We start from the raw sequence: 121,506 nt of genomic DNA on the forward strand, positions 1-121,506 counted from the left end.
ACCCTGGGGTGGGGGTGTAAGAGGAGAGAGAGCTTGTGTTCTGCACCTGTGGCTCTTGATCTGTCAGCCTGGGGATGTTGGAAGCCAGAAGACCAAGATGTTGAGAGCCATAAAGTCAGGACGTTGTGCCCTCAGGCTTCTAATGTGTAACCTATTTATCACCTCCCTTGCCTCCAGCTCCTGTTTAACTGTCTACTCTATCAGTTTCAATACAATATGCCAAGGCATGGATTTCTAAAATTCTGTTTGCGTATGTCATGCTCTTTTTCTATGGATTTATGTCTTTCATAAATTCTGGAAAACTTCAACTGTTATAATTCAAATATTTTTATTTCTTTTCTTATAAAACATCTAAGAGATAATATTAGACCTTATCTCTCTATCCCAATCACCCTTTCATATTGTTCATTACTTCTTTGTGCTGCATCCTGTTAATTCTTTTTATTTCCAACTCTCTTATTCCCTTAACCTATAAAAAAAACAAAAACAAAAACAAAACCCTTCAAAGTTTAAAAACCTTTTAAAACAGAGTACATAGGGGAAGGGAAGGGAAAAATAAAACAAGATGAAATCAGAGAAAAAGAAAAACCATAAGTAATCATAGGAAACAAACTGAGGGTTGCTGGAGGGAAGGGGGATGGGAGGATGGGATAATTGAGTGATGGACGTTAAGGAGGGCACAGGATGTAATGAGCACTGGGTGTTATATGTAAGCGATGAATCACTAGATTCTACTCCTGAAACCAATATTACACTATATGTTAACTAATTAGAATTTAATAAAATTAAATTTTAAAAAACTGAAAAAAACTTTAAAAACATATATAACTTCATATTATTTTCATATCACATAAGTCCCAACGTAATGCAAACATCACTATGTAAGAAACACAATGTAAAGGCAGGATGTAAATCACTGCCTCCTAAACATGCTGTCATATTCCAGCTACCTGTGCTATTTGTTATCCCAATACATAAACTGTTAGGTACCCGAGAGCTGGAAGACTTTCCTTTTTTTTAAAATATTTTTTTAAAGATTTTAATTTATTTATTCATGAGAGACACAGAAAGAGAGATTGGCAGACACATAGGCAGAGGGAGAAGCAGGCTCCATGCAGGGAGCCCGACGTGGGACTCAATCCAGGGACTCCAGGATCAGGCCCAGGGCTGAAGGCAGTGCCAAACTGCTGAGCCACCTGGGCTGCCCTGGAAGATTTCCTAAACACAAACTTCAACAGATTTTATGTTTGATCTTATTTATTATTCATAGCTAAACTTTCTTTATTCTGTCATTATCCTAAGCAATTAGATACTAACCACGTGAACTATTAATGTCCACAAATCTAAAAATCAAATGCAAAACTCTTTCAGCCATGTGTAAGATATGTATCTAAACATGCAAAATTCCCTATAGTGCTTTGTGACTCATCTAAATTCTATTTTAAAAGAGGTGGTGATTTAAGTTTCCACGTTCTGGACTATTTTTTAAAATGTATTTTGGGAACCCTGGGTGGCGCAGCGGTTTGGCGCCTGCCTTTGGCCCAGGGCGCGATCCTGGAGACCCGGGATCGAATCCCACGTCGGGCTCCCGGTGCATGGAGCCTGCTTCTCCCTCTGCCTGTGTCTCTGCCTCTCTCTCTCTCTCTCTCTCTCTGTGACTATCATAAATAAATAAAAATTTAAAAAATTAAAAAAATAAAAAATAAAAAAATAAAATGTATTTAAAAATGATTAATAGGGATCCCTGGGTGGCGCAGCGGTTTGGCGCCTGCCTTTGGCCCAGGGCGCGATCCTGGAGACCCGGGATCGAATCCCACGTCGGGCTCCCGGTGCATGGAGCCTGCTTCTCCCTCTGCTTGTGTCTCTGCCTCTCTCTCTCTCTCTCTCTCTCTGTGACTATCATAAATAAATAAAAATTAAAAAAATAAAAAATAAAAAAAAATAAAAATGATTAATAGTAACTGGAATACTTGTAATTTTATAAAGTAATCAAGAACTCTAAAATAAAATGCTATGCTAAGTTCTATTTTCATTTAAAAATACATTGAAAAAAATACATTGGAAATTCTGTATATCTTCATGATAGAGCTTATCTTCAATGTGCAGCACTTCAATTTTGATGACATGTTTGTTCTAACAGATCCTTTTTCAGGCTGAACACTAAAATGGGAAATTCCTGTAGATTTCCAAGTAGCCCTGGTGCCAGTGATGTATACGGCTTCTTTCCTAAAGATGATGGATGACTTTCATCTGCATTTTTTCACCTGACAGCATTCTGAGCATGATGATAGTAACTATAAGCTGATGCATCTGTGCTGCAAAATATAAAACACCACAGTATCTGAAGATAAATACTGTCAGCATAATTGAAAACCACAGCTGCCAAAGAAACCACCAAGATTAACTGGACTGCTATGTTTACTTTGTGGATACATGTTGGTTTTAATTTAGCAGTGACACAGCAAGGATTGAAATATTTAGCAAGTGTTCTCAGTGTTGGAAGAATTCGATATCTGACATAAAGATGATAGCAACCAATATTACATCTTCAAAATTATCATATAAATAAGTGAAACTGGAGTAAGATCTGTTTAGGCCACACTAATATATAGGTCATTGATAGGGATTTCATCAGCAAGTGGACCAAGAATGTTTCCCACAGCTGGTTATCAATTGTCCCAGTTTCAAGCAATAAATCCAAGCAACAAATCAGTGAGCCCAACTAGAGCAAAAACTCCTAGTGCAATATCAAAATCTTCTCTAGTAATCAAAGAGCCCCGAACTGAGGCTAAATTGATTCTCCTCATTGACAACATATATGGAATTGTCTACAGGTTTTCATATAGGCTTGATGGTGCTTGTCAGGCCGCATTGTCCATCTGGGGCTTCAGTAGCAGAATGAGGGCCACCTTCCCTGTGCCCGAGCAGTGGCCTTGCCCAGGGGATGGATTAATAGCTATCATCCAGTTGACTTGTTCTCTCTCAAGTCATGTTTGATGAGTTATTTGATCCATCCACTATTTGCAATTTCAATGATTGCTTTTTTATTTCTAGAAATTCTACTTTAAAAAATCCACCCATTGTTTTTCATGATGATACTCTCTTTTTGGAGATTTTATTTATTTATTCATGAGAGACACACACAGAGAGAGGCAGACACAGGCAGAGGGAGAAGCAGGCTCCCTGTGGGGAGTCCGATGTGGGACTTGATCCCAGGATCCTGGGATCATGACCCGAGCCAAAGGCAGATGCTCAACCACTGAGCCACACAGGCGTCCTGATACCTTTTTCTTAGAGTTTATTTCTTCATTCATTAATTTAAATATACTTATATCATATCTCTTAGATTTCAGTTCTAGTGTCTCAAGTTTTAAGGCTCAAATCCTAATATTTACTGTGTCTGCTGATTTGTGCACATGATGAATTTTTTCCTTATATGTTTTTATTTTTTATTACTAGTTTTTGTTACAAATATATTTTTAAAAAGATTTATTCATTTATCTTAGAGAGAGAGAGTGCAGGAAAGGGTCAGAGGGAGAGAATCTTCAAGTAGAAGCCATGTTGAATGTGGAGTCCAACACAGGGCTCAATCCCATGATCCTGTGATCATGACCTGAACTGAAATCAAGAGTCAGAGGCTCAATGAACTGCACCACCCAGGTATCCCTGTTGTTGTTGTTGTTGTTATTATTATTATTATTATTTTGAGACAGGGAGAGTATGGGAGTGCATGCACTAGTAGAGTGGGGAGGGGCAAAGAGAGGGTGGGGAGAGAGAGAATCTTATGCAGTTTCCAGCCCAGTGCAGAGCCCAACTCAGAGTTCCATCTCATGACCATGAGATCATGACCTGAGCCAAAATCAAGAGTCAAACACTTAACTGATTGAACCACCAGGCACCCCTATAAATGTTATTAGAAATTAATTGGTATACTAAAAATTTTTTTTTCAAATTTTTATTTAAATTCTAGTCAGTTAACATACAGTACAATATTGGTTTCAGGAATAGAATTTGGTGATTCATCAGTTACATATCACACCCAGTGCTCATCACAAGTGCTCTCCTTAATGCCCATCGCTTACCCACCTCCTTCCAGCAACCCTCAGTTTGTCCTATGTAGTTAAGAGTCTCTTATGGTTTGTTTCCCTCTCTTTTTTTCTCCCTTCCCATATGTTCATCTGTTTTATTTCTTAAGTTCCAAATATGAGTGAAATCATATGATATTTGTCTTTCTCTGACTTATTTTGCTTAGCATAATACTCTCTAGCTCCATCCTTCTTTTTTTTTTAATATTTTATTTATTTATTCATAAGAGACACACACAGAGAGAGAGGCACAGACACAGGCAGAGGGAGAAGCAGGCTCCATGCAGGGAGCCTGATGTGGGACTCGATCCGGGGTCTCCAGGATCACACCCTGGGCTGAAGGCGGCGCTAAATCGCTGAGCCACCCGGGCTGCCCTAGCTCCATCCTTCTTATATATTTTTAAAATTTTAATTATGAGCTCATCACAGATGAGACTTGCTTGTTTCTCCTGAGAGATATCCTTGTGGCCTGGATTGGCCTCCCACCAGAGAAGTTTTCCATTTAATTCTCTCAGAATTAAGCAAGGTATCACTGGATTGGGATCAATTATTAGAAGAATCCCTTGGCCTGGGGGTTCTGAGACCATGATAATAACCAAAAAGAAGTAACCAAAAGAAAATGAAATACAAATCCTAATGAAATAAAGCTCCAGGTTTTCATACTCTCAACTGAAACTGTTTTCTTCTATTTTTCCTCACTTAGATTCTAAGCAAAAGCAGGGACATTCTTTGTTATCATTTGGTGCTGGTAGATGGATTTTGTATTCTCTTTTTTACTGATCATTCTACTTGTATGTGATCCTGGCTGTGTGTATGCGTCTCAGTTCTAACTTCTATTCTTTGCAGGACCAAGAATTCATTTTCAGTTCTCCCAAGGTGGTAAAATCCTAAGTTAATAGGTTCTAGCATCTTCTTCAGGAAGCCACAGGCTCTGTTTTCACTACTTACTATTCTCACTACTCTTGTTTATGCCTTTCTCTTATTGCTGACATTTATATATTTCTCCCTTTTTCTTGTAAATTCATCTATGTATTTAAAATGTTATCTTTTCAGTCATAAATATACCCAACATTTCCAGGGTATGAGAGTGAAGGACTTTCAGGGAGCTTACTTCCTTCTTCATATTCCCAAAATTGTAAGCCACTAGCAAGTTCCTTAATCCTTTGAACCTCAAGTCAATAGAAATAAAGATACCTATCTCACCACCTTGCTCTGAGAGTAAGCTAAAATATCTACCTAACTTCCTAGTTCAGAATCTGGCTTGTGGTCAGTTCTAAGTGGTCAAAAAAGATTCATTTCCTTCTTTGAACTATAATGTGCTATAGCTATTTCATAACCTACTCTGCACAAGTAACCCAAGGAAGGATCTATGGTCATAAATACCATGACCTGTGGAGGAATTCATATTAATTGATTCTGTTGCTGATACAGGCAGTGATTTGAAAAGATGCATTTTTGGTCCACTCTGACAAGTAACAAGTAAAGAAGAGTCATAGAAAGCCATCCTATTAGAGGCACAACACTGAGAACAGACCAGGGACTCAACCAAATGATAATTTTTTTTTTCTATTTCTCCTCAAGCATTTCCAGACTGATTTATTCCTTGAGCCCTCCTGGCAGAAGATGTTTCTGTGTACTTTTCATCTTATCTATATACATTCCTTTATTCAAATTCATCATTTAGGGCAGGGGAGGAAGAAGGTAGGTACTCACTACTCAATTATGTTAAATGAAGTAAAAAACATTGTGCCAACATTATTAAAATTATAAATAAAAGAAAAGAAGATATTCATACATAATCCCATGGTCCTAAATTATTATACTTTTAATTATCCATGATCCTTTCTAATCCATTTTCATTTGTATGAATTTTACATTCTTTTAATGATAGTATAGATATAATTTTATGTTATGCTTTTTTATATCAGAAATATTTTTCATGTCATCCCTTGTTCCTTACGTTTATAATCCCTTTAAAGTCTTTTGTTGTGGTAAAATATGTATAACATAAAACTTACATTTTAATATTTTTAAAAAGATTTTATGTATTTATTTTTAGAGAGAGAATGTGCATTCATGCCATGTGTGCTAAAGTGAGGGGGGAGGGGCAGAGGAACTAGGAGAGAAGCAGACTCCCTGCTGAGTGCTAAGCCCAACTTGGGGCTTGATCTCAAGACCCTGAGGTCACGACCTGAGCTGAAGAGAGTCAAATGCTTAACTGACTGAGCCACCCAGGCGCCCCACCACTTTAACGTTTTTAACTGTACAATTAAGAGGCATTATGTCTATTCACATTGTTGTACAACCACTGCCATTGTCCATTTCCAGAACCTTTCCATCATCCGAAGCTGAAACTCTAATACCCTGAAACACTAACTCCATGTTACCCTTGTCCTTGTCCTCTGAACAAAACAAGACTGTGGGTCAGGTAGGGCAGCCAGTCACTGAGGCCTGCTGTATGCCATTACAGCTGTCTAAATTCTGCAGATGGGAAAGAAAGGTGAGATTCCCTGATCATTCTGGTTCTCATTGTTCTCAATCCTCCACCCCTAAAGAAGAAATGAGGGCAAAAAACATCAAAACCATTTTAGATCAGTGATAACATTCTCCTTATTCTAATAGACTGTACAGCATGTTACAACATAACAGTGATTGGAAATAAAGCAGAAACTAAGACAACTGGAGAACAGATCAATGAAACCAAGATCTGGTTCTTTGAAAAGATGAACAAAATCAATAAACCTTTAGTCAGACTCATAAACAAAACAAAACAAAACAAAAATGAGAGAGAGAGGATTCAAACAAAATTAGAAATGAAAGAAGAGAAGTAACAACCAATACTACAGAAATACAAAAGACTATAAAAGAATATTATGAAAAATTATGCCAACAAATGGTGTTGGGAAAACTGGAGAGCTACATGCAAAACATGAAACTGGACCACTTTCATTCACTATATACAAAAATAAACCCAAAATGGATTAAAGACCTAAATGTGAGGCAGGAGACCACCAAATCAGTTAAAGAAGGGATAAAAACCATATGATCATTTCATAGATACAAAAAAAGTACAAACATCCATTCATTATAAAAACTCTCAACAAAGTAGGATTAGAGGGAACAGACCTCAACATAATACAGGCTTATATATATATATATATATATATATATATATATATATATATATATATGGTCTATATATATATGGTGGAGGATAGAGATATATATATATATGCTCATCCTGCCAAGTGCCTTTGTCGACTGTTTCTTTTACTGTGCAGAAGCTTTTTATCTTGATTAAGCCCCAATAGTTTATTTTCCCTTTTGTTTCCCTTGCCTTGATAGATGTATCTTGCAAGAAGTTGCTGTGGCCAAGTTCAAAAAGGGTGATGCCTGTGTTCTCCTCTAGGATTTTGATGGATCGTAGTCTCACATTTAGATCTTTCATCCATTTTGAGTTTATCTTTGTGTATGGTGCAAGAGAGTGGTCTAGTTTCATTCTTCTGCATGTGGATGTCCAATTTTCCCAGGACCATTGATTGAAGAGACTGTCCTTTTTCCAGTGGATAGTCTTTCCTGCTTTGTCGAATATTAGTTGACCATAGAGTTGAGGGCCCATTTCTGGGTTCTCTGTTCTATTCCATTGACCTATGTGTCTGTTTTTATGCCAGTACCACACTGTCTTGGTGATCACAGCTTTGTAGTACAACTTGAAATCCAGCATTGTGATGCCCCCAGCTATGGTTTTCTTTTTCAATATTCCCCTGGCTATTCTTTCCTGATTCCATGCAAATCTTAAGATGATTTGTTACAGCTCTCTGAAGAAAGTCCACAGCATTTTGGTAGGGATTCCACTGAATGTATAAATTGCCTTGGGTAGCATTGACATTTTCACAATATTAATTCTTCCAATCCATGAGCATGGAATATTTTTCCATCTCTTTGTGTCTTCCTCGATTTCTTTCAGAAGTGTTCTGTAGTTTTTAGGGTATAGATCCTTTACCTCTTTGGTTAGGTTTATTCCTAGGTATCTTATGCTTTTGGGTGCAATTGGAAATGTGATTGACTCCTTAATTTTTCTTTCTTCAGTCTCATTGTTAGTGTATAGAAATGCCACTGATTTCTGGGCATTGATTTTGTATCCTGCCACACTGCCAAATTGCTGTATGAGTTCTAGCAATTTATCTTTGGAATTTGCAAGTTTCACTATTAAATATAAAGGTGTTGAATGGTTTTTATTGATTTTGGGGGGGGGACCTCTCTATCTCCTGGATCTTAAACATAGATTTTTTCCTTCTGAGGCTGTCATTTATTTCCCTTAACCTTTCCTCATGGTCTTTTAATTGTTTTTCTCTTTTTTCTTCAGCTTCCTTCCTTGCCATCAACTTGTCTTCTATGTCACTCACTCGTTCTTCTACCTCATTAACCCTCGTCATTAGGACCTCCAGTTTGTATTGCATCTCATTTAATTGATTTTTAATTTCAGCCAGATTAGATCTAAATTCTGCAGTCATGAAGTCTTTTGATTCCTTTATGCTTTTTTCCAGAGCCACCAGTAGCTTTATAATGTGCTTCTGAATTGGCTTTCTAACATAGAATTGTAATTCAAATTCTGTAACTCTGTGGCAGAGAGTGCTGTTTCTGATTCTTTCTTTTGTGGTGAGTTCTTCTTTCTAGTCATTTTGCTCAGTGCAGAGTGGCTGTATGAGCAGGCTGAGTCAAGAATATCAACCACGACCTCAGTAAATTTCACCGTAGAAGATTCTTGTTAGAGGCGAAAACTTTCTCTCTGTAGTGTTCCAGCTGTTCTCTCTTTAAATTTCAAGTCGAATTCGTAGGTTTTCAGGATGGTTTGAAAATAATCTAGGTAAGTTGGTGAGGCCAAGGTGTGTTGAGGATCCCTACTCCTCCACCTCCTCAAGAATCACTTTTCAATCTGCTTTGTAGAAACTGGATCTCAGTAGTGAAGAGAATAAACTTAGAACTATACCATAAAATAGACCTTCAATAAGTCAAAGAATGAACTACTTAAAAGCAACCTGTCAAACAAAGGAGCTTGAAGTAAAAAATTAGCATAACTGAATACTATCAAAGATTGTCATAGATAGCTTGAATGTCAGTATCACTGTTGCCCGAACTCCAGGGGCACCATTCAGGTACAAAATTCTGTGGTAGCAGAAGATGTTGTAAATACATATTAAAAAGAAAAGGCATAGGTTGGGAAATTTTATAGCTGAAGAAGTGTAAAAATTGTATAGAAATATATGATGGGGCACCTGGGTGGCTCAATTGGTTAAGCATCTGTCTTCAACTCAAGTCATGATCTCAGGGTCCTGGGATCAAGTCCCATGTTAAGCTCTCTGCTCAGCGAGAAGTCTGCTTCTCTTTCTCCCTCTGCCCCTCCTCCCACTCATGCTCTCTTGCACTATTTCTCAAGTAAATAGAACCTTTAAAAAAAAGAGAAATAGGGCAGCCCCAGTGGTGCAGTGGTTTAGAGCAGGATGCAGCCCAGGATGTGATCCTGGAGACCCGGGATCTAGTCCCATGTTGGGCTCCCTGCATGGAGCCTGCTTCTCCCTCTGCCTGTGTCTCTGCCTCTCTCTCATGAATAAATAAATAAAATCTTAAAAAAAAACAAAAGAGAAATATATAATGTTATTATTTGGATTTCACTTTGAATGTAGTAAAAAATGAATAGATGTTTTGTTGCTGAAGGAAAGGACATAGTATCTTCTCATGTGATAAAATGTCCATCCTTGCTAGTGATTAAAAACAGACAAATAAAAAAAACTCAGAGATACTATCATATCCCCATTAAAGTAACAAAACCAGTGATAAAATCCAATGATGACAAGTCTGGGAAGAAATAGTTTCATGAGAAATTGTATATTAGCTTGGTCTCTTTGGAGATCAGTGTGGTAATCCTCCACAAGTGTTGTAAAGGTGTTTATAAGTTTTAACCAAATAATAGCTTACTGTCACGGGAAACACTTCTTGTTTAATGCTAAAGATGTTTATAACCAAATCAATTATGAAAACATAAAGGGAAATAAATATACATGTACATAGCTGTTAAAAATGGCAAAAAGATGGGCGTCTGGGTGGCTCAGTCAGTTAAGCATCCTCCTCTTGATCTCAGCTCAAGTCTTGATCTCAGGGTCATGAGTTCAAGCCTGGCATTGGGCTCTGTGCAGGGCATGAAGCTTACTTTAAAAAAATTGCCAAAAGCATGGATAATGTAAAGTGAAAGATCAGAAGGTGTACTATTGTTCTCTGCTGACTACTATGGTATAAAGCTTTATATGTACATTGATAGCTCATAGAATTTTGAATGATATAAAGTGTTAGTTCAGTTTATAGAGCACTTGCTAGGAGGTTATGCTAGGTTTTCGGAGACAGAGGAAAAAAAAAAGTCATAGATACCCAGATAAGTGCACAGATATTTTCATTATGGTAAGCAATGCCAAAATAAATACAACAGCTAGTGCTTAGAGGGAAATTAATATGTCCCAGGTATTATTCTAAGAACTTTACATAAATCTCAAGTAATTATCCCGATAACACTGTGAGGTGGAAACCATTATTATTCTATTTTACAGATGAGGAAACCGAGATAAGAGAGGTCAGGTCCTGTGCCCAAGGTCATATAGCTGTGAGAGAGGTCAGCCTAAGGTTCTGCAGGAGCTTCAAGGTGGAGTGGCTAGCCTAGGCTGGGGAGGACCTAAAGTGTTTCCAGAGAAGGTGATACCTGCTCTGAGCCTGGCAGGACCGGATGGGGACAGATGCGGCAAAGCCATTCCCAGCAGAGAAACGGAGTGAATAAAGGCAAAGAGGAGAGGCAGTATGGCATGGTGTCTCAGGGACTATGGGCAAGGCCTGTCGCTGGAACGCAAAGTTGTAGGGAGAGAGTAGCCGGTTTCAGATGTGGGGTTGGGTACAAATCAGGAGGGCTTTCCGTGCCATGCTGAAAACTTTGGACTTGGTTTTGTCAAATATGACTTTAATGGTGGGGGAGAGAAGAACTAGCATTTATTGTTTCTACCACAGGACAAACCCTCTTTTATGTGCTTGACAAGGGTTATTTCAACAGATTACATTGTTTCTGTAAAGTTTTCTCTATTTTTTTTAAGTTTTCTCTATTAATAAGAAATAGAGAGCACAGGTTATTTTAATCAGGCAAAAGGCCCGAGACAACCTATCCTATTTCATGTTGACACTGTAAGAAAGATGCTGCCAGAATTAATGTTACAAAGTACTGTTTCAAATGAGAAAGTATAAGAATAATATCCATGAATTATTTACTCTAGAGAAAAGCTTCATAAGTATTATATTATTAGGCTTAAAGTGACAAAACCAATTAATCAGAAGCCAATTTATTAAAACCACAAATCATCTTTTTTTAAAGGTATTTTTTCTCTTTATGGTTTTAATAAATTTTCCATTTTAATTCCAATATAGTTAATATACAGTATTATACTAGTTTCAGGTATATGATGTGGCAATTCAGCAATTCTATACATTACTCAGTGCTCATCACTGTCAGTGTACTCTTTAATCATCTATTTAGAAATACAATCATCTTGATCTCTCCCTGTGTTTCCATTTTAAGGATAAATAAGCAGAAGACAAGAAAACAGTTGATATTAAAGATATATTAAAAGAAAACCAACTTCTATGTCAAGTCCTGAGTTTGATAAACATTCATTCCAACTCACTGTCTCTACCCTGCAGCATGTACGAGGCCTGGTCCAGAGCAAAGACCACTGACCCTGCAGGATGGCAATTAGCAGTTCAGTTCATTATGCTACACTTAATAAGGCAGGGAAATTTAACAGACAGTATAGAATAATTTTTCAAATAAATGATTCATTCATTCATTTTCACAAATGCTTATGGTATTATTATCTTTGCATTGGGCACTTCCAGGAGCTGAGGCTTCCTCCAGAGGAAGGGAGTTCTTGAGCTGAAACTTGAGGTGTGAAGTTTGGCAGGTAGATAAGCAGGAAGGAAGTGTACTCCAGGTTGGGGGAACTCCCAATCCCAGGTGGAAAGGCCCTGAAGCCCTTCTATAAAGCACATGATGGGTTTGCAAAGTTCTCCATGGTGGAAAATAAAGTTGGTAAGAGGTGTGTGAGACAGTGAGGTTGAACAGGGTGGATCATGATTAGAGTCATGTAATCAAATGCTTTCTCTGGAAGCAGAGTGGGGCCAACATGAAGGGGACAAGGGGAGCCAGAAACCAGCAAGACAGAAGCCATTTCCAAGCATGACATAATGGCGGTCTCAACTGCAGCTGTCACAGCAAAGAGGAAAGGCACCAGAGCTGTTGAGGGAGACAGCACTGGTGAGTGTGGTAGGAAGTAAGAGAAGAGTGGAAGAGGAGCTCAGGTTTTTGGCTAAGGCCCCCCATGATGGCGGTGCTTGTAGCTAAGATGAAAGCAGAAGGAGTGGGTGTAGGAGTTGAGCTGTGAATCCTGGTAACACTGGCCCTCATTTCCTACTTTAATCACCACAGGACCAGGGTTATTCCATCCAGTCTTTGGTAAGTGAGGGAGTCGAGGGGCCTACCTTGAGGTAACTGAGGGAGTCAAGGGGCCTACCACATTGCAAGGCACCATTTTTCATTTCTTTTTTTTTTTTTTTTTAGATTTTATTTATTATTCATGAGACAGACACTGAGAGAGGCAGACATAGGAAGAGACAGAAACAGGGTTCCTTTGGGGATCCTGATGTGGGACTCAATCCCAGGACTCCGGGATCACGACCTGAGCCAAAGGCAGATGCTCAACTACTGAGCCACCCAGGCACCCCCATTTTTCATTTCTAAGAAGCAAAAATGGATCTCATTCAATTTTTTTCCTTTTTAAAAAATAATTATACACTTTTACATGACCATATGCCTGCTGAAAAAATTCAGGTATTATTAATTTTCCTTTGCTAGTTTTATCAGAATAAATTATCAGTCCTCAAACTGTTTGAACTCAGGACTTCTTTATAGTCTTAAAAATTATTGAAGGCCTCCAAAAGCAATAGTTGATATGGATTATGTCTATTGATATTTACCACATTAGAAATTAAGACTGTGAAATTTTAAAATTGTTTACTAATGTATTTTAAATGAATAATAATGCATGCTAACATACAACCTATTAAGTATTGATATAAATAACATTTTAAAAATAGCAATATATTTTTCAAACAAATATTAAATATTTGAGAACAGTGGCATAGTTATGCAGTTAGGCTAACCTGTTCAGTGACAGCTTGATATTCTCATATATGCTTCTGCCTTCAATCTGTTGCTATATCACACATCATGCACTGCCAGAAACTTCCATATGTACATGAGAGAATGAGTAACAAAAGTAAACAATAGTTTTGTTTCATCATGGAAATAGTTTTGACCTCACAGTTACCCTGAAAAGATCTTGGGAACCCCAAAGGCCCCTGGACTACATTTTGAGAATCATTGAACTAACATTAGGGGAGCATCATAGCTGAAGTGTAGTTGGGTTTCAGTCAGGTGCTTGGCAGTCTCAAGAGAGACAGCAGCCACCTCTGCCCACCAAGCTTCTCACTAAATTTAGCTCTGCCTTGGAGCAGCTTTGTGGCATTACATGAGTCACATAGTTCTTTGGGTCTTGGTTACATCATCTGTGAAATAAAGTGGTAAGACTAGAACATCTCCAAGGATTCTTAATGCTCTAAAATTCTATGCTTTCATAAGCCTGCCTGTAGTAGGTGCAGAATACATACTTTGAATACATGTGTGAAAAACTAATAAAGACAGACCTCATGATGATGTCGAAAGGACTTTGCATTGGAGTGGAAGCTTGTACCAAAATTCAGGGTCATGAAGACACATAGTTTTGGGTGTCCCTCTCTTTTTTCTCCCAATCTAAACCTATTCATGGGAAAGGATCTAATAAACTCATTCATTGAAGGCAACCTCAACCAGTGAGACCAATACTGTGAAACGTATTTGCACTTTTAAAGTGTTAGTCTTAAGCCAAAATCAGGGAGCTCTGATGCTGGAATTTGAGCATCAGTGATGAGACCAGAGCAGGGAGCCTTGGCTGTTCTCCAGAATCCATGCTACATGTGCCTACATGCCCAAACCTGGAAGCTGAAGCACTACCTATAAAGATCTTCTCTACAGAATCACTAGGTCCTTTGATTGTTAGAGACATCTCTCCTGGGAATCTATGTCCCAAGGAGGTCTCAGGTAAGGTAGGCCCCACCTGGAGCCATAGCCCCCCTTTCTAATAAGAATCACTTCCCACATCCAGAAATTTGCTATAGTTAGCCAACATCTTTGATGCCATATATCAGGGCTTCCTGAAGAGCTCTGCTCCTCAGGTGGGATTTTTCAGAAGTGTTGAGATGAGCAGCTGTATCTTCCCAGAAAACATATTGGAAATCCAATAAATCCCTTTCTGAGGATTCCTCCTGTACATTCCATAGGGCCAGGGCACCAGGGATGTACTAAGGAGAGCCTCACTGGAAGAACCATAGAAGGGTAGGTGAAAGTAGAGGGAATTTTCCATCTCCTAAAAATGGGAGGTCTAGAGTCTGGATTGACCTTCAACTAAACAATCCTATATACCATCTTGATTTGCCAAATGCCTTCATACAGATATCACTCTGAAACCCTGGAGCCTCAGACAAGAGAATTCTGAGTCTCCAAGATTTCTTCTTTGGTCATTGATGATTAAGGGAAATGTAGCTTTCTCTGCTGGTATAAATCAAGGCTATTATAATCAAGATTATTATAAAACAAGCTTCAAGGCTCAGGGAGGACTTGAGACTATTTAAGAGACTATTGGATACACACAAAAAATTCTAGGTCTCACAAAAGAATCCTTAGAGTTTTGTTGCTGGAATCTGTTACTGACCACCCAGATAATTGTCAGACCATTGTCTTCTTTGTTTATGGATTGTGCACACATAGGGAATCTCAGGAACATTTAGAGACTGGGGTTAGAAGTTGTGATTACATGCCATGTGTCCAAATTACAACAGAGCTGGCCATGAAATTTGAGGATGGAGAACAGCCTAGCATGGTCAGGATGTCATAGAGATGGTGCAAAGTAATCCCTGATATGGAAAGAGACAAGACGTGGATCTCTTTTAGTTCTTTGCTTTCGTTTCTCTCTTTGAATGAATCACCCCAAAGGGCCCAGAAGTGTCATCAAAGAGATGGTATGGGAAAACCCTGTCTAGACCACAAGAGCCAGATTGTTCCCCTCCCCTCTAAACACACACACACACACACACACACACACACACACACACACACACAGGAGCTGGGAAGAGAGCTAAACCCAATATTGTCCTTAGACTTGGCAATGGAGCCTCTACTCTGAGCTCTGGCCCTTAGGAGGTTCCTTGTTTTAGAGAGACTTCCTCAAAAGTGGTTTTCCTCTGGTGTCTGAGACTATCTGTGCCTAGCAGTACCATCTGGATAGGGTACCTTGAGCCTAGACAGGAACTTACATGGGCCTTGGTCTGTGGTCACATTCACATTCACATGCACCACTAGCTGGTGCATGGGATTGACCAGATGTCTCCATAGGCTTTAGGACTTGTTCTTACACGGTTGTCCCAGGGCTCCATAGCCAGTTTCAGTTCCTGAAGGGTGGCCTGCAGGGCAGATTGCTCCTGTTAGCAGGTGTGATTTTTTTTTTTTTTTTTGTGGGATTGTGTAAGATTGTCTCCTAGAAGGATGCTAATACTCTGCCATACACACCCAAGGGGCAGCCCTGCCTGAACCTATCTATATATCAAAGAGGCATGAGGGGATTGAATCACCTCCCGCACTTGTGTTGGTTTGTGTGGAAAAATGGGAAGACAGAGGAGTCTGAGGAGAGAGTGAAGGGAAGCCCATTTCCTCTGTTCCTCCTTTTACTGTATCTGTAACTGAAGGCTGGCTCCCTTGACTCTCTGGCACCAGAGTTTGCCTCAGGCCTAAGGGAAGTGAGACATCACCAGACTTCCTTAGTGGAGGAACAGAATGCCCGAAAGTGGAAGTTCCCACTGGGCAGGGATGTGGCCCATTAACTTTCCTCATAGAACTCAACCAAAGTGTCTCTTAGGTCTGACCTTGGGTTTTTTGTGTGCTTTTTTTTTTTTTTTTTTAAATGACAGCTTCTAGGGATGAAACATCAATATGCTCTATTCCATCCTATAAAATATAAGTGTGCTTCAGAACAAGTTGCTGGACCACCTCCCCAAGCACCTCAGATACTTCCTGGGTGTGGTCCTGACACTCTCCCCACACCATTTGTACTGAATTTAACTTGACCTCCACTGAAATCAATACAATATTTAGTTAATTTTTTATTTTTTAAAGATTTATTTATTTATTTGCGGGGGCAGAGGGAAAGGGAAGGGGAGAGAATCTCAAGATCTCAAGCAAACTTCCCACTAAGCGCAGAGCCTGACACGCACGGGTGGAGAGGTATGGGGATGGGACTCAATCTCACAACCCTGAGATCTTGACCTGAACTGAAATCGAGTCAGATGCTTAACCAACTGAGCCTACTCAGGTACCCCTTTAATTAATATTTTAAAACATTTATAATTTGTCTTCCTCAGTAGAATATAAACTCGTTGAGGCCAGGGACCATGTATGTCTCATTCCCAGTTAACTAGAACAGTTAATAAGGTGAATGCTCAGCAAATATTTTCCAATGGTTGAATGATGGATTTTATCACTGGACTTTTGTTTGGTGAGCTAATTGCCCATGTGCATTCTATATTCTGTTCCTTTTAAATTCTTAGGTCATATTTATATTTGAAGGAACTTCTTGTGTGTTGCTAATGTTGCTTTTCTTGAAATGGTCTCCTGACCTTGCCTTGCCTTTCAATTCAGTCCAGTCCTATTAACATCTCTCAAGTTTGGTGGTCCAGAGTGGAGTTTTCTGAGACATGCAGACTGGGGAGGGTTTGAATCCTGGCTCTGCTATTTTCTACTTACATGACCTTGAGCAAGTTATTCACTTTACCAAATCTTAAGTTTCTCCATCTGAAATACAAGGATAAAAATATCTTCCTCATAGTGTATTATGGTAAGATACATCTTTCTGCTCAGTAAGTTGGCATGCTGCCTGGCATGTTACAGCTGTTAATATTGTTTTTTGCTCAGTGCCTACTCCCAGCCACTGAAGAGACAGAGATGAACAGATGCCTTTTAAATCTCCCAATCCAGACAGAAGTGGCCTGAGCACCAGACCTGGGAGTGAGGGTGAGGCAGGACTGGCTCTCAGGTCTCAGAGTTTGGAGGAGAGGCATGAGTGAAAGAAAGATAGCACTGTGGGGAAGGAGAGGCCAAAACCCCAACTCAGGGGAGTCGATGGTCCAAAAAGGATGGGCAGGGTGAGACTCTCAGAAGAGTGAGTGTGGAGACAGTGGGCCCAAGAGAGGTAAGTGGAAGCTGGAGCAGGTTTTTTTAATAAAGCCTTGAGACCTCAGGTATAGTGTGAGAGAGATGTTAAGGGCTGGCCAGGCACTGTTGTCAAGGAGTTTAGAGTCTAGTAAAGAAAACTGGTGTGTAAATGAACAATATTATAAACAGGGGTAAGTGTGCCCACTAAAGCTAGAGGAAGCACAGAGGAGGGAGTGATTACTGCCATGGCATGGGAGGGAAGATGCGGTGGGTGTGGCAGGAACCAAGGAAGGCTTCAGAGACAATAGTCAGGAGGATTTGGAGGATGAGAAAGAATTTAGTGGGGGTGAGGGACGAAATGGGTGGAGGGTTGGGGTCTAAAATGGAGGAATGAAGCAGAATGGTATTTGGGTGTTTTCAAGGCTCTCTCATGTTCGGGCTTTACCTGGGCTGTCGGGAGTGCATGGACTGGAATGGAGGGGCATTTTGGGTTCCTTACTTCAGTGGTCAGGTGAGGCTCATGTTTCTTTACTGAGAATAGGTCTTGCTTGGGATGGAGCAGGCCACCATGATCCCTGAGGCACCCCCTCTCCTCTTCTCAGTCTGGGTAAGAATACTGGCTTTGGAGTCTCACAGGATTTTGCCACTTACCTGATGTGGGGCATTGAGAAAATCACCTAACCTTTCTATACTTAGAATTTCCTCATCTGTAAAACAGGAATAAAAGTGGTGCACGCTTGACAGGGTTGTTTTGATAATCAAATGAGATAATGCACATAGAGGGCTTAGTATTGAAACCACTACATAATATGCACTTGGTATAGATTGGTAAACATCATTCATTCACACATGCATTGGCTCACCATTTAACATCAGACATGGGGAATACAGGTATGAACAAGGCCCAGTCCCTGCCCATAAGAAGCCTGTGCTGAGTATTTGTGTGGGAGTAAAGACAAATAAACAGGTGATTAGCATGTGTGTGATGGGTGCTATGGCAAAGGCACACACAGAGTGTTGATGGAAAGACAGGTGAAGGGCACACTGGTTGCCATGATGATGATCATCAGAGCATGGATGAAATGTTGAGGAGACATCCCAGCGCCCAGGAGTCAGATCAAGACTAGCCTTGAAAGTCAGCTTTATCCTGAAGGCCACAGGAGCAACTGAAAAATCTGAAGCAGTGGAGGGACCTGGTGCTATCTGTGTTTGGGAATGTCACTCTGGTCCCAGGTAGAATGGTTAGGAAACTGTAGAATTCCAGGTGAGAAATACTGAGGTACCACCAAGGAACTGAGGGTCCTAATGAGGCCCAAGGGCCACAATATATTGTAGCAGGGGAGTAAGAGGGCCAGACTCATAGGAATTTCCAGTCAGAGTTTAGGATATGAAGAGTCACTTGAGGAATATTTAATGTATCTCCTAAATCATGCAAAAGTCTAAAGAATGGGATAGCCAAATGCATCATTCACACCATATTATTTAGAATGACACCTCAGTTAAGGCTAGCTGGAATAGTATTTCTCTGAATTGGCTTCTCCCATGAAAAGTTTTATTATTTGAATATCCTATGCTGTGTTTCAGAGAAATATAATTTGATTCAAAATTATCTTTCTCTCTTAGTAATGCATGGCATTGAATTTAACATATCTCCAACCTGGTGAGCCTAGTGAGGAAATAATGGACTGTCGATCTTACCCAATAGGTGCTCTAGACACACTGGGTTTCTCTGCATTTTTTTTTTTTTTTTAGTGTCTGAATTGTGTCCAAAGGAGTTGAAAACATTTGTTAATGTTATCACTCACAGATTTCCTAATCGAATTCTAGACACTGTCAGTCACGTCTTGTATTTAACTGTGAGTTCCCAGAAATGAGTGTTTCAGGAACACTGCATTCACTTATACCAGTTTCTTTCTTTTCTTTAGCTCTAATGTAATTTAGATGCTTGCTGAGCATCTTTATTGTCTGAGGGTAAGGAAGAGCTCCAGTATGTTTTCCAGACACTATTTCATTGCTTTCAGTAAACTCTTTCCCTGACTCTTTCTCAGTACCTACACTCTTGGCTTCAGATGGATTAAATGCACTGATCTGCTCCAGCAGCTCTGGATCTCCAGGCCTCTTCTATCCTCCTGTAAGCCTTGGTTCAAACTAGAGGTTAGATGATGCCTTCCTTAGGGGACTCAATCAAATGCATTCAGCAACCCTAGGTAGGAAAGTTAACTCTTTTGTGTTTTTGATCTGTGCCATTTATACCTCCGTTTCTTCTAAAAAAAAATTGGGGTGGAATATATTCTAGTGAAGTTTTTGATACTACATCAACCCTATTTGACCTAAAGTAATCTGCTTTTCCAGGGTATAAACACAAAGCTATTTGACCCAAGACATGTCCAGATTCCAAGAACTCCTGAAGCCCTACTTTTGAGGCCAAGTTCAGGCTTACCCTGTGAGTCCTTCCTCTGTAGTAGCTGTTAAAGTGACAAGCTCACACAAACCACTTCCCAACACATACTGAAGAGTAGATTTCAGTTAAAGGGAAATGTGCTATGGTAATTACTCTATAAGTGCTATCTGTTTTATGTCTTGACATAAAAACAAATTAGAGATGTTAAGAGCCTGGTTATGAAACAGAATACTCAGCATGTATTTTATTAGCTAAGATGGACGATAATTCAAAACTCATGCTACAGAACATCTATAAAGTAAAATGTAAAGGAAAAGAACTCTTTTACGTGGTGGATGGAACTCTGGGAAAGACAGCAGAAGATTGGAAATGCCAGTCTGTCCATCACAGAAACTGAGGGTATCTCTCTTAGAGGGTGTGAATGGGGAAGAACGAATTTAACATTTATTACTCACCAACTCTGTGCTGGGGGCCATGGTAGGCACCTTGCAGACATCTTTTTAAATATCTTCTTTTAACATAGACTTCATTTTTTAGAATGGTTGTAGGTTCCCAGCAATATTGAGCAAAAGGCACAGGGTTTTCCCACACACTTCCTGCTTCAACCCATGCTTAGCCTTCCCTATTACCCCCACCTTCCCTAATATCCCCTGCCATTATGGTACAGGTGTTACAACTGATGAACCTACACTGACATATCATCACCCAAAGTCCATAGTTTGCATTACAGTTACAGTTCACGTTTGGTGTTGTACATTCTATGGGTTTAGACAAATATAAAATGATGTATATCTACCAAAACAGTATCATATAGAGTAGTTTCATTGTCCTAAAAATCCTTTGTACTCACTAACTCCTCATAATCCCTGATCTTTTTTTTAATTATCCCCATAGTTTTGTCTTTCCCAGCAATTCATTTTGTTGGAATCATACAAAATGTAGATTTTCAGATTGGCTTCTTTCACTTAGTACTATGCATTTAAATTTCTTCCATATCTTTTCATTGATTGCTAACTCATTTCCTTTTAATGCTGAATAATATTCCATTGTTTGGATGTACCATAGTTTAATTACTCACTAACTTACTGAAGGACATTTTGGTTGCTTTCAAGTTTGGACAATTATGAATAAAACTGCTATAAATATTCATGTGCAGGTTTTTGCCTGGATGGAAGTTTTCAAGTCCTTTGGGTAAATAACTAAGAGCATAATTGCTGTCGCTGTGGGAAGAGTATTTTTTTTAGTCTTAGTAAGGTAATTGACAAATAAGATTATAAGATATTTAATGTGTGCCATATGTTTAGGTTTTAAAAAATCTTTTTGAATTTATTGAGATTTGTTTTATGTCCTAGCATGAAATCAATTTTGAAGAATGTTCCATTTGTTATGTTTAGTTTTGTAAGAAACTGCCAAACTATCTTCCCGAGGGGCTGTATCATTTTGCATCCCTACCAGTAATGAATGAATGTTCCTGTTGCTTCACATTCAGCATTTGGTGGTCAGCATTCCAGTCTTTGGTCATTGTGTAGTGGTATCTCATTGTTTTAATTTACATTTCCCTGATGACATATGATGTGGAGCATCTTTTCATGTGCTTATTTTCCATCTGTATTTCTTCTTTGATGAGATGTCTATTGAGGTCTCTCGCTCATTTTTTAATCAGGCTGTTCGTTTTCTTATTGTTGAGTTTTAAAATTTCTTTGTAGGAGTACCTGTGTGGCTCAGTGGTTGAGCATCTGCCTTTGGCTCATGCCAAAGATTGTGACTCTGGGGTCCTGAGGTCCTCTGCCTATGTCTCTGCCTCTCTCTGTGTCTCTCATGAATAAATAAAATCTTTAAAAAAAAAAGAAAAAAATTTTTGTATATTTTGGATAACAGTCCTTCATCAGTTATGTCTTTTGCAAAAATATTTTTCCAGTCTGTGCTTTCTGTTCTTGTTCACTTGACAGCATCTTTCATAGAGCAAGAATTTTTCATTTTTCATTTTTGAGTCCAGCTTAGCAGTTATTTCCTTCATGGATTGTGACTTCGGTGTTGTATTGAAAAAGTCACCATCAAACCCACAATTGTCTGGGTTTGTTCTTGTGTGATCCTCTAAATCTTCTTAACAATCCCTCAATCCCCATTTTACAGATCTGGGCATAGGGATGGTAAGTGATTCTTCAATGTAATAAGTTAGTAAGTCGTGGGACTGGATTCAAACACAGGATGCTCTCTCTTTACAGCTGCTGCCTCAAGAGCAACTCTCAATGGTGATCAGATTGGCTCTTGTCCAGGGTTGGATGAGGTCTCTGTCAACACTGAGATTCTAGGTCACAGATTAGAGCACACAGAAAAACGAGTACTCCCTTCGCCTTTTTTACTCAAAGACCTGCTGTTGAATTTTATCTTCATGGGCCTGAAGGGTACTCCCGTGTCATTTTCATTCATCCTTACAGACAGCTCACAGAGCATGATGACCTCTAAGATTTTGGCTGAACTGGGCAACTGAATCCCTCATTTTTGCTGGTAGGATTTGAGAGAATTTGGGGGGGATGGTGCATGACCAAATGGAGAATTAGTGAGTTTTTATGATGTTGTTATAAACTTTATGATGTGAATTGATTGTTTCATGTAGCCTCATAAAACAAGTCAGAGATGGTGGAGGGTGATTACATCACTCCCTCTGCCCTCCCAACAGAGATGAAGCCTTCTTTAGGGCTCAAGAGCTTTCCTGATGCCCCACTCAGGCCAGCCCAGTTTTCAGATCTTAATATGTTCCTGTAATAGGTGTGGAAAAAAATGAGGAAGAAGGGAGGAAACCCATTGGCCCAACTTGTTGCAATGCCATTCCTGGCAAAGATAAATGGCTAATGTCACAGGGAGAGCACCAAAACTTACAGAAACAGGTCTGTTTGGCCTGCATAGTAAATAAATAAGCCAGTTGCACATTTCTTGGATGGCCGGCAAAAAGTTTTGTTGTCATAGCAACTCCCCTCGGCATGTGCTTTGCTTATACAAGTTACAGCCTCTGTCCCAACCCCAAGCTACCTAAGGAGGAGGAGCTGGGCCTTGTTCATTCCTTATTTATAATTAGCTTCAAGTGAGGGGGAGGGACAGGCAGGGTTGCCTCCTGAGCAGGCTGCTTGCTTGAGTTACATCCACAAATGCCTCGGAAGCAGCAGGCTGACTGCATCGTTCTCTTCACATTCCTGGGTCTGTCTGGGCTGGTTGGTGCAGTTACCAGAACATACCACATTGGGATTGTGGAAGAATACTGGAACTATGTACCCCAAGGGAAGAATGTTGTTACTGGGGGAAGTTTTTCAGAAGACAAGTGAGTAAAGTTGGGGTTCCCACAGACTCCTGGGTTTGGTTTCTTTTTGATTCTACATGGAGAGGGTTATAGTCCTTGGGTCACTATAGTGGGGGTGACCTGATCTAAACCAAGTGGAAGGGTTTGTGTTTGTTTGGAGAGCCCACACAAGGGTGGGCATGTAATGTGGAAGAGAGATATTCTTGGCCCTACGTATTTGTTGAGCCACCTATGCACAGCCTTGTCTGTAAAGTGCTTTATACACAGCCAGGTGCCTTGAATAATAGCTTACTCTATAGAAGGACAATTTTCACTGAGCACCAGTAGGGACTTCTGGGGGGTTCTGGACTTAGTTTGTTTTTTAAAATACAAAACAAAAAAACAAAACAAAACAAAACAAAACAAAAACCCCAAAAAAGTAACTCTTGGAATGAGCATTTGAGAATTTTCAAGAATTCTTTACTGTTAAAAACCACTGTTTTCTCAGTTTTATTTTTGGAATGGAACTTCATAATTGGAGATAAGTATGCTGTAAGTAGTTATGTTTTGTTTTGGTTTAGCAATGCTTAAAGGGGGAACAGTTATAATAGATTTGACCGGTATTTCAACAGTTTTCCCAAGTACTCTTAGAAATGGCTTTTTCACTGGTAAGAAGATTGTTTCAACCACAATTTATTCAATCTGAGGGCAATGTTCTAGTCCCCAGGCCCATGGCATAGCTGGGTGAGATGGTGTCAGAGTGTTGTATGTCTCTGCTTTTTATTTTTTTTTGCAGAAAACAACTCTTGCTCTCCCTTTCTCCCTCAGGGTCCAGTGTCTTATATCCCTTATTTGTTCCCTGGAGCTCGTACTAAAATCACCTCCTGGCGCCAGAAGCTGTAATGCATACTTCCAATTTTGTGGTTCTTAGAACATCTTTTGAGATGTTCTGGCAGCTACTATCAGATATTTGGATATCCTGGCTTCTTTCTGATAGACAGAACCCAGTTCATTCAACATCCAAGTTCCATTTTCTAAAAACAACGTTAGTTGCTAAGATTCAGGAATACCATGGGGTTTTCCAATGAGTCTTTAAGGGTCCCACTGCCGTAGGGGAAGACCAAAGACCCAGTTGGCTTAGACACATAGTTTCCAGATTTCTAACAATACAAAGCTGGCATAGTCATGTTTGGTTATAGAAGGATGAAAATAGTGCCAGCCAGGCTGCCAAGAAACACTTCCTTAAGCTTTGTACCAGGAAACTTAATGTCCAGGGGGCACTTTCTGAAGAGAGCTCTGGACTTCTTTCGATCTCATATGTGACAAATGGAATGGGATTAAGAGGCTACCCTAACTGCCAGCATCATTCCCTAAGATTGAGTTCTGCTGTCCTCAAAAAGGGCTCAATAGAAAATAGTCATTGTGGGCAGCTACTGAACAAAAGACTGTTCAAGATGTGTATGCTGAGCATAATGAATAGTCTTTAAGCACAATGTGATATTGACTGCCTTTCCACATGGTTGAGTAAAAAGCTTAGAAGTCTATCTTTCTCCTAAAATGTCAGCATAGCTGTTTGTGAGCATTTATTCCGACCCAGGAGTTCCACCAGAGACTTTCAGTTCATTATTGTTTGCAGATGATCTTATTCCCACTTTACAAACCAGGAACTAGGGATCCCTGGGTGGCGCAGCGGTTTGGCGCCTGCCTTTGGCCCAGGGCGCGATCCTGGAGACCCGCGATCGAATCCCACGTCGGGCTCCCGGTGCATGGAGCCTGCTTCTCTCTCTGCCTGTGTCTCTGCCTCTCTCTCTCTCTCTGTGACTATCATAAATAAATAAAAAATTAAAAAAAAAAAAAAACAGGAACTAAGACCCCCGAGATTAAGCACTTGTTGGAGTTTACAGAATAAAGGCAGCACCAAAATCACATTGCTACAGAGCCTGGGTTTTTTTTGCCATGTAACCTGTTTCTTGATGAAGGCGATGCTTTCCCACTGAATTAAACTCAGCTTTGATGGAAGCCAAGGGTTCTAGTAAAAAGAACTTTCTAGAAAGTCCCAATTCTTACCAAAGGTAGGTTTAGTCTCATGGGTCACTCTTCCCAGAAAGACGTTGGAATGATCCCTGGTGTCAGTGGCCAGACTGGTTACCTGGGTTCATTAAAAAACCCAAAGTATTTTAAATACTCAAATGCTACAATGCTTTTTCCACAAAGCTGAGTGAAGGAAGAAATTAGGGACTGTTAATTGTTTCAGCCAGAAGATGGTGCTTTGAAGAACATACAATAAAGTGTCTGAAAATATTTATGGTGAAAAAGAAAAAAAAAAAGAATAGGCATGACTAAGACACAGTTTGGTGTCAGCTTAGAATAGGGTGGTTTAATAAATGCTGTGGTCCCACCTGAGAGGACTCTTGCCCTGTAGGCACAGCTGGGGTTCTAGACATCATGCCCATAATGCCCAAGTCCCCAAATGTTTCCTTCCAGTGTGTAAAGGGATGGTGTTTGTGCAGGGATGCCTCCTGACTCTTAAAAGGGAAGCCTGGGTTATTTAATGCATATTGGCTTTTATTAGCAATCATGTCTGGCAGTGCTACTGGTGCGGCAGGTGGTTCAGGGCAAGTCCCTAAGAAGGCACATTTGTAGTGGGCTGCTGACTCTTACTTGAAGAATACAGGACACAAGTCATGATTCACATGTGTCACAGCTGCCACAGGTGTCACAGGTGAAGATGCCACAATTGTGGGACTTATGGAGTTCAGTATGTGTAGTCTATCATGTGCCTTTTCCCCAGTAGCAAGGAATCATCTTGGATAATGTGACCATGCCTCTCATTAAGCCTCTGGGACTTCTTTTTTTTTTTTTTTTTTTTTTGCCTCTGGGACTTCTGAGGACAGGCTGCTGTTGAAGATATTCAGACCCAAACAACTGCCCGATATTTAGAGAGCCAGGTACCTAGTATCTCACTATGAGTGGGAAGAGCCTGAAATAGGAATCAAGAGAACTGATTTCAGTCCTTGCTCTGCCCTCAACTTGCTATGAAACCTTGAACATCTCATGCAGTGTCTCTGAACATCAATTTCCTTAATTTGTATTACAAGGGAGTTGAACTATAATCCCTAAAGTCACTTGAGAAGCATCATTCCAAGGATTCAAAAAACATTTTTGAAACAGAATGAAAAACTTACCTGATTCTCCAGTTCTAGAAAGATTTTTACAATGGTATGAGAGAGATGATTTGTAAATGTTCAGTCTAGGAATCCAACTTGGAGAAGATCTGAGAGTGGGGATATATGACAAATTTTGAAGTATTCTATATTTTTCTTTGCCAGTCCATTTTTCTCCTGTTCTTTAAGAATTATCTCCAATTCTTCATGCAAAAAGCATTTTCCCACAACTCTGGCTTATTCTGATCTGTTTCCTTCCTCACTGTTCATGGAGCTTGGCATCTTCCTTAAGCCTTAGACACAGCATTTTCCTCTCTCTACATTACTGTGTGGGTATTTGAGGTACACTGGTTGCCTCAGCAGCTGAAAGATAATCACTGTGTTGGCAGAGAGGGAGGCCCAGAGTATATTTAATCATGCCCTCTACCTGAGCTTTGACTGTGCCGATAATCCATGGAAGACTGAACACAAAGGTTTTCATTTAGAATCATTAAAAACCAATCACTTTGTCAATTTAGTTTTTCCTGTTGCCTAATCTTTGACTATGAGAATGGCAAAAATGAGGGGAACAGAATGGTGAGTGCCAAAGTTTCCGTGATGTAAAAATCTTGGAAACCAAAATTAGGCAGTGCCAAGAGCCTAATAAATCCTGATTCACACAGATTAGATAGGAAATAAATTGAGATCATTTTGCCAAGACTCCATAGCAGTCAGATGGTACAATTTAATTTTCCATCTTGGTACTTTTGCTTAATCACAGAGCTTAGAAATAGAATTTAGAGTGAATGGGTGACGGGCACTGGGTGTTATTCTGTATGTTAGTAAATTGAACACCAATAAAAAAATAAATTAAAAAAAAAAAGAAATAGAATTTAAACTGTAAACACTAACATTTCCTAGAAAGCATGAAATTTAGGCATTATATCCTATTTAGAAATATTTTACCCAGATGAATATATTCCCCCATTCCCTACTGGGCCTAATGGGGACACTGGGCTCCTTTGATTTGCCTGGGGATGCTGTCAGCATTTGATCCATTCATGCCTATCCTGTTCTGGCTCATAAAGTGCTTAATTAAGGTGTGCCTGTGCTTCGGTGGTAAAGCCTAGTCTTTAATGGAACCAGAGTGCTGGGGTCACCTTATTTAAAGCTACAATTCTCATCAAAGACCTCATTAGGCAACCAACACACATGCAGGATTTTTCTTCCCAGTGAAATGCAGAGTTTTCACATGTGCTAACTAGAAACACCCTTGGACATGAGTGAGGCCAACCATTGCTCAAACCCCAAGTTTTAGGTCTGTTAAGGAGTTTACTTAACCATATCACTGTGTCAGCCCAGTTGATGGCAAAGGATTTTGGGTACCCCCTTGAAGCGGACCCTAGGATGGGCATAAGGGAGAGACCTATATATCTGTTTGGAACAATAACTGATTGAAGGGAAGCAGGTAGGGGAAGACAGAGTCTTCTGTAGGCTTTTAAATAAAGGGAAGGGTATCATCTCATTTAGGCTTGATCTTAGAGGGTGACTTTCAAATTCCATCTTCTGTTGGATCAGCAGAGAAATCATGTGTTGGGTCTGATGCCATATGAATATCTCGGGGCTGCTGTTATTCCTCAGATTAGATAGTGATTGATTTGGGCTGCCTGGCAAGTGGAGACCAGAATAGAACAGCTTAAACGAGCTTCTGTATTCTCTCATAAAGGAATCCCAGAGATGAACAGTCCCAGGCTGGTGAGACAGGTAGTATGATAGGTTTTCGGGGGACTTCCATATTTTTGACCTATGATCCTTAGCATGTGACTTCACTCCTCAAGGAAGTTTATGGTCACAGTATGGCTGCTAGAACTTCAGCCCTCATGTCTATGTGCCAAGAAGTAAGAGGAAGGGAGAAGGTAGAAAGGTCTAAGTCCTGCGGCATTAGCCCATTGGCCTTCTAAAGGGCTCTCACGGAAACCCCCTACAACCAATTCTATGTATATCTCTCTGGATAATCAAAGCAACAAAAAGGAGGGGGTGGAAATATAGTCTTTTTGTGTTTTTGTTTCTGAGAAAAGTGGAATCTGATTCTGTTACTAAGAAAGAAGGGAACGTGAATATTGCAAGACAGCAGGCAGTCCCTCCCACCTTCCCCTACCTCAGTTCTCCCTGTTTCTCAACCTTCACAAACACCCTCTTAGTCTCCCTCTTCCTTTTTCCACCTCTAGAGAGTGGAGCCCCAAGTCCTAGTTAGTGGGATTTAAGAGAACTCACAGGCAGAATAACAGCTAAGTATCCCTGCGTCCTCACTCACTCTTGTTCCAGGCATTGTCATAAAAGCTTTCCATGCCAGGCAGGGGGTGAGAGATGTCCTGTCCCTGGGCAGGGGGGCCAGCAGGCCCAACGTGGGTTTCCTCAGCCAAGTGTAGCCCAGCAGTGGTCTAACAGAGATGCTACGGCAGCCTGATTGGCTAGGGAATGTAGGTGGGGGGCATCTCACATCAACTGACAAGCTTACAATTCTTGTTCTACCAACTGGGTAAGTAATTGAATCTCTTTTTGCCTCAATAAGCTCATGAGTAAAATGAGGATAATGATAGTACTTGCTTTGGGGATTTAAGAGTTTCCAGGGGCTGCCGTAACAAATTACCACAAACTGGGCAGCTTAAAACAACAGAAATTTATTCTGTTCCAGTTCTGGAGGCAGAAGTTTGAAATGAAGAGGTCGGCAGGGCCACATTCCCTCTTGGAGGCTTTAAGGGGGAATCTGTTTACTGACTCTTCCAGCTTCTGGTAGAAGCTGCTGGCAATCCTTGGTTCTGGTGGCATTGTTCTGGTGTCTGCCTGTATTTTCCTATCACCTTTTCTATGTGTGTCTGATCTTTTTCCTCATCTCAAAATCCTTAACTTAATAACATCTGCAGACCCTTTTTCCAAATAAGGGGATTAGGACTGGGAATTATCTTTGGAAGTCATTATCAGCCCACCCTCTGAGGGGATCAGGTGGCTCAGATGACACAGGATCTGTAAATGTGCCCAGATGCAGTGCCTGGCTCTGGGTTAGCATGCCAGAAATGTTAGTCATCATAATAGCTTTCCTATCACGAGGGGTCTCTGGACAGCAGGAGCTCTGTGGGAAAGAGACCACAAATGGTCACATTTCCATCTTTCTTTTTTTCTTTCTTTCTTTTTTTTTTTTTTTTTTTACTTTTCCATCTTTCTAATTAGAGCTTTGCCATAACTCCCACTGACTGAGCACTCACTCTCCCAGACGCTGTTCATGGGGCTTCCCACCGTCTTATTTACTCCTCATGATGGCCCTGTCATGGTCACCAGTTTTTAGCCAAGGAAACGGAGTTCAGAGATGTTACTTCTCCAGGATCTCACAGCATCAAGTAAGGAAGCTGGGATTCAAGTTAATTCTCTTTTCTATTTACTGTGTAAATTTGTTTTTAACCCCCCTGTGTGGGTTCTTATGGGCTTTTGTAGACATGAAGTGGGAGAAGGAAGAGCTCAAGACCTGAGTGGTGCCAGGGGAATCAGGGCAAGAGACTGTGTAGAGGGATGCATTGCTTGGATGGCTTAAAATATATCAATCTAATTAGGGAGGGCATGGCTATGCCCAAGTACAACAGGTAATCACCGTCTCCGCCCTCTTTTTTCCAAGTAGCCCTTGCCCCAATCTAATCCTATTTTCTCAATGTCCCTTCTCAAGCTCAGGCAACAATGTGGCTTGTCCTTCTTGTGACCATGATGGTCTCACACATTTGCTCTGACCATAGCCTCTGCTGCTGCTTGCCTTCACACCATCTCACCTCTATACACTCAGACCTGCAGGATCTATATGGTGCAGTTGTCACAATATGGAAAACTTGGTGCTGCTATTTACTCTCCAATGTGATTGTTTTGTCTTCCCAGCCAGATGGTAAATCTCCTGAGTGCAGGGATTGACATTCATACATCTCGGCCCCATTTTCTAGTTTAAGGTCCCATATAGTGTAGAGGTTTAATAATTGCTCAGTGGTTGAATGGATGAGGAAAAGATCTGACTGAAAGATTCAGGTGGTGGGGGACAGCGGTGCTGGTGAGGTGCACACCCACTGTGAGCCACCAACTCCTTGGAATCTGACCCTGAAACCCATCTCTGCACTGGTTAGATGATTCTCATGGGAAGATTTCTTCTAACAATGGTCAGTCTCACCTGCTCTCAGGAGGCATCTTCCTTCATGGTATTGCCCTTGGCCTTGACAATGTAAATGTTCTACATCCTCATTCTGTCTTTAAAGCAGTTTCTAATATGGAAACTTTCCAGCCCAACTGGATTTCTTTACAGCATAAAATAGATACCTCCTCAGTTTGAGTCAAAATATTAGAATGTTGGTTGCGGTTGAACTTGAGGGGTACTGATTGCTCAGTCCCTCACAGGGGGGCAAGCCTGTGGCTACACTATAAATACTATGAAGCCCATGAACACAGGCATTCTAACAAGTGCTCTACAGCTATGTCAGAAGCTTTCTGTGGATGCCTTCCTTGAAGTCACCCACTTTTATTTCTTGGGCAAGGGTTGCATTTTCCAGTACTCACAGGAGATGGGGCTTCTGTCCCACTGTTACAAATGCATCATGTGTTCTTAGGAGTGATTTGCTGCGGAGACACTAAAAAGATGGATTTCTCTTACTTTCACCTATCCCTGTCTTTTCCGCTTTGGATAGTTCCTATGGTTTCAAATAGTGACTATGTTCTAGTTTCAAATAGCTACTATGGCTTTTGTTTTGTACTGAGTACTATGGAAAAGTGATTTCCTGACTTGCATGTACATTCAGCATTGTATTAGTTAGACCTGATTAGGTTGTGCTCTAGCAACAAACAACCCCTAGATATCAGAGCCCTATTTTTCACCCACCCAGGTTCATAGAGGGTCACATGACTCCAAGACAACTGGCCTTTTGAGACAACTATTAAACCAGGCTGCTGGGATCTTGAAGCTTCACTAACTTCACTGGAGGCTTTCCCTGAACCATAGGATGTTATGGGGTCTTGTAATGGCAATTAAATGTCCTGGCCCAGAAGTGACACATGTCGCTTGCCAAAATCCCATGGCTCCATCTATCTGCGAAAGCTCTTTGTTCTCCCTTCTGCTGGGAGGAAAGAAGAATCAGCATGGGTAAGCACAGGGAAACTCTCTGTAAGAATTATTTGGTGAATTTAGGTAAAATACAAATGCCATGCCAGAATGTCTGATTCAGTTGCCTGGGGCCTGGGAACATAAATCTTTGGCAAATGTCCCAAATAATTCTGATCTGGCCAATACATGGGTGGACATTTGGGAACATTTGTTTTAGACAATCTAATCTCTTGGGGTGACTATTGGCCGTCTATGTGGTAAGACTGAGACTCGTCCAGGAATGTGCAAAACAAGTCAATATATATAATTCAATGCTAACATATGCAGCATATGTAATAAGTGCTGTGGGAAGTCAACAAATATTTCCCTCCTTCTGATATGCTTGCCTCTTTGGGTGGCTCTGCCAGACAACTCATGTGTGATAAGGAACTCTTACTCAGCATGCATTTGCATGTGTGTTTATACACGCGTGCATGCGCGCACATATGCTGGGAGCTCAGAGCAGAGTGGTGCGGTGGAGACTCAGATGTCCATCTTTCCTGCAGAGCCATTAGAATGACAAGGCACTCCCTATGAATAACCTCATTTTAGTTTTTTATCCATCAGGCTGAGCCTAGAGAGACACCAGTGATTTTGAATCTAATCCTTCCCTTGTCATTGCCTTACTGAGTGGCCCAGCATCAGCTCTAAAGTCAGGTAACTCTGCTTGCTCTGGGGCTGCTTAGCCAGCCTGAGGATGACTCAGTTCTTCCTCTGCTTCTTCCTCCTCCTCCTTCTGAACAGCCTGTTCAATTAGGATTGTATTCAACTGCTAGTTAACAGAAGCCTGGAAAACACTGGCTCAAATGTATTTTTTGACTTATGCAAAAAGAAAGTCAGAGGTTGGCAATCTTCAGTGGCCCAGATTCCTTTGGCTTTCCACTTAACCATCCATAGGGTATGACCCTCTTCCCCCTTCTCTCAAGATGGCTGCTGAAGCTCATCATCAGATCTCCATTTCAGGCATGAATAAGGGGAAGAGCAAAAAACTACAAGGGTCTCTGCCAGCTGAGTCCAGACAAGTACCACTGAATGACACATGCATATATCCCATTGGCTAAAAGTGTGTTTCATGACCATCCAGGCCTCAAGTGAGGGTAAGAAACATAAGAGCTTCTATTAAGAAGCCTCAGTGTCAAGCTTCTGGACTTTTTATCCCATTGCACAGGGAAGTTTAGGCTTCTGCTTCACAGAGCAGAAGAGGCAAACTCTTGTTCCCGGGCAGACACACACAGGCTCAGTGGATATACAGAGGGAGGAGGTGGGGTGTGCACACACCCAAATATGCCCCAAGTCCTCAGTTCCGACACCTGAAAGTGGACTTGTCAAGCCAGAGGTTGAGCAGTGATTCTCTTCCCTCCAACTCAGGCCACAGGCACTATGCTACCTCCTCAGGGCGCCCAGCCCCGCACAGAGGAGAACTCACCCGAACAGCACGCTTTGCGGAGGGAGCTATGCTTTCAGAGGGAGAAGGCACACAACAAGAGAAATTTGGCCACTCAGTTGTCAAACAGCCTGGACCTTCTTTTCTAAATAAGATGTGAGCTTGTTTTTTATTGTGAAAGTAAATGAGGTACAGAATAAAACACTCCCAAGGACAGAAGAGGGTGAACTTCTCATTCCTTCTTGCTCCTGCCTGTGGCCTCAAGCCCATGACCCAGAGGTTATACTCTTATAGTTTCCATGGCCAGTTTCCAAATGTCTTATTTTCTTTGCATATATGTATATAAACACATTGTTGAAAAAACACGGAAATGGGGCAGCCCCGGGGGCCCAGGGGCTTAGCATTGCCTGTGGCCCAGGGTGTGATCCTGGAGACCAGAGATCAAGTCCCGCATTGGGGTCCCTGCATGGAGCCTTCTTCTCCCTCTCCCTCTGCCTGTGTCTCTGCCTCTCTTTCTGTGTTTCTCATGAATAAATAAATAAAATCTTAAAAAAAACCCCACAGAAATGGAATCATACTTTATATGCTAATCTGCAATTTGCAATTTTCCATGTAGTGTCTTGGTGATTGTACCATATTGTCACCTATAGAACTACCTCATTCTGTTGTGTGGCTATGTGGTATGAGGGTACCATAATTTACTTATCCAGCCACCAGTTGAAGAGAATTTTGGTCTTTCCAGGTTTTTGCTACCAAAATCATTTTTAATACTTCAACCCTTTTGTCAGGATTCCTGTCTTGTAAGTCCTATTATCTGGGTGCTGAATCTAGCAGGTTGGAAAGAAAGAGCTCTGCTACCTCTGGGAAGACTAGTACTGTGGTTCCTGGCTCCTCTGAGGGGAGCCTCAGCCCATGGTTTTCCCATTTGTTTTAGGAACCTCCTGCTTACTGACTCCACTCCAAGGGCAGGGCCAGGGTTGACACATGTGGGTGGCTGAGCAGCCAGTAATCTGGTGCTCTGGGAAAATAATATTGGGGCTCCTTCAACTGATATTTGGAAAAATACTTGTTCAACTCTTATTTGGAGACAAGGCTGAGCCCTGAGGAGAGAAGGTGGCCTGGTGGTGGCAGTTTTTACCATCTCCTTGGTCACAAGAAGAAGCGATTTACTCTACAGCTCACTGGAACAATCCTTCTTGGAAGAGATTACAGTGACTACTTGCACACATCCCCTGAGGTCTCCTTCTTCCACCTCTCAAACCCCATTTGAGGAAGCTAATCCTTTCCAACCATATACAGTACTTGCCCTCAGAGAAGTTCCGGAAGTTGCGATTTTCTCCACTCCCAAAGTCATTTCCAGTTAATTTTATCCTCCCAGCAATGCCATCCAGCTCCCCGGTGATGTTGCAATGCCTTTTAGAGCTAAGGCCTAGCGGCTCCACATCTTAGTCTGGCTTAGCTGAGGACCCCCGGAAGTTCCCCTGTTTCGAAGGCCAAGGCCAGTCTCTTTAAAAGGGGCTTTATCGCTGACAGGGTTGACCATTGCCTGTGGTGGTCTGGAGTAGGCTGGATGCCCCAGCTGGTTCGAGCAAGGAAGTAATGATGTGAAGAAATCACTTCACAATTTGATTTTAAAACCATGCTACGTATGCTTAAATGTTTTTCTTTTAAATTTTGTTATACTGTGAGCTTCTGTTTATAAATTACAAAAAAGTAAGGCAGCTGCAAACCCTTTTTGTTAGCAAGGTCCCCGGGAGCAAGAAAAAAGTCTTTGGAAGGCAGGTCCAGCAATCAAATCTCATAAGGTCACAGGTTGGGTTTCAGGGAGGATCATTGGATATTTTCCAGTGTCCACCAGCTCTACCCTGGACCTAGCCATCATCAGATATAATGTCTTCTGTAGTTTGGTTACAAAGGGGACCTGACAAATGAACAGGAGTTCATTCCCTGTCTATTGCTGCTACGACACAACAACTTGGTGTATGGTCTTCCAGTACTGGTAGTACTATGTCATCCAGTTGTAGAGAAGGCCACACCCAGAGACCTCAAAGTAAGATGTTACCTGGCTGCCTGTGTAGAGGAAAGAGAGCAACTATGCACCAAGTATGCCTCCAACCCCACATCCACAGTAGACAACCTGAGTGTTTAATTCTTCCCTCTGACTGAACTCAAACTTGACTTTTTTTTCTAAGCAGTCACTACCAACCAGTCAGATTTGATGCACAAGTTAAAACCTATTTACCATCCTGGGCCTAGAAAATATTCAAAGTTGGGTATGACAACACAGACTTTTCTGCAAATATAGTCTGCAAAATTATCACTTGCCAATCTGGGATCAAATTCAAGGCTTTTCTTTTTCTTTATTCCAAAGTCACTAAGCACCAACACTTCCAGGCACTCAGCACTACAATAAAAAAGGTATTTGAGGGATTTTTGTCTTCAATTAGCTCACAAACCAGAGATATACATACCTTACTGTAACACGTTTTGGCAAGTATGTTATTAGTGCTTGATCTGTGTGCGTACGGAAGGGGAAAGGAGGAAGAGTTTGAACTGATCTGGAAGGGTGCTTGGCAGATAGAGAATGAGGGATACCATCTTGACACAGGAAAAGAATGTGTGCAAGTTTTGGAATGTTGAAAGGATGCAGCATGTTCTGGGAAGGCTGAGCATGATGCCTGATGGAAGGGTGAGGCCATGGGAGGTAGGCAAAGAGGGTATGAGGAAATGAGCCTGGAGAGATGTACCAAAGCTGGGCTAGATGCACCAAAGAAGATTGCTCCTGATTTGACTTGAGCACTGGATCCCTGTCCCCTGCTTGACCCAGGCACCCTCTCCTCCATCTGCCTGCACTTCTATCTTCTGCTCCATGGTGGGCTGCTTGTCTGGCCACTTGACACACTGCTCTTTTCATCCTGAAAAGTCTGTAGGGTGGGCAAAGCTGCCATTCATACTAGAGACTGCTGGGGAGCCTTGTAGCAGGAACTTCTTAGGAGCTTGTATCTGAGTCACTGGTATACAAACATTGGATAATCTCTTTGAGGAAATGAGGATGAGGCCCTGAAAATATCTTGTCTTTGGCTTTTTGATCTATAGTGCTTCCCCCAACCTTACTGAAGCAAACATAAATCCATTAGTCAATACAGAGCCTCTCAGACCTGGTGTGATTCTAGCAACTCAAATGGCACTTAATCATATACTGCTGTATGTCATTACCTAATTTTCCCACTAGGTCATAAACTCTTTTGTAGCCTTGTATAGCATGTAGCAAAGTGCTGGGATCGTGATAAAATACATGCTAAGTGTTTGTTGAATGAAAACGTGAAGGGGAATGTGTTGAATGAAAAGGGGTAAATGGACAGTGAGACTTTAGAGTATTCTGTTTAGCTTTGGTTTTGTTGTGAATACTCTTTGTGTCTTTTGGCTTGCCACTTAACTCTCTTAGCCTCAGGTTCCTTACCAATAAATTGAAGATAATCTCACCATCTCTACTGGGTTACAGGGTTATTTCCAACACCAAATAAGAAATCATACATGCTAGCACTTTATGAACTGTTACAGTAAGCTATTAGGATTTTCTCTTAATGTCATATAATTATAAAATATTTCCTTCTTACTTTTAGGCTTGCAACCTTATTTCTCGAAAGAGGGCCCAACAGGATAGGTGGTCTTTACAAAAAGGCTGTTTACAGACATTATACAGATGAGACGTATTCCACAGAGATTCCCAAACCTCCCTGGCTCGGATTCCTGGGCCCTATCTTGAGGGCTGAAGTGGGTGATGTGATTGTCATTCATTTGAAGAACTTTGCTTCCCGACCCTACTCTTTGCATCCACATGGTGTTTTCTACAACAAAGATTCAGAAGGTAAATATCAATCCTCTATTATTGGTGTCTTGTCTCTATTTCATAAGGCAATTGTCAGCTACAGTTAAAGGGATCTAAGAGACAATGATTACAGATTTTCCTTTGTCTTTTCCCCATATCCTTCTCTCCTCATCTCCATCTGTTCCCCTGATAGAGAAAACTTCAACAACACTATCAACCACCTTGATCTAATTGGCATCTACAGAACATTCCAACTAATACACCTTCTTTTCAAGATTGTGTGGAACACTCCTCAGGATAGACAATAGACTGTGCATAAAATAAATCTAAAATTTAAAAGAATGGATAGGATGCAAAGTATATTCTCCAATCACAAAGGAATTCAATTTAATATAATCAGTAAAAGAAATCTTGCAAATTCTTGCAAACATTTGGAAATGAATAGGGCACTTCTAAATAACCTATCGGTCAAAGAAGAAATCACAAGATAAATTGTAAAATATTTTGAATTGAATAAAAATGGAGACAATCATACCGAAATTTATGGTATACAGCTAAAGAAGTAATTAAGAGGAGATTTAGAGCTTTGCATACTTATGTGAAGAGAGAAGAAAAGTCTCACACCAGTAACATAAGTTTCTACCTTAAGAAACTAGAAAGCAAAGAGGAAACGAAACCTAACGCAAGCAGAAAGAAGGAAATAATAGGATTGGAGCAGAAATTCAAAGAAGGAGAAAACAAATAATATAAAATAGATTAAACCAAAATTTGGCTCTTTGAAAATTAAAAATTTCCTTTGAAGAAAAGTCCAAGCTCAAATTATTTCATTTATAAATTCTATAAATGACTAAAATAATAATAATTCCAATCCTTTGCAAAATCTTTTGGGAAATAGAGGAATATTTCCAAATTCATCCTATGAGGCGAACGTTAAGACCAAAGCCAGATAGGGATCCCTGGGTGGTGCAGCGGTTTGGCGCCTGCCTTTGGCCCAGGGCGCGATCCTGGAGACCCGAGATCGAATCCCACGTCGGGCTCCCGGTGCATGGAGCCTGCTTCTCCCTCTGCCTGTGTCTCTGCCTCTCTCTCTCTCTCTCTCTCTCTCTCTCTCTGTGTGACTATCATAAATAAATAAATAAAAAAAATTAAAAAAAAAAAAAAGACCAAAGCCAGATAAAGACATCACAACAAAACTACAGACCAGTATTCCTCATAAATGTAGACAAAATATTAGCAAAAAATTCCTAACAAAATATTAGCAAACAGAATTATAAGGAGAGCTATATACCAGGCGAATTATACACCATGACCTAATGGAATTTATCCTATGATTGGAAGGTTAGTTTAACACTAAAAAATAAATGCATCCTGGGGAGCCTTACCCAACTCCTTATTTTTCAGCTTAGGTCATGATCTTGGAGTTTTTGAGACTGATCTCTGGATCAGGCTCCACTCTGAGCATGGGTCCTGCTTAAGATTCTCTCCCCCTCTGCCCCTCTCGCCCACTGACAAGCTTTCTCTCTTTCTCAAAAATATGTAAATAAGTAAAACTAAATGAATGTAATGCAACATATTAATAGAATAAAGGACAAAAACCACATGACCATCTCAAAGGGTACAGAAGGGCATTTAACAAAATCTAGTATTTATCAAATTAAAAATTTCCAACTAACTAGGAATAGACAGGAAATTCCTTATCTTTCTAAAGGTTATCTAAGAAAAATCCACAGCTAATGCCATGCTTAATAGGACAGAGACTGAATGATCTCTTCATAAGATTAAGAGCAAGGCAAGAATGTCTGCTCTCACCACTATCGTTAAATATTATTCTGAAGATTCTAGCCAGTGCTAGACAATCTGCTAGCAAAAAACTCACTCAGCCTTTATTTATCTAGAACATCTTTACTAACCTTCCTTTTTGGAGGGATAGTTTGCTGGATAGGGTATTCTCCGTTTGCATTCCCCCCAGTCGCCCCAGCACTTTGAATGTATTATCTCACTGTCTTCTTGTCTCCATTCAGATGGGAAGTTGACTGTTAATCATGTCAATGCTCCCACAAATGTGATGAGTCTTTTTTCGCCCGCTTCCAATATTACCTCTTTGCCTTTTTTTCCTAACAATTTGACAACAATGTATCTATGTATAGATTCTTTGTATTTATCTTACTTGTGGTTCATTATGCTACTTTGGTGTGTGGATTAATGTTTTTCATTAAGTTTGGAAAACTTTGGGCCATTATTTCTTTAAACATTTTTTTCCTGTCCCGTTTTCTTTCTTTTCTCCTTTGGCAGGTTTCTATTGCACCTGTTAATAGACTTGATGTTGACCCACAGGCCTCTGAGATTATGCTTATTTTCTTCAAGCTTTCCCCCCCTTTTTCAGATAGCATAGTTCTATTGATCTATATTCAAGTTCACTGATTCTTTTGCCATCTTGAATTTGTTGTCAAGACTCTCTAGTGAATATTTTATATCATTTATTGCACTTTTCAATGCCAAAACTTCAACTTTGTTCTTTTTTATAATTTCTACCTCCTTGTTGAGATTTTTTCATTTGTTGAATCATTTTGTCCAATTTCTCTTTAATTATTTAAACATGATTTGTTTTAATTGCTTGAACATTTTTTTAAAAGATTTTATTTATTTATTCATGAGAATACATAGAGAGGAGAGAGAGAGGCAGAGACACAGGCAGAGGGAGAAGCAGGCTCCATGCAGGGAGCCCAACATGGGACTCGATCCCAGGTCTCCAGGATCACACCCTGGGCTGAAGGCGGCGCTAAACCACTGAGCCACCCGGTCTGCCCTGCTTAAACATTTTTATAATAGCTGCTTTAAAGTCTATTTGTTAAATTTCACATCTAGAGACACTTTATGATAATGTGTATTGACTTTTCTTTGAGAATGGGTCATACTTTCTTGTTTCTTTATATGTCTCATTTTGTTGTTCTTGTTAAAAACTGGAAATTTTTGAGCATATGTTGAAACAACTCTGGATTCAGGTCCTTCCCTCATCCAAGGTTGTTTTTTTCTTGCTTTGATTTTTTAAAAAGGATGTTATTTATTTATTCATGAGACACACACAGAGACAGGCAGAGACATAGGCAGAGGGAGAAGCGGGCTCCCTGTGGGGAACCCGATACAGGACTTGATCTTGGACCCTGGGGTTCACACTCTGAGCCAAAGGCAGATTCTCAACCAGGCATCCCTTGGTTTGCTCTTTTGTTTAGTAACTTGCCTGGGCTAAATCCGTGAAATCTGTTTTCCCTGTAGTGTGAGGCTGCCAAGGTTTCTGCTCTTTTTTCTTCCTTGTGTTTATTTTGAAGGCTGGCTGCTAAGGGGTCAGCTCTAAATCTGATTAGCTTTGAAGTCAGCAGATGCTTGGACAGAGGTTGTGCTTAAGTATCATTAACTCCTCAGTTCTTTGGAGTTGGAATTGTGGGTAGATAGAGAACCCACTCAAAGTTTAGGTGGTTCTTGTCTGCCTTGGATTTTAGTTTTTGTTGGGCCCTTTGCTTCTCCTCTTTGCAAGCACACAGCATTAAAGTCAGCAGGAAAAGGCAAATAATTGATGTTCAGTAATTTTTCAAGCATAAACATTACTGGATGAATTTATTTAATTTCCAGGGCAATGGAATGGTTGGTATTTTTCAATTTCATTCAACTTTATGTTACTTTTGGGGGAGAGGATTTGCTGATGCCTTCGCTCTCTTTCGATGAATTTTTCTCTTCACTACCATTCCAAGTTTGCTAATCTGAAAGCCCCTGCTCAGTTCAACTTAGTGTTTACTATGAACTAGACTTATTGCTGGATACTGGGGCTGCAAAAATGAGTAAATACATAGTTGTTGCTTCCAAGATTTCACCTGAGAAGTGGTAGAGAATGAACTCAGAAGTTGGTAGGTAGAATTAACATTGATTAAACAGTCCCCAATTTGCTAATCCCTATGCTAGAGCTCTTACATACAATATCTCACTTAGTAATGGAATTAGTTGGTGCTTTTTTGATCTCCATATGAAATATAGTTATGTATTAGGACTATTTAAAAATAAATTTTATTGTTTTTTTTTAATTCAGAAAAGCATAAAGGGGTAAATGCCTCACATTCTGATTCCCTATATATCCACTAAAATGAGCTCAAAACAAAAGATTAAACAAAAAGTAGTATATGAACATAGAAAATTTTAAGAGTACAAAGATGTATAATAAGGAAAGTAAAAATTCTTCATACTTGTCTCTTACCAGAAAAGCAATTGCCTTTAAAAATGTCTCATAAATTTCTCTTAGAAAAATTCCTGTACCTATATGTGAATGTGTGTGGTTATGTGTATGTATATACTTGTTCATTTGTAAAAAAAAGAGATTATACTCTAAGGTTGTTATGTAGTCTCTTTTTTCATTTTTACTTCATGTTGGAGATTTTCTCACATTAGCACACATAGACCTTCTTTTAAAGTTGTGCAATATTCTATTGTATGAATGTACCAGTTTAGTACATTGATGATTATTGATGATTAATGATGATCATTTAGGTAACTTTCAGTTTGGGGTTGATACCAGCAATTCTATAGTGAATTTTCCAGTACATTTATTTTGGAAAACATTTTCAAGAATGTTAAATTCTTAAAAGTAAAATTGCTGGTTATATTCATTTTCTTTCTTTTCTTTTCTTTCTTTCTTTCTTTCTTTCTTTCTTTCTTTCTTTCTTTCTTTCTTTCTTTCTTTCTTTCTTCTCTTAGGAATTGGCAAATTGTCCTCCAAAAAATTGCACATTTAGTATTCCACCTTTTGTTCATGAACTGGCCTGTTTCTCCTACAACTTCAACAATCCTCAATAGTCTCAAATCTGATGGGGTGAAAACTTGTATATTTTGATTTATAAAAGCCCACACATTCTAGAATACCAAATGAATGTTTTAAAAATATTCTCATATTGTTAATGTTACCATTGCTCAAAACCCTTGTCAAATCAAAATCCCTTCCTAAGAATAACTTTCAGAACAACTTAAAAAGCAACCCACCCCGAAATCACTTTTTACTTTATATCCACGGTTTATTTTGCATCCTAAATCATCTACCTCATCTTCAGTGGTGACACCAAGGATTTGTTTGGGGACTCCAGCCTTTCCTTTCAATAATAGCCATCAACACCCGCCAATAATAATGAGCAAAAACAAAGCACATAAATAAATTGTGAATAAAAGAGTCTCTAGAAAAATTGGTGTTTGTATTGATTTATATCATATAAGCAAAACAAAATGAGTGAACTCATCTTCATGAGTTGAAGCTTCTAGACAAATCCACTACCCACCCATCCTCCGCCAGCTACCGATACTCAGTCTCTCCATTTATAAGCTCAAAAGCTTCCAAGCCATGCATATTATTCACAGGACCTTGGTGTATGGTGTCATGTACAGTTGTGCCAGTCATTTATTATTTTATTCAACACATATGTGCTGAACATCTACAATACTAAGCACTGGGGTAGATCTTGCATATAAAATGAGCAGAAAGAAATCTGGTTTTGTGGAAATTACAGTCTAATGTGAGAGACAGACATTAATCAAACAATTATATACATAGTGTTATGCATATTTATCTAAAATCTTGGGCAGGTGCTATGAATGAATAATAACTGATGTTTTCTGCAAACTTACTATATACCAAGTGCTGTGATAAATGTATCATAGATCTTATGTCATGTAAGCCTCAGCAACTCTATGAGATAGGTGTGATAATTATCATGAAGCCAAGCCTCCTAAAAGAGAAGGAAATTGCCCAAGTCACAGCTAACAAGTGATAGAGATAGGATTTGATTCCAGGCAGTCTAACTTCAATGGCTGTGAACTTAGCTACTCCCTGGCTCTACCGCCCTAATTTGTGTGAATGCGTTTTAGAAAATTGATCTAGTCCAAGGGATTCAGGATTGTAGGTTTGTTGAATAAATTGGTGAACAAGTGAAAGAATGAAGAATGAACTTGGAGTGTATCCACATCCATCTCCTTGGACCCTCATTCTCCAGCCTTCTTCCCAGTGCTATCCAACTCCTCCCAGTCCTTCCAGGCTCCTACCTTCTATCTAGGTGGTTATCAAATTAGTTTTAGCAGTAGACTTTCCTTAATTGAAAAATATGATGCAGGGCAGCCCTGGTGGCGCAGCAGTTTGGTGCTGCCTGCGGCCTGGGCTGTGATCCTGGGGACCCTGGATCGAGTCCCACGTCGGGCTTCCTGCATGGGGCCTGCTTCTCCCTCTGCCTGTGTCTCTGCCCCCCCACCTCCCGTGTCTCTATGAATAAATAAACAAAATCTTAAAAAAAAAAGAAAAATATGATTCAATCTTACTTCACAAAACAGAAAGAGAATGCCATGCCTATGTGCCCCTATCCTCTCTGTGGGACCCCCTCACCTAGTAAAACCCATTATGTTCAACACATCACCCTATTTTACTCTCCAGTTGTCCCATGTGCTAATAATTGCTATTCTGATCTGCTCAAACAAAACTGTAGTATCTCTGGAGGAAACCTGAAAGTCTTACTCTTCCTTCCTATCTTTCATGAGAACTCAAACAGGTACTGAATCTATAATAAGTGCCCAAGAATTTCATTATTTCTTCTACTGTTTCTATCCTTCTTCTTTTTTTTTTTTTAAAGACTTTATTTATTTGAGAGAGAGAGAGAGAAAGCACAGGTGTGGGAAAGGGGCAGAAGGAGAGGGAGAAGTAGACTCCCCACTGAGCAGAGAGCCCAATGTGGGGCTCAATCCCAGGACTCTGAGATCATGACCTGAGCCAAAGTCAGATGCTTAACTGACTGAGCCATCCAGGGGCCCCTCTCCTTTCCTTCTTGAATTGATGTTAAGTAAGGTGGATTCAAATCTTCCTGATTGGTTACAAGAAGCCTATCAGAAGGGGTCCTTATGAACATTTATTAAGCATCCGGTTTTGTGCAGGATGCTTTGTGTACATTGTATAAGCTAGTTTTCACAACCCTGTGGGGTAGGTATCAAAGTTCTAGCTTCACTGGTAGAAAGCCAAGGTATTGAGAATTTAAATAATTTGTCTCAATCCCGCAAGAAATAAATTTTGAATCATATATGTTTGATTCCAAAGCTCTACACTGACCACTATAGCATGCAATCTCTGTATGTTAACTATGCTTTATCGTTTCTTGAAAGGAGCTCTATACCCAGATGGAACATCCGGAAGGAATAAGAATGATGATATGGTTCCTCCTGGCAAAAACTACACCTATGTCTGGCCAGTAAGAGAAGAATATGCCCCTGCTCCAGCAGACGCCAACTGTCTGACCTGGGTGTACCATTCACACATTGATGCTCCTAAGGATATCTGCTCTGGGTTAATTGGCCCGCTCCTGGTGTGCAAGGAAGGTAAGGAGCCCCTCCCTCCCAATACACACACACACAGACACACACAGAAGCCTATTCCCAGATGTGTTAAAAAGTGTTTTGCTTACCTCCCTTGTTCCATATGGAAGATGTCTCTCCTTCCAAGCATTCTGTAAGATTAGAAAGATTTTTCTAACATGGAAGATCCATCTGACACCACAAAAGGGTCAATAATTCAGACTTCTGTCAAAGAACCATCATCGTATTCCGAAGCTTATATGCTTTAAAAAAACCAAACCAGGGCCCTACCATATTGATAGCCACTCATGCCAGCTTGACACCACACATAAAGTAGAAAAATGTAGCCAAATGGCCAGGTTTACTTTTGCTTTAATATTTCACCCTCATGATCACTTTGTGATTTGTTCCCTATTAATCAAGGTAGTGTGTCTGTGCTGTCAGTAACACTGGCTCCCTTCAGGAGCAAGGTTTTCAAGTCTGGTTGTGAAGACTTCTGTTTTATGACTTTCCTCTTCTATGACTCTGTCATTTCTATTAAAATCCTTTGCTGCTGGGGATCTCTGGGTGGCGCAGCAGTTTAGCACCTGCCTTTGGCCCAGGGCGCGATCCTGGAGACCCGGGATCGAATCCCGCATCGGGCTCCTGGTGCATGGAGCCTGCTTCTCCCTCTGCCTATGTCACTGCCTCTCTCTCTCTCTCTCTCTCTGTGTGTGACTATCATAAATAAATTTAAAAAATTTTTTAAAAATCTTTTGCTGCTTTCATGTTGCAGTTACTTTTGTTCCTATAGTCTTTGGCAGATTTCAAACTTACCTAATACTATTGGCAAGAAGCAAAACTCATCTTGATTTAATTCACTTTGAACTTTTTCTCCACTCTTTTGGATGTCCCCCCTCCCTTGAATAGGTATCCTGAATAAATATACAGGCACAAGGACAGATGTGGACCGAGAGTTCATTATCATGTTTACTCTGGTGGATGAGAATCAAAGTTGGTACCTTGATGAAAATATCAGACATTTCTGCACCAACCCTGACTCAGTTGACAAAAAAGATGCTGTTTTCCAGAGAAGTAACAAAATGCATGGTGAGTGTCTGCCATGTTACCAAATATATATTGAATGCTTTTTTGTGGATCTGATACTATGAGGGATGAAAAAAAACCAGAAATGTCTAACCTGGCTTTCTAGGATTTATAATTCAATGATAAGAATGGTTAGGAAGTGATATGAAACATCATACATGTCAGAATGTAAAACAATCTGAGAAGAGATGAAGCAAAATTGGGTATGACAAGCTATGGTATGGAAAATGGAAGGATTAATGTTATAACCAGGAAAGAATCAGGAGGTGAGCCTAGAGAGGATGAGTGGGTTTATATTGACACGAGAAAGGAGAATGAATCATCATTATGTAATAATCCAGTGGTTTGCAACCTTTTGCATTTATCCAGTAACCATTATCTAAATGGCTGCTAAATTTCATAGTTTAAATACACATTTGTGAATTTTTTATGTTTCTCATTCTTTTTTAAAAATTAATTTTTAGAAATATTTTATTTATTTATTTATTTATTTATTTATTTATTTATTTGAGAGAGAAAGAGAGAGAGCAGGAGCAGGGTGAGGAGCAGGCTCCCCACTGAACAAGGAGCCTGATGTAGGACTTGATCCCCGGACTCCAGGATCATGACCTAAGCTTAAGGCAGATGCTGACTGAGCCACCCAAGCACCCGAAATTAATTTTTTTGAAAAGAGAGACAGAGAGAAAGAGAATTTTAATCAGGCCCCATGCCCAGCACAGAGCCCAATGCAGGGCTCAATCTCATGAGCTGAGATGAAACCAAGAGTTGGATGCTTAACCGACTGAGCCATCCAGGTGCCTCTCCCAGAGATCTTTTCATCAACATTTATTGAGCATTTACTATGTGCCGGACCCCATATTTGAAAATATTGAATTTCTATAGTTATCCTTGCCATTGAGACAGACCACTTACCCATGTCTGTTTTGCAGAGTAGTGGCTTAATACAAAATTTTAGGACTTGAGAATTATTAGGTAGTCTCATTCCTCTGTTTACCCAGAAAGTTCTAATGAACATAAAAGACATCTTCAATGTAAACAAACACCTCATGTCATTCATTGATAATTTCCTCCATATCTGCTTGTCTCCCAGAATCATCCTAATCAAGGTAGCGTCAATGTAGTCATAAAGTCATAGAGAGGAGGAAAGAGCTAATGGTCATCTGACCTCCCCCATTTTACAGATGAAGAAACTGAAGTCTAAAGACCATCAATGATTTGTCTAAGGTCAAAGTGATCATTGGGCCGGAGTTTGCCTGAGAGAAGCTAAGAGGGAAGCCCCATATCAAATAAATGTTAGTTTGGTGGTGTTTGATTCCAAAGTGTGTTGAGGTGTGAGTGTCAGTATACTGACAATTTCCACTGCACTGCACACCCTCTCTGTTCTTTCTAGTAGTATTTCAGCAACTATGTGTGAGGCGGGTGTTTGGAAAATAGTTTAGAAGGGAAGAAGTAAAGGAGAAGGGAGGGACACAGGGAAGGAAGTGAAAGGTAGAATAAACAAAGACTTAAATTTGAAGCATTGCTGCGTCCAGTCCACTTTTATTCCTATGCTTTACAAAACGGTGGCAATGATCTCAAATCTTGCTGAAAACTACTAACTGTGATGGTTTACGACTCAGCTGCCCACATAATTCCTCTTACTCTTTCAAATGAAAATGGCCAACAAAAAGGAATCAATTACATAAGCAAATATAGACTGTATTTAAAATGAAGACTAGCCTGCGGGCACCTGGCTGGCTCAGTCGGTAGAGCATGCGACTCTTGATCTCAGAGTTGTTAAGTTTGAGCCCCACAGTGGTGTAGAGATGACTTAAAAATAAACTCTTAAAAAATAAAAAATATAGAGGTGGCTGGATGGCTCAGTTAAGTGTCCCGACTCTTTGTTTTAACTCAGGTCATGATCTCAGGATCGTGGGATTAAGCCCCTCATTGAGGTCCACACTCAGCTCAGAGTCGGCTTGATGTTTTCTCTCTCTCTCCCTCCCTCTGACCTTCTTCCACTCACTCTCATAAAATAAATAAATAAGATCTTTTTAAAAAAATCAGCTGTATACAGAAATAGGTGTTTACAAACAATCTTTCTTTGAATTAGTAAAGGAGACCCAACCAAGAATTGAAAAAACATTAACTTAAAAAAAAACTAGTCAATAGAAGATGTTCAATCAGTATAAGATATATTAATAAATTCATTTAAGCTTACTAAAATTATTTAGAATCAACTGTGCTGTCTTAATCATTATTATCTTAGTAATAATTGCTTTTTTGAATTTAAAATGAATTTAAAATTTGAATTTCAATTTGAATTTAAGAAGTGATGTTATGACTCTTTAAAACCCTGAATCAAGTTCTCCTGCACTTGGTCAATTCCTGGCTCCCATTGAGATAATTCAAAAGACTAGGTTTCTGACTTCCAGCATAAGCTCAATCAAATAGATTCTGCCCCAGAAAGACCTAGTAAAAATGGTTTTTTTCCCTGCTTTTAAACTAAAAAAACTTTAGAGTAAACACGTCTCCTAGGTCCCTTCTAATCAGCATCTTTCATTTCCTTTTTTGCGGCTCACTTTAATTACTTAAATGAAGTAGCTACTATGTGCCAACTTTTCTGCTGGGTCCTGACAGCCCTGAAATGAAATGAGTAAGAGTAGATTTCTAATGTCAAGGGACAGAGTCTCCTATGGAAGTCAGGTATGAAAATGAAGGATCATGATAGAAAGGGGTTGAGCCACCTGGAAAGTCTGAGCAGTGCTCTTTTTACTCCTGATCTCATTATTGAGTTCACACAGCAGCTCCAAGGCTGCTTTCATGTGTGCTCATCTCCACGTTTATTGAGTGCTTTTCTCTTGAAAAACCTAATACCTTTCATTCTTTTCTGGAACTATAGTTTATGAAAGGAGCCATGGTTTCCTGAACAAAAAAATTACAACCAATGATCAGTGCTAATTTTTCAGCCATGCTAGAGTATGTGCTACCATTGCTTCTGGTCCTGCTCGCCTCTGCAGGAGAGTCTCTTCCACCAGTGTGTTTCTGTTTTTCAGCCCTCAATGGATATCTCTTTGGAAACCTCCCTGAGCCTGATATGTGTGTTGGTGAATCAGTGTCCTGGCACTTATTTGGGATGGGGAATGAGATAGACATCCATTCCATCTATTTCTATGGAAACACCTTCATCAGCAGAGGGCATCGGACTGATGTCGTCAACCTGTTCCCAGCCACCTTCCTGACAACAGAAATGGTGGTTGAGAATCCTGGGAAGTGGATGATAACTTGCCAAGTCAGTGATCACCTACAAGGTAAAAAGGGCAAAGACAAGCATGTAAATGTTTAGAGTGGGACGATTATATCATGCTCTCAATGTTGCTCATTCAGCATCTGCTTTTAGATTGATTCTTGTGCTATATTTAATTAAATATTGAATATAGAGGAAGATGTACAATGCTTAATTACTTGGCATCCTATCAACAGATATTTATTGATCAATTCCATATGAAAAAGGTGGGAGATGAATGAAAGAAATAGTAAGACCATCAAGGAGCCTATGGTCCAGTAGCTAGACACAGACATTTACAAATGAATAAAATGTGAGGTGGAAAGATAATTGCTCTTTGTTTGCTATAGCCACTTCTCTGGGACAATCCGAGGTACTTCCTGAGGAGTTGGCTCCTAAGCTGAGTCTTGAAATATGGGTAGGAATTGAACAGATGAAGAAGGGAAGAAAGACTTTCCAGGCAGAGGAAGTACCAGGAACCAGGAAAAATACATGTACTATATAAGCAATTCTAAATAGAATAATAACATTTTAGCATTTGAGAGAAATTTATAGATAATCTGAACCAACCCCATATCCAATTCTTGAATTTCCTTTTGGATGTGTCTTTCAATTAATTGTAGCAGCCCATTTCCTCTCTGGGCTGCTCTGTTAGAATGTTCTTCCTTGTATTGAGACAAGATCCAATGATAGTTGCAAAATCCCATAGGTACATGATAAACATTATTTTACTTAAATGCCTGTTGAATGATTTAGTCTTGTTCCTTTGGGACCACATAAAATGGGTCCCTACTTAGCTGGACCACAGGCTTATACCAGAAGAGTGATAAGAGAGAAGCCTGCAGTCAGAGCCCAGTGGAAGGAGATTTGAAAGGCAAGGCTAAGGAGTCAGGACTGGAAGTCCATAATGAGTTCTTCTAGATTCTTAGGCATACCAGTGACATAATAGTGCAGCAATCTAGGAAGATGAATATGATACCTGTGTGCAGAAAGGATTTGACGGAGAGATTCTGGCTGCTGGATGCTAGTTAAGAAGCATTGACATTAGAGTTATGACATAGAAAAGGTCTGGCTTAAGATGGTGAAAACAAAATACAAAAAAAGTGTTAGATACATTGACACAGAAGAAATAATGCATAATTAAATTTAAATACTGACTACATGTAGTCACCAGCAGGTACAGGGATGCAACTCTCCAGGACAGCTTTGATAACACATTCTTGTTCCCACCAATCTTTTTTTTTTTTAATTTTTATTTATTTATGATAGTCACAGAGAGAGAGAGAGAGGCAGAGACACAGGCAGAGGGAGAAGCAGGCTCCATGCACCGGGAGCCCGATGTGGGACTCGATCCCGGGTCTCCAGGATCGCGCCCTGGGCCAAAGGCAGGCGCTAAACCGCTGCGCCACCCAGGGATCCCCTGTTCCCACCAATCTTAAGCAGCTAATCTTAACATTAGTCAGATAGGTTATTCCGATTAAATTCAACTCAACAAATGTTGAGTTGATCAGAAATATGTACCAGATACTATTATGGGAAGACAAAGATGATCAAGTCCTATTCTTATTTTCACCCAGTTTTATTGAAGTATAATTGACACATAGGAATTGCATATATTTAAGATGTGCAACTTGATGTTTTGATATATGCATACTATGAACTGATCACCACACTCAAGCTAATTAACATATCCATGACCTCACATAGTTAACTCTGTGTGTGTGTGTGCACGCAGGCACTCATACGTGCATGTGTGGTGGCACACATCCATGCTAGAAACACTTGAGATCTCAAGGAGCACAAAATTTCAGTTATACAAGATGAACGAGTTCTGGAGACCTAACGTATAGCATGGTGACTATGGTCAAAACTGTGGTGTCCTTGAAATTTCCTAGAAGGGTAGATATTAAGTGTTCTTGCCACAAGATCCTATTCTTACAGGGTCTCATGCTCTTAAAACTAGGAAGAAACTAGTTTTAAAATCAAGGCATTTGCAGCTATTTGAAGTCTCAAATTGAAGTAAGATGGCTAAGCATGGCCAGTGGTTGCGGACATAAGCTGGTGTTTGTACATTACTAAAATATAATATTTCCTATATTGTCCATATGCTCAGAAAAAATTATCATAAAAAATTAGAAAATACATTTAATTTTTAAATCAGCAATCCTGTTTTAGATTAATGGTGTATCCTCCTTCTATTTTCTAGACCTTTATACATAAGTGCATGTTATTTATAACATGAAATTAGTCTATTAATACATTGCCCTTTATCTTACTTTTCCCACTTATTAATATATCAGTAATATATTTTCATGTCAGTCAATATAGAGCTACTTCATCATTGTTAATCCTCCCGGGTTCCTTCCAAAGGCAATTATGACTTACCTAACCAATATTCTACTGCCTAACACTTGTATCTTCTCCCTTTTTTTGATTATCATAAACCATACTAAAAAACCTCAGTTTGCAGATATACTACACTTTTGTCTGGTCTTTCTTTTTTTTTTTTTAATTTTTATTTATTCATGATAGGCACACAGTGAGAGAGAGAGAGGCAGAGACACAGGCAGAGGGAGAAGCAGGCTCCATGCACCGGGAGCCCGATGTGGGACTCGATCCCGGATCTCCAGGATCGCGCCCTGGGCCAAAGGCAGGCGCCAAACCGCTGCGCCACCCAGGGATCCCTGTCTGGTCTTTCTTGAGGAAAACTCTTAGATTTAGAATTCTTGGGTCAAAGAGTCTGATTTTTCTCTAAAGCTATGGACAGGCTTGCATTGCCAAATTTCCTTTTACTCTTCACCCTTAGTGTGTGAGCATTTCTCATTCATCTGCCAACACTGAGAATTATTAGTGTTTCTAATCTTTACCAATCTGATAAATGAACAACAGTATCGCTTACTATTAAGGTTGAGCTCTTTTTTCATGTGTCTATAGGTTGACAAGTATTTAGATAGATTTTGTGAATAATGTATTGATGTCCTTTGTCCATTTTCCATTTTCTTGTCTGATTTCCTATGTGAGCATTTATACCCTGGCTTGTGGTTTTCTTCTGTTCTGCAGCTGGCATGTTGGGACAGTACAATGTTGGTAACTGCAAAGGTGATATTTCTCATCCCAAGATGAAGGGTCAGCAGAGACACTACTTTATAGCAGCCGAAAAAGTTCTTTGGGATTATGCTCCTCAAGGCTATAACAAATTCAGTGGTCTTCCCCTTAATGCCTCTGGCAGGTAAGCAATCTTTGCTGGTGTTTCTAAGACTCTCTTAGGAGAAGCATCTCTTAGACTTTTTCCTCTGACCTAACTTGAATTCCCAGCCCTTCTCCTATGAGGACATACTAGATGGCACGACACCACCACTAAGGGGTGGTAATGGACATATTGCTGAGAATTGGCAGAGTATTTATAGTTTCATGATTGGCTGGCTAAATCAAAGCACTAGATTCATTAATTCACCAAACATTCTCTTTAGCACGTACTATGTGCAAACTGCAGTTCTAAGTGCCATGAGTAGTACTAAGCTGACAGAGAATAGGATAAGGCCCTTGCACATGTAAAAGAGACACTTCTAAAGAGAGAATAAGACAGGGCTCTCTTTCAATGGAAGTAAACTGGCCAAGGAAAGTTTCCATTTTGGTTCAAGGACAGCCTCATAAGTTATGCCCCCTCTACGCAGAAGGTCCTTTCCTACCTATCCAGCAAAATGTTATTTTTCTTCAAAATCTAATTCTAATGTCATGCTTAAGTGAAGCCTCCCCTGACTCCTGAGTCATTGTTAATCATTTTGTCTCCATAGCATGTAGTATTTTTCAAACTGAATCTAACAATTCATTAAGTGGATATGGACTCTTATGACTTGTTATTATAGAATACTGTGCAATTATGCCTGTGAAAGCATTTTAAAATGTACAGTATGTGGGGCACTTTGGTGGCTCAGTTGGTTAAGCATCTGCCTTCAGTTCAGATCATGATCTTGAGGTCCCGGGATCGAGCTCCACGTTGGGCTCCCTGCTTAATGGGGAGTCTGCTTCCCCCTCTCCCTCTGTTCCTCTCCCCTTCTCATACTGTCTCCCTCATAAATAAATAAAAAATCTTTTAAAAGATAAAGAAAATGTACAGTATAATACCAAGAGTGATTGTTATTACCCTATGATCCCTTTTATAATCAAGATAATGTTTTAAAAATTCTCTTTGTAAAAAAGTAAAAATAAATAAAATAAATAAAAATTCTCTTTGTGATGGATAAGACACCTTCCATTTCTTTCATCATAAGTTCATTCATTCATTTTTTCCCACCAAACCAATGCCTTTGAACCCAGCCTAAAGGATTTATGTGAACCTTATTTGAACCTGCTTGATATTGACAGTCCCTATTGACCAGTATTTTTCCATAAACAGAATAATGAGAATTGGCATTGGGAATTTTGTCTTAGAAGCCTTCCAGATTCTGAAGCATCTTATGAAATATGGAATATTAAACTATCTTTAGCTGATACTTAATGTGATATATGAAAATACAACATTAAAAGTGACATGAGGGTTACAGGAAGGTCTAAACCAGCATTCCCACCCTCAGGTCAGAAAGAAACGGCATGCCCAGAAAAGAACTAACTTTGCAAGTTACAAATAAGATTAAAATGAGTTGTCCAGACAAGTGGGTTCTCTGGGCATTCAGAGAATGCTAAGACAGCCAGAGAACATTTCACAGAGAAATGAAACTTAGTAGAGTCCTGAAGAATAGTGGAATTTATAGAAGTGAATAGTAAGGAGGGAGTGAGATCAAAATGATTGGAGTAGGGTATTTGCACAGGGGAGTGGATGTTTGCATAGAGCTATAGGGAGAGGATTGGGTAAACTGGGTATCAACCACAGAGATCCCATAATCCTTTTGAACTTTATCTGATTGGCAGTTTTAATTGAGTAAAGATGTTGGAGCAGGTAACTAGCTGTGGAAATTACCATCTTGATTAATGTTGTAGTAATGCATATGCTAAGGGAGAACCTGGACCAATCCAGGTGAGAGGGAGAGCACAGAGTGTGCAGCTGGAGGCTCCGTAAAATGTTGCAAACACAGGGTGACGAGGGCAGGTATGACAATAGTGGCAGTGGGGAGAAAGGCAAGGAAAAGGGGCAAAAGAGGCAAAAATTGTACAGAGAAGGAAGGCTGAACAAGATAAGGAGATGAGGAGAGAAAGAAGACAAAGTCAGCCTGTGAGACTGCAAGACTGGTGGCACCACGGGCAGAAATAAGGTTTCTAGAGATAATGCTAGTCATAATTCATATCACTGTAGTTCACAACTTTAGACTCTGGTATTTCATGTATATGGTTTATACAATAACTCTCCATTGACTAAACTATTTGATTAACTAGACACTCCATTCCTTAATCATGCCAGATATCAAAGAGCTTACTATATGCTGCGACTATTCATATTGACATCAGCAAGAGATAGAGGGATACTTATTCTGCAAAGAAACCAATTAGCTCTTTACTTTCCAGTTAGTTCTTTCCAGAACAGCATTCTGGAACTCCAGGGCTGGTAAGAGTTCACTTGTGCTTTCTTTGGTTGCTGGACCTCTGGAGAAGACAAGTATGGTGGCTAAGAAAGGAATGAGCTTGACCATCATCCAAGGTCTTTCAAGGCTGCCTGACTATTCCTAGAAACTTGGTTGAAGACTGCGCCATCTTTCCTGGGGAGATGGGTGGGTGAATGAGCTAAAGCTAATACAAGGAAGCTCCATAATTAAGGCATCTGGTGGATATGTAGAGTTGTGCTCTCAGTCAGGTTCCTATTCTTTACACAGTGACTCCGAGTTCTACTTCACACAAGGGGACAACAGAATTGGAGGAAAATATTGGAAGGCTCAGTATATGGAGTATGTTGATGCAACTTTTACTCGAAGAAAGAGACTCTCTGAGGCAGAAGCCCATCTTGGAATTCTTGGTAGAATAAAACCATCTGTCATGTTTTGAATGGGGGGAGATGCTTTAGTGGGGCATATATGTACATGGAATGACTCCTCTCCTCCTGCCTATATTCACTTCCCTCTGCCCCTTTTCATCCTCTTCTCCCTCCTCCTCTTGATATTTTTCAGGCCCCGTCATCAGGGCAGAGGTGGGTGATACTCTGTTAGTGACCTTTGCCAACAAAGCCGACAAAGTCTACAGTATTTTGCCCCATGGCGTGATCTATGACAAGGCGTCTGATGCAGCCCCAAACATAGATGGTGAGTCTCAGCCTAGTCTCTGGGAGGAAAGAGGATGGGGGAACAGAAGACTTGGAATCAGATAGATTTGATTCAAATGCTGGCCCCTTTTACTACCAGCCCTGGGAACTTATATGAGCTTGTGCCTTACTCTTCTCCCTACTAATGCAGATAGTGACACTCACCTCACAGGGCTTCAGAAGGAACTGGAGAGAATTTAGGGCTCCACAGCAGGCACTTAGGAAATGTTCATTCCAAAAAAAAAAAAAGGAAATGTTAATTCCTTTCCTTTTCCCTCAATAATGTAATAAATGTCAAAGTGAGCTACTTTCACGGTTACCTCCGCTTCCCTAAGTCGGAGAGTTTTTCAGCCACAGGTTGCAAGGGATTCTATGGGTGGAGGCTGAGAATAAAATCTGATTTGGTTAACATCAAAATCCTACACATAGTCTTTGCTTTGTCTCTGTGGACAAATATTTATTTATAATCAGTCTTATGCACTTACCATCATATTTGGCCTCTCTCTATCACAGAGTGGGTAGCACAGACTCTGTACATGTAAGAAAGGAAGCTGCACCCAGTGGCTGCAGGAACTGTCCTTCCCCTCATGATACTGCTCTTTGGAACCTCTTAGTCTCCTTGGAAGTCTTTCCTATCACTGCAACAGACATGAGTGTCTGGGATACTTCATGCCCAAGGATGGAGCTAGGCCCAGTCCAGAGCAGACTTTGAGATGATGCAACAGAGTAGGAAAGAATGGAGGGAGAACTCCCCCACCTCCACCCCCACCACCAGACCCATCATCATCCCTCCTCCTGCAGCAACATCTCTTTCACCTGTACTTTCTCCTTGGTCAAAATGCTCACAATGACTTTGTGTGTGTGTGTGTGTGTGTGTGTGTGTGTGCAGGAAGACCACCAGTGACAGCCCAAATGTCTATATTTTCTATTGTTTAACTTAGCAAATTTACTGGGCACCTTTTTGCAAAGCTCTGGACAAGGAGTCAAGAGTTTCTGGCCTCAGTCTGGCTGGAGACCCTCAACGAGTTCATCTGGCAATATAGTGTGCAGGTCCAGTGCCAAGTCTTTAGAATCAGACAGCCCTGAGTTTGAATCCCAGATCTGCCACTTACCACCTTTATCACCTTGTGTCTTCACTTACCTCCTCTATCTTATGGTTATTTGGGTTATTTCCTGGTTCAACTAGATTTCAAACTCTTTAAAGATAGGGCTCTTGCTTAACTTTTTGGGGTATCCTCCTCAGTGCTGATATAATGTATTCCACATCTGAAGGCACTCAATGATACTTGATTGATTTACATTTAATTGTGAGAAAGGTAATTATCACTCTTTATATTTGCTAAGCCCAGTATTTGAGTAGGAAATAGTATTTATGGAGACACTAAACGTAATCTCTGAAGAAGACAATTCTTTGATATAAGCTTCTATCTCATGAAACAGCCGACTGTGGCAGTGACCTCCCTGGTAGGGTACCTAAGTGGAAATAATTGTCCTTCTACAAAATACATCATCAGAGAGAGACCCTAGAGCTGGAAGATCCAGTCTGACAAATTTGATGTTCTTGGTCTTGCGTTGAGAGTAACTGGATTTTTTTATCTGCTCAGGATTTCTGAAGCCAGGGGCGCATGTTAAGCCAGGTGAAACTTTCACATACAAGTGGACGGTGCCTGAGAGTGTAAGCCCGACAGCTGGTGATCCCCCCTGTCTGACCTATCTTTACTTCTCAGCGGTTGAACCAATCCAGGACACCAGCTCTGGCCTTGTGGGGCCTTTACTAGTCTGTAAAAAGGGCGTACTCAATGCTGATGGGACACAGGTAGGCCGTCAAAGGTCACTAAATTCTCCTCAGGGTTGTATGTGGGTAAGAGCAGTAATATGGCAAGGAATCAGGAAGTAATAAAGTGTCAGTTATGAAAAGTGGTTTTTCCTCCTTCCTCTTAAAATTGACTTAAAATACATAATGAGCATTTTATTCTATTTTTTTTTATAAATTTAAGATCTGAACTTAAATTTAACGTGATTTTAATGTAACTTTAAGATCCAAAAGTTACAGATGCCTCCCCTCCCCTCCGAAACCCAGCATTTCTGCTTGTTGAGGCTGGAATTTGGTGGGTGCTTGTCCCTGTGCATTGCTTTGATTCTAGAAATCTTCAGAGATCTACATGGACTATGAATTGGGACCCTTTCTTCTTAGACAAGTTTTCTCAAATTGGCCACATGTTAGAATCATGTAGGGGGCCTTTTAAACATCTTCCATTCTGGTGCTCCAGACCGATTAAATCAGAACCTCCATGCGTTTTCCAGTGGTTGAGAACCACTGTAACTTACCACTGCAAACCGCAAGTGAATCGCCGTGGACAAAGACACAAGAAAGCATATAGATAAATTCCTGCAAGTCCCGACTTGGAGGCTTTGCTGGTTGCACTGACTCATGTGGCAGAGCACACCATTTCAGGCTATGTCTATATGATATTAAATATATTGATGAAAGTAGGAAGACTGAATCATGTTAACCATTTTGATTTACTTCACCAATCAGAAATAGTAAGACTATTTATTTACATGGTATATTTTATAATGTTTGGCATTGTAAGCACCCACTTCTGGGCTCCAGGGAATTTCTAGGTAGAGGACACAAAGTGTCATGATCCACTATAGATTTTCATTCCCCAGCATGAGGGTCCAATCTGAGAAATGTCTATTAGAGGTTCAGTATGTCCCTGGCACTCCAAATGGCTCCTCAATAATGCATGTGTACTAAGATTGAACAGTTACACTGTACCCTCAACCACCATATAAAGCAAAATAGAATGACTATCCCTATTTTAAAATTAAAGAAACTGGGCAGCCCTGGTGGCTCAGCAGTTTAACCCTGCCTTCCGCCCAGGGCATGATCCTGGGGACCTGGGATTGACTCCCTCATCGGGCTCCCTGCGTGGAGCCTGCTTCTCCCTCTGTCTGTGTCTCTGCTTCTCTCTCTCTCTCTGTCTCTCATGAATAAATAAATAAAATCTTAAAAAAAAAAAAAAAAACTAAAGAAACTAATGCCCAGAGACATTGAATGAGATCCCAAGTAGTAAGTAGTGGAACTCAGCAGTAACAGGACTTTGAGCTTCCAACTTTGTTTGTTTTTCTAATATACTACCCTGCTTCCTAGAGCTAAATAAATACCTGAGCCCAGGAAATTGAATGCCAGAAAACTTCTGAAAGGTACTTCTGATTTTTCCCTGATTGTATCCATTTAATGGTAACTTGGACACTTGCTAGAAGCACCTCATAGTATAGGAAAGTTGTTGCCTGAACCGAACACCACTCATGGTCAGTCCATTTACATGAAGTTCATGAAAAAATTAATAGTAGCCCGAAATACCCCACATTTGGGATTTCTAGAGAGAAATCCATTTGGCCAAAGTTATTTTCTTTTTTTCCAGTTATTTTTTAGAATTTAAATTCAATTTGCCAACATATAGTATAACATCCAGTGTTCATCACGTTGTACGCCTTCCTTAATGGCCATCACCCAATTACCCCATCCTCCTACCCACCTCTCCTTCAGCAACCCTCAGTTTGTTTCCCAGAGTTAAGAGTTTCTCATGGTTTGTCTTCCTCTCTGATTTTTCCCCATTCCATTTCCCCTGCTTCCCTTATTTTCAATGCAAAAAAATACTAATGAAACATAAACTAAACCAGGCCCTCTATAGGTCAAAGCTTAGGTCTCTCCTCAGCAGTTAGAGAACACCAAAGAGGTATTTGCCTCTCTTTCCAAAAAATTCTCCCAGGGGTGAATGGATGTCATAGAATCTAACCAGGTACTTTGCTAAAAGTCATGCCTTCTCCAATGGCCACTTAATCAGAATTCCCTTCACCCAGATTCCTCAAATATAAACATTTCGCCTCATTTGCTTTATTTGCTTTCTCTTTATTTTTCTGTTGTTTTCTTTTTCCTGACCTGTTTGAGGTAGGTTATAGATCTAATGTCTCTTTGGTGTGTTTCCCAAAAGCAAGGTCACTCTCTGACATAAACACAACATAATTATCCAGGTCAGGAAATTAGTCTTGATACTGTACTATTTTCAAATTCAAGCACCTTGGAAATTTTGCTGTCTTTCTAATAGCCTTCATAACAAAAGGAATATATGTTTTGCCTGGTCCAAGCTCTGATCTAGATCATGCATCATCCCCTCTTTGTGCCCCTATTTCTCCTGTGATCTCGTTCATCACAGGAAAACAATTGTGACTGTTCTAAAATGCAAATAAGATGAAGTAATATCCAGGTTAAACATCCTCCAGTGGCTTCCTATCACACTTGGAATAAAAATCTACATTTCTTAGCCTAGACCTATATGCCCAGCCTCTGACTCCAACTTTGATAGAACTCCCATACTTCCTCGTACCTACTTCTTCATCCTTATAAGCCTTGCTGTTTCTTGAACAGGCCAACCTTATCCTTGTCTTAGGGCCTCTTTACTAGGCTCCCTCTGCTTGGAATGCCTTCCCCTGACCTTTGCATGGCTGACTCTTCCTGTCACCTCCTTAGAAAAGCCTTTCCTGATCACCAAGCTAAAGTCATACTCTATTACATCACCTGATTTTAATATCATTTACTACTGTAGGACATTTTCTTTGTTTATTTTTATATGTCTGGTATGTTTCTTTTAACAAGAATATAAGTAACATGGAGCAGGAAAGTTGTCTGTCTTATCTTCATTTCCCAGAACAATGCCTGGTACACACTCAACTGATATTTATGGTTAAATAAATGAAATACAGGATAAGCACTTCTATCTTCAAAATCATATTAAGAAGTTTAGGTAGCAGAAAATGTCACATTACACAACTCAAACATTAAATGTGTGGCCTGCAAGTAGACACTAAAAATTCCAGGACAACCTTATTTGCAAAATTCATTTCCCATATCCACATTTAAACACTCAGAGTTGTGCGATGGATCATGGTTCAGACCTCCCAGTTTCCTTGCTGCTATGGGAGCCTAAAACATACTGTTGTATGTAAGTCCTCTTCATAAAAGAGCTTTGTACTGTGGATACTAACCCTCACTAAGATGCATCCTATGCACAAGTGGCAGGGTGGATTAATCCAAGTTCTCCAGAGAAAGAGACCCATGAGGATGTACATATAAACACAAACAGACTTATTATAAGGAGTTGGCTTACATGGTTATGAAGGCTGACAAATTTCAGGATCTGCAGAGAGTTGGCAAGCAAGAGACCCAGAAGACAGAAAAGTCTCAGGATCCAAGAAGAGCCTATGTTTGAGTTTGAATATGAAGGCAGAAAAAAGTCAGTGTCCCATTTCAAAGGCAGGAGGAAATCCCTTTTACCTGTGGAAGGATCAGACATTTTGTTCCATTGAGACCTTCAACTGATTGGATGTGGCCCACCCACACTGGGAGAGCAATCTGCTTTATCCATCTATCAACTACAAATGTTAATCTCATCCAAACACATCTTCATAGAAACACCCAGCACAATGTTTGACCTATTATTTGGGCACTGGAGCCCAGTCAAGTTGACACATAAAATTAACCATCACACAGGGTCCTATCACCTACTTTCCAACCTTTTCCTGGGTTAATTTCCCACCCCCATAGACCCAGTTACCTTCCAAGTGAGGTTCTTCAACTCAACACCTTTTAGCAGTTCCTTCTTGTCTTATGGACAGTTGCAATCATAGCTAATAATCACAATCAACATTGAGCACTTTGGATTTTCCAGATGCTGTGTTGAGTGCTTTACCTATATTATCTAATTTAAACTTCACCAAAAAATAGGAAGTGATAACTACTCTTACTCTCCTTTTTGCAAAGGAGGGATTTAGGGCTTAGAGAGAGTAAATCGCTTGCCCCAGTTTCCACAGTGAATTAAGCAGAATGACATTAGAACCCATAGCCCATAATCTTTTAAAATATATTTGACCTTTTATTACTCCCCCAGTTTTTATATTTTACTTTTAGGCCCTCATTGTTTCTTTTCATAGCCCATGATCTTAAACTACTGCCTTCTAAAACACCACATGATAAATCAGTAAGTGTATATAAGGAATGGTATGAGAATAGAGCAAAGAGTACCCACATCTTGGATGATACATCAGGAAAGCATCACAGAGGCAGGACAGCTAAACTGGCCTTTGAGGGTGGTGGTGTTCAAGTTGAATGCATGAAGGATGGAGGCCTGCAGAACATAGCAAGTTTAGATTGCTGCAAGGAGCTTGGCCTCACTTCAGTCAGAGTGCCAGGAGGGAAGGGCCAAGAGATCAGGCTGGGCAGGTAGGCAAGGACTAGATCACTCTGAGTTTAGATTGGACTGTCCAGTTTCAGAGAAAGAGAGATATGATCAGTGGCATTGCTGGGGGTCCCTCCAGAGCAGGCAGTAGGGTAAAGGGTGGGTTGGAGGGGAGCACATTAGAAACAGGAAGATGGCTGAGGGACAGGAAATACAGTCACTTCTCTGGTTCAGCTTTAAAGAAAACCATATTTCAGCAACGCAAGATGCGGTGTGGTCAGACATGCTCAAATAGATAGATTAGGAATACATACAGTGAGAAGTAATCCATGGTCCCCTCAATTTCAACTTATGTTAACACAATCTAGCAAAGCCCCATGGGTTATATGAACCCATTACTTCATTCAAAAACATGTAGAGCACCTGCTTTTCCAGGCATTTTTTTCAAACTGGGGACACACTCACAAAGCTACAATGCAGTGGGACAACAATAAAAAAAATAAGTTCATAAATAAAATATAATTTCCCATGGAGACTAGTGCTATGAAGAGTACAGTGGGGGGTGAGTGAGTAAGTTTGCAGGCAAGGTGGAAGCCAGACGACCGTTTTAGACAGGGTGGTCAGGGAAGGGCCCTCAAAGGAGGTGACATTTGTGCAAAGAACTGAATGGAGTAAGGGAGTGAGCCAGGCAAGACCTGGGAGGAACTTTTGGCAATGGGAATGGCACATGAAAAGTCCTTGAGGCAGGAGTGAAGCTGAGTGATCATAGAAGAGCAAAGGACCAGGGTAGCTGGAGTGAGCAAGGGATGAGGACAAGGAGATGAAGCTGGAGAGAGAGGCCAGGGCATGGAAGCCCTGGTAAGCAGACTAAGAGAGTGATGACTAGGTTGAAAACAGGAGTCCCACAGTGTAGGAAAGCTTCTGAGCAAGGACTTATCACCTCTGAGCAAGTCTCATGGGGAGGAAGAAGGATATAATGAGAAAGATGAAATTATATAGGGCATGAAAAGAATTTATCAGAATCAGGGTCAACATCCTGATCGATAAAAGTAAATCCATGTTTGTCCTCAGTTACTTCGGGTTAACTCTGAAAGTGAAGTTGAATTAAGAATTCCTCCAAGGTGTACTTTTTAATACATTCATTTCTTTCTTCCCTGTAGAAAGGAATAGATAAGGAATTTTACCTACTGTTCACAGTCTTTGATGAGAATCTGAGCAGGTACCTTGACGAAAACATTCAGAGGTTTACATGGCGCCCCTTCAGTGTTGACAAAGAGGACAAGGATTTTGTGAAGTCCAACCGAATGCATGGTATGAAAAATTACTTTCTCTTCTGTAAGGGAAAGGTGTAATTGCATTTGAAGTGGAAATGATTAGAGTGTTTTAACTATCTTAATTTTGTTTTCTTGGATATTGTTCTTGGTCTTGTAAATCTTTTCATGACGTCATCTCAGAAGGGATGGTGAAACCTCCCTATCTCCCAAGGATGTTGTGAAATTTAATTAACACTTCTGAAATACTTCATTAGCTTGAGATGAAGCAACACAAAATATGAACTTGCAAAGATCACAGTACATTATAAAAGTAGAAAATTACTGACAGAATGCCCTCCCTTGGGTTTGTAATCACATCATTAAGTCTGATAATCCAGTGATCATTAGAGATAAACATTAAACAGCAAAGCATCTCTTATCAAGTGACATGAAGGAATGTCTAAAGTGCTAATTTTTAAAACACTACCCATTCCTATCCCAGATCTTATTTAGAAGGAATTATTTAATTCCCCTTCTCCGTATCTCTTATATCTGTTGTAACAGTGGCAAACCACCTTGTAATTGGTGTGACTAACACAGGATTCTCCTTGGTCTTGGGCACATTACCCAAAGTGACAGAATAATTAGCGAGAGTTCAAACTCAAACAATTATAAGAGTGCTGTCAACAAAGGGGCTAAACCAAGCACTCTAAGATAACAGGAGCCAAATTGCTTGCTTTAGGACCAAGGATAACAACTATTTATTGCCTTTGAGACATTACATGGAAATAACAAAATAGTCCCTACTCTCCCTTCCCCACAAGGAAGTCCAAAAAACTCCAAAGTTCCAAGTGACCCACAGCAGCCAGCTCACAGATCCCTATAGTCCTAAGTGTTCTATGCCAATAATCTCCTTTTGGACCAATGAAGAGCACAGAGTAACTCATTTTCAATACCATCTTCTACAAAATTGTGGTTATAACTAAATAATAAAATTTGTTTCTAACCTTCCTAGTAGCCAAAAAAAAAAAAAAAAAAAAAAGGAGAGGTGGGGGAGGAAATAAAGTAGAAATGAGGAAACATAGCAATTTCTTCATGGGAAACTCAATTGCAAAAGGAATTTATTGTAAGAGAGGCCTGTAAAGAGAAAGCATTAAACCCTAATGGATCTCATCACATCCATCCCCACCCTGGTTTGACAATGTGAAATACACTCTCATATTTTGGACAAGAAGAGTATGCCACCTTTAAAACAAAATGCAGGGAAAGAAATGTATTTTAATTTAAATTTTACATTAATTATAAATTAAATGCTATCTCTAGGCTTGCTTACCTGGAGTAAAAGGAAGAATGATGGCAACAGTACCAAAGAGAAAGTGCCTTACACAGTAGACAGTGCTTTACATTACTTTAGAGATAAACATTAGTCTATATTCAAAGGTGTTTGTTGATCTCTTTCCCTAGGGGGTATCCCCAACAGATCCCCAATGGCTTGTGAGCTGTCTTTGGGGATATTTTACGACAAAAAAAGAGGCCTACCTACAGTAGTTCTTGGCCTTGTCAACAAATATGGACTGTGTACACAAGAAGGCAGAACAGTGTAACTTCTTTACCTTATCATGGGCTTTGGCTACCTTTACCTGACACTATAACCAGCAATGACATCATTCTTTCTATAAATTTTTAGAGTACTATTAAAAAGCAAAACAAAACAGAAAACAAAAGTGTTTGTTGAATTCATGATGGATGGTCCAGAAAGAGAGGATTTGAACTAGAGTTCCAAAGCAAGAGAAGATTCTCTACCAGTCAGTCAAGGACTAAGTTATTAGCACCCCAATTTACAAAATCTCTCTAAAATTCAATGGACAAGATTTATATAATTTGCAAAAAAGATAATTTATATAATTATCAAAGAGTTTTTTCAGAAGATACCATGTTCTTCTCAGAAGCCTCTAGGCTTCTTAGACTTTCTATTGAAAGTCCCAGATATTTGAGTAAAATTACCCAGTACTACTGGTTCTGCAAACACAGAAATAAAAAGTAATTTTATCTGATAATGGGATCATAAAAGAAGATCATTCATATGTATGATAGTTGTTCTTTTTAACTATGGGCACTAGTAAGGAGTAGGGTGTGGATAGAATTTTTATCTCTCCAAGGGACATCAAGCATGAGGCATAATTATGTATAGTCCCTCCTCAAACAGTCCTATTCAGTTAATATATTTATCCCTTATAGAGTGAGAATGTGGTTTCTAAATTCTTTTCAAGGCACTGTTCCAGGTAGTCACTATCAGTGGATTGAAGTTGATATAAAAGAGGAAACCAACTTTTGTTTCTGGAGATACAGGTCTTCATTATTAAGTCATCATTATTCAAAGTCCCTTCAGTTATTTTATCGAGGTAGGGAAATAAAAGTTATCAAAAGACAAAATTATTTCCTCAAAGACTAACCTCTCATAGACTTAGCACCCCTCTCCCCTGCAAAAAATCCCTCTCCACTGACCAGATGTGCAAATACAATGTCAATCAATTGCAAATCATTACAGGCATGAAATCAGTAAAGGGATATCTGGCAACTTCTGGAATCAAATGCAAATCCCTTGGCAGATGAAGATCTAACAAAATTAAATGATTTAACAATCTGAGGGAGAGACACTTAAGGGAGATAATAGGATAATAACCTCAAAAAATGATTTTCAAATCAAGAATTCTAGAGCAGGCTTTGGGGAAATGAATGAAGTTCATAAATATTTTTACAAGGATAATGCTTTAAAAAATCTGCAAAACTAAAATGTGAATTGCAGGATATCATATTACACTATCAAACAATTTTGTCAGAAAAAATTATGCCAGAAAACAACCTGATTTATTCCTTATTGATTCTTAGAACTTGTGCCCTTGCATATACAATGTTAAGTATAACATCACAATTTTAGTGTGTTTTCATTATTCATTGTTCAATTTAGTCTCCAGTTGGATTGGTTCACTGTGTGACTTTTCTCCATTACTATTTACTCTCTTGTAGTTAGAAGCTTCTGTACACAGTTTGAACTTGAACACTTGAACAGCCTGCCCCCGCCCCCCCCCCCACACACACTGATAATCCTCAACGAAAATGGTGCGTCTTCAGTACCTACGAAATCATAGTGGGCTCTATCTTTTTCCTTTCCTTAGCGATCAATGGCTATATGTATGGCAACCAGCCAGGCCTAAGCATGTGCAAAAAAGATAGAGTTTCCTGGCATATGATTGGAATGGGCACCGACACTGATATGCATGGAGTTTATTTTCAAGGGAACACCATTCACCTACGAGGGACTCATCGCGACACCCTAGCCCTGTTTCCGCATACCTCTACAACGGTGTTCATGCAGCCGGACCACGCAGGTAAACTTGGCAGGACCATCTCAGGTGAACAAACTCCTATCTTTAGGCATATACTCTAGAAGAAATTGGTTGAATTTGAGCATCCCAAGGCCTATAGCAGGACAAATAGCCTTGGTTCCAATCAGACAATCCCAACTATTTTATTCCAGACACACCATATAAAGAATAGAGGAGAAGTATCTAAAATGGCACAAAGGAGAAATGGAAGTTCTCTAAATGACCTTCTCACACAAATCTTAGGAGAGTGCTCTTAATTCATTCCCAGGAATGATTCAGCCCCAAGAAAGAGGATATTTCTTATTCCCTTTAAGCACCAACATTTGCACCACACACGGACAGCCCATAGATGCTTTCTGGTTATGGACATGACCTGGTTTCCCTTCTCTAGAGACTGATAGTAGCCTTTTGATAAGTTGTTTGGAGACTTCTCCATTTTCATTTTGTTGGGCACCTCTGGTTTCCCTAGAGGGTAAACTATATTAAGCTGCATTGGGTCTGAAGTCCAGGGAGGGCTCATTGAAGTGTCAGTACTCATTCCTTCTCTTAGAGATTTCCAAGCTAATTAGATAATTGGGAAATTTTTATAAAACATATGAAGCAATATGTGGCAGCATATGCTACCTGCCACATGAAAAATAAGGATTGCAGATGTTATGGGCATTCAAAATATTTCTCCAACCCAACTTTTTTTTATTAGTCTTAAAAAGAAACTGTTATGGGCCATGTGGGTGACTCAGTTAAGCATCCAACTGTTGATTTTGGCTCAGGTCATGATCTCAGGGTTGTGAGATCCAGCCCTTTTCTTGAAAGGGAGTCAGCTTGAGATTCTCTCTCTCCCTCTCCCTCTGCCTCTCCCCTCACATGCTCTCACTTGCTCTCTCTTTCCCGCTCTCAAATAAATAAATCTTTAAAAAAAAAGAAACCAATATTCTACCCAAGAGGAGTATTTACTTGCTGATTCTGTATCCTTTATGAATTGATGTTTAATTAATTCTCCACTTCACACTAGAAATGCAGTTTTGATGCCTCTCAGTGTCATTGGTTAAAAACTTAAGGCTTAGGCTTCAAACTGTGGAAGGAGCCTTGGTGTCTATTGAAAGATGAATGGATAAAGAAGATGTGGTCTATGTATACAATGGAATATTACTCAGCCATTAGAAACGACAAATACCCACCATTTGCTTCAATGTGGATGGAACTGGAGGGTATTATGCTGAGTGAAATAAGTCAATCGGAAAAGGACAAACATTATATGGTCTCATTCATTTGGGGAATATAAAAAATATTGAAAGGGAATAAAGGGGAAAGGAGAAAAATGAGTGGGGAAATATCAGAAAGGGAGACAGAACATGAAAGACTCCTAACTCTGGGAAACGAACTAGGGGTGGTGGAAGGGGAGGTGGGGGGGGGGGTGACTGGGTGATGGGCACTGAGGTGGGCACTTGACAGGATGAGCACTGGGTGTTATTCTATATGTTGGCAAATTGAACACCAATAAAAAATAAATATATAAAAAAAATAAAAAAATAAGGCTTGGGCTTCAAAACTTTTGTCCAAGAACTGCCTGAAACTAGGAGCTCCATTAACTCCTGCCTTAGAGACTCTGAGTACTTAACCTTTCTACATTAGTCTAATTGATCAATTATGAATCACCCTAACCAAGGTATGCCTTAAGCACGATGATTTTTTTTAAAAATATGTTCTTTAAGACCAAAGATGGGAGAGAAGGGAAACAGCCAGTTTTAATCCATTTAAACAGGCATTCAAAGCTACAGTTGGCTGGAATAATTTTAGGAACATGGGTAACTATTCCAGCACTTTGTGTATTACATATGTACCCTACAAGCTTCTAAGGAGCTTATGACAATGTTTACCAGTTTACATTTGGTGTTGAGTATAAATCTGTGACCGCTTAATAGCTTGGTCATTTTACCAATTCCTGTCCCATATCTATAGGCCAAAAAAAAGTTCCCCAAATGTGAGTAGATCCTAGGCTTCAACTCAAATATTTTTCTTTGTTTTTGTTTTTTAACCACTTTATTAAATAGATAATTAATATATATTTGTTTTGAACATCTTTTCAGGTGTCTGTTGGCCATCTATATGTCTTCTTTGGAGAAATGTCTGTTTATATATTTTTTTAAATTTATTTTTTATTGATGTTCAATTTACCAACATACAGAATAACCCCCAGTGCCCGTCACCCATTCACTCCCACCCCCCACCCTCCTCCCCTTCTACCACCCCTAGTTCGTTACCCAGAGTTAGCAGTCTTTACGTTCTGTCTCCCTTTCTGATATTTCCCACACATTTCTTCTCCCTTCCCTTATATTCCCTTTCACTATTATTTATATTCCCCACATCAATGAGAACATATAATGTTTGTCCTTCTCCAACTGACTTACTTCACTCAGCATAATACCCTCCAGTTCCATCCACGTTGAGGCAAATGGTGGGTATTTGTCATTTCTTTTTTTTTCTTTTTCTTTTTTTTTAAGATTTTATTTTTTATTTATTCATAGAGGCAGAGACAGAGAGAGAGAGAGGCAGTGACACAGGCAGAGGAAGAAGCAGGCACCACACAGAGAGCCTGACGTGGGACTCGATCCCCGGTCTCCAGGATCACGCCCCGGGCTGCAGGCGGCGCTAAACCACTGCGCCACCGGGGCTGCCCGTATTTGTCATTTCTAATAGCTGAGTAATATTCCATTGTATACATAGACCACATCTTCTTTATCCACTCATCTTTCGATGGACACTGAGGCTCCTTCCACAGTTTGGCTATTGTGGCCATTGCTGCTATAAACATTGGGGTGCAGGTGTCCCGGCGTTTCATTGCATCTGTATCTTTGGGGTAAATCCCCAGCAGTGCAATTGCTGGGTCATGGGGCATATTTTTAACTCTTTGAGGAACCTCCACACAGTTTTCCAGAGTGGCTGCACCAGTTCACATTCCCACCAACAGTGTAAGAGGGTTCCCTTTTTTCCGCATCCTCTCCAACATTTCTTGTTTCCTGCCTTGTTAATTTGCTCCATTCTCACTGGTGTGAGGTGGTATCTCATTGTGGTTTTGATTTGTATTTCCCTGATGGCAAGTGAGGCAGAGCATTTTCTCATGTGCGTGTTGGCCATGTCTATGTCTTCCTCTGTGAGATTTCTCTTCATGTCTTTTGCCCATTTCATGATTGGATTGTTTGTTTCTTTGGTGTTGAGTTTAAGAAGTTCTTTATAGATCTTGGAAACTAGCCCTTTATCTGATACGTCATTTGCAAATATCTTCTCCCATTCTGTAGGTTGTCTTTTAGTTTTGTTGACTGTATCCTTTGCTGTGCAAAAGCTTCTTATCTTGATGAAGTCCCAATGGTTCATTTTTGCTTTTGTTTCTTTTGCCTTCATGGATGTATCTTGCAAGAAGTTACTGTGGCCAAGTTCAAAAAGGGTGTTGCCTGTGCTCTTCTCTAGGATTTTGATGGAGTCTTGTCTCACATTTAGACCTTTCATCCATTTTGAGTTTATCTTTGTGTATGGTGAAAGAGAGTGGTCTAGTTTCATTCTTCTGCATGTGGATGTCCAATTTTTCCAGCACCATTTATTGAAGAGCCTGTCTTTCTTCCAATGGATAGTCTTTCCTCCTTTATCGAATATTAGTTGATCATAAAGTTCAGGGTCCACTTCTGGGTTCTCTATTCTGTTCCATTGATCTCTGTGTCTGTTTTTGTGCCAGTACCACAATGTCTTGATGACCACAGCTTTGTAGTACAACCTGAAATCTGGCATTGTGATGCCCCCAGCTATGGTTTTCTTTTTTAAAATTCCCCTGGCTAATCGGGGTCTTTTCTGATTCCACACAAATCTTAAAATAATTTGTTCTAACTCTCTGAAGAAAGTCCATGGTATTTTGATAGGGATTGCATTAAACATGTAAATTGCCCTGGGTAACATTGACATTTTCACAATATTAATTCTGCCAATCCATGAGCATGGAATATTTTTCCATCTCTTTGTGTCTTCCTCAATTTCTTTCAGAAGTATTCTATAGTTTTGAGGATATAGATCCTTTACATCTTTGGTTAGGTTTATTCCTAGGTATCTTATGCTTTTGGGTGCAATTGTAAATGGGATTGACTCCTTAATTTCTCTTTCTTCAGTCTCATTGTTAGTGTATAGAAATGCCATTGATTTCTGGGCATTGATTTTGTATCCTGCCATGCTACAAAATTGCTGTATGAGTTCTAGCAATCTTGGGGTGGAGGCTTTTGGGTTTTCTATGTAGAGTATCATGTCAAGAGGGAGAGTTTGACTTCTTCTTTGCCAATTTGAATGCCTTTAATGTCTTTTTGTTGTCTGATTGCTGAGGCTAGGACTTCCAGTACTATCTTAAATAGCAGTGGTGAGAGTGAACATCCCTGTCTTGTTCCTGATCTTAGGGGAAGGGCTCCCAGTGCTTCCCCATTGAGAATGATATTTGCTGTGGGCTTTTCGTAGATGGCTTTTAAGATGTTGAGGAATGTTCCCTCTATCCCTACACCCTGAAGAGTTTTGATCAGGAATGGATGCTGTATTTTGTCAAATGCTTTCTCTGCATCTAATGAGAGGATCATATGGTTCTTGGTTTTTCTCTTGCTGATATGATGAATCACATTGATTGTTTAACGGGTGTTGAACCAGCCTTGTGTCCCGGGGATAAATCCTACTTGGTCATGGTGAATAATTTTCTTAATGTACTGTTGGATCCTATTGGCCAGTATCTTGTTGAGAATTTTTGCATCCATGTTCATCAGGGATATTGGTCTGTAATTCTCCTTTTTGGTGGGGTCTTTGTCTGGTTTTGGAATTAAGGTGATGTTGGCCTCATAGAACGAATTTGGAAGTACTCCATCTCTTTCTATCTTTCCAAACAGCTTTAGTAGAATAGGTACTGTTTCTTCTTTAAACGTTTGATAGAATTCCCCTGGGAAGCCATATGGCCCTGGACTCTTGTGTCTTGGGAGGTTTTTGATGACTGCTTCAATTTCCTCCCTGGTTATTGGCCTGTTCAGGTTTTCTATATCTTCCTGTTCCAGTTTTGGTAGTTTGTGGTTTTCCAGAAATGTGTACATTTCTTTGAGATTGCCTAATTTATTGGCGTATAGCTGTTCATAATATGTTTTTAAAATCGTTTGTATTTCCTTGGTGTTGGTAGTGATCTCTCCTTTCTCATTCATGATTTTATTAATTTGAGTCTTCTCTCTCTTCTTTTTAATAAGGCTGGCTAATGGTTTATCTATCTTATTAATTCTTTCAAAGAACCAACTCCTGGTTCTGTTGATCTGTTCCACAGTTCTTCTGGTCTCGATTTCGTTGGGTTCTGCTCGAATCTTTATTAACTCCCTTCTTCTCCTGGGTGTAGGATCTATTTGCTGTTTTTTCTCTAGCTCCTTTATGTGTAAGGTTAGCTTTTGTATTTGAGTTCTTTCCAGTTTTTGAATGGATGCTTGTATTGCGATGTATTTCCCCCTTAGGACTGCTTTTGCTGCATCCCAAAGATTTTGAACGGTTGTATCTTTATTCTCATTAGTTTCCATGAATCTTTTTAATTCTTCCTTAATTTCCTGGTTGACCCTTTCATCTTTTAGCAGGATGGTCCTTAACCTCCACGTGTTTGAGGTCCTTCCAAACTTCTTGTTGTGATTTAGTTCTAATTTCAAGGCATTATGGTCTGAGAATATGCAGGGGATGATCCCAATCTTTTGGTATCGGTTCAGACCCGATTTGTGACCCAATATGTGGTCTATTCTGGAGAAAGATCCATGTGCACTTGAGAAGAATGTGTATTCAGTTGAGTTTGGATGTAAAGTTCTGTAGATATCTGTGAAATCCATCTGGTCCAGTGTATCATTTAAAGCTCTCGTTTCTTTGGAAATGTTGTGCTTAGAAGACCTATGGAGTATAGAAAGAGCTAGATTGAAGCCACCAAGTATAAGTGTATTATTATCTAAGTATTTCTTCACTTTAGTTAATAATTGATTTATATATTTGGCAGCTCCCACATTCGGGGCATATATATTGAGGATTGTTAAGTCCTCTTGTTGAATAGATCCTTTAAGTATGATATACTGTCCCTCTTCATCTCTCACTACAGTCTTCGGGGTAAATTTTAGTTTATCTGATATAAGGATGGCTACCCCTGCTTTCTTTTGAGGACCATTCGAATGGTAAATGGTTCTCCAGCCTTTTATTTTCAGGCTGTAGGTGTCCTTCTGTCTAAAATGAGTCTCTTGTAGACAGCAAATAGATGGGTCCCGCTTTTTTATCCAGTCTGAAACCCTGCGCCTTTTGATGGGGTCATTAAGCCTGTTCACATTCAGAGTTACTATTGAGAGATAGGAGTTTAGTGTCATCATGATATCTATTCAGTCCTTGTTTTTGTGGACTGTTCCACTGAACTTCTTCTTAAAGGGGAATTTTAAGAGTCCCCCTTAAAATTTCTTGCAGAGCTGGTTTGGAGGTCACATATTCTTTCAGTTGCTGCCTGTCTTGGAAGCTCTTTATCTCTCCTTCCATTTTGAATGAGAGCCTTGCTGGATAAAGTATTCTTGGTTGCATGTTCTTCTCATTTAGGACCTGAATATATCCTGCCAGCCCTTTCTGGCCTGCCAGGTCTCTGTGGAGAGGTCTGCTGTTACCCTAATACTCCTCCCCATAAAAGTCAGGGATTTCTTGTCTCTTGCTGCTTTAAGGATCTTCTCTTTATCTTTGGAATTTGCAAGCTTCACTATTAGATGTCGAGGTGTTGAACGGTTTTTATTGATTTTAGGGGGGGAATCTCTCTATTTCCTGGATCTGAATGCCTGTTTCCCTTCCCAGATTAGGAAAGTTTTCAGCTAGAATTTGTTCAAATACATATTCTGGCCCTCTGGCCCTTTCGGCGCCCTCGGGAACACCAATTAAATGTAGGTTTTTCTTCCTCAGGCTGTCGTTTATTTCCCTTAATCTATCTTCATGGTCTTTTCATTGTTTGTCTCTTTTTTCCTCAGCTTCCCTCTTTGCCATCAACTTGTCTTCTAGGTCACTCACTCGTTCTTCCACCTCGTTAACCCTCGTCGTTAGGACTTCTAGTTTGGATTGCATCTCATTCAATTGATTTTTAATTTCTACCTGATTAGCTCTAAGTTCTGCAGTCATGAAGTCTCTTGAGTCCTTTATGCTTTTTTCTAGAGCCTCCAGTAGCTGTATAATAGTGCTTCTGAATTTGCTTTCTGACATTGAAGTGTAATCCAGATTTTGTAACTCTGTGGGAGAGAGGACTGTTTCTGATTCTTTCTTTTGACGTGAGGTTTTCCTTCTAGTCATTTTGCTTAGTGCAGAGTGGCCAAAAGCAAGTTGTATTGGGAAAATGAGAAAAAGAGAGGAGAGAAAGAAGGAAAGAAAAGAGAAAAAAAAAGGAAGAAAAAGAAGAAAAAGAGAAAGAAAAAGAAAGAAAGGGAAAAAAGGCGTGGGTGAAGGAAACAAATCAAAAAGCAAAACAAAACAAAACAAAACAAAACAACAACAAAAAGAAAGAAAGAAAGAAAGAACCACGGGGGAGTATCTTCTGATTCTGTGCACTCTAAGTCCCTTGACTTCCCCTGGAACCTGTCCGTCTAGCTGGTCCTCTGGGGGAGGGGCCTGTTGTGCTGATTTCCAGGTGTTAGCACTTGGGGGAGCTGCTGTGCCCCTGCCTGGTGCAGGGCTCAGTGGGGGTTGTTTACCCCGTGAGGCTCCAGGAGGAACAACCGCAGTGTCGGGGCCAGCCCTAGAGCCCTGGAGTCAGCCCCCGCAGTAGCTCCGGAGCTCTCCGTCTGCAGGGCCTGGAGGCTCCAGGGCGGGGCCGCTGATCCGCTCAGCTGGGGCAGGAGCGTCCTTGCTGTCCTGGGCCCTCCCGGCCTCTGCCTGTCCCGGGGGGAGGCGGGATCCTGGGCTGTGTCCCGGCGCCCTGTGCTCTGGAGCCTGCGCTGTTGGATTCGCGCTCCCGCCCCGCAGCCCCCTCCACGGAGCCGCCCCCGAGCCCCCCGAGCTGCTCCCGCCCCGCAGCCCCCGCCGCGGAGCCACCCCCGAGCCCCCCCGAGCTGCTCCCGCCCCGCAGCCCCCTCCGCGGAGCCGCCCCCGAGCCCCCCCGAGCTGCTCCGGGTCCCGCCGTGCGCGCTGCAGCCTTAGGGAGCTCGGCGCACTCTCCCGGGGCGCAGGTGTCTGTTAGTGTCCCCGGGAGCCCGAGGGCATCCCCGCCCTCCTGGGTCCTGCTCCACTTCCCTGCGAGCCCCTTTCCCCCGGGAAGGTCGGTGCAGCTCCTGCTCCTCCGGGACGGGGCTCTCCTGTCCTGGGGACACTCACCCCGGCCTCAGCCCGGCTCCTCGCGAGGCCCCTCCCCCTTGGAGGCCTTTTGTTCCTTTATTTCTTTTTCCCCGTCTTCCTACCTGATAGAAGCGCGAACTCTTCTCACTGTAGCATTCCAGGTGTTCTCTCTTTAATTCTCAGGCCGAATTCATAGATTTTCAGGATAATTTGAAGGTTTTCTAGGTAATTTGATGGAGACAGGTGATTTGGAGACCCTACTCTTCCGCCGTCTTGCCCCTCCCCGGTTTATATTTTTGCACATTCTTTAATTGGATTATTTATTTTTAGGGTATTGAGTTGTATCATTTCCTTATATATTGGATATGTCATTAGAAAATATCTTCTCCCAGGACAAACATTATATGGTTTCATTCATTGGGGGGGGGGGGTATAAAAAATAGTGAATGCGATTAAAGGGGAAAGGAGAAAAAATGAGTGGGAAATACCAGAGAAGGTGACAGAACATGAAAGACTCCTAACTCTGGGAAACGAACAAGGGGTGGTGGAAAAGGAGATGGGTGGGTGGGGGATGGGCTGACTGGGTGCCGGACACTGAAGGGGGCACTGGACAGGATGAGCACTGGGTGTTATGCCCTATGTTGGCAAATTGAACTCCAATAAAAAAATATACCAAAAAAAAAGAAAATGTCTTCTCCCATTCAATAGGTTTAGTATTATTGTTTTAGTTTTATTGTTTCTTTCACTGTACAGAAACTTCATTTTGATGTAGTCTTGGTAGTTTGTTTTTGCTTTTATTTCCCTTGCCTCAGGAGACATATCTAGAAAAATGTTGCAATGGCTAATGTCAGAGATATTAACTGCCTGTGCTCTCTTCAAGGATTTTTATGGGTTTAGATCCTACATTTAGGTCTTTAATCCATTTTGAGTTTATTTTTGTGTATGGTATAAGAAAGTGGTCCAGTTTCATTCTTTTGCGTGTTGCTGTCCAATTTTCATAACACTATTTGTTGAAGAGACTGTCTCTTTCCCATTGCATAATCATTTCTCCTTTGTTGAAAATTGACTGACCATATAATTGTGGGTTTATTTCTGGGTTTTATGTTCTATTCCATTGATTGATGTGTCTATTTTTATGCCAGTACTATACTGTTTTATTTACTACTGCTTTGTAATATAACTTGAAATCTGGGATTGAGTTGCCTTCAATTTTTTCTTTTCAAGATTGCTTTGGCTATTTGAGGTCTTTTGTGGTTTCATATAAATTTTAGGATTGTTCGTGCTAGTTCTGTGAAAAATGCTGTTGGTCTTTTGATACAGGTTGCATTAAATCTAGATTGCTTAGAGTGATATAGACCTTTTAACGATATTTGTTGTTCCAACCCATGAGCATGGAATGTCTTTCCATTTCTTTGTATCATCTTGAATTTCTTTTATCAGTGTTTGATAGTCTTCAGAGTACAGGTATTTCACCTCTTTGGTTAAGTTTATTCCTAGAAATTTATTGTTTTTAGTGCATCTGTAAATGGGATTGTTTTCTTAATTTCCCTTTCTTCTGCTTCATTATTAGTGTATAGGAATGCAACAGATTTCTCTACATTGATTTTGCATCTTGAGACTTTACTGAATTCATTTATCAGTTCAAATAGTTTTTTGGTAGAATCTTAGGGTTTGCAAACCAAAACTACAATGAGATGTCACCTCACATCTATCAGAATGGCTAAAATAAAAAACATAAGAAACAAAAAGATTTGGCAAAGGTATGGAGAAAAAGGAACCTTAATGCACAGTTGGTGGGAATGCAAATTGGTGCAACCACTCTGGAAAACAGTATGGAGTTTCCTCAAAAAATTAAAAATAGAACTACCCTAAGATCCAGGAATTACACTACTGAGAATTTACCCCCAAAATACAAAAACACAAATTCAAAGGGATACATACACCTCTGTGTTTATAGCAGCATTATTTATAATATCCAAGATATGGAAGCAGCTCAAATGTGAATAAAGAAAATGTGGTAATATATACCATGGGATATTATTTAGTCATAAAAAGAATGAAATCTTGCCATTTACAACATGGACAGAGCTATAGAGAGCATAATGCTAAGTGAAATAAGTTAGTCAAGAGAAAGACAAATACCATATGATTTCACTCATATGTAGAATTTAAGAAACAAAACAAATGAGCAAAGGAAAAAAAAGGAAAGGATAACAAAAAGAGAGAGAGAGAGGAGAAAGAGAGAAAGAGAGAAATCAAGAAACAGATTCTTAGCTATAGGGCACAAACTGATGGTTACCAGAGGGGATGAAAACAAACAAAGAAAAAAGATAGAAAAAATAAGCAGATATTTATGCATGAAAAGAAAGAACAAATAGATGAGTCGGGAGTTAAGCATATATCCGTGAAGCCATCACCACAATCAAGGCCTTAAATTCCTCTTTGTTCTTAGAGAGGATAATTCCTTGGCTAGCAAAGAACATGATGAACACATGAATAACGGGCTGACTAGCAAACAACATACAGAGGGAGCTCTTTCCACGTCTGCCTTCAGAATGTCTTCTGTGTGGTTTCACAAAGAGACTTCCCCGCGAGGGTCCTGGTCAGTGCTGAGGCAGCTAAAGAACCCACTGAACCAATGAGTTTTTGTCATTCTCAAGGGGTAATTTGGCAATATTTAGATATGCATAATATGATAAAAGCTATCACTGTGCATTGTAGATGATAATGAGAATAATCACTCCTTGCTTGTCTCTAAGAACAGAGTCTACGAAAGGGAGGATTTATTGACCCAGTAATTCCACTGTCAGTTAATAACTTCCAATAATTTTATGTGATTTTATGGTGAGTTCAATTAAGATATAGCTACCTGATGCCAATCTAGAAAATTGCATCAGTTTATAAAAGTACATGATGTGATTGTTGGCATTGTATAGAGAAATCTAGTTGATTTTCTTTTTCTTTTCATCTGGTATAATGCAGACCTACCATTGGTAATGAGAACCTCCTTTGTTCCAAGGCTTAATAAAGTAATATGCCTCGCTTTAGTAATAATACCTTATGTGTATATTTCACTTTATATGGTTTATGAAACCCTTTAGGGCAAAACACATGGTTTCAGAAATGCGCCCTTATTTCATCTTTGTTTAGACTATTAATCTTATGGGTAATTAGTTCATTTTAAACTGGGCTGGGCTAAGATAATCATACGTATCAGTGATTTTCCAGGAGCAACTCTATTCTAACATGTGTGTACAATAGGGAAGACCCAGAGGAATTATTTCTTGGTAGCAACTTTGCAAGTTTTCATTTTCGATTACAGATGAATTTCAGGTGGTATTTTCTTCCCTGGTAAGTAAAAATATTCAAAGTAATTTATTCCTCTTGGAGTCCAGCTTTAAAATACTATATAAACCTGGTATTTTAAAAATCCACCTTACCGGTTATTTATTTGGGAACAAAGTGCTATAGATTGCTAGCAAACCAAAGCTACCAAAACTATTGAGTTCCGCACACAATGCCAAGTCATTCCTCTTTCAGGTATTTTCAGGGTGTTTTGTTACACCATGCACCACTTCGTGAGAGGCATGAATCAAATATATGAGGTCAACAGCTGTGGCAACAAGGACCCTTCTGAGCAGCCGTACGGGATGATAAGAACCTTTTACATCGCTGCTGAAGAGGTAGAATGGGATTATGCCCCTAACAAAAACTGGGAGTTCGAAAAGCAGCACTTGGACGCAGGAGGGGAAAGGTACCATGGGCCGAGCCACCAAGTCTCTTGGGTGGGATTGCACATGCTCTGTAGACATTTGTCAAGTGTGAAAACCTAACATTGCCCTGGTTTTGTATGCACAATTTTGGCAGAGACTGTTAGGATCAGCACAAGAGATGAAGGAAGCTGCCCATCTGCATCTGAGAGGGGAATCTGAAGTCACTTGGGGGCACGCCAGGCAGGTTCAATGCATCCTCACCCGTAGGGTGGCAGGTTTCATGTATGGCTGTCCTGAGAATGTGTGTGCCTTTGAGCAAGCACCTAGCATGAAAGGATTAGGGAAAGAGGCAGATTCCGGTGACAGGGGGACTGTGAAGACAAAATGGTACAGAGGGAGGCAGAGATGAGGTGTTGCAGTGAGGTGAGCAGATGGGGTGCTGTAGATTGAGGACTGTAGGAAAAGAGCATCCATCCAGATGGAGGACAACCTAGGAGAGTGTAGGAGGCATTGTTTTGGCAGAGAATTGAGATGGAAAGAGCTGGTCTCTCTACTAGGCCCTGTACCCAGAAAGTCCCCAAGAGTGACCCTCCCATGAGAGTACTGTCAGCCAGTGCTAAGCACCAAAGAGTCAGCAAGGCTGGAGCCTGGTGCAGATATGTGAGCACTGGTCCCACACCCATACCTCCCCTTCCACCTGCGTAAACTGGGGTAGAGTCATACAGGTAGAGAGGCATCTGCCAGGGGCTGACCTATAGACTTCCTCCACTAAACAACAACATGCTGTGTGGATATTCCCTGTCCCCACATACAGACTCAGTGCAGAGTTAAGGCTAACCCCAAGTCATGGGCACTGGAATTGAATAGACCTCTTACAGGACAAATCTGTGTTCTCAACACCAAGACATGGTAATTTGCATGTCTTTGGTCCTCTTTGTTCTGTATTATCAGCTCCAGCCACCACCGCTGCCCCCCATACTAATTCTCTCTGGCCATATTCACACAAATCCTCTATACTCAACTATTCCTAATCTTCACATGTCTTTTTTTTTCTCATCTTAATTGTTGGCCTGTTTTGAGGGTGTAGACTCCTGGAAAAGGGTATAACAGCGTCACCTTATGGATAAATGAAGAAACAAAAATCACTCCTTCGTTTTAAAAAGATTTGCCTCAGGGACAGGATGATTTAAAATTTATTCCATGCCCCACCAGTCCATTTATTAAACCAGACACTCCTCTTCTGCAAAAGCAGTGCTATTGATACAAGCTAAAGACGGATACTGGGGCCATGGAAGATGAAATGAATGCGAATTCAGCCTTTTCTAAAATGATTATTTTTACTACAAGGCTGTTAGAACTAAAGAAATAATTGCGTAATAATCTTGTTCTACGCATATTCCTAGCTGTGAGAGTATAAGAAACATAGCTATCATAATTTTTCTTGGAACTCAGTGTGATTTCTGTTTTCAGGTCACCATCTCTCTGAGCTGGCAGGATGCTCTAGCCTCAGTCTTCTGGGACTGTTTCCCGGGTGAAACAGAGAGATAGGGGTGCTGGGGTGTTTGTACTCTACCCTGCCACTCTGGATATTGCCCATAAATAAATGAAAGCAAAGTAAAATGAAAACGTGTTCACATATTCAATGTACCACCAATCTGTAGATAAAAACTCAGTACAGATGGAGATGACCAGTCCTCCTACTGGCACATCTGTGGTACCTCTGCAGGTGGGAGCCCAGGGATAAATGCCTCTTCTGCTCCCAATTGTTATGACTCTACCTTTTGAGACAAAGCTATGACATGGGGCACATCTGATTTTCATTTTTTAAAAAAGATTTTATTTGTTTATTCATGAGAGACACAGAGAGAGGCAGAGACACTGGCAGAGGGAGAAACAGGCTCCCTGTGGGAAGCCTGATAAGGGACTTGATCCCAGGACCCGAGGATCACAACCTGAGTGGAAGGCAGATGCTCAACCACTGAGCCACCCAAGTGTCCCACATCTGGTTTTCAAACTACCTGTTGGTATGGGTCATCTCTGAGATATTTATTGTCCCAGTTAGCACAGACTCTCTGCCTCAACTTGGGATCCAGATACCCAGGGCTTTCTCAGAACACACTGAAAAGGCCTCAGGATCCCAGAAAAGCAACCAATGGGACCCATCAGCGCAATGCCAGGGTTTGTGCCAAGGAGAAAATTTGAAAACAGAGATAAATTAAGTTGCTCTAGGGAAATAAAGCTGTATTCTTAGTACTCCAGGGCTTGTGGACTGATATGCATTTAATTTAACCAACTTGGGATTTGAGACAACAACTGCCATGTATTGAGCAGCCACCATGCTCCGGGCATTCTGCTAGGGTCTTTAAGACCCTATCTGATAATGACCCTCACAATACACTTGACCTATCTGGTAAGCCTTGGCCCAGCAAATCACATGACCTGCCATCACAAGATGGTGATAGAGCAAGCACTTACATGGTGCTCAGTATGTGTGTGGCACAGTGCTTTACTGATCTTAACCCATAGAATCTTTGCACCAATTTAGGGAGGCAGATACATTGTGATCACTCCGCTTTGCGAATAGGAAAGCTGATAAACAGTAACGTGTAGTTCCAGAGGTGTTGGGGTCACTATTACACATGTTACTAGGACTATTTGAAAGTGAAAGTAGAAGAAAAATCCTCTTCCCCTGGAGAGCATATGGTCTAGGTCAAAGATATACAGATGTTTGTTAGGCACCTATTGTGTGCTAGGCATTGTACCAAGTGCTGGTAAAATGGTGCTAACAAGGGCAGGCAAGGCCCTTTCCCACAGAATTCATGGCTCATGGGGAAGACATTAGAACAAGCATATGAGCAAGGCCATCACCATGAGAGGGGAAATGCAGGGCCCAGAGGAAGTTCACAGCAGGTGCACATGGCCCCAGCTGGGGGAGAACTTCGGGAGGAGTACACCAGTAGTACACCATCAGGGAAAGCTTCTTAAGAGAAAGTGCCCTTAGCACAGGGAATAACAATGCATGGAAAGCCTGGAGGTGGGGAGGGCATGTGGAGTTCAAGAGAGAATGTTTATATGACCAGAGCGCAGAGTGTATGGGTGCCAGTGATAGGAAACAAGGTTTGGGAGGTTGGCAGATGCAGATAGTGAAGGAGCGATAGACTTTTTTCCCATTGTTTTGTGATCATCTGTCTTGGTGATGAATTAAATAGAGGTTGATCCTCATTATTTGCAGATTCCATGTTTGTGAATTTGCCTACTCACTGAAATTTGTTTGTAACACCAAAATCAATTTTTGTGGTCATTTACAGGAATGCATAAAGCAGCTGAGAATTTGTGTCACCCAATGCACACATTCCCAGCTGAGGTTAGACAAACAAGGCATCCCTGTCTTTTTTTTTAAAGATTATTATTTTTTATCAATTTGAAAAAGAGAGAGAGAGAGAGAGAGCGTGAGTGGAGGGACACACAGAATCCCTCTGCCTTCTTGTTTCAGCTTTACTGTAAACAAACATCCTCTTTGTGGTCTATTTAGTGCCACTTGTGTGTGTGTGTGTGTGTGTGTGTGTGTGTGTGTGTGCTTTTTGTTGGTGACTTAACTGTTAAAATGCCCCCCAGAGTAGTGTTGCCTAGTGTTCTCAAGTGCAAAAAGGCTGTGATGTGACTTACAGAGGAAGTACATGCACTAGATAAGCTTCATTCAGGCATGAATTATAGTGCTATTGGCCATGAGTTCAAAGTTAATGAATTAGCTATAGATATTGAATAAGATATCTTTAAACAGAAACATACATAAACCAAGGATATTTATCTGTCGATGAAAATATTGTGACTGGAGGTTTGAAGAAACTGGGGGGTTTTGAGGGTTAGGGGAGGTGAGTTTTCCTCTACCGTTCAAATTCTTCTGGTTGGTCTAAGAATAAAATTGATGTGAGAAATCAAATTTGCTTACACAGGGAGAATCAACATAAACATGAGAGGTTCCAAAGACATGCAAAATGAGATATATATGTCATCCTGAACTAAGAAAGGGGAAGGAATCTGGGACTTCAAAGGAAAGGAAAACAATTCATAGGAAGATGAAAAAGAGTATATGTTAGGTAAACAGATGTTGGCTGGGCCACTCAGAAAAAATGGGACAGAGAGAAGAATTTTAACAGACTTCGCTAAATTCCTCACTATCTCCCACCCCTATTTTATAATATACTATAGTTACCTCTGGTAATAGCCCCTTCCTGGAGCAGGTCCTCTACCCAAACTCTTTTAGGCAGTTGAGGGAAGGTCAAAGTTTATTCCTGAAACTTTTGGGTCTTGATTGTTTTCAGCTCAAAATGATCCACATGCCAAAGTGGCACATCTTGGGGCCATTCGTTGTCAACATCTACAAAACCTAACCTTGTATTTCCCCTAGGAACAATGGTTCAGTATTCATTATTTCAGTGTTCGAGGTGACTTTCTAGAACATGACTCCTGTGAATAACAAGAATCAACTATGCCTATATTTGTATATGAGTATATGCACAATATACAACCCAGACTCTTTCTTGAGATCTTTAAAGTGGAAAAGTAGAACAAGGTATGGAATGATACATATGATATCTGAAAGAATTCAGGGTGGTAGAGTGTGAGTGTGTACCTGTGTGCATGCACATGCATGTGTGTGAGGTTAGTTGGTCCCAAGAAGCAATGTGCCATCTCATGGGAGTCTCTAAATAATGTTGGCCCCATTCAGCACCCAACAAGGCTTTGCAGTGAGGGTCCCCAAGAAGTAAGACCTGGGCCAGTGCTGGCCTGCCCCAGTCAGAACCCCCTGAGGTGCTTTCAAATACAGATTCCCGGCCCCACTTCCAGAGAGCCTGGTGCAAAAGTCCAGCTCCACAGGGAGATCCTGATGGTGCCAGATTTGGGAAACTGCTCTGGAGTACCTTGGAATCACTCTGAAGCACTCAAGTTTTCTCTATGTCCTGGCAACTTTAATTTCTGATGTTTCTGATTTACAGACATGGAGATATATTTATGAACCACACTGAAAACTGGATTGGCTCTCAGTACAAGAAGGTAGTTTACAGAGAATACACTGATGGAGAATTCGTGGAGATCAAGGCTCGACCACCACGAGAGAAGCACTTGGAACTCCTGGGTAGGGCACAGATTGCAGCCGTGCACTGCCAGCCCCAAGGGTGCATGAACATGCACACATATACTGTCACACTTACACCTAAGAAGAGGCAGCAGGGACAGAGTAGCCTGACTGCATTCATCCAAGTGTGACATCTTCCTGCCATCCCTTGTCAAGGGAGCATGCTGTGTGCTCAGCTCATTCAAACAACCAGATATTAGTCAACCAGATAACCAGATAACATGCAAACAGCAATCCATAACATCAGGTTGTCTAACCAACGTCTGTTGCCCTGAAGTTCCTTTTCCCCCTCTGCTGAGTGAGACATTTTAACTTGGAATAATTTGATGCCTCAGAAGGGCAGGCAAAGTATTTGCATAACTCCTTCAAGGTCCTGGATTATCCATGCACAGAGCCGTAAAAACACACCATAAAAATAATACAAGTAAAAGAGAAATCCCTTACAAGAGAGGAGCACTAAGGGTGGAAGGGGCATGCACTGAGCACTGAGGGTGTAAGGCATTTGGGACCTCCTGAACTTGGCCTTCTCAGAATCTCCTGGGCCTGTCTGATGCCCTGGGCTGCCTGACCTGACAATCAGATAAGCTCCTCTGGCTTTCCTTCCCTGCTTTCCCCTTGGGAGTAGCCAAATCTGATCTCATCCTGAAGATGAGATCTTTAGGCAGAGGGCTAATCTAGATGACTTTCTGAAATCCATTGCCTTTTTTTTTTTCTGTCCTCATTTTTAAATGTACAAGGTGACTTATATAAGTAGTATGACTTTACACAGTCCTTCTTAATATTAAAGAAGGCACCAGGACAGCTAAGTTGACAAATTATTAAATGCCCCCATCCACCTTTCCTGCACCCTCACTGTCTATTAACACTGGCATGCAAGCTTGGATTGTGACATTTAGAGTCAGCCCCAGTGGGAACATTCCTTCTTTTGAGCTGTATATGTCAAGCAAGCTCCAGAAAAAAAGATACTGGTCCTGCCAACAGGGTGGATTGCCCCTCAAAAAGCCCTGATTTGGGTCTGCTCAGTAAAATGACACAAAGGAGTGACTCCTTCAGAGATAAGCCCAGCAGTGCTTCCCCCAGGAGAGCATAGGCCCATCCACTCATTTTTCTGAAGCTCAGGGACAAGCCTGTGCTCCTGAAGTTCCAAATGGCACAGGCCAGGCACATCTTTGTTCTTTCCTACTCCCACTGACATAGCAGGCCTCGAATCAGAAGACATTCACTCTTACTAGTACAACAAGTCATGTGGAATTGAAATGGTAATGAATTACAAAATAATGATTTTAATATATGTATACACATGCACCTATCTGTAACTATATCCAAATTTGCTGTTTAAAAACATGCATTCTTTTCTAGCTTTATCATTAAAAACAAAATAGTAGGGTTTTTTTTTAGACACTTCCTGGATCATACTAAATATTTTCTTCCAAAGATAAAAATAGTCCAATAAATTTTAGATTCATTTAGGACTTTAGTGGTCTTCTCAGAAAAACAATTATTTTTTTATTTTTATTTTTTTTATAAATTTATGTTTTATTGGTGTTCAATTTGCCAACATATAGAATAACACCCAGTGCTCATCCCGTCAAGTGCCCCCCTCAGTGCCTGTCACCCACTCACCCCCACCCCCCGCCCACCTTCCCTTCCACCACCCCTAGTTCGTTTCCCAGAGTTAGGAGTCTTTCATGTTCTGTCTCCCTTTCTGATATTTCCCACTCATATAGAAAAACAATTATAACCATAGTTTGATTCAGTGAAGAGGGGATGGGTGTAGTCAGACCACCTACTGTGAGTCTCTCTCTCTATGAATGTAGAATGCTGTGAACACCCAAGAATGCAAATAAATCCCCAGGGACCATAAGATCAGGTCTGAGGAGATTCCAAAATGGGAACCTGCTTCCATCCTCCTTGAAACAATGCTGCATGAAGACCTGTGTATATGGTACTCTGTCAATGTGGTACTCTGTGTATATGGTGCTCTGTCAATCTGAGCTAACTATATTTGTGCCACTCCTGATGCACTGATTGGTGAGAAATACCTGGTGTAGGCAAGAGGCACCCCGGATCATGCTGGCACAGGGCTTTCCAGCAGGATGTGAACCAATTTTCAGTGTCACAGAGGCTGATGGCTTCTAACAGAAATGCATATGTATGATTGCTGAGGAGCACATGTCTCATCAAGGTATCCAAGTACTGAGAAATAGCACTGGATGTGCATTAGTGAAATCACTGTATTGATCATAAATCATCACATAGATATTTTAATTTTATTCTTATCTTTCAAAACCCTTTTATGTTCAATATTTCATTGGATCTTCATTATGGTTATTATCATTAATATATCCACATACCAGATAATGAACAATTTCAGACTTACCAAAGGTTACATACAGAAGGATTACAAGTAGAAGCCACCATATCGTGTGGATATGGCTTTTCCCAGAGAATGTCTCAGCAGCAGCAAAATTTAAGCATTTACTGAGTACTTAGTATATTTCAATACATTGAAATAAGTACTTTACATACATTATCTTATTCAGTCCTCACTATATCCCTATGAGAAAGGTGATATTAAACTCATTTCATAGGTGAGGAAATTAAGAAGCAGACAGGTTACTTGACTTATCCAAGGCCTCTTTAATAACTGAAGGAAGCAGAACTTGAACCCAGGTTGGTCCAATTGCCAACACTACATGAGTATTTAATATTACTTATATTGCCCTCTAAAGGAAGTACGCTAATGAAAAAGCTAACCTTTGTTTTATTTTGCTAAAACCCACATACATATATATTACATCAGTGTTGAAAAGAGCAGTGATAATGCACACAGGCTTGTGTTTTGCCTTTAGGCCCAATGGTTCATGCTGAAGTGGGTGACTCCATCCTGATCATATTTAAGAACAAAGCCAAGCGGCCCTACTCCATCTCAGCCCATGGTATTGAAGACATGGATAGTGGGAAGCAACTCCATGTGCCCATCACAAAGCCAGGTAAGTTACGCCAGAGATCTATTCCATGCTGATAAGGACACTGGACTCTCTTTTGATCTTTTCTGATCTTTGAAGACTCTTGGAAAGTTCATCTTAATGTCAATACATTCCAGCCATTGCCTAATAACTCCTAATATGAGCTCATCATTTATCCAATGACCAAGTGATTATGGTGTTTCTAGGCTTAATAGAGACCTAAAAGTGTAGTGAGACATAATAATAGCTAATACATATTGAATGTCCATCTTTTGCCAGGTGCTATGCTTTATATTTTTTAATAATCTCATTTTCCTCATAATAACCCAAAAAGGTAAAGATTAAACATTAACATATGTCATTGACTCTGATATTATTGATTAGAATACCCATCATTATTTTTATGTCACTAAAAGAAAGACCGCATTGTCAGTTAAACCTTAACATGCTACTGATTGAAAGATGCATCTTGATTTCAGTTATGTTAAAATGTGAAAAGTGAACATCCTATAATTGAAATATGGTATTGTTTTTTCCATTTAATAAATGACTAAAGAACAGAGGGGTAAAGAACTTTACCAGGTCATACATTAGTAATGGTGGAACTTCAACTTGTTGGACTTTAGAACCTATGCTCTTAGCCATACATTTCTCTCAAGTTGTTCAAAATTAGTTTGGAAGAAAAAAAGATAAGACTAATCATTTCAGTAGTAATGTGAATTATACATAATGAAATTCTAAGTGGTGAAGGGTTTTAAGAATGTATCTGGGAGTGTTCATAAAAGTTTCAGAGAAAGAAAATCCATGAGGATTGATTGATTGATTTGGAACAAATAAAGAAAGGAGTAATTAGGGAAAGTTAGCATTGAAGGGAGAGAAAATATCATAACTTAAAGAGCTTCACATAACATTTACACAGTTGAGATGTGGTTGTAGTAAATGTCAAGAGTCTCTATGAACTTCAGTTATGAAATTGAGAGCAATCATAGGTATAATTACAAAGGAATTATATTCCATTTTACTTCATATGTGTATATATATGAATATATATGAACATATTTATGAATTCATATGTATATATGACTAAATATTATAGTAATTACAATAAAGGTCTTATAAACTTTTAAAATTTTAAAGATGCATAGAAGGAAGAAAAGAAAGCAATCTAATGGATCGCTAGAAAAAGTTAGCAAGGTATTCCTACAAGGATGGGACTGAGGAAAGGAAATCTTCACTGGCCCAATTCCAACCTCTCCTGCTGCTTCATACCCTACGTACCCCTAATTCAGAAGCCTGTGCTTTGCTGCTTCAAGAAATTTCTCATGAACGTTTTAAATGTCTATAGACATTTAGATACTTAAACATATTTTGGAATTTCCCTACAATGATCTATTACACAGCCATTAAATGATATTTAAGAAGGTTTTAATGACATGGGGGAAACTTGTGGCATCATATTAAGCAAAATACAAGTATAGAACAAAGATTAAAATGAAAATAAGCCAAAATGCTAATAATGGTTATATCTTTGGGGTAGTATTTTAAGTAATAACAGTGATACTCCTTCCAACTTCTTCACATTGTTTCTACTTTCAACATTTTCTGTAATGGATGTCTTGCTTTTATGAAGAGGGAGATTGTTTTAAATGGGTCAAAAAAGCAATTAGAGTTATTCATTTTTTTAAAGTCATTCATTTTTTTTTTAAAGTCATTCATTTTTGATAGTTAAAAGCAACTCTGGAAGGGGGAAGAAAAGTGTCAATCAGGCATGAGGAAGGGTTCTAACAAGGCTGTGGGCCAGCTGGGGTGAGCCCCACAGGCTGCTGTGCCCTGATGGTGAGGACTGGCAAGGGACATAGCTCTTCTGTGCTGACTGCCCTTCTTAGGGCCCTTGATGGAGTTTGGGGGGTGGGGTGGGCAGGTAGAGGGAACAATGATCAGAATGTGGCAAAGGGGCATTTTTCTCACTGGAACTCTGAAGGAGAGAATCCCCACAAGGATCTCTGACAAAGATGAAAGGCTTGGAAGAGCCCAGAGATTGAGGGTAGGAGCAAGAAATTAGTCTTGTACACAAAATCCAGAAAAGTTGAAGAAGAATGGTTAATCCAGGCATGCATGAGATTAGAAAAGCAAACCCTCTCAAATTTCTTCCCCTTCTTCTTTTCCATGATGCCACTGAACGAACATGTACGGAACATCTTTTATTTAGAGCTGTGCTCTCCACTGGGGTGAATAATGGATCATCCCAACTTTAATAACACCACCCCTTAGCCATTTGCATTTAGGAAGCTACGTATCAGCAATTTATTTTGATGTTAACAAGGAAGAGGGGCACTATAATGACAGGTAATGGAAACTAGACCTAAGGTTATATTGCTAACCTACTGGTGTATGAGCAAATGGAACAAGTTACATGTAAGCATCTTTTTTGTTTTGCCTTGTGGATTGCCTTCAGCTATAAGCTATATGTCCTGATGAGGTTGGGATGAGATCTAGATAGTCCAAAAGGAGATAATGTGGCTTTTATTTGAAACTTTTACAATGTGATTATTTTGCTAATTTGTGTAAATTTATCTGTGACACTTCTGCAAGACTCTGGGTCAGCCACAGGGAAAGCATAAATGTGATACCTGGCATTCATTTGTTATTAGCATATATAGAAATGAACATTTATGAACCGCCTTCATGAGAGGCACTAATGTAGGTATTTTATTTTATTTAATCTTTACAACAATCTGAAGAGTGGGATGACTAACCTACTTTACAAGTAAGGAGACTAAAAGTCAGTGAAGTTAAGCAGTTTGTCAAAAGTTAGGTAAATAGGAAGTGACAGGGTTGAGATTTGGAACTCAGTCTCTCTGATTTTCTCTGGTTCTAAGTAGATGTCACTTATCTGCACATTAGAATCACCTGAGAAGCTTTAAAAAAACACTGATGCCCTAGTCCTACGTTCCAGATATTTTAATTTCTTTGGCTTGAGATGAGACCTCAGCAGTAAAAGCTTACAAAGCTCCCTGATGGTTCAATCAGAAATCAGGTTTGAGTCCCACAGTAACTCAAGTGTGCTCAAGCCCACCTCTTGGGAGGGAGATATCAAATGTGAGGAGAAAAAATAGTGAGGAATACAGTAAGTCTTTATGTCTTGAATAAACATCTGTTGATAATAGAAAGGGCACATTAGAAAGAAAGTTGTAGTCTGGAATGAAAAATCTGCCATTTTGCAAATTCAGAAAATCAAGATGTAAGGTTAATCAGGACATTTTTAATGAATAACTCTCCCCAGCAATAAACATTAACCAAAATATATAACGATCTGTTTGTTATTTCTTCAGGTAAAACATCTAAAACAGAAGTAACACTAGTAAATTCTATTTCTTCTCCTTTTTTTCAGGAGAAATAAATACTTACAGGTGGAATGTCCCTAAAAGGTCTGGTCCAGGACCAAATGACCCAAATTGTATTCCATGGGTTTACTATTCAACAGTAAACTTTGTGAAGGTAAGATTGAGAGAGCAACCAAAATGCTTAAAGTAATATGACTTTAAATTAATTATTCAAGTTATCACATTGGTGAGTATATGTGAAGGGTGTAATGGTTGAGAGCAAGGATCTCAAACTATGGCCACACATATTTGTTAATATTGTCTATGGTTGAATTGAGTGGTATTAAGAAAACAGAATTCAACGGAGTGAATTTTAAAGATCTTATTGGCTTTACTCAACAATTCGTGTCTTGGGCAGCTCCTCATCTAGCAGATAGGAAGGTTCTCTGAAGAACTGTACAAAATGAGAGACTTTTATAGGCAGAAGGGGGCAAAACAAGGAAGTTACTAGCAAAGAGTGGATTATTTATGGCAAGGTCACCTTCTTTTTGGGGGTCTATCAAGCAGATTAACTCACTAATGCTAATGATTGACTAGTTTAAGATTCCATTCCTGCAAGAGAAACTGTAATTAATCTAGGAATTAAGTCTTGGTTTGATGATGCGAGCTTAGTATAGGTGACTTCATTTTGGATCCATTGTCTCTCTTTTTAAACAATTTCCCCCCTTTTGATCAGACTCTCATTATGACTGAGAGATGTGCTAAAAAAAAATTTAAGGCATTAGCACCTCTCCCAGCTACTGCTCTGAAACTCTCACAATTTTTTTGTTGTTGTTGTTGATCCTCTGTGTGGTATTCACAGGTCATGATGTTTTTTGTTGAAACTCTGTGGTATTCGTAGGTCACAATACCATGTTCACATTTCTTAGGTTAGTCATTCTCTCTTTTCTTTTTTCTTCTGGTATTCCAGTCTTAGCAAGATCATTTAGCAGCTATGAGCATGCATTTCAAGCTTTTGAAGGAATACAGTGCACCGGGGAGACTACTGTGATAATCCCCACTGTCTGGTGTGCATTTTGGAGCCATTATCCCCAAAGCACAAACCAATCCAAATCAAATAAGGCAAAGAAAGTCTACATTGAAGGAGTCATTTTCTTAAGCCAAGTGGCTTAATCAGGTTTTGTGTGTCTCAGCCTCAACTTCCCCACAAATGCTATTGAGGTGCAAGTGGTGTTGGCCACAGTACAGATTCTTCTTTGTTCAGCTAGAAGATAATAAAAGGCTATCCTATGATGCAGAACAATTTTTGCCTTGCAAAGATGGGTACTGCTATTAGATCTTTTTGTGATTGGGACAGGTCTGATTCAAATAATCATAAGAATGTAGAAGTGTAAATATACCATAACTTGCATAGGCATTTGTGTTTAACTAGACAAAGTACAGTCATAATTGGAGAAAGGTAAAAACAAGACATGGATATTCTGACCATAAAAATTGGGCTTTGTAATTGACTCCTAAATGGTAATGTGAAGGGTCGATTAAGAATAGAAGAAAAAGGGGATCCCTGGGTGGCGCAGCGGTTTGGTGCCTGCCTTTGGCCCAGGGTGCGATCCTGGAGACCCGGGATCGAGTCCCACGTCGGCTCCCGGTGCATGGAGCCTGCTTCTCCCTCTACCTGTGTCTCTGCCTCTCTCTCTCTCTCTCTCTCTCTCTCTGTGTATGACTATCATAAATAAAAAAAAGAAAAATAAGAATAGAAGAAAAATTGCTCAGAAGGAGGACCACAGGGTCTTTAGCATCATGGACAGAAGATTTGATAACAAATCTAGCGGTCTGAAAGGTTACTCCTCCTTAACCAGGGCCTGGGAGATATGGTTGATAGTGTTATCTTTCCAGACCAATGCCAGAATAAAGGAAAGAAAGAGAAGAAGGAAGGTTTCATTTTTAGTTAAAGTATGAAGCTTTGGTGTGGTATCTTGGATGGAAGCAATCTATCTCAATGTAGGCTATTTCTTTTCCTAGTCCATTTGATTGGAAAATCTCCAATGTTAATACAGGATGAGATGTCAGGTGGAGCCTTCTTCAGCCTTGAGACATACTCAAGATCTAGTTTACAGAAGTATCAGTGGTCAGGACCACTTGATAAGGCCCTTCCCATGAGTTTCACTCTTACAAAAATATCAGAGAAAAATAACTCTCTGTGAATAATAAAATACTTTAAAATTGTCCATAATTAAAGATCTAATAGGAATTCATTATCATGGAATTCACAAGGAAATTTGGTTATTTCTGTAACATGAACATTTTAAAATAATAACTGGAATTATGATTGATAACATTATATTAGGATATATCAAATTTCTAGGAATTTTATACAATTTCTAAAACATTTATAATATATATCTATATAAATATAAGGATATACTTCTTATTTCACAATGTTTCCCATGTAATTCAACATCAAATATACTTAGTTTAACATCTCTCTTTTAATAAGGAGAGAGAACAAATCTTTTTTTAAAAAAAGATTTATTTATTTATTTATTTGAGAAAGAGAGAGAGTGAAGGGGGGGGGGGGCAGAGGGAATCCCAAGAAGTCTCCTTGCCAAGTTCAGAGCCTGAGGCAGGGCTTAATCTCATAACCCTGAGATCACAACCAGGGCTGAAACCAAGAGTTGGATGCTCAACTGACTGAGCCACCCAGGTGCTCTGAGAACAAATCTTTTGAAATCTTCCAGGGACCCTCTCAAAATATTCCAAAGTTGGTCCAAGGCCATAAAGACTTCATTTAGAATCTGCTTTTTGGGAAGTTTCTCAAAAATATCAAAAGATTTTAAAACACTTGGCCAAATAAGATCATAGGTCTCTGTGAAACAGTAAATAGTTATCCATTTAACCATAGTGATAAAGGCTTTACAAGGCAAATACAGAATGTTAAATAGTTCTAAAATAGTTTTAGCTCTTTTAGTGGAGAAGACTCAGTTCTCTTAAGTAAACAAAGACTTGATAAAGATGATATGAAACAGAAAATTATTTTGATAAGACAGAATTTTTGTTTTCTAGGCAGATTACTTAAAAGGTAACACATACACACACACACACACATACACACACACAAACTTTTATTATCTTTTGTCAAGAGTGAACCAATTATCCAAGAAAACTTTGTCTTTTTAACAGAGAAGAAATCAAATTCTAACTTTATACCAGTGTACTTTTAAAAAAAAGTATAATTAACATACTATTAGTTATAAGGATACAACATATTGACTCAACAATTCTATATATCACTCAATACTCACCACAATAAGTGTTAGTTATTGTCACCCTACAACATTATTACAATATTATTGACAATATTTCCTATGCTGTGCTTTTCATTCCCTAAATTAATTTATTGTATAACTAGAAGTTAGTACCCTATAATCTCCTTTATCTATTTAACCCACTCACCTACCCACTGCCTCTTTGGCAACCACCAGTTTGTTCTCTGTATTTAAGACTCTTGGTTTTGTTTGTTTGCTTGTTTGTTCTTTGTTTCTTTCTCTGTTCATTTTTAGGTTTTAGATTTTTTTCACTTTTTAGAAGTGAAATCATATGGTAATTTCCCTGTCTGATATATTTCACTTAGTGTACTATCCTCTAGGTCCATCCATGCTGTCACAAAGTCTCACAAATTCTTTTTTATAGGTAATAATCATATATATATATACATTATAACATGATGGGTAATTGTCATATATATGTTATATATATTCATATATATATATATCACTTCTTCTATATCCATTTCTCTATAAATGAACACTTGGGTTGCTTCCATATCTTGACTATTGTAATGATGCTGCAATAAACATAGGGATTCATATATCTTTTTGAATTAGTGGTTTTATTTTCCTTGGGTAATACCCAGTAGTTACTGGATCATATAGCATTTCTTTTTTTTAATTTTTTAGAAGATTTTATTTATTTATTTATTTATTTGAGAGAGAGAGAGAGACAGAAATGGTGAGAGAGAGCATGAGCAGGGAGGAGAGGGAGAAGTAGGTCCCCTGATGAGCAAGGAGCCCCAAGTGGGGCTCTATCCCAGGACCTGGGGATCATGACCTAAGCCGGAGGCAGATGCCAACCAACTGAGCCACCGGGGCTCCCCTGTTTTTAATTTTTTGAGTAATCTCCTTGCTGTTTTCCACAGTGGCTACACCAATTTACATTCCCATCATCAGTGAAAGAGGATTCCTTTTTCTCCACATCCTCACCAATATTTGTTATTTCTTATCTTTTTTATTCTAGTTCTTCTGATGAGTGGAAGGTGATATTTCATTGTGGTTTTGATTTGCATTTCCCTGATGACTAGTAAATTTGATCATCTTTTCATGTGTCTGTAGGTCATCTGTATATCTTCTTTGGAAAAATACCTATTCAAATCCCCTGCCCATTTTTAAATTTGGCTACTTGTGTTTTTTTGGTGTTGAATTTTATAAGTGCTTTATATATTTTTAATATTAATCGCTAATTGAAAAATCACTTGCAAGTATCTTCTCCCATTCATTAGGTTGCCTTTTCATTTTGTTACTGGTTTTGTTCATTGTCCAAAAGATTTTTAGTTTGGTGTAGTCACAATTGTTTATTTTTTGCTTTTGTTCCCTTGCCTGAGGAGATATATTTAGAAAAATGTTGCTAAGGCAGATGTCAAAGAGAGTCTTATCTGTTTTCTTCTAGGCATTTTATGGATTCAGGTATCACTTAGGTCTCTAATATATTTCCGTTCATTTTTGTGTATGGTGTAAGAAAGTGGCCCACTCAGTTTCATTCTTTTGCATTCAATTAGCTGTCCAATTTTCCCAGCATATTGAAGAGACTGTCTTTTCCTCACTGTATATTCTTGTCTCCTTTGCCATAGATAAATTAACTGTGTAATCATGAGTTTATTTCTAGTCTCTCTATTCTGTTCTATTGATCTGTGTGTCTATTTGTGTACCAGTATCATACTATTTTGATTACTACAGCTTTATAGTATATCAAGAAATCTGGGATTGTGATACCTACAGTTTTGTTCTTTCTCAACATTGCTTTGAAAATTTGCAATCTTGTGGTTACATACAAATTTTAGTATTATTACTTCTACCTCTGTAAAAAGTGCTGTTGGTATTTTGATAGAGATTGCATTGAATCTGTAGATTGCTTTGGGTAGTATAGACATTTTAACAACATTTATTCTTCCGATCCATAAGCATGGAATATCTTTCCATTGGTTTGTGTCATCTTCAGTTCCTTTCATCAATGCTTTATAGTTTTCAGAGTGCAGGTCTTACACCTCTTTGGTTAATTTTAGTTCTAAATATTTTGCTCTTTTGGGGGATTCCTGGGTGGCTCAGTGGCTTAGTGCCTGCCTTTGGCCCAGGGAGCGATCCTGGAGTCCAAGGATGGAGTCCGACCATCAGGCTCCCTGCATGGAGCCTGCTTCTCCCTCCTCCTGTGTCTCTGCCTCTCTCTCTTTCTCTCTCTCTATGTCTATCATAAATAAATAAATAAATCATAAATAAATAAATAAATATTTTGCTCTTTTGGATGCAATTATAAAAGAATTATTTTCTTACTTTCTCTTTCTATACGTCACTATTAGTGTATAGAAATGCAACAGTTTTCTGTACATTTATTTTGTATTCTGAAACTTTACTGAATTCATTTATAAGTTCTAATTGTTCTCTGGTGGGGTCTTTCAGGTTTTCTTTAGGACATGATGCTATCATCTTGTCATCTGCAATTAGTGACAGTTTTACATCTTCCTTACCAATTTGGATGACTTTTTTTTTTTTCCTCATCTCTTTGCTATGGCTAGGACTTCTGGTACTATGTTGAATAGAAATGGTGAGAGTGGACATTTTTGTCTTGTTCCTGATCACAGGTGAATCTCTCAGTTTTTTCACCATTGAAGATGATGTTAGCTGTGGGATTTTCATATATGGACTTTAATATGTTGAGATATATTCCTCCTAGACTCATTTTGTTGAGAGTTTTGATCATAAATGCATGTTGTATCTTGTCAATTGCTTTTTATGCATCTATTGAGATGATCATATGATTTTTATCTTTTCTCTTGTAATATGATATATCACATCGGTTTGCAAATATTGAACCACCCTTAAATCCCTAGAATAAATCCTGCTTGAATGTGATGAATGAATTTAACTGTAATGCTAAATTCTGTTTGCTAATATGTTGTTAAGGATTTTTGTATCTATGTTTATTAGAGATATTGGCTTATAGTTTGGGTTTTGATTTGTTTTTGTAGTGTCTTTATCTGTTTTGGTATCAGGATAACATGCTGATCTTTCCCCATCTATGAACCCATAGCAGCCTTAGACAGACCCTTCAATGGCACAGGGACCAAAGCCTGCCCAGTGCATCCACAGCAGGCAAAACAGATCATTATAACTCACTGCTCTGAAGGTAAGCACATCTTTGCCACAACAGTATGAGGCACACAACCCACATAAGGGACACCTCTGTATCACCTAGTTCTGGTGACCAGAGTGCAATGTGCTACAGGGTGCCACAGGACCTCTTCTACTAAGGCTAATACTTTCAAGAGCAGGAGATGTGGTTGATCTCCCTAATACATAAAAACAAACATAGAGAGACAAAATGAAGAGAGAGGGGAATATGTCTCAAATGAAAGTATAAGACACAATCACAGCAAAAGAGATGAATGAAATGGAGATAAGCAATATGCCTAATAAACAATTCAAACTAATGGTCATAAAGATACTGGACTTAAGAGTTGATGAACTCAACAAACACTTCAACAAAGAGATAGAAAATACAAAACAAAAAACAAAAAACAAAACAAAACAAAAAACCAAACAAACCCAACCCAGTCAGAGATGAAGAATTCAATAACTGAAATTTAAAAAGCACACTACAGGGAGTCAACAGCAGATTATAGAATGCAGAAGAATGGATCAGTGATCTGGAAGACAGGATAATGGAAAGCAACCAAATAGAGAAATTAAAAAAAATAAAATCAAAAGAATAATTTAAAAATGAGGATACATTAAAGGAACTCAGTGACAATATCAAACATAATACCACTCACATTATAGGGGCCCCAGAGAAGATAGAGAAAGAGGAGAATAAAACTTAATTGAAGAAATAATAGCTGAAAACTTCCCAAATCTGGGGAAAAAAACAGATGTCCTGAGTCAGGAAGCACAGAAAGCTTCTAATAAGATTAACTCAAGGATATGCACACTAAGACACATAATAATTAAGATGGCAAAAAGTAATGATAAAGAGAGGATTTTAATAGCAGCAAGAGAAAAGAAAACAGTTACGTGCAAGGGAAACCTCATAAGGCTATCAGCTGATTTTTCAACAAGAACTTTCCAAGTCAGAAGGGAGTGACATAATATATTCAAAGTGTTGAAAGGCAAAAACCTGCAACCAAGAATACACTATGCAGTAAAGTTATCATTTATCATTCACAATAGGAAGAGAGATAAAGTGTTTTCCAGAAAAACAAAAGTTAAGTTTATCACCATTAAACCAGCCTTAGAAGAAATGTTAAAGGAAATTCTTTGAATGAAAAAAAGGCCATAGCAAGAAGAAAATTATGAAAGAATTTCACAGGCAAAAGCAAACATATAGCACAGGTAGTAGATTAATCACTTATAAAGCCAGTATGAAGGTTAAAACACAGAAGTAGTAAAAATCAATTATATCTACAAAAATTAGTCAAAGGAAACACAAGATAAAAAGATACAAAATATGAGATCACATGCATAAAATGTGGAAAGAAGTAGAAATTTAGTGCTTTTATAATATGTTTGAGCTTAAGCAACCTTTAACAACATAAACTGCTATACACATAAGATATAACATATAAATCGAATGGTAACCACAAATCAGAAACTTATAATAGATACACAAACAATGAAGAGAGAGGAATCCAAGCATAACACTAAAGAAAGCCATCAAACTGCAAGGGAAGAGAGCAAGAGAAGAAAGAATAGAGAAAATCCTAAAAACAAGCAGAAGACAATTAACAAAAGGGCAATAAATATATACTATCAATAATACTTCAAATATAAATGTAACAAATGCTACAATTAAAAGACATAGGGTGACTGAATGGTTAAAAATGCAGGACCCATCTATGTGCTACATATAAGACATTCACTTCACATATAAAGATACATAGAGACTGAAAACAAAGAGCTAGAAAAATATAACAAGCAAACGGAAGTGAAAAAAAAGGGCAGGGTAGCAATACTTATATCAGACATATAGACTTTAAAAGAAAGGCTATGGCAAGAGGCAAAGAAAGGCATTACACAATGATAAAGGAAACAACAAGAGGATAAAATAATTGTAAATATCTATGCACCCAACATAGAGTACCTAAATAAATAAAGCAACAGACATAAAAGGAGAAATTGACATAATACAATAATAGTAGGGGACTTAAAAGAATGGATAGATCCAGACAGAAAATCAACAAGGAAACAATGGCTTTGACCTAACTGATATGTACAGAACATTTCATCCCCAAACAGCAGAATACACATTCTTTTCAAGTGCACATGGAACATTTTCCAGGACAGATCACGTTAGGCCACAAAACTTGTCTCAATAAATTTAAGAAGATTGAAATCATATCAAGCATCCTTTCTGACCACAACTATATGAAACTAGAAGCCAAGAACAGGAAAAAATCCTGAAAAGAGGCTAAACAACATGCTACCAAACGATAAATGGGTCCATCAAGAAATCAAAGGGAAAACAGAAACAATACATGGAGACAAAAGAAAATGAAAATACAATGGCCCCAAATCTTTGGGATGCAGCCATAGCAGTTTTAAGAGAGAAGTTTATGGCAATACCTCAAGAAGCAAGATAAATCTCAAATAATCTAGCGTACAGCTACAGGTGCTAGAAAATGAAGAACAGGGCCCAACAATAGTAGAAGAAAAGAAATAATAAAGGTCAGAGCAGAAAGAAGTGAAACAGAGACTAAATAAAAAATAGATTAAAAAATACAGTAGACAAAATCAACAAACCCTTGAGCTGGTTCTTTGAAAAGATCAACAAAATTGATAAACCTTTAGACACATTAAGAAAAAAAGAGAGAGGACTCAAATAAAAATCAGAAATGAAAAAGGAGAAATAAACACTGACACCACAGAACTATAAAGGATTACATGAGAATTTATGAAAAATTATTGAACAAATTGGATGACCTAGAAGAAATGGATAAGTTCCCAGAAACATATAATATTCAAAAACTGGAAAAAAAAATAAAAGCAATAAAACAAACAAAATATTCAAAAACTAAATCAGGAAAAAATAGCAAATTTTAACAGACCAATTGTTGGTAATGAAATTGAATCAGTAATCAAAATACTCCCACAAACAAGAGTTGAGGATCAGATTACTTCACAGGTAAATTCTATGATACATTTAAATAAGAATTAATATCTATTCTTCTCAAGCTATTCCAAAAATAAAAGTGGAAGGAAAACTTCCAAATTCATTCCATGAGGCCAGTGGAATTTCCCATATATCATATATTATATATCATATTTCCCATATATCAGTGTACTCTCACTATTAAAATATTTTTAAATTTAAATTTATTATAGTCTTAGCCAGCTTTACCCACATAAAATTTCTTTCCCAAAATTCCTTCTTACAAACCTTCTACAACTTCCTTTCTTACCTCCAAATTTTGTCCTTGTTTTTCCTCATCCTAGTTTGAAATAACCAGCACCACCTAGGGCAAAATTACTTTCTTTTCTCTCAACAAAATGTATCCCCATTTCTCAGACCTTCTTTTATAAAAAACACACAGTCTAGTTTCCTTGCAAACAGAGTTGTGTCCCTTATTGTTTCTAGAAGCTTGCATATATTGAATTTTTAAAAATATTTTATTTATTCATGAAAGACACACACAGAGGCAGAGACACAGGCAGAGGGAGAAGCAGGCTCCATGCAGGGAGACTGATGGGGGACTCTATCCCAGGACCCCGGGATCATGCCCTGGGCCAAAGGCAGGCACTCAACTGCTGAGCCACGCAGGCATCCTGCATATATATTGAATTTTTAACACCTTAATTCCTAGTGAAAAAATTTAAAAAGCAAACAATTGTTAACTGTCTTCTACACTAGCATTGTGGTTTGCCAAATTTATACATACATTTTATGATTTGTGGAAATATGTTCTTCCTCACAGTAAATTTTTCATGTGGCATAAAACTTGTTTACTAATAGACCCAAATGTCTCAAATTTCCTGGTAATGAGAAATTAAAAAAAAAAAAAGTAAGTAAACCCATGTTCAGTAATTAGCATTTCAGTATTTTATCTTATCTGGAAATGATCTAGATATTAAATTACTATTTATCATTTCATTTCACTTAGCAAAACTCAAAGGTTTTAAGTTACCAAAAAGATGTGGAAAGACTATTTAAGTAGACATTCCGTAAAATACCATTATTGTTGAAGGTATGAAACCACAAAGGCCCTGAATAGCCAAAGAAAATTTGAAAAAGAAGAGCAAACCTGGAGGTATCACAATTCCAGACTTCAAGCTATATTACAAAGCTGTGATCATTAAGACAGTATGGTACTGGCACAAATATAGACACATAGATCAGAGGATGGAATAAAAATACACAAATGAACCCACAACTATATGGTCAACTAATCTCTGACAAGGAAAGAATATCTAGTGGAAAAAAGACAGTCTCTTCAACAAATGGTGTTGGGAAAACTGGACAGTGATAAAAATAAAACTGGAAACTTTATTACATCATATACAAAATAAATTCAAAATGGATGAAAATGAGACAACCACCAAAATCCTAGAGGAGAACACAGGCAGCAGCCTCTTTGACATTGTAGCAACTTCTTACTAGATTCATCTCTGGAGGCAAGGGAAACAAAAGCAAAAACGAACTATTGGGATTTCATTAAGATAAAAAGCTTCTGGGGGTGCCTAGGTAGCTTAGTTGGTTAAGCATCTGACTCTTGATTTTGGATCAGGTCATGATCTCAAGGTCGTGAGATCTACCCCCCCCCCAAAATCAGGTTCTTTGTTCAGCACAGAGTCTGCTTGAGATTCTCTCTCTCCCTCTGGCCCCACCATCCTCTTACATATATAAATTAATTGATTAATTTTAAAAATCTCTTTTAAAAAAATCTGCACAGCAAAGGAAATAATCAATAAAACCTTTAAAAGGCAACCAACAGAATAGAAGATATTTGCAAATTGACATCTCTGGGTTATACCCAAAATATATATAAAAGCTTATATAACCTAACACCCCAAAATTAAATAATCTAGTTAAGAAATGCTCAGAAGACATGAATAGACATTTTTCCATAAAAGATATCCAGATGGCCAACAGAAACATGAAAAGATGCTCAACATCACTCATCATCAGGGAATACAAATCAAAACCACAATAAGATTCCACCTCACTACCTGTCAGAATGGTTAAAATTAACAACACAGGAAACCACAGATGTTGGCAAGGATGAATAAAAAGGGAAACCTTTTTACACTGTTGGTGGGAATGCAAACTGGTACAGTCACTCTGGAAAACAAGATGGAAGTTCCTTAAAAAGTTAAAAATAGAACTACCCTAGGATCCAGCAATTGCGCTACTAGGTATTTACCCAAAGGATATAAAAATATAAATTCAAAGGGGTGCATGCACCCTGATGTTCATAGCACCATGATCAACAATAGCCAAACTTGAGCCAAGCTCAAGTTTCCATTGATTGATTAATGAAGAATAAATGATGTGTGTGTGTGTAATGGAATATTACTCAGTCATCAAAAAGAATGAAATCTTGTCATATGTAATGATGTGGATGGAGTTAGAGAGTATTATGTTAAGGGAAATAAGTCAGTCAGAGAAAGACAAATATCATATGATTTCACTCATATGTGGAATTTAAGAAACAAAAGAGATGAACAAAGGGGAAGGAGGATAAAGACAGAGGGAAGCCAACCGTAAGAGAACAAACTGAGGACTGATGGAGGGAAGTGGAGGTGATGGGTTAGATGGTGAGGGTTTATTAAGGAGGGCACTTGTGATGAGCACTGGGTATTATGTGTAAGTGATGAATCACTTAATTCTGCTCCTGAAACTAGTATTACACTGTATATTAACTAACTAGAATTTAAATAAAAACCTCAAACATTAAAAAAAGTTCACCTAAAAACTCTAAGTCCAGTTACATCTAATTAATTCACTTGTTTTCAACAATTATGTTTAGATTAATTATAAAAACTTCATCATAAAAGTTATTTTTCTTGCTGACAAAATTTTTAACAGCGGTAATATGACTTATTTGACCAATAAAGCCAGGTAGAATAAAAGTTGGATAATGCAAAGTAGGTTTGCATTACATAATTCTAAAGACATGTACATTTTTTAATTAAGCCATCAGACTTAAATTAGCTTTAATACTGAATATTTTTCCAGATCACATAAACCCAAAAAGCAATTGGGTTAGCTTCTATTGTATTTTTGAGAATTTTATAAATACTTAATTCATGTAAGTACTTAATTTTCTATAAGTCAGTTAGAGCTCTTTTACAAATTTATTTTGGCAATACCATCCCCAGGTAGAAAATATCACACATCTATCACACACACACACACACACACACAGAGAGAGAGAGAGAGAGAGAGAGAGACCTTACAGATTCTGTTCTAATATTTTGCAATGATTCAAGCACAATAATACAAAATCCACTAGTATAAAAGAAGTTGGATCCAAATCCTGTTTCTGGTAGATGGAAGAAGTTAAAGTTACCTATTAGGATGGTCAAAGTTTTTTATTAATATTTGTGGAGAAGACAATTATGATTTTTCATTTGCCCAAGTTCCAAAGAAAGTCTTCACCTCCTTGTTTTTCTTTGATAAGAATTACCTCCATGAAGTTTGTATTTCAAGGAGATGGCTAGATAAGAGTTCCTAGTGAACGGCGTAAAATATTTACAATCTCAAAGGCACAGGGAAAGAATGCAAGGTCTTCCAAAAATACATTTGTTTCCTAAGGCTAGAATTTTTACAATATTTACAAGGCTTTTGCAATTAATAGGGGAGGTTTGAGGGAGTGGTAAATAGAATAGGTAGATTCTGAATTGTTTCCAGAGCTGCATTTTTGGTTTTGTCAAGGTATGTGAGATAAAGGTAGTTGCTGTAATTCCTCTAAGAATTGGATTGCAGCCTAAATAATACCAAGAGGCTGATTTACTCACCTAACATCATTATCTTCAATTTGCTTTTTAAAATATATATCAGGAGAGGATTTCCAAGTAAGATGAAAATCAAAAGATTTCTGTGTCCTGGATTTAGAGCTGTTTGTCTCTGGAATGTTTTAGTAAATCCTTCTACAAATGTTTGAGATGTTTTTCTTTCCCTCTGGATACATAGTTTTATTTTTGCTTGGGGAAGGAGACCTAAAAAATGGTTCTACCAGGCTCTGAATATCAGCTTCCAATTTGGCCAACCTCCCACCACAGAACTACTTTAAAAATTCTTGTAAAAAAAAAAAAATTCTTGTAAATATTTTGTCAGTTTTTAGCCATGAGAATATCTCTGGCAGTATTGATACCTCCCCCCACCCCATATATAAAAAACAGTCCCTGAAAGAGGGTAAAAATGTTACTACTTTCCTAAGATCCAAAGTCATACCCAAAGACTGCCAACAGAAAGAAATGACAACCTGCACGTCCCAGGCAGGTGGAAAGCCAAATTCTTAGGACATAAAACAAGGCAAGTGAGTAGGCAATAGCTATCCCTGGGAAAGAAATGATCAATAACCAATAGGTATGGATTTGGAAAGGAAAGGATACATGAAGTTTATTTTCCTCACTTGACTGGACACTACAGACAGAGGTTCAGGAAAGCTGACTCTGGTAAGGATTCTTACCCTTCTCTGGCTTCTGGTAGTTTTCTCAGGATCCCTCTCTGCAGGCTCCTACAGAGAGAGCCTTTATCTACTGGAATTTGGCAAGGTTTTAAATTCATTTTAATTTTCGTTTCCCCTGGTCTTTTAAAGGGAATAACACAGCAATACATAAAATCCATCAGAGTCTTGTCAACTCTGGGAGGGGGCCATAGGGGACCCTCCTCTGAAGGTAGATATGGGGGCATTTGAGTTAATATTGAAGGATATGCACAAAACCTTTGAGGACAGTCTTTCTCCTTATGTCCCAGTTGATTAAAAATGAGACATCAATTTCTAGGCCAGAGTTTTGATGATGGACCCCTAGGAGAGTGTGATGAGGAAGGCCTTGGTATTGTTTTAGATACCTTCTGCATCTTTAATTTTTCATTAGCCTTTTGTGAGGAAACTTTTAATGAAGTTATTTTGGAATCTTAAAGCTTTTTGGAAGTTTTTACATGACAGTTTAAATAGTCATCCCATTTTGTTTGCTTGATTTGGAAAGCCTTGTTTGTAAGTGCACTTCTTAAATAAAAAATCTTGTATCATTGGAATGTTCCCCATAATGACCATTGCAATTCTAGGTTGTCTTTAGTTAGATTTTGCGATTTGGGTACTATTTACAGCTTCTAGGACCATAGTTCTAAGACATAAAATAAGCAGATGTGCCAAAAGGGGGCATGCTCAACTCTTTGGAATTTGAGGATTTTTTTCTTTTAAAGCTAAACCCTTGGGTCTCTTGGAGCCAAACTAATACTTAGGGGGATGTGCTACTGGGTTGGGGATTATGTAGTGTTTTCCAGTGTGCCTTGTTACACACATTTTCTTGAAGTTGGTGAGTGACCTAGTGTCAATCTAACCCATTCCATGTCCAACCTATTCTTAAAGTCTTAAAGTCAGGTATAGCAGATGCCCTAATAGCTTTTAAATGCTCAGCCCATGCCCACCAATTTTGCAGCTTTTGGCTTAACAATGGCCTTTACTTACACAAAAAAAGTTAAATAAAAATCTATTTTGGACCGAGCCCAGGTTTTAAGTCAGATCCTGTTTGACTCCAGCCAGTAGCAGTTCCCTATGTGGAATCTGAGGACTGAATCAAAGGTTGGGGATTCCAATCAAATGGGGAACTATGGAAAGCTAATTAGATTGAGAGCTTGACACAAAGAGTAGAGCTCCGAACCCAAGAAAAGCTTACCCACAGCCCTCAGAAACAGCAAGAAAGAGAATTCAAAGGGTCTGCCGGTATCATGCCTGTGTTTCTCATTGTCCCTAAAGCCATCAGGAATGTCCTTTGGATTCCATCACTGATACCAATTCTCTTAAAAAACAAAACTCGGGGCACCTGGGTGACTCAGTGGTTGAGCATCTGCCTTCAGCTCAGGGTGTGATCCTGGAGTACTAGGATCGAGTCCCACATCGGGCTGCCTGCATGGAGCCTGCTTCTCCTCCTCTGCCTATGTCTCTGCCTCTCTCCGTGTGTGTGTCTCTTGTGAATAAATAAATAAAATCTTAAAAAAAAAAAACTCAACTGAGTACATTTTCGGGTCCTTCAGGCTTTATTCAATTACTCATGAATCAAGCGGCATCCCACCTAGCAGATAGAAGAGAGCTTTAATGGAAGAGAGCTTCCATATGGAAGACTTTTGTAGCAGAAGGGGGGTGGAAAAAGAAAGTTATTAGTAAAAAATGGATTGTTTGTGGCAAGGTCACCTTCCTTTAGGGGATAGCAGAGGTCTATGAGGCAGATTATCTCACTAGTGATAACCAGGTAACTCCAGGTAACTCCAGATTAAGATTCCACTCCTGGGAGAAGTTGAAACTATAATTAAGTTAGATATTAAGTCTCGTTTTGGTGACATAGGCTTAGCATTAGTGACTCCATTTGGAGTCTATCATCTCTTTGTTAACAGTAGTCGTGACAGAAACAGTATGGCCAACAAAGAAAAAATATTTACTCTCTGGTGCTTTACCAAAAAAAGTTTGCTGACCCTCAATCTAAAGTATGTGTTTTAAAAACCCAGATAAAAACGCAAAGTTTCAGTAATTGAATTTAGAATTTACAAGATAGCTGAAAGCAAAAGAGAATATGTAAATAGATAATCATAAAACAAAGAAAAAGTATATTTTAATGTAACTTATATCATGGTTTTTGATGTGTGAATTCTATGATTTTTAAAGCACTACCATTACTATTCAGACTCAGGAAAGAAAGCAGACCCCAAACATAATAACTGAAACTACAAACTATTTGAGTGGCAAATAGACTAATTTTACTTAGCAATTAAAGATTCAATATTGAATTTGAGTCAGATATGTGTATGTAAAACAACTAGTCTCTAATTATATGTCATAAATCAAAATCCAAACTAAAGTCATATCTGATATATAATATAAACATTACCTATCATTTAAAAAAAGGTGAAGGATTATCTAATTTCCTCTTAAATATTAGATGCTGTGTTAACATCCTTGAGTTGTATTGGACAGTGCAAGGGTTCAGGGGAGGAATACAAGACATTTGAAAAAATAAAGTTATGTACTGGAATTATGAGCAACCTGCATTTGTTTATTTCTTTATACACCCCAATAAATATTTATTGAGCACTTGTAATATGTATAAATGACCCTACCAAGTTCTATGAGTGATATAAAGTAATGTAAATATTGTTTTGAAGGAATGTATCATCTTTGGGGAAAATAATACATGTGCACACCCATAATTATAAAACAACTCAGCATCTGGTGAGTTCAATAGGAGTACAGGGCTATATAGGAGGCATTTAGAAGAGAGTCTAAGAAGAGAGAACACTGCTAGTAAATGTTGAGCATCCTTCTGATTATCATATAAGGTACAAAAGGAAAGCAGTTTGGGGAGCTTAAGCTAGAAAAATCCATTGGGGGAGCACATGAGGGGCTTAAGGAACTATCTAGGATTTGTATTTTATCCATCAAGAATATCACTAGGAAGTCACTGAAGAGTGCTGGAATGGGAGTGATGAGATTAATCTGATGGTAGTCAAAAGGATAGGCTGGAGGTAAGGTAAGCCAGAGACCAGAGAGGAGCCAATTTCTAGTCCAGGGTAAGGCAGTAAGATCCTACACTAGATGTATGGCAAATGGAATGGAAAGAAAGTCACAGAATGAAGAGGCATTGTGAAGGGAAAAGAAATGCAAGATTTGACAGCAAACAGATAGGACAAGGTGAGGATAAGGGAAAGATTAAACACTGAAATCATTTTCTGACCTAAATGACAGAAAATAGCATAGTGCTATTAACAGAAATAGGGAGTTCAGGAGAAGACATGTTTTGAGGGAAATAAAATCCACTTAAAAATGCTCAGCAGATTGAATTGTTGCAGGATGCACATTCAGGTGGAATATCTAAATAAGCAGTTGGAAATGTAGGAATTTTCTTTCAGAAGAAAGCTTGGGGATGAACAATTTGACATGGAAGTCATCCATAGTCCTATATCATTTTCTAATTACCTTGTTCACTTTTACCCATAGAAAGTGGAATATAAGCATCTGTATATATATTGTCTCACTTGAAAAGCAAACAGGAAAATAGAAATAAGCATTCATTTATTCAAGAAATATTTATTGAGCATCTTCTATGTACTAGCCACTGGACTGTGCTCTGGAGACTCAGTGATGAGGTAGGGACACAGATTCAGTACTGCAAGAAGTGACTCTGTAGCTCATTTTTAGGAACATTCCTACATCTTCAGGGCTTCTTAGTAATATTTTGTGGTAAGGGTGCCTGGGTGGTGCAGTCGGTTAAGTGGCTGACTCTTGGTTTTCACTCAGGTTGTGATCTTAGGGTCATGAGATTGAGCCCTGCACAGGGGATGCTCAGTGAGGAGTCTGCTTCTCTCTCTTCCTCTCCCTCTCTCTCCCTCTGCTCCTCTCCCACCAATGAATAAATAAATCTTCTAAAAAATTATTATTTTGTTGTCAACAGTCTTTTTATAATGACTTTCTTACTAGCACTTAATCTGTGTTATTAAATTATTTAAAGGCTTATCTAATTCAGTTTATTTTTCTTTCAGGATACATACAGTGGTTTGATGGGTCCTCTGATTATTTGCAGAGAAGGAGTGTTGAATGAGAAGGGAAGAAGAAGCGATGTTGATTATGAATTCGTTCTCTTGTTTTTGGTATTTAATGAGAATGAATCCTGGTATCTGGATGACAATATTAAAAAGTATCTCAATAAAGATCCACGATATTTTAAGCGCAGTGACGATTTTGAAGAAAGCAACAAAATGCATGGTATATCAGAGGTTTAAAAACATAAGCTGACATAAGCTCATAGAAATTCTTAAAACTGTAGGAGGTCCCAGTCTCCTCTGAACCCTTCCTCAGTCACAGGGGCACCTGGCCTAATGAAAGTCCTCTAAAACTTTCCTTCCGAGGGAATGAACTAAGCCATTGGTTGACTGCCAGCAAGGTCCAGTGCAACTTGGGGGAGCTCTATCTCTGAAGGCTGGGATCCCTAAACCACAAATTAATTTAAATTAATTTAAAAATGAATGATATGACTTATTGGTATATTTCTATAAGAATACACCATATATCTAGCTAATCAAATTTAAGAGCCTGGCTTAACTGACTCTGGGACATGAACTATCATCACCAAATTTCTGTTTTAATGTGTTATTGTCTATGTTATTTATTTAATTCTATGTAATGTAAGGTAATTTTTCTAAGTGGGAATAATATGTTCTAATTGACACATTCGCACTCTCTCACCAAGATCTACTTCTGACCAAAAGTATACAAAAAGATAGGCCTTGCCCAAGGTCACAAAGTTAACTAATTGTTAACATTGATTGGAATATGTTGGCTGATTTCTAATTCAGCTACTCTTTCCCCTACAATTTTGCTTCCCTCTCCCCAAAGTTTCTTAGTATGCTCTCTATTTTTAATAAATGTAATTCATTTAATTATGGCATGATGACCAGAATAAAAAGTTAGTAGAAAGCAGAGTGAGGGCAGCCCGGGTGGCTCAGTGGTTTAGCACTGCCTTCAGCCCAGGGTGTGGTCCTGGAGACCCGGGATCAAGTCCCACGTCAGGCTCCCTGCATGGAGCCTGCTTCTCCTTCTGCCTGTGTCTTTGCCTTTCTCTCTCTCTCTCTCTCTCTCTCTCTCTGTCTCTCATGAATAAATAAATTAAATCTTAAAAAAAAAAAAAAAAAAAAAAGAAAGCAGAGTGAGAGTCCCCATCATGTCTACTGAGTTTGAGTTTGCTTTGGTCATGGCAAGGGCATGGGCTCATCCCATGTGAAGCTTTCCTTCTTTTGGCAATTCAGCCATACTGAATAACTTGCCCCAAACTAGTTCTCAGAAAGTGAAATATTGAGGGAATAGCTTCTAATTCATTCAGTTTTGATTTATATAACCCTGATTCTCTGTGTCATCATTAACTTGTCTACAGAATGGTATAAATAATGGCTGCTTCAGAAATGAGCCTGTAACTCACTCTACAAAGAGAACATGCCAAACCAGCAAGCAAACAAAACACACTGCTACCAAAAATGTAGCTTTTAAAAATACGCTGTGACTTCTTTTTTCTGGCTTTTATAAGGATTTCTTATTAACCTGGATTTTGGGTCTAGAATGGTGGGGACATTGGTGTAAGTTTGTTATGTGTTTATCAGGTAGATGAAAATATTGGTAACCTAAAGATCTTGAATCATTTCTAAAACCAGATTAAGTAATGACCACTAATAAAGAATATTTTCTTTTCACCTTCTTAGCTATCAATGGAAAGATTTTTGGGAATCTCCATGGCCTTATCATGAATGAAGATACGATGACAAACTGGTATCTGTTGGGAATAGGAAGTGAAGTGGACATACACACCATCCATTATCATGCTGAGAGTTTTCTTTTCAAGGTAAGTATAAGGAATATGCTTTGGAAAAGACTTTTTGAAATAAAAGATTCAATGTATGTTCACTGTGAAAAAAGATGGGTTTTAGCAATAAGGCTTATGAGGTTCATGTTAGAAAGTGGAAGAGAATAATGTGACTATACCCTTCCCCCAGTTGATATTTCTTAATATGTACATATATTTTGTTGTGCTTGTGAGAAACTTTCCAAGCCTCAGAAGAGAATTTTCTCATCAGTATTCTCATCAGACTACTCATCATTCTAATTTTTACCACTCTGGATTATGCTGTTAATACTGTATGTGAAAGCACATGTACTGGTTTTTCCTTTTTTCTTAAACCTCTTTTTTTCTTTTATTTTTGTTTTTTCCCCTTTCTTTTCTATGTCATTAACTATCAGAATAGCCCTATCCAGTAAAGGAAATACTTTGAGCTCTGGCTTGGGCTCTCAAACTTTATCTTGTTTTGTTTTGTTTTGTTTTTTTGTTTGTTTGTTTGTTTGTGGTTGTTCGTTATTTTTTGTCTTTTGTTTTGTTTTGTCTTACGGAGTTGGGCTGGACCATGTATAGCCTTCTGCCTGTCTAGCCGCAAGCTATCTGGGTGGTACTGGCTGTACAGCATCACCCAGCTGTTTAAGGAACAGATCGCCAGGCCCTACACCAGTCCTGAGGAATCAGAATCCCAGGTATAAGGTCTAAATAGGCCATCATCCTGCAGCACCTGGGTGGTTCAGTCAGTTAGGGTTTGACTTCAGCTCAGGTCATGATCTTAGGGTCCTAGGATTAAGCCCCACTTCAGACTCTGTGCTCAGTGGGGAGTCTGCTTCTCCTGCCTCTGCACTTCTCCTGCTCATGCTCTCTTTCTCTCTCAAATAAAGAAAATCTTTAAAAAGAAAGAAGGAAAGAATGAATAGGCCATCATCCCAAAAGGCTTAGTGAAGCCTATAAGGAAAAAGAATAAAAAAGAATTCCAATGCAGTGGAAATAACTGCATTGTTCTTTTTTCCAGCTATACAGCAATAAGTAGTAACTTTAATAAAACACCTAATATTTCCCCTCTGTGTATTTATTTAACATAGTTTAAGACACCAAGTACTAGCTTATAGTGGTTATAGTTTTATATATTAAATGGCTATGCTGCTTTTCCGAACTTGGCTTTTTCAACTCACATCTTTAAAAATATATTAAAAATGTATAAAATGTAATAAAACTGTAAAAATTATCCTATACACCTATACAATTATTTTGTATACATCTATAAACTTTAAAAATTAAAGTACAATTGACATTGAGTAAAAGTCCCTCTATTTAGTGTACAGTTCTGTTTTGGAAAACACATATGGTAGCATAATTAATGCTAATTAACATCTACATTACTCCCTCAAATGTCTTTGTTGCACTTTCTACAGTCAGCTACTTCCTTATGCTGATATATATATTTGCTATATTGAAATATTTTCTCTCTATAGATTTGCCTTTCCTGAAATGTATAAATGGAATCATACCATCTACAGCATTCTGAAACGGGCTTGTTTCACTCAGTATAGGCATTTGAATTGTGTCCATCTTGTGTGTATCAGTATTTTGATCCATTTGATTATTGAGTAGTAGTCCAGTGTATGAATATACTGCAGTTTGTTAATCCATTTTCCCACTGAGGGATATGTGGGTTCTTTCTGGATTTTGGTTATTACAAATAAAATTATAAATATTGTGGACATATTTTCCTGTGAACACAAGTTTTCATTTCCCTTGAGAAAATACCTAAGGGGTTGGATTGCCAGACCATGTGATAAGTATATGCTTAACTTTTTAAGAAACTGCCAAAATATTTTCCACAGAGACAGTATCATTTTGCATTCCCACCAGAAAAATATAAGAGCATCACCTGTTCCACACCCACATCAACACTTGGTATCTTCCATTTTTATTTTATTTTTTTCTTTGCCATCTTATTAAGTGTACCGGTAGCTCATTGTTTTTTGTATACATTTTCCAAATGGCTAATGATATAAAGAGCATCTTCTCATGTGCTTATTTACCATCTGCCATCTGTAAATCTTCTTTGGTGAAGTGTCCAAATTTTATGTCCATTTTTAAATTTTGTTATTTATATCCTTATCTTTGAGTTTGTGGGCTTTCTACATACGAATAGTTTGCCAGCTATGTGATTGCAAATATTTGTTCCCAGTCTGTGGCTCATCTTTTTTATTCCTTTAATGTTATCTTCCAAAGAATAGAAAATTCTAATGAAGTATAGTTTATCATTTTTTTTCTTTTGTGCATCATGCTTTTGGTGTGAAAGTAAATTTTTGCCTAACTTAAGGTCACAAGGATTTTCTTCTAGCAGTTTTATAGTTTTAGGTGTTATATTTAGGCCTCTGATCCATTTTAACTTTTTTATATGGTTCAAGGCTTATTTCTTACATATGGGTGTCCAGTCATTCCAATACCATTCATTGAAAAGACTATTCTTTCTCCCCCTGTGTCAAAATCATATTGATCATATATAAGGTGGTCTATCTCTTGGATGTCTATTCTGTTACATTGATCTATGTATCTGTCCTTTTTTGAATACCATCCTGTCTTGATTACTTTAGTGTGAGAGTAAGTGTTTAAATCAAGCAAAGATTGTTTTAGCTATTCCAGATCTTTGCCTTCCCATATAAATTTTAGAAATGGCTTGTTAATTTCTATTAAAAATTCCTGTAGGATTTTGATTGGAATTGCTTGGAATCTGTACATGGGTTTGAGGACAATTAATATCTTAACAATATTAAGTCTTCCAATTCATGAACATGATATACCTCTCTATTTATGCAGATCTTCTTTGTTTCTGTCATCAGTATTTTGTAGTTTCAGCATACAGGGCTTGTATATATTTTGTTGGATTATTACCTAAGTAATATCATAGGTTTTGGTGATAGACTTTATTTCAATTTCTAATTGTTCATCGCCAATATATAGAAATATAATTGATTTTTTATACAATTAATCTTATATCCTACAACTCTGATAAATAGTTCTAGTAGCTTTTTTATGGATTTTGGGTGATGGTTTCCTACATAGACAATCTTCTTTTCTGTGAATTGAGATGGTTTTATTTCTTTATTTTCAATCTGTATGTCTTTTATTTCTTTTTCTTGCCTTAGTGCAGTGGCTGGGACTTCTAGTATAATTCTTAAATATGAATGGTGAAAATGAATATCCTTGCCTTAGTCTTAGGGTGGAAAGCATTCAGTTATTTATCACTGAATATAAAGTTAGCTGTAGTTTTTTTGTAGATCCTATTAATAAGTGGAAGAAGTTTCCACTCTTAGTTTGCTGATGGTTTTAATCATGAACAGATGTTAAATTCTATCAAATTCTTTGTCTGCATCTATTGGGATGAACACATTTTTCTTCTTTAGTTTTTGGATGATTTTCTTTAGTAAACTGATGATTTACATAGATTGATTTTCTTTTTTTAAAAAAAAACTTACTTGAGAGAGAGCATGAGCATAAATAGGGGGGATGGGCATAGGAGCATAGAAGAAGACTCCCACTGAGCTAGAAGCCCAATGTGGGGCTTAATCCTAGGACTCCTGAGATCATGACCTGAGCCAAAGGCAGATGCTCAACCAAATGAGCCACCCAGACATCCCCATAGTTTGATTTTCAAATATTGAACCAATTTTCAATCTCAGGATAAATCTTACTCTGTCATAATGCATTATGCTTTTTATGTATTGCTAGATTCAATTTGCTAGTATTTTTTAAAGGGTTTTACAATTATTTTCATGAGGAATATTGGTTGTAGCTTTCTCTTCTCATTAAGTCTTTGTATGATTTGGGTATCAGGGTAATGTCAGCCTCATAAGATGAGTTTGGAAGTGGTCTATCCTCTTCTATCTTTTGGAAGGGTTTGTTTTAATATTAGTATCATTTCTTCTTTTCAATAGTATCTTTATTTTAAATTTAAATACAATTTGCCAACATATACTATAACACCCAGTGCTCATCACATCAAGTGCCCTCCTTAGTGCCTGTCACCAGTTACCCCATCCCCCCACCTACCTCCCCTTCTGCAACGCTTTGTTGCCCAGAGTTAGTCTCTCATGGTTTGTCTCCCTCTCTAATTTTTCCCCACTCAGTTACCCTTCTTTCCCTTATAATCCCTTTCACTATTTCTTATATCTCACGTATGAGTGAAACCACATGAGGATTGTCCTTCTTTGATGGTATCATTTCTTCTTTAAATGTTGTAGAATTTGCCAAAGAAGCCATCTGGACCCAGAGTTTTAATTTGTCAGAAAGTCTTAATATAATTCCATTTTCTTTAATAGTAACCTGAATAGTGATCTTAGGTAGTTTTCATCTTAAGGAGTGAGTCCATACCATCTAAGTTGTAGAATTCACAGTTATTAAAAATATTCCTTTATTATCCTTTTCAACATCTATAAGGTCTATAGTGATGTCCCCTCTTTAATTCCTAATATTTGTAATTTGTGTCTTTTTTTTTTCTTGGTCAGTTTGTCTAGAGGTTTGTATTAGTTATTTATTGCTTTATAACAAATTACCCCTACACTTAGTTGCCTAAAACAACCAACACTAACTCACAATTTCTCAGGGTCAAAAATCTGGGAGTAGTTTAGCTCGTTGGTTCTGACTCAGCATTTCTCAGGAGGCTGCAATCAAGATGTCAGGTGGAGCTGTAGTCATCACGTTTGACTAGGGCTGGAGAATCACGTCCAAAATCATTCACAGGGCTGTTAAATGAAGGCTTCAGTTCTTCACCACATGGGTATGGCATAGAAGCTGACTTCTCGGGATCCCTGGGTGGCGCAGCGGTTTGGCGCCTGCCTTTGGCCCAGGGCGTGATCCTGGAGACCCGGGATCGAATCCCACATCGGGCTCCCGGTGCATGGAGCCTGCTTCTCCCTCTGCCTATGTTTCTGCCTCTCTCTCTCTGTATGACTATCATAAAAAAATAAAAAAAAAAGAAGCTGACTTCTACCAGGACGAATATTCCAAAAAAAGAGAGCAAGAGAGAGGGTCTAAGTCTTTCGGAAGTAGCATGCCATCACTTCTGCTATATGCTATTGGTCTCACAGATCAACTCTCAATGTAGAAGGGGACTCCAAAGGTTATGAATAGCAGGAGGCAGGGATCATTGGGGGCCATTGTGGAGGATGGTACCACCAGATTTATCGATCTTATTGACCTGTTCAAAGAACTAGCTTTTGTTTTCTTTGATTTATCTCTATTATTTTTCTGTCCCCAGTTTTATTGATTTCTGCTCTTATCATTATTACCTTCTTTCTGCAGATAGATAAATCTTACCGAGAAGATGTGTACGATCTCTTTCCTGGGACATTCCAAACCATTGAGCTGTTTGCAGATCACCCAGGAACATGGCTGATACACTGTCATGTGTCTGACCACATCCATGCTGGCATGGAGACAACCTACACAGTCCTTCGGAACATAGGTACTGTTTTCTGTCAGTGATGATGGGTGATAGCACCAGGCTTCCTGTAGGCCCTGTAGGCACAAGAGCCCCCAAGGGCTCAGGGTCAAGCAAGAGAGACAGACATGTAAGTAGTAACTGTAATAGAATATGATACAAGCCAACAGAGAGTGCAGAGTACAGGGCTCAGTGGCAGCAGTAGGAGGTAATGATTAACAGTGTGGGATATGAGCAAACATTCTAGAGGCTATAATGCTTCAGATGGATCTTAATGGGTGAGTAGAAGCTTGAAAGGTAGATGGGGTAAGGACAGCATGTGTACTGGTATGAAGTAGAACAGTGAGAATTTAAGAAAGACCTGCAGATACAAATGGGATAAAGTCCTCATTGGTAAAATGACGTGACTCTTGAAATACCTCATGTCATGAAAAGAATCTACTTCTGTTGTTTATAAAACAATCAACTTGTCTTCCTTGTCCAGACAACAGGATCCCTTACTCTACCAAGTCTCCATCTGGAGGAGCGTCCCCCCAAGCCACAGTGCCCTCCAATGGTAATGATACCCTCCCTGAATCCCACAAGTGAATAGTCAATGTTCACTCCCTAGGAAAAGGCAGAGGACTGACACCTCACTCTTCTTTCCACAGAAGAACCTGGCAAGGAGCAGCTCTATTTCTTTGGCAAGAATCTGCATCCCAGGGGAGCAAAAGCAGCCTTGGTCATCCTCTTCATCATTGGACTCCTCTTCCTTATCTCCACGGTGATTCTTTCCCTCAGATTGCACTCTGCAAAGAAGCAGGTTGCATATCGGCAAGTTCAGTCCTGCGCACTCCCCACAGATGCTCTGTGAACCAACTGGTCTTCCTTAGCAGTGAAACTGGACAAGGCATCGTTAATCAAGAAAGGTTTACATTATATCTTGGATCAGGCTCTGATCCTCCAGAATACAATCAAAGCAATTTGCTTTTACTTATTTATTTTTCAATGGGCAGTGAATAATCCTCAGGTATAACATACAGAAAGAAGAACAGGTGTGACTGAGAAAACACAGTATGTTTTCTGAATGAATTTGCTGACACGGGGAAAACCTCTGAAAGATATCTTTATTTTCCATGTTTCATAATTCTCAGACGGTGGGTGCTTCCTTAACCAATCATCCACATTCCTAGATGGACGGCTTTGGGAAAGAGTTACACTGCCTCAGACACCTAACTGGAATGTTGCTGACTCTTCAACACAGTTGTGTAAGATGTTTCCCTTAGTCGCTCCAGAGAAAATAACTTTCTGAGGAGTTCATGGAAATGTCGAAATTAGTATCTGCTGATAAAATTTGATCAAATGAAGTTGTTGGAGGCTTCAGTCAGCTTTCTTGGCCTTTTCCACTTGAATACAAATAGCCTGTGCACTGTTTGCCATAGAAGGCAAAGTTATCAGCATTTAAAAAAAGATTGCTGCTATTTTTATGCAAATCTGTAGAGGTGCTTTAATGCTTACAACTCACTTCATGTTATGTTTTCACAATGTTTCCATGGCAACGTTTGTTGTTGTTGTTGTTGTTGTTGCTGTTTTCCAAAGTCACCTAGAAAATTTGTATTTGTATTTCAGGATGTGGAGGGCTGGAAGCTATAAAAGAGCAGGCTAAGTTCTCCCACTGTGAGGCAGAGACTCCCTAAAAGTTTAGTGGGAGCTTCAACGTGGGAAGGAAAGTTTGTAGGAGGCGAGTCTGGACTTGAGCCCTGAGTCTTATTTTTCACCTCACCTAGCAGGATATTTCCAAAGTCTGCATCTTCAAGGAGATAAAAACAAGTCTCATCATGTGACTGGTTGGGAGAAGAGATCTCACAAAATTCTTGATTCCATGCTTCTTAAAGACAGCTCTTTATGGGAGGAGAAAAAACGAAAAAAGAAAAACCTAGAAAAAAGCTTTTAAATCATTAAATTGGCTTTGAAGATATACATTACAGTTTTCAAGGCTCACGTGTAAAAATAAAATATCGGACAACTAAACTCAACCCATTACAAGGCGATCCATACTCTGTATGTATGCCTAAACGTTAGGTTAAGATAGATAAAAGCAACTTTGCTTATTACTAGACTGAGAAATTGCCCTTAGCTCAGGGCAAGATGCCCTGCGATGCCAATGTCAATGCCAGATGAGTGATATCAGTACATTTGCCTTAGCAGATTCATTTGGATGTCCAGGTGAACAACTAGGACCTAAAAAAATACTCTGGTGGAGGGACCTTTCATACTTTCTCATCTTCATCTTGGTGAGGGGAAACGAGTAATTTGATAAAAGTTGTACTCTTACATAAAACAGGATGCCAATGCTAATAGTTCTGTTCTTAGTTTGCTTGAATGTCATATCGAACAGTGTACCCAAAAGATTTTGAATTCCAGCCTGCTTGCCACTGATAATGTGATTTTGTAGTATGTGCTCTACAGTTTTCATGCATGTGTAGGCTGTATAATTTCATAGTAATAATTGTGATAAATGCCTTATTTATAACTCACCTAGACAACAAATTATTCAGTTTTTTCCTTTTCTCTTAGTCTATTTTTTTAATGAAATGAAACCATAAAGTAGTTTGATTATACCATTTCTCTTTTTAATAAAGTTTCAAAGATCATAAGATGGCAGTTTGCGTTTTTTTTTTTTTTTTTTTTCACTAAATATTATGGATCACTAGACCTAGGGCAAGGGGTTCCTTAAAGGAGACTTGTCTTTTAGATATTTAGCAACTATCCTAGCTATACCTGCTAAAGGAAATGAAACAAAATAACTACATCTCTGCAAATGATAGGACCCTCCTTGAATATTGTTTCCTCAAATGTACCATACTCCTTTCCTTGCTTCAGTCCTTTAAGAAAATCAATTACATTTAGATACATCTCCTGTTACAATGGAAGAGGTGTCCCTATTCCTAGTAGGTGGGTCTCTTACTTGGCTCTGGACTTTATCTCTTCTTGCTTTCTTAAGGATATCAGTGGTACCCACCATTAGCAAACAAATAGAGACATCTGGGTGGCTCAGTGGTTGAGCATCTGCCTTCAGCTCAGGTCATGATCCTAGGGTCCTGGGCTTGAGCCCCTGGGATCCCTCCCCCTCTGCCTGCTGCTCTCCCTGTTTGTGTTCTCTCTCTCTCTCTCTCTCTCCTGTCAAATAAATAAATAAATATTTTTTTTTTTAAAAAAACAACAGAAGACTGTTGTCATTAACTTCATAACCCTCTGTAACCCAGTTAGTTTCTCTGTTCCTTTGATAGCAGAATTTTCTGCCTGTATCATGCATGCTTCAACCTTTTCCAATGACTTCTAATCCAGCGTACCTCACTCCCACCTCCCAGTCTGCTGGGATGGGATCAACCACAATGCCATTTCCAATGGCTTCTTTCCCATCTTGATCTCACTTCACCTCTTTGTAACAATCGATAGCTTCTTCCTTTGAAACACCTTGTAGTTCCTTGGCTTTTCCACGTGATCCCTGCCAGCCCTCCTTCTTTGGTTGCTTTTTCTTTTCAGTCTCTTGCTAGCTCTTTGTGTCCCATCTCACTGAAGTGTTGACATGCCTCAGGGCTTGACACTGGGCCCTCTTCTCTTTTCTGCTCTCTGAGGTAGGCTGAATAATGTCCCCAACGATTTTGTGTCCTAATTGCTGAACCCATGTCACTTTAGATGGCAAAAAAGACTTTGCAGGTATGATTAAGTAAAGGATCCTGAGATAGATGACTCAGATTGTCCATAAATGAAAGTCACAGCACCCATCTAAAAGACAGCCAGAGGGAGATGTGACTATGGAAGAAGGCCAAGTGATAAGTGAAGTAGGACACTATGCTGCTGGCTTTGGAGATGAAGGAAGGGGCCACAAGCCAAGGAATGCTGCTCTAAAACCTGGGAAAGGCAAGGGAACAGATTCTCCCCCACAGCCTCCAGAGAGAGCTTGGCCCTGCCAGCATCTCGTATACCAGTAAACATGATTTTGGATTTAAGAGTTCCAGAACTGTTAAGAGAATAAATGGGAGTCATCACATTTGTGGTCATTTGTTACAGCCTCCTCCCTACATTGTTTTATCCAAATTCGTGAATCTAAAAACCATCTTTAGGCTAACACATTAAAAATGTGTTTAGACTGCAGGCCACAAATCCTGCTTAAGCAGGGTCACTGCATCAGTCTCCCAACCATCCTCTCTGCTGTCACTATTGTCCCTTCCCACCACTCTACACAGCTGCAGCAGTGTTCTTCCAAATCTGATCACATCACCTCCCTGGTGAATACCTTTCAACGTCTTCCATTTCACTTTTAATTCTATCCAAACTCCTTACCTTGGTCTCAGGCCCAGCCTGATTTGGCCCATGACTGCGTCTCTGACTTCATCTCAAACTCTTCCGTGCTTTAATTTTGATCAGTTCTTGTGCCCTGCTAGTTCCTTCCTGCCTCAGGACCTTTGCATGTGCTACTTTTTAAGCCTGGAATACTCTTCCTCTCTAGCACCCTCCTCCCCCTTCTTAACTTTCCTAGCTCATCTGTGAGCTCCTCAGACTGCCCTCTCTAAAGCAGATCCCTCCCCTATGTCCACTATTTTCCTTTGTAGCACTTCTCATGGGACATGACCATTTTATCTTTGTTAGTTTGATTTTCTTCTGCCTCTTTGGCTGCAGTGTAGGAATCATTAAAGCAAAGACTCCTGACCTGCTTTGCTCATTGCTGCATCTCCAGCACAGACCAAGTGCAGATATATAATTGTTCAGCAATATTACTTGAATAAATGTATAAACAGAACAGACAGTGTAGTAGGCTTGACTATTCTCACTTTGAGTATTTCAGCTGCAAAAAGTCTCATGTTCAAATGTCAAATGTCATGAGTCTGAAACAAAAAAAAAAAAACAGATTCTGGGACAGTGGCTGTGAGAACAGCTACTCTGGCTTCCTTCTCATAAATGACACTGGACCAAGGGTAGGGGCTGGAGGGACATGAGAGGAGCATGTGTTATTCAACCCCTAAATGCACCTTACAATTAGAAAAAAAAGCAATGTCATCAAAAATAAGGAAAGTCTAAGAAACTGTTGCAGCTAGGAGGGCCTCCTAAAAATTAAGGAGATATGAATAAACTAGATTTTCATTAATATTAATGTACCAGCATTGGCTCATTAATTGTAACAAATGTATTATACCAATATGTTAACAAGAGGGGAAAATAGGCTCAAGAGTGGGAGTATATGGGAACTCTCTGTATCATCTGTTCAATTATTCTGCATATCCAAAACTATTCTAAAAATTAAAGTCTATTTTTTTAAGAGGAGGGGATGGGGGGAGGGAGAGAGAGAGTCTTAAGTGGGCTCCATGTCCAGTGCGGAGCCTGACTTGGGGCTCTATCTCATAACCTTGAGATCATGACCTGAGCCGAAATCTAGAACCCAGATGCCCCAAAGTCTATTTTTTTTTTAAGTCAATGTTACATATACTCTTATGTGACACCTTAAGCTTCTGAGATTGGTAATGGCAGCTACCAAAGGTTCAGTGCCCAGGACGTGGCATGCACTATTACATACATGTAATCCTCAGAACAGCCCCATGAGGTAGGTGGTATTATCTGTATTCAACAAATAAGGAAATTGAGACTTAGAGATTTCCAGTGATATGTCCTTGGTCACACGGCAAATCTGGGTGGCAAATCCTGGAGCTGAACCCAGGCTCTTGCTTTCTTATTGTGTCCGGAAAAAAACCTGGCACGTTAGACTGATGTGATTTTTTTTTTTTTTTTTTTGGTAGGAAAAACGGCTCCCTTCGTCACCCTCCTCTGTCATTCATCTCTACCAAAGACAGAGCACCAGTTTGGGTTCCTGTTATACTTCATGTGCAACATTTCAACAGCCTTTCACCTGGCCTCCCTGCCTCCACTCTGCATTCCCCATCCATTTTATACAGGGCTGGAAGATTAAGCCTTTTAAAGCCCAACACTATTTGTATCACTCCCCTCCCCAAACTGCCTAATGCCCAGGGGGAAAAAAAACGTTCAGACTACCTTCTCTGGCCCAACCTCTTCATCTTTGACTCCCTCACCTTCATCTTCATCTATACCAGTGTCAGATTTCTGTACTTCCCACGTCCTAACAAGTTCTCTTTCTTGCCTCTATTTTGAATTCCACAAACGTGCGTTGACTCCCTGCTAAAGTTTAAAAACTCTGCCAGGGCCGAGGGCAATTTACGCAAAAGGCAGGGGGCCTGGCTAATCAACCTGAGGAACCCATGGGGGAGATCGTGAAGCTTGGTGAGGCAGGCAGTGGCCACGCTAAGAAATTTGGATTTTATCCTAAAAGCAACACACACTTTATGTAGGGCAGTGACACCATCCGATTGGAGCTTTTCAAAGCTCCCTCTGGCCGCTGTGGGAGAAAAGTGGCTTATACGCCTATGCCTATGCGATCCACCGCTGTATGCGGTTAAGAGAAAGGATGAGCACTGGGTGTTCTACTATATGTTGGCAAGTCGAAGTCCAATAAAAGAATATACAGAGAGAAAGAGAAAGGGAAAGGACGGTGGCCTAAATCCCAGTGCTGGCGGTGCATGTGGAGAAAAACCATCACCTTTTCACTTGGCGAGGACCAAGTGAATTTGGAAATTCACTTTCCAAACTATGGCAGCTGGGAGAACTGGAAGCTTAAAGACGACGCTGGAGGCTCTGGCTTGGGTGGATGGCGGCGCTTTCCGCCAGCTGGGGAGGACCGGAGTTCAGCCGGAGAGGAAGATAAGGCCTGCGTTCCTGGGTCCTCGGAGTCCGAAGTCCTGGGAGCCACCCGGGCGGAGGGCGGTGTAAACTGCTGGCTGAGCGATCGGAGGCTAGGACAGGTGGAGACGTGCGCGAGGGACCTGAGCGCAGCCGGGGGGCGGGGGGGCGGGGGGGCGGCCCGGGTGGGAAGGGCGGGGGCGGCAGCGCAGCCCGAGGGCCCTCCCGCCTGCGGGTTCTGCCCGCCGCAGCATCTCCTCGCGCTTCTCAGGCTCCACCTCCTGGAGGCGGGTCGGCAGCGGCGGTCGGCAGCGCCCACAGGCAGCACGCGCGGACGGCGGAGGCTGGAGGCTCGGCCCCCCGGGCGCGGTCGCCGAGGCGCGGAGGGTGCAGAGTCCCGTCCTCCACGCCGGCCGCTGGGCTCCGGGGCAGCCGTGGCCCTTGGCAGCGTCTGCAGCTCCTCTTAAGCGGAGTCCACCGTGCAGAGCTGCGGGGAAACCGCGGCCCAGCAAGGCGGGCGGGAGGGGGCG

At 39.5% G+C, this 121,506-nt stretch overlaps 1 protein-coding gene and 1 pseudogene across 1 annotated transcript; one reads left to right on the plus strand and one right to left on the minus strand.

Annotated features, from left to right (window-relative positions):
• Positions 1–2,260: 2,260 nt before the first annotated feature.
• On the minus strand, positions 2,261–2,843 carry LOC140615345 (cardiolipin synthase (CMP-forming) pseudogene; annotated as a pseudogene).
• Positions 2,844–23,012: 20,169 nt separating this feature from the next.
• Positions 23,013–116,868, plus strand: HEPHL1 (hephaestin like 1). Its single transcript, XM_072795021.1, has 20 exons — positions 23,013–23,189; positions 36,462–36,706; positions 43,841–44,053; positions 44,939–45,118; positions 48,151–48,405; positions 51,441–51,609; positions 54,185–54,324; positions 54,476–54,607; positions 56,211–56,422; positions 62,009–62,159; positions 65,278–65,490; positions 77,341–77,554; positions 82,511–82,650; positions 85,503–85,643; positions 89,011–89,117; positions 106,958–107,180; positions 108,668–108,807; positions 114,109–114,271; positions 114,732–114,803; positions 114,898–116,868. Exons 1-20 carry the CDS (start codon positions 23,020–23,022, stop codon positions 115,098–115,100), a joined length of 3,483 nt encoding a protein of 1,160 aa, XP_072651122.1. The 5' UTR covers positions 23,013–23,019; the 3' UTR covers positions 115,101–116,868.
• The last annotated feature ends 4,638 nt before the right edge of the window (positions 116,869–121,506 follow it).

Source organism: Canis lupus, chromosome 23 (assembly GCF_048164855.1).
Source record: "Canis lupus baileyi chromosome 23, mCanLup2.hap1, whole genome shotgun sequence".
Taxonomy (NCBI): Eukaryota; Metazoa; Chordata; class Mammalia; order Carnivora; family Canidae; genus Canis; species Canis lupus.

Coding starts and splice junctions, on each gene's coding strand:
- HEPHL1 (XM_072795021.1), top strand. CDS start 23,020: ATGCCTCGGAAGCAGCAGGCTGACTGCATCGTTCTCTTCACATTCCTG. Junction 51,610..54,184: donor CCCCTTAATGCCTCTGGCAG/GTAAGCAATCTT, acceptor TTCTTTACACAG/TGACTCCGAGTTCTACTTCA. Junction 108,808..114,108: donor CTGAGAGTTTTCTTTTCAAG/GTAAGTATAAGG, acceptor TTCTTTCTGCAG/ATAGATAAATCTTACCGAGA.